Source organism: Macaca fascicularis, chromosome 20 (assembly GCF_037993035.2).
Source record: "Macaca fascicularis isolate 582-1 chromosome 20, T2T-MFA8v1.1".
In the NCBI taxonomy this organism is placed as follows: Eukaryota; Metazoa; Chordata; class Mammalia; order Primates; family Cercopithecidae; genus Macaca; species Macaca fascicularis.
The window spans coordinates 3,536,960-3,673,577 of record NC_088394.1 but is presented as its reverse complement, the minus strand read 5'-3'; the positions used below and the strand labels follow the sequence as shown (position 1 = coordinate 3,673,577).

Genomic DNA, 136,618 nt, shown 5'->3' with positions numbered 1-136,618 from the left:
CTCACTCTGACCCCCAGACTGCACGCCTCCTTATATTAGGTTAGTGCAAAAGTAATTGCGGTTTTGCCATTGCTTTCAATGACAAAACCGCAATTAATTTTCACCAACCTAATATTTGGCACCTGAGGCACCTCCTTGCCATTCTATAGTCCCAGCCCTGCAGCCAGGCCAACTCTAAGCTGCAGAAAAGGGCCCGAAAGAGGCCGGGGGCGGCAGTTCACGCCTGTAATGCCCCATCACTTTGGGAGTCCGAGGTGGGCGGATCACAAGGTCGGGAGATCTAGACCATCATGGCTAACACGGTGAAACCCTGTCTCTATTAAAAATACAAAAAATTAGCCAGGCTTGGTGGCGGCGCCTGTAGTCCCAGCTACTCAGGAGGCTGAAACAGGAGAATGGCGTGAACCCGGGAGGCGGAGCTTGCAGTGAGCCGAGATCATGCCACTGCACTCCAGCCTGGGCAACAGAGCGAGACTCCGTCCCCCCCCGCAAAAAAAGGGCCGTCAGCCCCATCTCAAATTCAAACCCCATAGTAAAGGAACAAGACAGACCTACACTACTGGCTAATTATCCAAAGAGAAAAGTCAGGAAAATAAAAAAATCTCATTAAGTTGTAACAAGAAGGGAATCCTGAAATACGTAAATTGCGCTCTTTCATATTGTGAAATATATATTTGGTCTTTGACCCTCTCTCCTAGTATATAATTCCTAAAATTCCTCGAATCTCCAAAATGATGTCTTTTTGTATGCTTAGGTACTGATTGATGGCTGGTAGCCCCTGGGCTGCTTCAGTGGGGCTGGTCACCCAAAAGACCAAGGCAGGGTTAGAGGGTTGGGACTTTCAGCCCCACTTCCAACCTCCAGGAAGGGGAGAGGGCCTGAAGGTTAAGTTGTTCACCAATGGCCTATGGTTCAATCAATCATGCCTATGTAATGAAGCCTCCATAAAAACCCAAAAGGAGAGGGTTCCCAGAGCTTCCAGGAACACATGGAGTCCTTGGAGGGGTGTGTGGGAGTTGGGAGTGGGGTGGGAATGGAAACTGAGCCCCTCCCACACATGCTGCTGCGTTTATATACATAATATATATTATATTATAATATATATTATATATTTAAATATATATGTATTTTAGTTATTTTATTTTTTTGAGACAGAATCTCGCTCTGTCACCAGGCTGGAGTGCAGTGGCGCAATCTCGGCTTACTGCGACCTCCATCTCCTGGGTGCCAGTGATCCTCCTGCCACAGCCTCCCACGTAGCTGGAACTACAGGTGTGCGCCACCACACCCACCTAATTTTTATATTTTTAGTAGAGACGGGGTTTCACCATGTTGGCCAGGATGGTCTTGATCTCTTGAACTCGTGATCCACCCGCCTCAGCCTCCGCACCTGGTTGCATTTATATTTTCATCTGTGTCCTTTATAATAAAATGGTAAATGTAAATAAGTTTTGTTTTTTGTTTTTTGTTTTTGAGATGGAGTCTTGCTCTGTCTCCCAGGCTGGAGTGCAGTGTTGTGATCTTGGCTCACTGCAACTTCTGCCTCCTGGGTTCAAGATATTCTCCTGTCTAAGTCTCCCTTAGAGAGGAGCATGGGCACCACCATGCCCAGCTAATTTTTTGTATTTTTAGTAGAGATGGGATTTCACCATGTTGGCCAAGCTGGTCTCGAACTCCTGACCTCAGGTGATCCACCTGCCTCGGCCTCCCAAAGTGCTGAGATTACAGGCGTGAGCTACCACACCTGGCCTGTAAATAGTTTTTTTTTTTTTTTTTTTTTGAGGCGGAGTCTCGCTCTGTCACCTAGGCTGGAGTGCAGTGGCACGATCTCGGCTCACTGCAAGCTCCGCCTCCCGGGTTCCCGCCATTCTCCTGCCTCAGCCTCCCGAGTAGCTGGGACTACAGGCGCCGCCACCACGCCCAGCTAATTTTTTTGTATTTTTAGTGGAGAGGGGTTTCATTGTGTTAGCCAGGATGGTCTCGATCTCCTGACCTCGTGATCCGCCCGTCTCGGCCTCCCAAAGTGCTGGGATTACAGGCTTGAGCCACCGCGCCCGGCCAATAGTTTGTTTTTTTGAGATGGAATCTCGTTCTTGTCACCCAGGCTGGAGTGTAATGGAGCAATCTCAGCTTACTGCAACCTCTACTTCCCAGGTTCAAGCAATTCTCCTGCCTCAGCCTCCCGAGTAGCTGGGATTACAAGTGTCAGCCACTACGCCAAGCTAATTTTTGTATTTTTAGTTGAGTTGGGTTTTTACCATGTTGGCGAGGCTGGTCTCAAACTCCCAACCTCAAGTGATCCACCCGCCTCAGCCTCCCAAAGTGCTGGGATTACAAGCATGAGCCACCATGCCTGGCACTGTTTCCTTGAGTTCTTTGAGCCACTCTAGCAAATGATTTAACCCAAGGAAGGGGACATAGCAACCTGAGATTGTAGCTGGCCCGTCAGAGGCATGAGTAAGGTGGGAGGATCACTTAAGCCCAGGAGTTCGAGACCAGCCTGGCAACACAGGGAGACCTCGTCACTATAAAAAAATAAATTAATTAATTAAATTAAAGAGAGAGAGAAAACCCTGCCACTCTGGTCCTCCTGCCTGCACCTAGCACAGAAGTGACCTGTCCAGAGCCACGTCCTTGGTCCTTGACCTGGGACCTGAGTCAGGAAAAATTATGTCAACCCTGACCTCTATTATTGCCACCCAATAATCTCCCTTCCCAGTGTCCCCATCACTCTACTCTGTCCCTGGGGAGATGGAGGCCTGGTCCAGAGCCAATGGCCTTGGGCAGCAGATGCTTGAAGTCAGAAATGCCAGTTACAAAGAAAACTGATCCTCAGAGTTGAGGCCCTGCCTTGGAAGCCAGTGGTTGGGATTATAACCCAGATAATAAAATAAATATCCATGAATCCAAGCTGATATAAATAATTGAATAAATAAATGTTGAAGAAGGGACAAATCTTCCTTAAGAGGAATTCTTTTTTTTTTTTTCTTTTTTTTAATTTGAGACGGAGTCTCGCTCTGTCGCCCAGGCTGGAGTGCAGTGGCCGGACCTCAGCTCACTGCAAGCTCCGCCTCCCGGGTTCACGCCATTCTCCTGCCTCAGCCTCCCGAGTAGCTGGGACTACAGGCGCCCACCACCGTGCCCTGCTAGTTTTTTGTATTTTTTTTAGTGGAGACGGGGTTTCACCGTGTTAGCCAGGATGGTCTCCATCTCCTGACCTTGTGATCCACCCGTCTTGGCCTCCCAAAGTGCTGGGATTACAGGCGTGAGCCACCACGCCCAGCCAAACTGTATACTTTAAATGGGTAAATTGCACAGTATGTGAATTATCTCAATAAAGTTTTTAAATATTCAGGAAAAAGGTAAACTGAGTCTATTAACATATGAACAGCAGTTCTACAACCTCACTATTCCAAAGAATTACCCGGAGTTCTTTTTTCTTTTCTTTTCTTTTTTTTTTTTGAGACGGAGTTTCGCTCTTTTGCCCAGGCTGGAGTGCAATGGTGCAACCTTGGGTCACTGTAACCTCTGCCTCCCGGGTTCAAGCCATTCTCCCGCCTCAGCCTCCTGAGTAGCTGGGATTACAGGCATGCGCCACCATGCCTGGCAAATTTTGTATTTTTTGCAGAGACAGGGTTTCTCCATGTTGGTCAGGCTAGTCTCGAACTGCCAACTTCAGGTGATCCGCCCTCCTCAGCCCCCCAAAGTGTTGGGATTACAGGCGTGAGCCACCGTGCCCGGCCCTGGCTAATTTTTTGTCTGTTTGTTTGTTTTGAGATGGAGTCTCTCTGCCGCTCAGGCTGAAGTGCAGCAGTGCAGTCTCGGCTCACTGCAACCTCTGCCTCCCGGATTCAAGTCATTATTCTGCCTCAGCCTCTGGAGTAGCTGGGATTACAGGCGCCCGCCACCACGCCCGGCTAATTTTTGTATTTTTAGTAGCGATAGGGTTTCACTCTGTTGGCCAGGCTGGTCTCGAACTCCTGACCTCGTGATCCACCCACCCTGGCCTCCCAAAGTGCTGGGATTACAGGCTTGAGCCACCGCGCCTGGCCTTGTATTTTTGTTTTAGTAGAGACGGGGTTTCACCGTGTTAGTCAGAATGGTCTCCGTCTCCTGACCTTGTGATCTGCCCGCCTCGGCCTCTCAAAGTGCTGGGATTACAGGCGTGAGACACCGCACCCGACCTGTGTTGCTTTAAGCCACCATATTTATCAGGACAGCAACAGGAAACTAATACAAGTTACAATCCCTTACTGATGAGGTTCTGGAAGACAAGATCCCTGCCTGGTGCCTCATGGTGGACCCACAGAATCATCTTCATACGAAAGGGAGAGAAACATCAATGTCCACTACCACTGGCATCCTCAGCCGCGACGACAAATCCCTTGCCCTCCCGGCAGGTTTCATCCGCGTAACGGAAACAGCGGTGAATTTATTAGGGGATGTTAATAGCTGATAGGCAAGGGTGAAGTCATTGCAAAAGTTCCCAGGCGATATGGACAGCCGCTCCCCAATAATCACTGCTCCACGCAGTCCACGGTGGGGGGCTGTGATTGACCCCCTGACGGGATGACGGGACACTAAGGTGTGCAGTACACATCCTTACAGGGAGATTTTAAAAACCGGCTGTGACCCCTGCCCCAAGAAGGCCAAGAACTGCTACTCTATGGTGTGCAGTGCAGACCTTTCCCACGATGGGAATTTCAGTCGTGGCAGCTCCTTCCCCTAATCACCAGGGCTCAGAATCTTTCTTTTACTCCTCCTTTACCCGATGCAATCGGCATCAAACGCGGGCTGTGCTGCGCCCAAATGGTCCCAGCTTCCCGGCTCTCTCCTTTCCCAAGAATACCCACACCCTGAGGTCCCAAGTGTCTCCCCCGCCCCAGTATCTCACGCCTCCAAGTAGCTGCCGTCCCTGCAGGAACCTCCAGAGCTGCAAGCGGGGGACGGGGCCGGCGGGGGTTGGGGGGCGCCGGGAAGGCAGCGCTGGGCGCCGCGGACACCGCCAGGGGCCGGCGGGCTAGTGCGGAGCTCCTTCATGTGGGGGTGTTGAGGCTCTGGCCAGGGGACGGGAGGGTGGGGGAGGAGGGGGGAGAGGCAAGGAGGGAATCGCGGGAGACCCCACAGGAGGCGGCCTGAGTGTCGGGACGCGGACCCCTCCTCAGCACCCGCAGCCCTCGGGACCCCCGGGAGAGCCGGGCCGGGGACGCGACCACGCCGAGGACGCGCGACCCTCCCCGCCCGCCGGGGCCCGTCCTCACCGACGGCAGCGGTGCCCTCCCTCTCCGGCGACAGCGCCGCGGCGGGTCCCTCAACCTCCGCGCCAAGGGCACCCGCCTCAGCTCGCGCCGTCACCTCAAGCCGGGGGTCACTGCAGGCGCATGCGCAGCAAGGTCACAGGGGCCTTGTCTTCTAGCGGGGGCCGCTCCTCCGGGTCTTGCCCGAGCGGTGTATAGCTGGACGTCCAGCCAATCGGAGGGAGGAGGCGGGGCCAAAATTCAGTAAGGGGGCGGGGAGACGCGGGAATGGGTGTCATCGTCAGGGGCGGAGCCTCGGGGGACCTGCGGCCTGGATCCGGGTCCCGGGCGAGGTTCTCCCAGCACCAGTGGGTGGGCTTTACTGCGACCCCAGGGCTTCCTCATCTATTTGACTCCGGCTCCCTGCGAGGGAAACTGCAGCATTTGTTTAAAGGTTTTGCTCTCCCCCGTCGCGATACCGAGCATGCGGAGGGAAGGTCTTTAGGCTCAAAGAAGCCACTGCCTTGCTTTCATCTCTGCATCCTTGACGACGCAGCAGCCTCTTCCGCGCCATTGGTCCTGCCCTCGTCTATTAGCTTAGCCCCTGCCCATTGGTCCAGCCCTCACCCATTAGTCCCGCCCTCGCCCTGTAGTTCAGCCCCTGTCCATTCATCCTTTCTCGTTATTGGTTCAGCCCTGGCCCATTGGGCCCACCCCTGCCCACGGGCCCCACCCTCTCGGTGTCCAACCACGTTCACCCGGCCCAAGGGGTTCCCGGGACACTCGTCATCCTCCAGCCACCCAGTGCGGTGGGACTGGGCTGGCTCCGGGCACAGGGAGATGCGGGGCCCTGGGCCCTGCTTTCCTGGGACACTTGGCTGCAGCGGCCAGAGCGGCCCCGGCACGGCCCCCTAGGCTCACCGCGGCTCTCCCAGGCCCGCAGGGTCGCCACCACTCCGCCTGCCCCCTTGGCCCTCCCAAGCCTGGCTCCGCGCCCCGTCCCCCTCGCTCTAAAGCGGCCGCTGAATGTGCCACCCGCACCTTCCGCCTGCTCACGTTCGAGTGTCAGCGGCGCTTCACGCCCTTCCTCTGCCCTGCCCCTCCCGGCCCTGGCTCTGCAGGTCTCTGAATCCCACCCTGGACTCCGCTACCAAGGCTCCCGCTGCCCCCATCCCAGTATCCTATCTTCCCCGGGCATTGTCTTGTGCACTTTTTTTTTTTTTTTTAGAAACGGGAATTGCGCTCTGTCGTCTAGACTGGAGTGCAGCAGTGGCCTGATCTCGGCTCACTGCAACCTCTGCCTCCCGGGTTCAAGCAATTCTCATGCCTCAGCCTACTGAGTAGCCGGGATTACAGGCGCCCGCCACCACGCCCGGCTAATTTTTGTGCTTTTAGTAGAGACGGGTTTCGCCATGTTGGCCAGGCTGGTATCGAACTCCTGACCTCAGGTGATGCACCCGCCTCAGCCTCCCAAAGTGCTGGGATTACAGGCATGAGCCACCGCGCCCAGCTACCTTTGTTCATTTATTTGCTGTTATCTATTAATCATTCACAGACTACTGGTTGTTTTTAACTTGATGACTTATACATATCTTTGTATATGAATCTATAATGTCAAAGTTTTTCTTTCTTTTTTTTTTTTTTTTTTTTTTTGAGATAGAGTCCCGCTCTGTCGCCCATGCTGGAGTGTAGTGGCGTGATCTCTGCTTGTTGCGACTTCCGCCTCCCGGGTTCAAGCGATTTTCCCGCCTCAGCCTCCCGAGTAGCTGGGATTACAGGCACCTGTGATCATGCCTAATTTTTATATTTTTGTAGAGATGGGATTTCACCATATTGGCCACGCTGGTATCAAACTTCTGACCTCAGGTGATCCGCCCACCTCAGCCTCCCAAAATGCTGGGACTAGACATGTGAGCCACCTTGCCTGCTGAGAAGTCAATTTTTTTTTTTTTTTTTTTTTTGAGACAGAGTCTTGCCCTGTTGCCAAGACTGGAGTGCAGTGGCACGATCTCAGCTCACTGCAACCTCTGCCTCCTGGATTCAAGCAGTTCTCCTGCCTCAGCCTCCCGAGTAGCTGGGATTACAGGTGCCTGCCACCATGCCCAGCTAATTTTTTTTGTATTTTTAGTAGAGGCGGGGTTTCACCATCTTGGCCGGGCTGGTCTTGAACTCCTGACCTTGTGATCCACCTGCCTCAGCCTCCCAAAGTGCTGGGATTACAGGCATGAGCAACCGCGCCCAGCCAAAGATTTCTTGAGAGTCTTGAAAGAGGTCAAAGGGGGCAAATATTTTTAAAAGCTTTTTAAACATGTAGCCAAATTGTCCCCAAGGAAGTGCACAAGCTTGGGGTCAGATGCTTGGGTTCAAGTCCCTGCTGTGTCGATTGCCATCTGTGTGACTGAGCAATTACATCCCCTCCCTGTGCCTCAGTGTCTTCACCCGGTAAACGGGGGTGATAAGGCACCCACCTCCTAGAGCCATTGTGAGAATTCACAGAGTATTGTCATGTGGGCTGATAAGAGTCTTGGTTGTTTTTTGTTTTTGTTTTTGTTTGAAACGGAGTTTCGCTCTTGTCGCCCAGGCTGGAGTGCAGTGGTGTGGTCTCAGCTCACTGCAACTTCCATCTCCCGGGTTCAAGCGATTCTCCTGCCTCAGCCTCCCAAGTAGCTGGGATTACAGGTGCCCGCCACTAACCCTGGCTAATTTTTTTTGTATTTTGAGTAGAGACGGGGTTTCACTATGTTGTCCAGGCTGGTCTTGAACACCTGACCTTGTGATCCACCCGCCTTGGCCTCCCAAAGTGTTGGGATTATAGGCACGAGCCACCGTGCCTGGCAAGTCTTGGTTTTAAAATTTATATTCCTTAGTCCAACAATTCTCAAACTGTTTGGTCTCAGAACCCCTTATGACACAGGATTCTTCAGGGCTGCTTAGCCAGCCAGAGACCTCCGTGGCCAGCAGCACCACTGCTCAGGCCTCCCTTGGCCTGGGCTCGGTGCAAGAGACACCCCACCCATTCGGCTGTTTGTGTTACATGTCTTTCAATCCCGTTGCCCCCTTGGGTCCTCAGCTTCAGGGCTGGCCCAACCCACTGCTATTTCCTCTTTCCTGAGCAGGTTCTGGGGGTGGGTGGAGAATTACAGTGTTACAGCATTTTTCCTACCAGCGGTAGGCCCTCTGGAGTTCTTGTCCGGCATCCAAAAAGGATGAGGTTATGCTGACAGCCAGTGGGTGAGCAAGGTGAAGAGTTTTATTGAGAGAACAAACAGCTCCCAGCAGAGAGGGGACCCTCTCAAGTCGGGTATTTCCCCCCGCCAAGGTGTGTAGACCCCAAGTGAGGCTGAGTCCGGGGCTTTTATTGGCTCAGAATGGGGGAGTACATGCTGATTGGTTTCTGCAAAAAGGCACTCAAAATTGGGCATCACGGCCGGGCGCGGTGGCTCAAGCCTGTAATCCCAGCACTTTGGGAGGCCGAGACGGGCGGATTACGAGGTCAGGAGATCGAGACCATCCTGGCTAACACGGTGAAACCCCGTCTCTACTAAAAAATACAAAAAACTAGCTGGGCGAGGTGGCAGGCGCCTGTAGTCCCAGCTACTCGGGAGGCTGAGGCAGGAGAATGGCGTAAACCCGGGAGGCGGAGCTTGCAGTGAGCTGAGATCCGGCCACTGCACTCCAGCCTGGGCGGCAGAGCGAGACTCCGTCTCAAAAAAAAAAAAAAAAAATTGGGCATCACAACGTAAAAAAACAGTTAGGGAAGGGTAGGTGTATGTAAAATAGGTGAAGGGTGGGGATCAGTCAGAGGAAAGTGGACCACACGGGAAGAGAGTTTCTCAGTCTGTTCCATGGATTTATCAGAGACTTGTAGCTTGGTTTTCACACTTTTAAAATGTCTTTGGTTTGAAGGCTGGTTTCACCAGGGATGGGATCTCTCTCTGTCTGCCTGGGGATTTGTCTGCCTCCTGCCATCATCATTACACTGTTAGTTATTGAGGAGCTCAGAGAAATTTTAGTTACGTGGGTTACATCTATCAGTATTTACTATACAGAAATTTAGGCTGGGTGCAGTGGCTCACGCCTGTAATCCCACCACTTTGAGAGGCCAAGGCAGGTGGATCACCTAAGGTCAGGAGCTGGAGACCAGCCTGGCCAACATGGTGAAAACCGATTTCTACTAAAAATACAAAAATTAGCAGGGCGTGGTCGTGGGCGACTGTAATCCCAGCTACCTGGGAGGCTGAAGCAGAACCCAGGAAGCAGAGGCTGCAATGAGACAAAATCATGCCACTGCATTCCAGCCTGGGCAACAGAGTGAGGAAAAAAAAAAAAAAAAAGATGGCTGGGTGCGGTGGCTCACGCCTGTAATCCCAGCACTTTGGGAGGCTGAAGCAGGCAGATCATGAGGTCAGGAGTTCGAGACTAGCCTGGCCAACATGGTGAAACCCCATCTCTACTGAAAAGACAAAAAAATTAGCTGCATATGGTGGCGTGTACCTGTAATCCTAGCTACTCCAGAGGCTGAGGCAGGAGAATTGCTTAAATCCTGGTGGGGGGTGGCAGTGGGAGGTTGCAGGAAGCCAAGATTGTACCACTGCACTTCAGCCTGGGCGACAGAGCAAGACTCTGTCTTGGAAAACAAAAAAACTTGAACTGACAAATTTAAAAACAGATTTGTTAAAAATAGCAGTAATTAACCCACTGCATATCTGTATCTTCAAACCAAAGGAATCAGTGAGTGGCAGTATTTACAGTTTTAAAAATCACTTTAGTGGCTAGGAGCGGTGGCTCATGCCTGTAATCCAAGCATTTTAGGAGGCCAAGGCAGATGGATCACCTGAGGTCAGGAGTTTGAGACCAGCCTGGTCAACATGGTGAAACCCCGTCTCTATCAAAAATACAAAAATTAGCCAGACGTGGCAGTGTGCACCTGTAATCCCAGCTACTCGGGAAGCTGAGGCATGAGAATTGCTTGAGCCCACGAGGCAGAGGTTGCAGTGAGCCGAGATCGTGCCACTGCACTCCATCCTAGGTGACAGAGCAAGACTCTGTCTCAAATAAATAAATAAATAATAAAAATCACTGGCCAGGCGCGGTGGCTCACACCTGTAATCCCGGCACTTTGGGAGGCCGAGGTGGGCAGATCACGAGGTCAGGAGTTCAAGACCTGGCCAACACGGTGAAACCCCGTCTCTACTAAAAATACAAAAATTAGCTGGGCGTGGTGGCGTGAGTCTGTAATCCCAGCTGCTCAAGAGACTGAGGCAGGAGAATCGCTTGAACGCGGGAGGCAGAGGTTGCAGTGAGCCGAGATCGTGTCACTGCACTCCAGCCTGGGCGACAGGACAAGACTCTGTCTCAAAAAAAAAGAAAAAAAATCACTTTAGTGTCTGGCTTAAGAGACTACAGCTGCATCGTCATAGCTGCCTCTGCATTCAGTCTTCTGTGATGTGTTGTCCGCGTTGAATACACAAAATATCCAGCCCACACAGATAAATACTTGGAAAAGGGAGGAATATTTTAATAGCCTTTTCAGATAATTGTGGATATTCTTCCTTGATACTACATCAAAACTCAAGTGGTGGTCCTTTTTTTTTTTTTTTTTTTTTTTTGAGACGGAGTCTTGCTCTCTCGCCCAGGCTGGAGTGCACTGGCATGATCTCCGCTCACTGCAAGCTCTGCATCCTGGGTTCACGCCACTCTCCTGTCTCAGCCTCCCAAGTAGCTGGGACTACAGGCACCAGCCATCACGCCCGGCTAATTTTTTGTATTTTTTTTTTTTTTTTTTTTTTGAGACGGAGTCTCGCTCTGCCACCCAGGCTGGAGTGCAGTGGCCGGATCTCAGTTCACTGCAAGCTCCGCCTCCCGGGTTCATGCCATTCTCCTGCCAGAGTAGCTGGGACTACAGGCGCCCGCCACCTCGCCCGGCTAGTTTTTTGTATTTTTTAGTAGAGACGGGGTTTCACCGTGTCAGCCAGGATGGTCTCGATCTCCTGACCTCGTGATCCGCCCGTCTCGGCCTCCCAAAGTGCTGGGATTACAGGCTTGAGCCACCGCGCCGGCCAATTTTTTGTATTTTTTAGTAGACACGGGGTTTCACCATGTTAGCCCGGATGGTCTCAATCTGCTGACCTCATGATCTGCCCGCCTCGGCCTCCCAAAGTGCTGGGATTACAGGCGTGAGCCACTGCGCCCAGCCTTAAGTGGTGGTTCATAAAGGTTAGTTGCAGTGTGGAATCTAAAGTGGCATTAGTACATTTTTTTGTATTCGATTACATTAAAATCCATTGGTCAGCTGGGCGAGGTGGCTTATGCCTATAATCCCAGTACTTTGGGAGGTTAAAGAGGGTGGATTGCTTGAGTTCAGAAGTTTGAGACCAGCCTAGACAACACAGCAAAAACTCATTTCTACAAAATATCTAAAAATTAGTTGGGTGCAGTCGGGTGCAGTGTCTCACACCTGCAATCCCAGCACTTCGGGAGGCTGAGGCGGGTGGATCACAAGGTCAGGAGTTCGAGACCAGCCTGACCAACATGGTGAAACTCTGTTTCTACCAAAAATACAAAAATTAGCCAGGCGTGGCGGCACATGCCTGTAATCCCAGCTACTCAGGAGGTTGAGGCATGAGAATCACTTGAACTCGGAAGGCAGAGTTTGCAGTGAGCCAAGATCATGCCATTGCATTGCAGCCCGGGCCACAGAACGAGACTGTCTCAAAAAAAAAAAAAAAAAAATTAGTCAGGTGCAGTGGTGCATGCCTGTAGTCCCAGCTACTCAGGAGGCTGAGGTGGGAGGATCCCTTGAGCCCAGGAGTTTGAGGCAGCAGTGAGCCAAGATTGCACCCTGCACTCCAGCCTGGGTGACAAAGTGAGACCCTGATTCAAAATAACAATAATAATAATCCATTGGTCTTTTAGCACTTTGGAAGGATCTTGTACCCACGTGTAGTCTCATAACATCATGCACTGACTTTTCAGAAAATATTGGTTCATTGAATAATGCACATCTTATGAATGTTGACATATTTTATTATGTAATATAAAAATATAACATTCATTCTCTTTGCCACCAATCTCATTGAAAAAGTCTTGAAGTAGTGGGAGGTTGTGAAATGAATGGTGTCAAATACAAGTTTTCTTTTTTTTTTTTTTTGAGATGGAGTCACACTGTATTGTCCAGGCTGGAGTGCAGTGGCGCGATCTCAGCTCACTGTAAGCTCCGGCTCCCAGATTCACGCCATTCTCCTGCCTCAGCCTCCGGAGTAGCTGGGACTACAGTCACCTGCCACCACGCCTAGCTAATTTTTTGTATGTTTAGTAGAGACAGGGTTTCACCATGTTTGATCTCCTGACCTCGTGATCTGCCCGCCTCAGCCTCCCAAAGTGCTGGGATTACAGTTGTGAGCCACTGCCCCGGCCAAATACAAGTTTTCAAAATTTTTTTTTTTTTGAGACAAAGTCTCATTCTGTTGCTTAGGCTGGAGTGCAATGGCGTTATCTCAGCTCACTGCAACCTCCGCCTCCCGGGTTCAAGCAATTCTCCTGCCTCACCCTCCTGAGTAGCTGGGATTACACGTGCCTGCCACCATGCCTGGCTAATTTTTTGTATTTTTAGTAGAGACGGGGTTTCACCATGTTGCCCAGGCTGGTATTGAACTCCTGACCTCAGGTGATCCACCTGTCTCGGCCTCCCAAAGTGCTGGGATTACAGGCATGAGCCACCGTGTCTGGCCCCAAAATTTTAATTTTTGCTTGAAAGTTAGAATTTTTTTTTTTTTTTTTTTTAAGATGGAGTCTTGCCTCTGTTGCCCAGTCTGGAAAGCAGTGGCACTATCTCGGCTCACTGCAACTTCTGCTTCCCGGGTTCAAGCAGTTCTCCTGTCTCAGCCTCCCGAGTAGGTGGGACTACAGGGGCACACCACCACGCTCAGCTAATTTTTGTATTTTTAGTAGAGATGGAGTTTCACCATATTGGTCAAGCTGGTCTTGCACTTTTGCCCTCAGGTGATCCACCCACCTTGGCCTCCCAAAGTGCTGGGATTACAGGCGTGAACCACTGTGCCCAACCAAAAGTTAGAATTGCAAATTTTATCCTTGGCAACAAATATTGTCAGTTGTTTTCCTTCAAGTGACGGACTCACTTCTCACTTTTCTCTTTTTTTTTTTTTTTTCTCAGACAGGGTTTCACTCCATCACCCAGACTGGAGTGCAGTGGTGTGATCTCAGCTTACTGCAACCTTCGCCTCCTGGGTTCAAGTGATTCTTGTGCCTTAGCCTCCTGTATAGCTGCAATTACAAGCGTGTGCCACTGCACCCAGCTAATTTTTGTATCTTTAGTAGAGATGGGGTTTCGACATATTGGCTAGGCTGGTCTCGAACTCCTGGCCTCAAGTGATCTACCCACCTCATCCTCTCAAAGTGCTGGGATTACAGGCATGAGCCATTGCACCTGGCCCTCACTTTTCTCATTTTTGAGAAGATGGCTGCCAAATACCCACATCTGAATAACCACAGTTTGTCAGTGGTTCTACCAAATAAAAACAGTGTTCCACAAAAAAAAAAAAAAGCTAATTATTAGCACAATTCAAATAGTTGCACACACCGTTCTGCTAGAGACAACTGTATGCCCAGAGGTGCTGTATGTGTATTTCCTCTTTCCCATTTCAACTAACAACAACAACAAAAAGATGTGTACTCGGCCGGGCGAGGTGGCTCAAGCCTGTAATCCCAGCACTTTGGGAGGCCGAGACGGGCGGATCACGAGGTCAGGAGATCGAGACCATCCTGGCTAACACGGTGAAACCCCGTCTCTACTAAAAATACAAAAATCTAGCCGGGCGAGGTGGCAGGCGCCTGTAGTCCCAGCTACTCGGGAGGCTGAGGCAGGAGAATGGCGTGAACCCGGGAGGCGGAGCTTGCAGTGAGCTGAGATCCGGCCACTGCACTCCAGCCTGGGTGACAGAGCGAGACTCCGTCTCAAAAAAAAAAAAAAAAAAAAAAAAAAAAAAAAAGATGTGTACTCAATGGCTAAGAATTGATAAAATGAACAATTCTGTGTTGCTTCATCAAGGACTTTTTTTTTCTTTTCCTTTTTTTTTTTTGAGACGGAGTCTCGCTCTGTCGCCTAGGCTGGAGTGCAGTGGCCGGATCTCAGCTCACTGCAAGCTCTGCCTCCCGGGTTTACGCCATTCTCCTGCCTCAGCCTCCCGAGTAGCTGAGACTACAGGCACCCGCCACCTCGCCCGGCTAGTTTTTTGTATTTTTTAGTAGAGACGGGGTTTCACCGTGTTAGCCAGGATGGTCTCGATCTCCTGACCTCGTGATCTGCCCGTCTTGGCCTCCCAAAGTGCTGGGATTACAGGCTTGAGCCACCGCGCCCGGCCTTTCTTTTTTGAGTTTTGCTCTTGTTGTCCAGGCTGGAGTGCAATGGCGAAATCTTGGCTAACTGCAACCTCCACCTCCCAGGTTCAAGCGATTCTCCTGCCTCAGCCACCTGAGTAGCTGGGGCTACAGGTGCCCACAACCACGCCTGGCTAATTTTTTTTTTTTTAATTGAGACGGAGTCTTGCTCTGTCACCTAGGCTGGAGTGCAAGGATGCCATATTGGCTCACTGCAACCTCCGCCTCCTGGGTTCAAGCGATTCGCCTGCCTCAGCCTCCCGAGTAGCTGGGATTACAGGCACCCGCCACCATGCTCACCTAATTTTTGTATTTTTAGTAGAGACTGGGTTTCAACATGTTGGGCAGGCTGGTCTCGAACTCCTGACCTCATGTGATCCACCCGCCTCGGCCTCCCAAAGTGCTGGGATTACAGGCGTAAGCCACCGCACCTGGCCTGATTTTTGTATTTTTAGTAGACACAGGGTTTCACCAATTTGGCCAGGCTGGTCTTGAACTCTTGACCTCAAGTGATCCGCTGGCCTCCGCGAGACTCCATCTCAAAAAAAAAAAAAAAAAAAGTTTCAACACATGAATATTTGGGGACACAGATCATCATAAGTGTATTTGTTTATACAGTTGATAATGGTCTTTTGTGTTTAAAAAAATTATCAGCAAGTTCTCCCCATTCTGAGAAGGGACTGAGGCTGCGGGGCAGAACCGCACTCCTGGCGGCGGGTATGGCCTAGATACTGGGGAGGCCGTCGGGCGACCGCTGAGTCCGCGCGCGCCCTCTCCTGGCCGCCAAGAGCATCGGCCAGAATGTCCCCAGGTTCCAGCTCTGACCCAGATGAGGCCCTGCCCAGCGCTCTGTGCAGCCCAAGGAAAACTGCAGAGATTGCATGCACAGGAGAGAGCAGCCTTTTGTTCGTCTGTACACCCCTCTCCCTTTTCTCTTTTTCTTTTTTTTTCCAGATAGAGTCTGTCTGTCGCCCAGGCTGGAGTGCAGTGGCGCAATCTCGGCTCACTGCAACCTCTACCTCCTGGGTTCAAGCGATTCTCCTGCCTCAGCCTCCTGAGTAGCCTCCCGATTACTGGTGTGCACCACCACGTCCCGCTAATTTTTTTGTATTTTTAGTAGAGATGGTGTTTCAGCATGTTGGCCAGGCTGTTTTTGAACCCCTGACCTCAAGATCTGCCTGCTCTGGCCTCCCAAAGTGCTGGGATTACATGCGTGGGCCACAGCGCCCGGCCCCTGCCACATTTCTTAATCGAAACACCTCAGCTTTGCCGGGGTGCAGGCTGCTGAAGGCACCCACGCGGTGGGTGGATTCCTGTTGATCCCTTCAACTTGGTAGTTTCATGGCAATTTGACTGCTTTGGACTTCAGAAGTGACAAGGATTTGGCCACATGGATTTCTGAATTATTTATGACAGTGAAACAAATATGAAGTGATGCAAATGTCCATTTAATCATTTAAATGATGAACAATTAAATGAAATGTGGTCTATCCCTGCAATGGAAGTACAATACATGCTACGACGTGCATGAACCTTGAAACATGATGCCAAGTGAGAGAAGCCACACACAAGAGGCTACATGAGTTCATTCATGTGAAATGTCTGGAACAGGCAAATTCAGAGACAGAAGGTGGATCAGTGGTTGCCAGGGGCTTGGGGAAGTGACTGCTGCTGGGTACTAGTTTTCTTTTTAGGGGTGATGAAAAAATTTTGGAATTAATGATTATCAATGCCCAACCTTGTGAACAGACCAAAAGCCACGGAATTGTACACTTTAAAATGGTCAATTTTCTGCCTGGGCTCGGTGGCCCATGCCTGTAATCCCAGTACTTTGAAAGGCTTGAAGTAGGAGGATCACTTGAGATCAGGAGTTCGAGACTATTCTGGGCAACATAGCGAGATCTCATCTCTACTAAAAATAGAGTGGGTGTGGTGGCATGCGCCTGTGGTCCCAACTACTCAGGAGGCTGAGGCGGGATGATCGCTTGAGCCAGAGAGGTCGAGGCTGCAGTGAGCTGAGATCACACCACTGCACTCCAGCCTGGGTGACAGAATGAGACCCTGTCTCAAAATAAAATAAAATGGTCAATTTTATGGCATGTGAATTAAATCTCAATTTAAAAAGAAGAAAGGAATGGTCAAGACAGTGGCAGATCTATTAAAATTGCCCCTCAAAAATGGTTTGAACATCAGTAATTTCACTTTTTCCACATAATTCATCTTAAATACCACAAAGTAAAACTAAAATGTCTTTTTTGTTTTGAGACGGAGTCTCGCTCTGTCGCCTAGACTGGAGTGCAGTGGTGTGATCTCGGCTCACTGTAAACTCCACCTCCCGGGGTTCAAGTGATTCTCCTGCCTTAGCCTCTCGAGTAGCTGGGATTACTGGCATGTGCCACCACACCTGGCTAATTTTAGTATTTTCAGCAGAGACAGGGTTTCGCCATGTTGGCCAGAATGGTCTCGAACTCCTGACCTCAAATGATCCACCCGCCTCGGCCTCCCAAAGTGCTGGGATTACAAGCATGAGCCACAGCACCTGGCCCTAAAATATCTTTTGCTTCTTGACTCTAGACGTGTATTTTCTGCATATTTTGCTAACCTTTTTACACTAAAAGTACTACTTGTTTAAACTGCATGTCAATTATTAAGCTAATTGTTACATTGTTGAAAACATTCACTGGTGTATTTTATATTGATACTTTCCTCATTCTGTGGCTCCATTGTCTTTTTTCACTCAGATGTTTTAAGTATTGAAAAAGTCCTGGCCTTTATAGGTGAGGAAGGAATGTTTATTTCAGTGGATGTCAGCTCAGAATCAAATTACCAAGGCGCAAAGCCCAGGCACACTCATTCCTAAAGTCTTTGGTTTCAATCATGGGATAAATATAGTTTGAACCTAACCTTCCTTTTGCTTCCCCTTCCCTTCCTTCCTTCCTTCTTTTTTATTGAGATAGGGTCTTGCTCTGTCACCCAGGCTGGAGTGCACTGGCACCATTATGGCTCACTGCAGCCTCAACCTCCCGGGCTCAAGCAGTCCTCCCACCTCAGTCTCTGGAGTGGCTGGGACTACAGGTATGCACCAGCATTCCTGGCTAATTTTTAAATTTTCTGTAGAGATGGGGTCTCCCTATATTGCCCAGGCTGGTCTCAAACTCCTGAGCTCAAGTGATCCTCCTGCCTTGGCCTCCCAAAGTGCAGAAATTACAGGTGTGAGCCACCGCGCCTGGCTATGTTTCTTCTCCTTTTCAGGCTTTCAGATGATTGCTGCTGGAGAGTCAAGTGTTCTACAAAGTCAGGCAGCCCTGGCTGCTGGGGCAGAGCCTGGAGGTGAGTTAGCAGCCATCTCTCCTTGGAGGTGAGCTGGTTCCTCCTTTACCCACCAGTCCCTGTGAGCCCTGCCATGTGTGTGCACTGGCCACTGGGCAGACGGCAACAGGCAAGGGAAGGGGCTTGGACATTAAGACACCAGTTTAATGTCCACTGTTACGACTGGATGGGAGGGAAGGCAAAGGAACAAGGAGGGCCATCATCTGGAAAAGACCAAATCTATAAACAGACAGCAGTTAGACCACCGTATTTTTTTTCTCTTGTAAGAGACAGTCTTCCAACTTGGGCAACATGGTGAAACTGTGTCTCCACTAAAAATACAAAAAATTAGCCAGGCGTAGTGGCACACACCTGTAGTCGCAGTAACTCAGGAGTCTGAGGTGGACGGATCACCTGAGCCCAGGACGCTGGGGCTGCAGTGAGCCTTGATAGCACCACTGCACACCAGCCTGGGTGAAGGGAGTGAGACTCTGTCTAAAAAACAAAAGAGAGAGAGAGAGAGAGACAGTCTCACTATGTTAGCCAGGCTGGTCTCAAACTCCTGGGCTCAAGTGGTCCTTCCCTATTAACCTCCCAAAATGGATTCAGGCGTGAGGCACCATGCCTGGCCTGCAAGAGAATTCTGACTCAATCTCTGGGACAATCAGCCTAGGCAGCCAAACCCCAGCCTCTGCAGTTACTGGCTCAGAACAGTTGGGAAGTCAGGAGTGGGTGGATGACTGCGGTGTCCCTATTTTTCTTTTCTTTTTTGGAACGAAGTTTCATTCTTGTTGCCCAGGCTGGAGTGCAGTGGCACGAACTCGGCTCACTGCAACCTCTGCCTCCTGGGTTCAAGTGATTCTCCTGCCTCAGCCTCCTAAGTAGCTGGGATTACAGGCGCCCGCCACCACACCTGGCTAATTTTTGTATATTTAGTGGAGACGGGGTTTCACCATGTTGACCAGGCTGGTCTTGAACTTCTGACGTCAGGTGATTCACCCGCCCTGGCCTCCCAAAGTGCTGGGATTACAGGCGTGAGGCACCATGCTCGACTTTTTCTTTTCTTCTCTTTTGTTTTTTTTTTTTTTGAGACAGAGTCTAGCTCTGTTGCCAGGCTGTGGCTCGATCTCAGCTCACTGCAACCTCCGCCTCCCGGGTTCAAGCGATTCTCCTGTTTCAGCCTCTCAAGTAGCTGGGACTACAGGCGCACACCACCATGTCCAGCTAATTTTTGTATTTTTGGTAGAGACTAGGTTTCACCATGTTGGCCAGGATAGTCTCTATCTCCTGACTTCGTGATCTGCCCACCTCCAACTCCTAAAGTCCTGGGATTACAGGTGTGAGCCACCGCACCTGGCCTTTTTCTTTTTTTTTTTTTAAATGAGACGGGATCTCATTCTGTCACCGAGGTTGGAGTGTGGCACCATCTCAGCTCACTGCAGCCTCTGCCTCCCTGGGCTCAAGCGATCCTCCTACCTCAGCCTCCCAAGTAGCTGGGACCATAGGCATGCACCACCATGCCCGGCTAAGTTTTTGTATTTTTTGTAGAGATGGGGTTTCACCATGTTGCCCAGGCTGGTCTCAAACTCCTCAGCTCAAGCAATCTACCCTGCTAGGCTTTCCAAACTGCTGGGATTACAGGTGTGAGCCACCGTGCCCAGCTAGCTTCCCTATTTTTCTCTCCACTTCCAACTTGAGACCAACCAGAGAAAGCCAAATGTGTTCCCCAAACCAATCACATAGGGAACTCTGCTTCTAGGGAGCTGTGGCCTCAGGATATAACTGAGCCCTCCCTTTTTTCCTCTGTGAAGTTTCTTTCTTCTCTGCCTGCCTTTGAGTTCTGCAGAATTAAAGTACTGGTGCTATACTTATTGCTATAGCAATAAGCACAAGTTGCTGTAGCAAGCCCTGAATAAACAGCCTCTGCTTGTCCTCATTTGAGTGGCCTGTGTATTTATACTCCCAGGAGACAGGGCAGTTACTCATCCCAAGGTGCTTTCCAGAGAGGAGGGACAAAACTGGAATCTAAAAGGTTAGTGCAGCTGGGTGCGGTGGCTCATGCTTGAAATCCTAGCCCTTTGGGAGGCTGTGATAGGCGGATCACCTGAGGTCTAGAGTTTGAGACCAGCCATGGCCAACATGGTAAAACCCTGTCTCTGCTAAAAATACAAAAAAGAGGTGGGCATGGTGGTGGGCGCCTGTAATTCCAGCTACTTGGGAGGCTGAGACAGGAGAATCGCTTGAACCTGGGAGGCAGGGGCTGCAGTGAGCTGAGATCATGCCACTGCACTCCAGCCTGGGTGACAGAGTGAGACTCCGTCTTTAAATAAATAAATAAATAAATAAATAAATAAATAAATAAATAAATAAAGGGTTAGTGCAAGTGGGCCTGGTGATGGGGGCCAGAGTGGGGCAGTGGCGAGCTGGGTAGAGAGAACAGAACCTGGAGAGAGCTCAGGAGGTCTGGGGCTGGATGTCACTGGCCTGGAAGGCCCTGCTGGATTCGCTGTGTCTATCCCCAAAAGGAGAACAGATTTTATCCTGGGGCTAGAGCCACTGGTGGTCGTTAGAACTGAAGTCGCCTCTTTAGATCTTCAGACAAAAGAGTGGAAAATGAAGGTAGGTAGTGAAGGCTGGAAAAGAGGTCCCAGTGAGGGTGGTGGCCCTGTCCCCGCTGAGGGGGACAGAGTGTGAGGAGGGTAGGATGCTGTGTCAGAGCCAGAGCAAGAGCGTTCGGAGAGTTCAGGGTGAAGTCAAATTGGAGTGGGGGCCGGGCATGGTGGCTTACACCTGTAATCCCAGCACTTTGGGAGGTCGAAGCAGGTGGATCACTTGAGGTCAAGAGTTCGAGACCAGCTTGGCCAACACGGCAAAACCCCGTCTCTACTAAAAATAAAAAATTAGCCGGGTGTGGTGGCAGGTGCCTGTAATCTCATCTACTTGGGAGGCTGAGGCATGAGATTTGCTTGAATCCGGGAGGTGGAGGTTGCAGTGAGCTGAGATTGCGCCACTCCAAGCTGGGTGACAGAGCAAGTCTGTTGCAAAAAAACAAACAACAACAACAACAACAAAAGTGGAGTGGAGACCAGGGGGATAATGGCGCCCTTTCACCGCTGTCTTAGTCCACCCTTGCATTACTATAAAGGAACACCTGAGGCTGGGTAATTCATAAAGAGATTTACCTTGGCTCACGGTTCTGCAGCTGTACAGGAAACATGGTGCTGGCATCTGTTCCTGGTGAGACCTCAGGAAGCTTCCAATCATGGTGGGAGGCAAAGGGGGAGCCGGCCTCTCACACGCCAAAAGCAGGAACAAGAGAGAGAGAGGAGAGTGCTGTTTTATTTATTTATTTTTATTTATTTATTTTTGAGACAGAGTCTTACTCTGTCACCCAGGCTGGAGTGCAGTGGCATGATCTTGGCTTGCTGCAACCTCTGCCTCCCAGGTTCAAGCGATTATCCTGCCTCAGCCTCCCGAGTAGCTGGGATTACAGGCACCCGCCACCACACACAGCTAATTTTTGTATTTTTAGCAGAGACAGGCTTTCACCATGTTGGCCAGGCTGGTCTCGAACTCCTGACCTCAGGTGATCTACCCACCTCAGCCTCCCATAGTGCTGATATTTCAGGCATGAGCCACTATGCCCGGCCCATACTCTTTTAAACAACTAGATCTCACATGAATTCGGATCGATAACTCACTCGTTACCGCAAGGAGGACACCAAGACTGCTATTCATGAGGGATCCTCCCCGATGACCCAAACACCTCCCACCAGCCCCCCACCTCCAACACTGGGGATCTCATTTCAGTAAGAGATTTGGAGGGGAGGGACATCCAAACCATATCAACAGGCAAGGGGAGCTCGGCTGTGCAGTGGGGTCGGGGCAGTGAGCTCATGCTTGAAACCCGGGTTGGACGGCTGTCTGGGATGTCGAAGTTGAGACTCCTAGGGCAGAAGGGCAAGTGGGTATGAGGGTAAAGGTAGTCTGGGCTGGCGATGGAGCTGTGGCCATGTTGGAGCTGATGGGTCCCCAGGGAAGCAGGAGGGTTGGGTCCTGTGGCCTGCCCCCATTTATGAGATGGAGGTGTTAACCTAAATAACAAACAGAGAGAGGCTCCCTAAAAGAAAAGATATTTGGGAACAGACCATTGCAATGGGAATTCACTTGTCATGGTAAGCTACTTGCATACTCAGGAAGGTAAGGAAGGCATAGGCTTTTTTTTTTTTTTTTTTTGAGACGGAGTTCGTTCTTGTTACCCAGGCTGGAGTACAATGGTGTGATCTCTGCTCATTGCAACCTCCACCTCCCACATTCAAGCAAATCTCCTGCCTCAGCCTCCCGAGTAGCTAGGATTACAAGCCTGCACCACCATACCTGGCTAATTTTTCTTTTTTTTTTTTTTAATATGGAGTCTTGCTCTGTCACCCAGGCTGGGGTGCAGTGGCACGATCTTGGCTCACTGCAACTTCTGCCCCCCAGGTTCAAGCGATTCTCCTGCCTCAGCCTCCTGAGTAGCTGGGATTACAGGTGCGCTGTAATTTTTTTTTTTTTTTTGAGACAGTCTCACTCTGTCGCCCAGGCTGGAGTGCAGTGGCCGGATCTCAGCTCACTGCAAGCTCCGCCTCCCGGGTTTACGCCATTCTCCTGCCTCAGCCTCCCGAGTAGCTGGGACTACAGGCGCCTGCCACCTCGCCCGGCTAGTTTTTTGTATTTTTTAGTAGAGACGGGGTTTCACCGTGTTAGCCAGGATGGTCTCGATCTCCTGACCTCGTGATCCGCCCGTCTCGGCCTCCCAAAGTGCTGGGATTACAGGCTTGAGCCACTGCGCCCGGCCAATTTTTGTACTTTTAGTAGGGACGGGGTTTCACAATCTTGGCTAGGTTGGTCTTGAACTCCTGACCTCATGATCCACCTGCCTCAGCCTCCCAAAGTGCTGGGATTACAGGCGTGAGCCATGGCGCCCGGCCGGCATATGGTTTTAAAGGAAAAAAGGAGGATTAGATAATTGTTTGGAATAATTATCTCTGGCTACAAAGGTCAATAACAAGGGTGTTGCCAGTCCAAGGTTGGACAGGCAGTTGCTGGGCAGACGTCCTCGTGGAAGTATTCTTGTGTAAGGTTGTGATGCCCATTTGTGATGGTTCTTGTTATCAGGCGTACAAACACTCTTCATGGCCTACCTGGCTCTATTTCCCAGGGTTTTCTTAACATTAGTGACTCCATTTTGATTCTGACAATTTTCACAGGAGGGAGAAGAGAGGTCCGCAGAGTTGGAGAAGATAGGGCCAGAGAGTGAGGCACAATGCTAGAGCAGAAGGCTCCAGAAGCCAAGTCCTGTTCTGTTTCTTGGTCCACAGGGTGACTGTTGACTCAAAGCATCAGAAATTGAAGCCAAGGCTGGGCGCGGTGGCTCATGCCTATAATCCCAGCACTTTGGGAGGCCAAGGCGGGTGGATTACCTGACATCAGGAGTTCAAGACAAGCCTGGGTAACATGGTGAAACCCCAAGACCAGCCTGGCCAAGATGGTGAAATCCCACCTCTACTAAAAAATACAAAAATTAGCCAAGTGTGGTGGTGGGTGCCTGTAATTCTAGCTACTGGAGAGGCTGAGGCAGGAGAATTGCAGTGAGCCAAGATTGCACCACTGCACTCCAGCCTGGCAACAGAGTGAGACTCTGTCAAAACGAGAGAGAGAGAGAGAGAGAGAAAGAGAGAGAGAGAGAGAAATTAATACAAGAAATGCTGAAATGTCCTGATCATGCTCTGATTTTTCAGAGGGAGTCAATGTTGCTTAATACTAAAAAAATGTGTTTAAAACATATAGCCGGCCGGGCGCGGTGGCTCAAGCCTGTAATCCCAGCACTTTGGGAGGCCGAGACGGGCGGATCACGAGGTCAGGAGATCGAGACCATCCTGGCGAACACCGTGAAACCCCGTCTCTACTAAAAAATACAAAAAACTAGCCGGGCGAGGTGGTGGGCGCCTGTAGTCCCAGCTACTCGGGAGGCTGAGGCAGGAGAATGGCGTAAACCCGGGAGGCGGAGCTTGCAGTGAGCTGAGATCCGGCCACTGCACTCCAGCCTGGGCGACAAAGCGAGACTCCGTCTCAAAAAAAAAAATAAAGGCCGGGCGCGGTGGCTCAAGCCTGTAATCCCAGCACTTTGGGAGGCCGAGACGGGCGGATCACGAGGTCAGGAGATCGAGACCATCCTGGCTAACATGGTGAAACGCCGTCTCTACTAAAACATACAAAAAACTAGCCGGGCGAGGTGGCGGGCGCCTGTAGTCCCAGCTACGCGGGAGGCTGAGCCAGGAGAATGGCGTGAACCTGGGAGGCGGAGCTTGCAGTGAGCTGAGATCTGGCCACTGCACTCTAGCCTGGGTGACAAAGCAAGACTCCGTCTCAAAAAAAATAAAATAAAATAAAATAAAATAAAATAAAATAAAACATATAGCCTTGTTTAGAAAAATCTCACTGTGAGGCCATTCGACTGGGGTGGCTCTGGCACTTTAAATTGCTTCATGAACAAACCAAAGCCCAATATAAACAGTAAGTTGAAACGAGAAACTGCTCTAGTCAACCTCTAACTAAGAAATACTCACTTCAGCCAATCAAATTGCTCTGTTTTGCTTCTGTAAATGCTTAATACAAGTGTTCCTTCTTTGCCCTCCCAGCGGAGTGCTAGCCACTTAAGTTATGGTGCTACCCTGAGCTATAAATCACTGAGAGGTCAAAGAAACTTTTTTTTTTTTTTTGAGTTGCTCAGGCTGGTGTGCAGTGGTACAATTTGAGCTCACTGCAACCTCTGCCTACCAGGTTCAAGCAATTCTCCTGCCTCAGCCTCCCGAGTAGCTGGGACTACAGGTGCACGCAATTGCACCCAGCTAATTTTTACATTTTTTGGTAGAGACAGGGTCTCACCATGAAATAAACTCTTGAAAACATAAATGTGCCTAAGTCTGTCTGTCTTTCTTTCTCTTTCTTTCTTTCTTTTTTTTTTTTTTTTAATGCAGTTTTGCTCTGTCGCCAGCCTGGAGTACAGTGGTGTGATCCTGGCTCACTGTAACCTCTGCCTCCTGGGTTCAAGCAATTTTCCTGCCTCAGACTCCTGAGCAGCTGGGACTACAGGCACAAAGCACCACCCCTGGTTAATTTTTTGTATTTTTAGTAGAGACGGGGTTTCATCATACTGGCCAGGATGGTCTTGATCTCTTGACCTTGTGATCTGCCCACCTCGGCCTCCCAAAGTGCTGGGATTACAGGCATCAGCTGCCACTCCTGGTCTCTTTCTTTCTTTTTAGAGATAGCGTCTTACTACATTACTAAGGCTAAATTCAAATTCCTGAGCTCAAATGATCCTCTTGCCTCTGCCTCCTGAATAGCTGAGAGTACAGGTGAGCACCACTGTGCCTGCCAAGGTTTTCTTTTATCAGGTCAGGTGTCAGAAGTGGGAGCCACGGGAGTGCACCCAATACTGGCCTCCAGGAGCAATGAGCAAACAAATGCAGATACCTCACTGAGCCCTTTGTGTTCACTGCTTCTCACGATGCATTTGGAGGCCATCCCGGGAAAGCCCACTTGGATACATGAACTTCATAATTTGTGTTGATATCTCTGAGTTTATTTAAACATTTTAAAACCTGGACTGGGTTTGAAAATCATGACATAAACGAGACTCTGTCCTGTAGAAAGATTTCTTGTTTCTGACTGAGGTGTACAGAAACTTAACTAGGTTTAGTTAAAGACCTTTGGTTAAAAAGTTTCCAGGAGGCTGGGGACGTGGTAGCTCATACTGTAATCCCAGCACTTTGGGAGGCCAAGGTGGGCAGATCACTTAAAGTCAGGAGTTTGAGACCAGCCTGGCCAACATGGTGAAACCCCATCTCTATTAAAAATACAAAATTTGTCAGGTGTGGTGGTGCATGCCTGTACCCCCAGCTACTTGGGAGGCTGAGGCATGAGAATCATTTGGACCTGGGAGGCAGAGCTTGCAGTGAGCAGAGATTGTGCCACTGCACTCCAGCCTGGGTGACAAAGCGAGACATTGTCTCAAAAAAAAAAAAAAAAAAAAGTTTCCAGGAGGACAGAAAATAATGGTTTATTGAAATCCAGATCAGCTTGGGCAGCATGGTGAAACCCTGTCTCTAAAAAAATACAGAAAAAGGCTGGGTACAGTGGCTCACACCTGTAATCCCAGAAATTTGAAAGACTGCAAGGCTGAAGGGGGCATATCACCTGACGCCAGGACTTTGAGACCAGCCTGGCCAACATGGTGAAAACCTGTCTACTAAAAATACAAAAATTAGCCAGACGTGGTGGTGGGCGCCTGTAATCCTAACTACTCTGGAGGCTTAGGCAGAGAATTGCTTGAACCTGGGAGGCGGAGGTTTCAGTGAGCTGAGATCGCACCATTGCGCTCCAGCCTGGGCGACGAGTGAAACTCTGTTTCAAAAAACAAAAACAAAAACAAAACAGAAAAAGGGGCTGGGCGCAGTGACTCACGCCTATAATCCCAGCACTTTGGGAGGCCGAGGCGGGCAGATCACCTGAGGTCAAGAGTTCGAGACCAGCCTGACCAACATCGTGAAACCCCATCTCTACTAAAAGTACAAAATTAGCCAGGCGTGGTGGCGCATGCCTCTAATCCTAGCTACTTGGAAGGCTGAGGCAGGAGAATCTCTTGAACTTGGGAGGCTGACGTTGCAGTGAGCCAAGGTCGCGCCATTGCACGCCAGCCTGGGTGATGAGTGAAACTGTCTCAAAAAAAAAAAAAATGCAGAAAAAGAGGCCGGGCGCAGTGGCTCATGCCTGTAATCCCAGCACTTTGGGAGGATGAGGCAGGCAGATCACTTGAGGATAGGGGGTTCAAGAGCAGCCTGACCAACATGGTGAAACCCCATCTCTACTAAAAATACAAAATTAGGTGGGTGTGGTGGCACTTGCCTGTAATCCCAGTTACTTGGGAGGCTGACGCAGGAGAATTGCTTGAACCCGGGAGGCGGAGGTTGCGGTGACCCGAGATCGCACCGTTGCAATCCAGCCTGGGCAACAAGAGCAAAACTCTTTCACAAAAACAAAAAACAAAACAAAAAAAACAACAAAAAAACAAAAAACAGGTTGGGTATGGTGGTGCGCATCTATAGTACCAGCAACCCAGAAGGCTGAGGTGGGAGGAATGCTTGAGTCTGGGGAGGTCGAGGTTGCAGTGAGATGTGATTGCACCACTGCACTCCAGCCTGTGTGACTGAGTGAGACTCTGTCTCAAAAAAATCAATCAATCAATCAATCAATCCAGAGAGTCTAGGTCTCCATCTTGGAAACTGAATCTTTCTAGTGGAATGAGTAAATCTTACCAGAAATAATTTAGAATCTTGGTTATCGGGAACAGGTCCCCCAAAATCTGGCCATAAACTGGCCCCAAAACTGGCCATAAACAAAATCTCTGCAGCACTGTGACATGTTCATGATGGCCATGACGCCCACACTGGAAGGTTGTGGGTTTCCAGGAATGAGGGCAAGGAACACCTGGCCTACCCAGGGTGGAAAACCGCTTAAAGGCGTTCTTTTTTTTTTTTTAATATTTTTATTTTTTTGAGACGGAGTCTCTGTCGCCTAGGCTGGAGTGCAGTGGCACGATCTCGGCTCACTGCAAGCTCCGCCTCCTGGGTTCACGCTATTCTCCCGCCTCAGCCTCCCGAGTAGCTGGGACCACAGGCGCCCGCCACCATGCCCGGCCAATTTTTTGTATTTTTAGTAGCGACAGAGTTTCACCATTCACAGGATGGTCTTGATCTCCTGACCTTGTGATCCGCCTGCCTCAGCCTCCCAAAGTGCTGGGATTACAGGCGTGAGCCACCACGCCCGGCCAAAGGCGTTCTTAAACCACAAATAATAGGATGAGCGATCTGTGCCTTAAGGACATGTTCCTGCTGCAGATAACTAGCGAAACCCATCCTTTTATTTCAGCCCATTCCTTTGTTTCCCACAAGGGATACTTCTAGTTAATCTAATATCTATAGAAACAATGCTAATGACTGGCTTGCTGTTAATAAATACGAGGGTAAATCTCTACTGGGGCTCTCAACTCTGAAGGCTGTGAGACCCCCGATTTCCCACTTCACACCTCTATATTTATGTGTGTGTGTCTTTAATTACTCTAACGCCGCTGGGTTAGGGTCTCCCCGACTAAGCTGGTCTCGGCACTTGGTGACCAAAATAGGGATGTTTTAACTCAAACCAAATTGCTCATTGATGGGACACACACACTAAAAGTGATCCCAAACACTTCACAAACAAAGGCTGTAGTTTTGATCGGCAGGTAGGGGATTCTAATTATCTTTCCTTTTCTGTTACTCTGAATCTCCTTTTTTGCTTGCTTACCTGCCTGCACTGAAGGGAAGAAATCCCTAGGTAACTTTTGTTGGGGTTTTACTTGTTGCCGATGGTGGAGGGCAGTCACATGATCATAGCTCACTGCAGTCTCTAACTCCTGGGTTCAAGAGATTCTCTTGCCTCAGCTTCCCAAGTAGCTGGGACTACAGACATCTGCCACCATGCCTGGCTAATTTTTAAATTTTTTGTAGATACAGGGTCTCCCTATGTTGCCCGGGCTGATCTGGAACTCCCGGGTTCAAGTAATTATGCTGCCTCGGCCTCCCAAAGTGCTGGGATTACAAACATGAGCCACAGCACTTGCTCCTAGATAAGTTTTTATAAAAGTTAGGCCTTCAGATCAATCACGTCTGCTATTGATTGACTGACTGAGACAGTGTCTTGCTCTGTCACCCAGGCTCAAGTGCAGCAGCACAATCATGGCTCACTGCAGCCTCAATCTCCCAGCCTCCTCAGTAGCTGAGACTACAGGCATGTACCACCACATCTAGCTAATTTTTTGATTTTTTTGTACAGTCGGTCTCACTATGTTGTCCAGTGTGGTCCTGAGCTCCTAATCTCAAGCAATCCTCCTGCCTTGGCCTCCCAAAGCTGGGATTGACAGCATGAGCCAAGACGCCTGGCCAAAGTGGGCTTTTTAAACACCCTGTGCCTTGTCAAAATCTCGAGGTCACAGCCATAGTGAAGGGTATGCTGCATGGCATAGGAAATGCTTCATCTGCCCTATTTGTTAAAGGGTTATATCATGAATTTAGTAATATAAACACGTTGATAGAATCTGGAGATGCTCCAAGATGGATGTACGAGGCAGAATAGTATCACTTCTGAAGATAGTATCTGTAGTCATGAGACACCATATGGTCAATTTATAGACCAGAAAAAAGCCACAAAAATGGCAAACTTTTTTTTTCTTTTGAGACAGAGTCTCTCACTCCATCGCCCAGGCTGGAGTTCAATGGCATGATCTGGGCTCACTGCAGCCTCCGCCTCCCTTGTTCAAGTGATTCTCCTGCCTGTCTCTCAAGTAGCTGGGATTACAGGCACCAGCCACCACGCCCCACTAATTTTGTATTTTTAGTAGAGATGGTGTTTCCTCATATCATCCAGGCTGGTCTCAAACTCCTGACCTCAAGTAATCTGCCCGCCTCGGCCTCCCAAAGTGCTGAGATTACAGGTGTGAGCCACCACGCCTGGCCAAAAACGACAAACTTTTGAAGGCAATTTCTACTGTTTCCTACCTGTGTTGACTGGTCAGTGAACCAGACCTGCAGATGAAAGAAGGATGAACCCATAACTGATGTCAAAGCCCTCTTGGAGGTTTCGTTTTTGTTCCAGCATTTGGGTCAATTCAGTCAGCCCTCGCTGCTCTCTTTGCAAATGAACTCTACCTGCACATTAGTAGACACATAAAAGAAAGAGAGAAAAGATAGGGAGGGAAGCTACAGACTCATTTATGTTAGCTGAACAGTTTCAAAGGACCTTAGCACAAGATACAAAACAAAAATGCTTCTAAATGGACAGTCTTGCAGTGATAGCAATGTCAGGGCAACTAACAGCCTAGAATGACCTTCGGATTTCTCCTAATAAGTAACTCTTGAATCAGTGTTTGTCAGCTTCTGTCTGCATGTTTGAGTGTCTTTCTGTGAATGTATGTATGTTTATAGGTTAATTTATATGATATTTTTGGATGGCATTACTAAACCAATTTATACAGTCCTTTAAGGGACTTGTATTCAAATTGGCTCGGGGGTAAATGAGCACTCTTATAAGTTACTCTGAAAACGCACAGAAATGTTGAAACTAATCCAAAATGTGGAGTTTGTTTCTAAGTTCACATGAAGGAGATCTCTGGTCAATATAGTTTTAAAATTGTTGGTGAAATAAAAATAGGAGTGTTTTCAGAATTGCTAGTTTTTCCTAGGTTGGGGTGAGACAGGTTTGTGCTGTCTCTGCTAGATGTTTATGACTATTCAACCATAAATCCAAACTAAGAGTAAAAAAATGAGCAGTAAATGCTGGGCGCGGTGCCTAACGCCTGTAATCCCAGCACTTTGGGAGGCCGAGGCAGGTGGATGACGAGGTCAGGAGTTCAAGACCAGCCTGACCAAGATGGTGAAACCCTGTCTCTACTAAGACTACAAAAATTAGTCAGGGGCAGTGGCAGGCACCTGTAATCCCAGCTACTTGGGAGGCTGAGGCAGGAGAATTGCTTGAACCTGGGCAGCAGAGGTTGCAGTGAGCTTAGATCACGACACTGCACTCCAGCCTGGGCAACAGAATGAGACGTCTCAAAAAAAAAAAAAAAAAAAAAAAGCAGTAAAAGGAATCATTTGGTGCATGAGTCATGGAAGGTAAGCCAAAAACACTTTGGGAAGAATCATGGGTAACTTTTAAATTACTCTGCTTCTGTGATATTTTTGAAACTTGCCTGATGTATCAAAAAAATAAAATAGCGTTAGTTGATGGTGTTGAGCAGGGGACTGAATTCCTATGGAGGATGTGTTTTTAGGCAGAGAAAGCCTCTCTCTGCATCTGTTATTTTTCCAAGTGCTTTTAGCGAGAAATGATCAGTGTACCAAAGCATCATATCTTTGGGTGATATGGGGTGGCAGTTCCTGAAATCCATCAAATGGCTACCTTTGGTTAATGTCTCATGAAATTTTTCATGGGCAATCCATGTATAATTATGAAGAACAAGTGAATCAGGTAAATGCGAATGAAATAAAGGTTTATAAATAGGGCCAGTTGTGGTGGTTCATGCCTGTAATCCCAGCACTTTTGGAGGCTGAGGCATGACGATCACCTGAACCCAGAAGTCCAAGACCAGCCTGGGCAACATAGCAAGATCCAGTCTTTGCAAATGATGAAATCAGCTGGCTGTGGTGGTGTGCATCTGTGTCCCAGCTACTTGGGAGGCTGAGGTGTGAGGACTGCTTGAGCCCGGGATGTTGAAGTGGCAGTAAACCATGACTGTGCCACTGCACTCCAGCCTGGGTGACAGAGTAAGACCCTGTCTCAAAAAAAAAAAAAAAAAAAGGCCGGGCGCGGTGGCTCAAGCCTGTAATCCCAGCACTTTGGGAGGCCGAGACGGGTGGATCATGAGGTCAGGAGATCGAGACCATCCTGGCTAATACGGTGAAACCCCGTCTCTACTAAAAAATACAAAAAACTAGCCGGGCGAAGTGGCGGGTGCCTGTAGTCCCAGCTACTTGGGAGGCTGAGGTGTGAGGACTGCTTGAGCCCGGGATGTTGAAGTGGCAGTAAACCATGACTGTGCCACTGCACTCCAGCCTGGGTGACAGAGTAAGACCCTGTCTCAAAAAAAAAAAAAAAAAAAAGGCCGGGCGCGGTGGCTCAAGCCTGTAATCCCAGCACTTTGGGAGGCCGAGACGGGCGGATCATGAGGTCAGGAGATCGAGACCATCCTGGCTAATACGGTGAAACCCCGTCTCTACTAAAAAATACAAAAAACTAGCCGGGCGAAGTGGTGGGTGCCTGTAGTCCCAGCTACTCGGGAGGCTGAGGCAGGAGAACGGCGTGAACCCGGGAGGAGGAGCTTGCAGTGAGCTGAGATCTGGCCACTGCACTCCAGCCTGGGTGACAGAGCAAGACTCCGTCTCAAAAAAAAAAAAAAAAAAAAAAAAAACTTTATAAATACACCTTTCAAAATAGTTATATTTTACAAAGTATGTCTACATAAAAGTAGTTTAAAAACATTTTTGCATCGGGCGTGGTGGCTCACGCCTGTAATCCCAGCACTTTGGGAGGCCGAGGCGAGCAGATCACCCGAGGTCGGGAGTTCAAGACCAGCCTGACCAACATGGAGAAACCCTTTCTCTACTAAAAATACAAAATTAGCTGGGCGTGGTGGCACATGCCTATAATCCCAGCTACTAGGGAGGCTGAGGCAGGAGAATTGCTTGAACCTGGGAGGCGGAGGTTACGGTGAGCCGAGATCGTGCCATTGCACTCCAGCCTGGGCAACAAGAGTGAAACTCCGTCTCAAAAAAAAAATATATATATATTTTTGCCAGGTGCAGTGACTCACACCTGTAATCCCAACACTTTGGGAGGCTGAGGCCAGCGGATCAGCTGAGGTCAGGGGTTTCGGACTAGCCTGGCCAACACGGCAAAACCCCGTCTCTACTAAAACTATAAAAATTAGCCGCACGTGGTAGCGCACGCCTGTAGTCTCAGTTACTGGGGAGGCTGGGACAGGAGAATCACTTGAACCTGGGAGGCAGAGGTTTCGGTGAGCCTAGATCGCTCAACTGCACTCCAGCCTGGGTGACAAAGTGAGACGCCATCTCAGAAATAAATACATAAACAAATAAATAAAAATAAAAACAAAACAGTTTTTGGTAAATTGAAATCTTTTTTTTTTTTTTTTTGAGACGGAGTTTCGCTCTTGTTGCCCAGTCTGGAGTACCATGGTGCGATCTCGGCTCACCGCAATCTCTGACTCCCAAGTTCAAGCAATTCTCCTGCCTCAGCCTCTCGAGTAGCTGGGATTACTGACATGCGCCACCACGCCCGGCTAATTTTGTATTTTTAGTAGAGACGGAGTTTCTCCATGTTGAGGCTGGTCTCGAACTCCTGACCTCAGGTGATCCACCCGCCTAGGCCTCCCAAAGTGCTGGGATTACAGGTGTGAGCCACCATACCCAGCCAAATTGAAATCTTAAAGGTATGTTACATTAAGTTAAATAATAGATACTCAAATGTCTGAGTCATTTCACAGTAAGTCAAGTTACTGAAGTACTAATTGCTGAACATAAATTTAAAACATATATATTCTGGTGTCTTATTTTTATAGAGTTTAGCAAAGCTAAATATATTTGGCCCTGGTAATTAAAGAGATGAAAAATTTTGAGTTGGAGTTCATCTGCAAAAAGCTAACGTAAAACACTTCATGGCCAGGTACAGTGGCTCATGCCTGTAATCCCAGTAATTTGGGAGATCCAGGTGGGTGAATCACAAGGTCAGGAGTTCAAGACCAGTCTGGCCAACATGGTGAAACCCCATCTCTACCAAAAATACAAAAATTAGCCAGGCATGGTGGCACACACCTGTAATCCCAGTTACTGGGGAAGCTAAGGCAGGAGAATTGCTTGCACCTGGGAGGTGGAGGTGCGGTGAGCTGAGATCTTGTCACTGCACTCCAGTCTGGGTGACAGTGAGACTCTGTCTACAAAAAAAAAAAAAAAAGACTGTCTCAAAAGAAAACCAACCAACCAACCAAACAAGCAAACAAAAAACACTTCACAATGCTTACTGGTTTTCACTGGAAATTAAGGTTACAGGCCAGGTGTGGTGGCTCACACCTGTAATCCCAGCACTTTGGGAGGCTAAGGAAGGTGGGTCATGAGGTCAAGAGATCAAGACCATCCTGGCCAACATGGTGAAACCCTGTCTCTACTAAAAACACAAAAATTAGCTGGGCATGGTGGTGCGTGCCTGTAGTCCCAGCTACTTGGGAGGCCGAGGCAGGAGAACTGCTTGAACCTGGGAGGCGGAGGTTGCAGTGAGCTGAGATCACGCCACGGCACTCCACCCTGGCAACAGAGTGAGACTCTGTTTCAAAAAAATAAAAAAGAAAAGAAATTAAGGTTAGTAAGAGTAAAAAATTCTAATCAATATATGTAATTAAAACATCTAGAAATAAGCCAGGATTATTAGATGTTTATTAAGCTCATGCCTGTAATCCCAGCACTCTGGGAGGATGAGGCGGGCTGGATCACCTGACGTCAGGAGTTCAAGACCAGCCTGATCAACATGGAGAAACCTCGTTTCTACTAAAAGTCCAAAATTAGCCGGGCATGGTGGCACATGCATGTAATCCCAGCTACTCAGGAGGCCGAGGCAGGAGAATCTCTTAAACCTGGGAGGCGGAGGTTGTGGTGAGCCAAGATGGCGCCACTGCACTCCAGCCTGGACAAGAGCAAAACTCCATCTCCAAAAAAAATATATATATATATATACACACATACACACACACACACATATATATACATACGCATATATACACACACGTGTATATATACATGCATGTATATATACATACATACATATATACACATATATACATACATATACACACACATAGAAATAATAGGGAAAGCAACACTGTATGCAAGGGAAGGCATGTTTTATATGGGAAGTTATATCGATGAATTTTGATTAAAGAAGGATAATCATTTTTGTCCTAACATAGAGTGACTATTCCACATGAGGAAAGAGGAAAAAGTATAAGACAAATTAAATGGATATGAGAAAGTTGGCTGACCATGGTGGCTCATGTCTATAATCCCAGCACTTTGGGGGGCAGAGGTGGGAGTATCATTTGAAGCCAGGAGTTTGAGACCAGCCTGGGCAAAATAGTGAGACCCTGTCTCTACAAAAATTAAAAAATGAAAAAACAGCCAGGTGTGGTGGCATGCACCTATAGTCTCAGCTACTCTACAGGCTAAAGTGGGAGAGTCGCTTGAGCCTAGGAGTTCCATACCATAATGTAGTGAGCTATGACTGCAGCACTGTAATCCAGCCCGGGTGGCAGAATGAGACTCTGTCTCTTAATTTAAAAAAAAAAAAAAAAAAAATGGGCGCAGTGGCTCACGCCTGTAATCCCAGCACTTTGGGAGGCCGAGGCGGGCACATAAGGAGGTCAGGAGTTTGAGACCAGCCTGGCTAACATAGTGAAACCCCGTTTCTACTAAAAATACAAAAATTAGCTGGGCGTGGTGGCAGATGCCTGTAATCCCAGCTACTTGGGAGGCTGAGGCAGAAGAATTGCTTGAAGCCAGGAGGTGTAAGTTGCGGTGAGCCGAGATTGAGCCACTGCACTCTAGCCTGAGCAACAGAGCAAGACTCCATCTGAAAAAAAAAAAAAAAAAAAATTGTAGAAGGTCGCGAAAGAGTAAATTTAAATGAAGAACTTCATGTTTTGTCAAACTGGCTACAACTGAATGAATTTATTATAATGGTTTTATAGAAGAGCCCTAATGTCAAAAGTACATTGGTGTAAAACTAGAAGTTGGTTTTCTCCCACTTATTTTATTTATTTATTTATGAGATGGAGTCTCACTCTGTTGCCCAGGCTGCAGTGCAGTGGCAACCCCACTCAGTGTCTGTTCACTGCAACCCCTGTTTCCCGGGTTCAGGCAATTCTCTGCCTCAGCCTCCTGAGTAACTGGGATTACAGGCATGCGCCACCACGCCTGGCTAATTTTTGTATTTTTATTAGAGACAGGGTTTCACCATCTTGACCAGGCTGGTCTTGAATTCCTGACCTCGAGATCCACCGCCTCAGCCTCCCAAAGTGCTGGGATTACAGGTGTGAGCCACCATGCCAGCCCTATTTATTTATTTTTTGAGGCAAAATCTCACTCTCTCACCCCAGGCTAGATGGAATGCAGTGGTGCAATCTCGACTCACTGCAATCTCCGCCTCCTGAGTTTAAGAGATTCTCATGCCTCAGCCTCTTAAACAGCTGGGATTACAGGTGTGCACCGCACCACACCAGGCTAATTTTTGTATTTTTAGTAGAGATAGGGTTTTGCCATGTTGGCCAGGTTGGTCTCGAACTCTCTGACCTCGTGTGATGCACCCACCTCAGCCTCCCAAAGTGCTGAGATTACCACACCTGGCCATGTTTGGATCCTTTTCTAAAAGCAGTTGATAACATCTACATTCAAAAGTTGTTTCTTGGCTGGGTGCAGTGACTCACGCCTGTAATCCCAGGACTTTGGGAGGCCAAGGGGGGCGGGTCACCTGAGGTCAGGAGTTCAAGACCATTCTGGCCAACACAGAGAAACCCCATCTCTACTAAAAATACAGAAACTAGTAGCCAAGTGTGGTGGCGAGTGCCTGTAATCCCAGCTACTCAGGAGTCTGGGACAGGAGAATTGTTGGAACCCAGGAGGCGGAGGTTGCAGTGAGCCAAAATTGCGCATGATTAGAACCACAATGAGTCCGGGCACGGTGGCTCACGCCTGTAATTACAGCACTTTGGGAGGCTGAGGTGGGCAGATCATGAGGTGAGGAGTTCGAGACCAGCCTGACCAACATGGTGAAACCCCGTCTCTACTAAAAATACAAAAATTAGCTGGTCATGGTGGCACATGCCTGTAATCCCAGCTACTCAGGAGGCTGAGGCAGGAAATCAGTTGAACCCTGGAGGCGGAGGTTGCAGTAAGCTGAGATCGTGCCATTGCACTCCAGCCTGGGCAACAAGAGCAAAATTCCGTCTCAAAAAAAGAAGAGACCACAATGAGATGAACAACAAAAGAAATCTCTCCTCAAAGAGCCTCACGGTGTGACCTCAAGTCCCTGAATGAGACAACTACCACCCACCCATGATGGTGACAGAGTGGCGCTCATGCCTATGTTTTAGCCAATCTCTCATCACGGATAGGCTGACTGGAAGGACAACGTTGTTTGTAAAAATTCTCTTTGGGAAGCCATTGGGCTGGGGTGGCTCTAGTCCTTCAATTTCTCCATGCAGAAACCTTGCCCTATGGGAACCTCACATTTAATCTAGAAATGGCGCCAGCCTGAAACTCCCAGCCCTAACGAGAGACTTTCCACTCTGTCGAGTTGTTTTCCTGGGTTTGCTTCTGCAAATGCTTGATAACTGTCCCCCTGGCTCTCCCTGGGAGTGCTAGTCACCCACAGTCTTGTGATAGGAAGGTTCACTGAGCAATAAATGCTCAAATAAACTTTTTTTCTCTCTTTAAAATTTTTAATAAATAGAGTTGAGGTCTCACTATGTTGCCCAGGCTGATCCCAAACTCTGAAGCTCAAGTGATCCTTCCACCTCAGCCTTCCAAAGTGCTAGGATTACAGGTCCGTGCCACCACACCTGGCCTCAAAAAAACTTTTTTATTTTTTTAATTTTTTCAAATAAACTTTTTTTTTTTTTTTTGAGACAGAGTCTTGCTCTGTTGCCCAGGCTGGAGTGCAGTGGTGTGATCTTGGCTCACTGCAAGCTCCGCCTCCCAGGACCAAGTGATCCTCCTGCCTCATCCTCCTGAGTAGCTGGGTCTACAGGCATGCACCACCATGCCCAGCTAATTTTTTGTATTTTTGGTAGACATGGGGTTTCACCATGTTGGCCAGGCTGGTCTCAAACTCCTGAGCTCAGATGATACACCTGCTTCAGCCTCCCGAAATGCTGAGACTACAAATATGAGCCACTGCACCTGGCCCGCTTGCCTTTAAAAGCCTGCTTGTAGCCAGGCATGGTGGCTCACGCCTGTAATCCTAGCACCTTGGGAGGCTGAGGCGGGCAGATTACTTGAAGTCAGGAATTCCAGACCAGTCTGGCCAACATGGTGAAACCCTGTCTCTACTAAAAATACAAAAAAATTAGCCAGGCATGGTGGTGGGAGCCTGTAATCCCAGCTACTCAGGAGGCTGAGACAGGAGAATCGTTTGAACCTGGGAGGTGGAGGTTGCAGTGAGCCCAGATCCCACCATTGTACTCCAGCCTGGGAGACAGAGGGAGACTCCGTCTCAAAGAAAAGCCAGTTACAAAGGCTGAACGGAGCTCATATTCCAATTCTGAGTCTCCCCAGTGGTTGTCTTCACCTTGGCCCAGGTGAGCTCTACTTACAGGGATTTTTGCCTCGCTTTCTTCTTCGGGGGCCACTCTCTAACTCATGATGTTCCCTTCTCTTGGAGCGACAGGAACTAGGCCCTGGCTGCTTCAGGCTGTTCTCCCTGTCTCAGGATGTTGCATTTCCAGCATGTTCCACAGTTATTCTTGGGAAACACAAGCAAGAAAGGGATTGACCTGGGTGGAACTGCAGTGGTTGGAAAACTGTGTGGCGGCCCCTGCAGGGAGACCCAGGCTTCTCCAGCTTCCGAGGGCCCATGGTGGGCATCCACCATTCTCAGCAAGGTTGGGGGATGCTCAGTGCCTGGGAGCCATCAGTCTGGAAGGCTTCCTGGAGGAGGTGACTTAGGCCAGTGAGGGCAGTGACTGGGGGGGCATTCTGGGAGGGCCCAGCAAGAAAGGGACAGGGCCCTGGAGAACAGGATGAGGCAGAAGCAAAGGTACAGCCTCCTAGAGGTCCAGGGCAGGGTCCCACTGACCTTTTCAGGCCAAGGGTAGCAGGAGGTGGAAACCTCAGCGGCCTCCATAGTGTACAGGCCGGTGGCTGCTTTCCAGGTTGAGGGGCTCAGGGTGTGAGGCCTGAGAGGCTGGAGGCCTCGGGAGGAAGTCCAAGTGGTCTGAGATGGCTCAAGCTGGGCAGCCCTGGTGAGGGGTACGTGATGGGGGTGGAGGGTGCTTGGGTGAGGTGGGGTCGGAGCTGGGCCTCCAAGGACCCAGAACCCTGAGGTTTGAAGCCTGGTTCTGGCAAAGCGTCAGGTATGCCACAGACACTCAGTCATTGTGTGCTCAGCGAATTTTTGTTTTTTTTTTTTACCCTGAAGTTTACTTTGTTCATACTCAAAATTTAAAATGTGCTGAGCCTGCTGCCCCAGGATGCTCCTGTGCAGGGTGAGCCTCTCATTCTGTGGGGTGTGAGAGCCGGTCCTGCCAGGCCGTCTCACAGCTCCCTCCCATGGATGGCTACAGGAGAAAAAAAGCAGCATCAGCAGAGGCCTTGCCCACAGGAGGGTGACAAAAGGCAAGGAAAGGAGGGAGGGGGGCTCAGGGTCTTAGAGAGCCGAGCTCCAGTCCCAGCTTTGACCCCAGCCTCCCACACCCATCCTGAGCCTTCCTCTGACTCTCCAGCTCTGTACCGCACTAGGGACCCCCAGACAGACCCTCCCCAGGGGCTCCCCCGGGGAGGCAGTGCTCCCTTCTGACCTGCAGCTGGCTTCTTCCTGATGCCCCACCTATTCCTCTCAAAGCAACCTTGGAGGCGGTAATGCCTGTCACCCAGCTCTTCATAGCCATGTCAGCGTCAGGAGTGACCTCAAAGGCTCTGGAGACAGAATCTGGATGGGGGAAGAATGAGCCCGGTGACCTTGGTGACCCCACGCCCACCCCACAAATTGGGCACGTGAGGGACTGTGGGGATCCAGGTCCTACCTGAGAAAAACACCCAGACCCTCAAGATGGCCCCATCCCACCAAACTCAGTAGGGGAGAACAGGCCCTGAGCCAGTCTCCAAACCCAGCAGGGGGATGGAGGATAAGGGGTCTGTCGGGTAAATGGGGGAGGAATGAGCCAGGGGATGTCAGCGACCCATGACCTCTGTCCCCCACAGACTGGGAATGTGAGGGGCTGTGTCCCATTAGACTCTGGGGCAGCGACCTGAAAACAACACTGGGACCCTCGAGATAGCCCTGTCCCACCGAGCTCAAGGGGAACAGACCCTGAGGCAGGCTCCAACTCACTCTGCCCTCTGCAGAGATCTCCTGGTGACCTCAGGGTGGTGACTTTGCCCCTCTGGGCCCTCCCTCCCAGGGGCCATGGGGACCCCACCCTCCACCCCCAGGTTGGCAGGAGGAGCCAGGGGGACACGAGGAGGCTCTCAGAGCAGGACTGGCTGGTGCAGGCCTCACGGTGAGAGCCAGGCATGCCGTAGAGGGGTCACTAGGCTCTGGGGTCAGGTTCCCTCTGAGTGCCCAGGCATTGCCCCACTAAACCTGAGAACCCAGCACGGGGATGGAGGCTGGGGGGCCTGTTGGGTCCCGTAACAGCTCCAGGCCTGTAACTGGGGACCCAGCCTGGTACTCTTCCACCCAGCCCTACCCGTGTCCCACTCCCAGCCCAGGCCTTCCCCAGGAGCCTCCTGCTGACCAGAAGCCTCTTTCTGATCTTCTTCAGTGGGATGCTGGCCCTTTGGCTGAGCAATATCCCTGGAACAAGAGCGACAGCAAAACACATTATTGACTCCTATGACACACAAATTAGATATGCTCATGGGACAGCCTGGATAGGGGAGGAATGAGCCAGGTGATGTCGGTGACCCCACGACCTCTGCCTCCCCCCAGACTGGGGACATGAGAGTATGGAAATCAAGGTCCCACCACATGCTGGGGCAGAGACCAGAGAAAAACAGTGGGACCCTTCAGGTGGCCTTGTCCCACTGAGCTCAGCAGGGAGAACAGGCCCTGAGCCAGGTCCCAACCCCCTCTGCCGGGACCTCCTAGTGACCTCAGGGCGGTGACTTTGCCTCTCTGAGCCCTACTTCCTACAGGCCATGGGGACCGCACCCTCCAACCCTAGGCTGGCCGGGGGAGCCAGGGGTACACGTGGAGGCTCCCAGAGCAGGACTAGCTATCTGGTGGGGGCCTCACAATGAAAGCCAGGCACAAAGGGAGCTCTAGGTCCTGGGGAACAGTGTTTCTCTGAGTTCCCTGAAATTGCTCCCACCAGGCCTCTGTTCTCCCCAGCAGGGGAACAGAGGCTGAGGGGCCCTCCAGGTTCCCTGAGAGCTCTAAGCATGTGGCCGGGGTCCCCCCATCTCAGGTGTCCTGGAATCTCAGCCCAGGGGGAAGCATTTTCATCCCCACACCTTCTTACAGGACATGTTGTTCTTATGTAACCTGGAGCCCCCTGCCCACTGGGGAAATAACCACTGTCCTGCTCCTGTCCCACGGGCCTGGTGGCTGGAAGTAGTCAGGGCCCAGCTGGTTGTACGGTGAGATCTTGACCTTCACCCTAAGGCCCCTGAGGACAGGTCCTCTGAGTGTCTGCATGTCCTTACAGGGACAGCTCAGCCACACTGGGAAGAAAGCCCAAGACATCTTCCTTTCCTCACATCTGAAATCTTGGCAGGTCCCGATCTTACAAGGAAAACAGCTGGAGGGGTCACCTGGGACCTGAGCCTCCAGGAAGGCTGGCCCAAAGCCTTCTGGCTGCCCCTAGCCCCTTCTCCTTGTGTCTGGGGAGCCTCCCCTTGGCCTCAGCTCCTCAAGCATCAGAAGTTGCCTCTGCAGGCCTCGGGGAAGCTGCTCCAAAGCCCCTCAGGACCAAGTGCTGGGGGCCATCATCTCCCAGCTTCCAGCCCTTCCCAGGCCACCTTCCCATCCCCAAGGCCCCTCACCCCAGGCTGCAGCACATCAGGGGCCATCACAGAGGCTGTCCTTCACCTGCCCCTCCCACATCTTTCTCTCTGATGGCTCCGATGCGGGAGGCAGCCACAGAAGGCTGGGGCTGAGGCCAGGGAAGGCAGCCAGTCCCACCTGGCCCGACCTGGCCAGTGGCTGCAGTCCTTGAGTGCCAGCTTGTCTTACTCATTCCAGCATCAGCCCTGCCTGGACTCCTCCCAGGGCCCCTCTGGACCTGGGGGACGGCAATCGCTCTCTCTGGAGTCAGGCCCTGAGCCTTCTCAGCCCTCCTGACTCCCTGTCACCTGACCTACCTTGCAAACAGTCTGTCCTCTGTGAGTGCCTGCTGCAACTACCAGACCCTAGGCCCTCTTCACTGCCCCTGCTGTCCCCCTTAGCCCCTGCAGCTGCTCCCATACTGAGCCCCAAGCCTTGGCCCCTTACCTCTCTCCTCTACTCCCTGGAACCTCAGAAAACAGCTGTCAGTCTCCCAACCCCCATTCTTGTCCCCAGCCCATTTCCTCTGTGGCCCAGGGTCCTGACCTCACCACTCCCTGCTTCTGCAGAGCCCAAGGCAGGACCTGTGGGTGCTGAGGACCTGTTGTGGGACAAGCCAGGACAAGCCAGGACAAGCCTGAGGTGCCTGTCCTCCTGCAGGGGACAGTGGAGCAGGGCCAGGGCCACCCCAGGGGGAGCTGGGAGCTGGGTGCAGGGAAACGGACGGACTGGCCCTCACCCTGCTCTTGGCCACTGCCTCCCCGGGATCCCTTCCCGGGTCCCCTCCAGCCTCACCTTCCTTACCCGCCCTTTCCAGGGGCTGTCCCTGCCCTCTCCCTTTGGTCCCTATGGCCCTTTCTAGAAGGAAAGCTTGATTTCCTCCCTCCAAACAATTCCCTGCTGCACTTAGGCCTGCCCTTAACTGAGAACCCCATGCCTCAGTCTCCATCCCCCGAGACTCCTCATCCTCGCCGACTAACCCGGCTGCTTAGCCCCGACCATGCACCACCTGTGCTGTCCCTGCTGGAGCAGCTCACCCACCTGGGGCCCCTGGTGGTTTCCCCACGCTTGCCCTGGGCAGGAGGCTCCCTCTGTTCCATCACTGGCCCCCATACACTCTGGCTTCAGTCAGCCTGGAGGGGCTGGATAGCAGCTGTTTCCTGGCCCCACCCTTCTCTATGCCAGGAATGGCTTCATAGCGAAGGTGTGGCTTCTCTGGAAACACGCGATATGGGCCTACGCCGAACTTTCTTCTCAGGTGATCATGATATTTCATTTTATTTTGTGTATTTTTTACCTGCTGTAACATCGAAGTGGTGAGAATGCTCCTGGTTCTGAGGCTAAGGGACAGAGTACTGGCCGCTGGGCGGGCTTTCCTTGTGGCTGGTGGGGAAGGAACTTGGTGGAGTCTCAGGTGGCAGGGGCAGTACCAGGGACAGAGAGGAGGGGGCATCCAAGACCCCATAATGTCACCAACCAGGAATGTTAAGAGGAGTCTGGGCCGGGTGCGGTGGCTCAAGCCTGTAATCCCAGCACTTTGGGAGGCCGAGACAGGCGAATCACGAGTTCAGGAGATCAAGACCATCCTGGCTAACACGGTGAAACCCCGTCTCTACTAAAATACAAAAAAAATTAGCCGGGCGAGGTCGCGGGCGCCTGTACTCCCAGCTACTCGGGAGGCTGAGACAGGAGAATGGCGTGAACCCGGGAGGCGGGGCTTGCAGTGAGCTGAGATCCGGCCACTGCACTCCAGCCTGGGCAACAGAGCCAGACTCCGTCTCAAAAAAAAAAAAAAAAAAAAAAAGAGGAGTCTGAGCTTGCTGTGTGAACCCAGTTTCAGGTCCAGCCCCTGCACCAACCTCCGCCTCAGGGTCTGCAGTCCTCTCCAAGCTCATCATTATCGCTGCAGCCATGACTTTTGGTGGAAGAGCCTTCCCTTGGGAGTTTTGTGTCTGAGGCCAGCAGTCCTGGGAGGCTTTCTGGAGGAGGTGAGACTTGGACCTGGGAGGGTAGTGACCACAGGGCAGCCTAGGAAGGGCCCCTTGAGGGAAGCTCTGGGAGGTTTGGGGTCAGGCTTCTCAGAGCTCAGGACGAGGCTCCTCTGCCCCCTTGCAGGCCAGGGACAGCAGGAAGGGGAAACCTCAGTGATCCAGGTGAGTTTGTCCCAAGGACTGGGGACCACATCGTGACAGAAAAGCAAAGGAAGCTGCCAGCCAATGCCCTCGAGCTCAGATGAAGCCACCTCCTCCCTAAGCTAACCCTGACTCTAGCCCCTAGCAGGGGGTCCCAGGTGGAGCTTCTTGGTGCGGAGAAGTAAACAGTGACACTACAGCAATGGACCTACTGGCCACCCCTCACACCACAAGCCAAGCCACGTGCCCGGGGCTGTTCCATCAACAGAGAAGCTTCAGCTGCCTGGGAATGCTGTGTGGCCACGGCCTCCACCGTGCTGGCCCTAGGCACAAAACGAAGCTGCAGAGTTTCTTTCTTTTTTTTTTTTTTTTTGAAGCTGCAGAGTTCTTAGAACCACATGGTGAAACCCTCTCTCTACTAAAAACACAAAAATTAGGGCTGGGCGCAGTGGCTCACACCTGTAATCCCAGCACTTTGGGAGGCTGAGGTGGGCGGATCATGAGGTCAGGACATTGAGACCATCCTGGCCAACATGGTGAAACCCCATCTCTACTAAAAATACAAAAATTAGCTGGGTGTGGTGGTATGTGCCTATAGTCCCAGCTACTCAGGAGGCTGAGGTTGCAGTGAGCTGAGATCGCACCATTGCACTCCAGCCTAGCGACAGAGCCAGACTCTGTCTTTAAAAAAAAAAAAAATTAGCTGGGTTGGTGGTGCACCTGTATTTCCAGCTACTCAGGAGGCTGAGGCAGAAGAATCGCTTGAACCCAGGAGGTGGAGGTTGCAGTGAGCTGAGATCACACCACTGCACTCCTGCCTGGGCAACACAGTGAGACTCTGTCTCAAGAAAAAAAAAAAAAAAGATTCCTCAGACCCAGGAGGCAGACACTGGCAGCAGGGAGTCCATCCCATGGAGCTCATGGAGCTGCTGGCCTGGGCTTAGCAGGTGCCATGTCCAAACCAACTAAGGGCTGGATCATGGGCCTTGGCAGAGGGCCGGGACACCTGGCGTGGGGGAGGGCACCATAATCTAATCCTCACAAAGATGCCACTGGAGTGGGGGCCAGGAGACCCAGGGCCTGGATAGACTAGAGCAGTGAGCAGAGGTCTCGGACAGGCTGGCCTGGACCCTCACGATGGCCCTGTCCCACAGAGTACAGGCTCCATACCAGATTCTGCCCTCTCTGCCCTTTGCAGGGACCTGCTGGTGGCCTCCGGGCAGTGACTTTGCCCCTCTGAGTTCTGTCTCCCAGAGGCCTTGGGACCCCACCCTCTATCCCTGGGTTGGTGGGAGGAGCCAGGGGGAGACACGAAGGCTCTCAGAGCAGAAGTGGCCAGTGTAGGCCTCACGGTGAGGGCCGGGCATGCCGCACACGGGTCTAGGCTCTGGGGTACAAGGTCCCAGAGGGTCCCCCAGCGCTGCTCCTGCTGGGCTTGGGATACCAGCCCATGGATGGCGCCTGAGGGGTCCACAGACGCCTTTCTCGTGGAAGGGAGGCTTTGCATTTTCTGTGCTGGAGATTATCCTTCATTCTAGAGCTGTGCAGCAGCCAATACTAGGGTATGGCGTAGCTGTGTTAGGAGGAAGGAGATGATTTCACTGTAAGTATGCAGCTTATTTAGGAAAAGTGTAAAGCGTCCTTAAAACCTTGCCGGCCAGCTGGACGCTGCAGGAGGCTCTGCTTCTCCAGGCAAGGTTGTGGCAATGCCTGACAGGACCGCAGGCCTTCTCCTGAGGCGCGTGGTTCTGCCACCAGCATGTCCACAGGCCTTCGCAGAATGGAGGCCCAGGGTGCATGGAGCAGGGAAACTGCTGCTGGCCACAACCCCTTGGCCGGGATACCCCCACCCCAGCACTCTGTAGGTGTCTGGACCAGGATCTGCCCCTCAGAGGACCCCCACCGGGCTCCCGCCCTGATGCTCTGAAATCTGCTCCCTCCTGTACGACCCTGTGACCCTGTCACAGGACTTCATCCCAAGTCACCTCACCCTGGCTCCTCCACCATTAAGGTCCATGGTGCCCCCATGGGCTGCCAGAAGTCATTCAGGGGGTGGGGCATCTAGGGAGTGTGGGAAAGCCGGGCCCCAGTCCTCATACCTCACCAGGTGCCAGCAATGGATAAAGATGGAAACATCCAGAGTGGCCATCCAGACAGTGGAGGAAAATCTGGATGGATTCCTTTCTAGTTTGGGAGTGGGGAAGGCTTCCTAAGCATGGTACAAAGCCAAGATGATTGCTTTCACTACTTACGAACTGAAATCTTCTGCAACAAAAATAACAAACACCATTGGTAAAGTGTAAAGGGATGCTGTCAACTGGAAATAAACATTTGGCAGGTCACATGACAAACAGACCCAGTTTCCTGGATATTTGCAGGCCTTTTGGAAAAAGAGAAGAGGAAGGCTAAAGACCCCAAATAAACAGAATGAAGGGACCTGCGGCAGGGAGATTCCCTTGTGAATGCCACTACCCCCTGGTGAAGGGGAATCGAGGTAGAATGGAGGATGCTACTGCTGGTTTTCAGATGGGGAGAGTGTCCTGAGGATCTGGGGCCCCAGTGTGATCACAAGGGCCTCGAAATGTGCAAGGTCAGGCAGGAGCCTCAGAGCATGGAGAGGCAATGGGGGAAAGCCGTGTCTGCCACTACTGGCTTTGGGGATGAAGGCAGCTGGGAGATAAGGGTCTTAGGCAGCATTTGAAGCTGAAGGCAAGGAGATGGCTTCTCACTGAGAGTCTCCAGGAAGCAACGCAGTCCTGGGGCACATGTGTTCCAGCTGGTGAGACCCCTGTTGGACTTCTAGCCCCAGAACTGTCAGGTCCGATGTTGGAGTTGTTTATAGCCACTTGGTTTGTGGGAATTGGCTGCTGCAACCACAGGAATCTCACGTGAGGGCTGCACACACAATTCATAGGAAAGTAAAACGACCTCTCTTGTACAGAGGATCCTCAGCCTCACTTATAACAGGTAAACGTAAACTTCTTGGGGAGAGGGGCAAAAAGCAACATGCCCTGAACTAGTCATGGTGACTCATGCCTGTAATCCCAGCACTTTGGGAGACCGAGGTGGGTGGATCACTTGAGGTCAGGAGTTTGAGACCAGCCTGGCCAATATGGTGAAACCCTCTCTCTATTAAAAATACAAAAATTAGCCAGGTGTGATAGCATGTGCCTGTAATCCCAGCTACTTAGGAGGCTGAGGCATGAGAATTGCTTGAACCCGGGAGGCAGAGGTTGCAGTGAACCAAGATCGCGCCACTGCACTCCAGCCTGGGCGAGAGAGTGAGACTCAATCTCAAAAAAAAAAAGCAACACGCTCTGGCAGCAAAGTTTTGTTGAACAGGCATCTGGGCACCACAGGCAGGGAACAATTAGTACCTGTCTGTGGAGGGCAGAGTGACCCCATTAACCAGATCACAGATGTAATTATGCTGTGACAGAGATGTCCCTCCCAGCCAGGGCAGTGCAGCATGCTCCCGACACAGCTTGGCCTGTGCCATAAGGAAGGCAGACAGCCACAGTGGGTTTGTCCAAAGATACACAAGGCATGGGAGAAACCAACCCCAGGCTGACCTCCTGGGGTGAGATGGGTAAGGGGGAAGGGCAGCAAGCCAGACTCCTCCCAACACGCTTTGTATTTTGAACTATTTGGAGTCACTCCCTATTAGAACATTTTCTGCTCAAAACACAGTGACTGGTCTGTCATCAAGTAATGGTATTGGAGCCAGCCTTCTCTGTGGGCAGCAGATTGGGCCACTCAGGAGTTCACAAGACCTCCTCAGCCCCGCAGGCACCTGCCTGGAGGGGTCTCTGCGCGGAGTATTCCTGGGTGGGCAAAATCAGCCACATTGGCTTGGAGGGAAGCTGGGGCTAGAGGAGGCAGGAATTGCGGCTTTGTATCACCGAGGAGGACATGAGCACTGACCACTGGAGCTGACCTGGAAGGTGCATGGGGCTCTGGGGTAGACCCAGCCCTGGCACACAGGGCTTCAGGCACTGGAGACCTCACCTAGCAAACCCCGCACAGCACAGATGGAGAGGGAGTCTTTAGTGTACAAGGGTCGATGAGACTCCTGCAGGAGCGGGACTGCATCTTGGCCTCCCTTGTGTTTCAGCCCCCTACTTCCCGCCCCTGCCTGGCTGTGCAAGCTCTCCTCTCCCCACATCTGCCTCCCACTGCTCCTATACCCCAGGTATGGAAAGGTCCCCTCTCCAGGGCCCCCGAGGACTAGAATCCACATTTGCACCTACAGCCTTGAGTGGTGCTGGGCATGCAGCCCACTAGACGATCTTCTTCCCAGGTTTAGGCACCTCGGGCACCCAATCCTGCAGACAGCAGCATGCTGAGCTGGGGGAGTGAGGACTCCCCTGAGGCTGTGGGTGCTTGTTACTTGCAGAAGGGCACTTGGAGGGATGGGCACGGGCCCTGTGCCTCCTTAAGACGCCCATAGGTGCGGATTTGTGTGTTGGGACCATAAGCTCTGACTGCAGACAAACAGAATTTTAAAAACCCCGCTCACAGAGAGCTAAGCTGACAGCTTCCTAGCTTCTAGAAAGAAAAGCTGAACTGTGTGAAGGCTGCAGGCACTGTGCTCAGCGCTGTCCCTGCTGAGGGGAAGTGCATTGTATCCTGGCCCATGAGCCAAACCTGAGCCAAACCTGAGTCACAAACGTTTCCACAGGCTCCTGGTGCAGCATCGAGGTGGCGGGGTGTCCGGCTACGGTCACCAAGATGAAGCAGGGAAGCCGTCAGGGCTCCCGGGCGCTGCCTGGATGTGTCTGCCATCCACCTGCCCCCGGATCTCTGCACCCACCTACCAGCCTGATGACTATGCAGCCTGACATGGTGCCTTGAGCACCAGGAGAATGCAGAGCTCCTTTTTTTTTTTTTTTTTTTTTTTTGAGACACAGTCTCGCTCTGTAACCCAGGCTGGAGTGCAGTGGCATGATCTCAGCTCATTGCAATCTCCACCTCCCAGGTTCAAGAGATTCTCCTGCCTCAGCCTCCAGAGTAGATGGGATTACAGGCGCTCACCACCATGCCCAGATAATTTTTGTATTTTTAATAGAGACAGGGTTTCACCATGTTGGTCAGGCTGGTCTCCAACTCCTGACCTCAGGTGATCCACCTCCCTTGGCCTCCCAAAGTGCTGGGATTACTGGCATGAGCCACTGCACCCAGCCGCAGAGCTCCTCTTTATTCTGTGATTCATAAGTTAATCATGTCATCATCCAGGTGGGCCCAATTTCATAATTAATGAATTTCAAATGAATTTAACTCATTTCCTGTAGATGGGCATTAGGCTTTTTTTCTGGGGGGGCGGGGACAGAGTCTCACTCTGTCACCCAGGCTGGAATGCAGCAGCACGATCACAGCTCACTGCAGCCTCAACCTCCCAAGGCTCAGGGGATTCTCCTGCCTCAGCCTCCCAAGTAGCTGGGACTACAGGTGCATATTACCATGCTCGGGTACTTTTTGTATTTTTAGTAGAGACGGGGTTTCGCCATGTTGGCCAGGCTGCAATTTTTTTTTTTTTAGACGGGGAGTTTTACTCTTGTTGCCCACACTGAAGTGTAATGGCGTGATCTCAACTCACTGCAACCTCCTGGGTTCAAGCGATTCTTCCGCCTCAGCCTCCTGAGTAGCTGGGATCACAGGCATGCGCCACCACGCCCTGCTAATTTTGTATTTTTAGTAGAGATGGGGTTTCTCCATGTTGGTCAGGCTGGTATTGAACTCCAAACCTTAGGTGATCCGCCCGCCTCGGCCTCCCAAAGTGCTGGAGTTAAGGCGTGAGCCACCGCGCCCTGCCTGCATTTTAAAAATCTGATGAAGTTGTGCCAATAGTGCACGAACACGGACGTCTCTGAGTGGCTCCAGTCCTGCAGGGACACTCTGAGGAGGCTGCACTGGAGGGGCTCCTGTTACGGCTCCTGTTAGTGGCTGCTGCAGAGTGGGCTGAGACATCAGGCAGTTGAGAAAACATGTCTTTATATATTCATTACTTTATAACTTTTTTTTTTTTTTTTTGAGACGGAGTCTTGCTCTGTGCCCCAGGCTGGAGTGCAGTGGCGCGATCTCAGCTCACTGCAAGCTCCGCCTCCCGGGTTCACGCCATTCTCCTGCCTCAGCCTCCCCAGTAGCTGGGACTACAGGCGCCCGCCACCTCGCCCGGCTAATTTTCTTGTATTTTTAGTAGAGACGGGGTTTCACCGTGTTAGCCAGGATGGTCTCGATCTCCTGACCTCGTGATCCGCCCGTCTCGGCCTCCCAAAGTGCTGGGATTACAGGCTTGAGCCACCGCGCCCGGCCTACTTTATAACTTTTAAGTGATGGGTTTGTCTGATACATCTTTTATGTGTTTTTTTTAAAGAGGTAGTTTTACATACAAAAATGCCAAGCTTGGCAGTCATAATTCAGTTGGATTTTCATAATTTACTTACTTTTCGTAGTGATGGGGTTTTGCTATTTTGCCTAGGCTGGTCTCAAACTCACTGCCTCAATCAAGCGATTCTCCAGCCTCAGCCTCCCAAGCAGCTGGGATCACAGGTATGCCATTGTGCTAGGCTTTGAAATTTTGTAAATTTCACTCTGGGAGGCCAAGGCGGGCGGATCATGAGGTGAGGAGATGGAGCCCATCCTGGCTAACATGGTGAAACCCCGTCTGTACTAAAATAAATACAAAAAATTAGCCGGGCGTGGTGGCAGGCACCTGTAGTCCCAGCGACTTGGGAGGCTGAGGCAGGAGAATGGCGTGAACCGGAAGGGTGGAGCTTGCAGTGAGCCGAGATAGTCCCACTGCACTCCAGCCCAGGAGACAGAGCAAGTCTCCGTCTCAAAAAACAAAAACAAAAACAAAGAAATTTTGTAAATTTATGCCTGTAACCTCTTTGAAGAGAATAGGAATCTTAAGAAAATAAAATGAGTGCTTTTCTCTGTTTTTTTTAGAGTTGGAGGGGTGGGGAGAGTCTCACTATGTTGCCCAGGCCTCAAGCATCCCAAAGTGCTGGGATTACAGGCATGAGCCACCACACCTGGCCCCAATTAGTGCTTTGAACGCTGTCTAAATCCTTACATCACAGAGAACATCCCTCCTCCTCCCGCAGGAAAGAAAGGAGTGGCTGGACGGTATCGACCTCACCAGGTGTGCTACACCAAGGCCAGAAAGAGCCGCTGAAGGAGGTGGTGCCCACAGGGCTTGGACATGGGACATGCCAGCTGCACATGGAAGGCCATTTCTCACAGCACTCTGCTTGTCCTGGACACAGGAACCAGATGTTTCAGGGGCTCAGAGCCAAGTACTTTTGGGGTCTGGGTACTGCACAGAGAGGGCCCAGGCACTTGTTCTGCTTGCCGTGTACCCTACCATGCCTGCGCTGAGGACCAGCCTCAGTCCATCCTGCCCAGAGGGCTGGGAGCACACATTGGGCCTGGAAGCCAGAAGTCCTCTCAGAGACACTGCTTGCAGCCCTGTGGGAGGGGATGGATGGGGGCTAGGGTCTCCAGACAAAACGGTAATTCGAGAAACCCTCCCAGGCAGCTGGGAGGTGGGAGGCTATGGCATTAACCCCAGGGAACTGTTCTTCCTGAAGGTCTGGACTCCCTCTGGAGGGCAGGATGCTTTTGCAGACATGGTCCTCACCCCTCTACTCTGTTCCCATCCTCCCTGGCACCTGTTCTGGCTGGTAATTGTCTAGTTATTTGTAATGTAAGCTCCCGGAAGTCAGTGTGCAAATGGGAGGGGCTCCACTCACCAAAGACTTCCCAGTCCTGGGCCCCAGGCCAGGCGGGTCTGGAGAAAGGCTTGTACCACAGGGTCCCTCACCAGGCCATGGAACTGGAAGCTGAAGGCCCACACAAAGCCACTGCCTGCGAGAAAAAGCACAGGCAAGTGTGCCCGTCATGGGTTGTCACAGAGCGTTGGGAAAAGAAGCCACGGGAAGGACCAGCCCTGGAAGATCCGACGAAGGAGTTGTGATGTCAACCTGAAGGTGTCTGGAAGAGTTTTAAGCGGTTCAGAAGTTTGCATTTCAGGAACATTACTCCGAGGTGACAGCCACTAGGATGTCAACGATGGCTGTCTCTGGGGGTGGTGCCCCTGTGCGCTTTTTTTCTTTTTGCTGATCTGTGTGTTTTCTGCAGTGAACGTAGTTTACCTGTGCATGTCACTTTCCTAGGGCTGCCATAACAAGTCACCACGAACTTGGTGGCTTCAAACCAAAAAAGTGTGTTCCCCCACAGCTCTGGGGGCCAGAAGGCGGAGACCAAGGTGTGGACAGGGCTGTGCCCCCTCTGAAAGCTCTGGGAGAGGATCTGCAGGGCCTCTTCCAGCTTCTGGCTCCTCCTGGAGATCCCTGGCATGGGCACCGCTCCAATCTCTGCCTGGGTCTCCTACGGCCTCTTTCCCCGGGTGCCTGTGTTCTCTTGTCTTCTTGTAAGAATGTCACTCATTGGATTTAGGACCTACCCTAAATTCATGATGATTTCATCTTCAGATCTTTAACTCAACTATATTTGCAAAATCCCTTATTCCAAATAAGGTCACCTTCTGAGTATCTAGGTGGTTGTGAAGTTTTGGGGCACCACCATCCACTGCACTACAATGAATAATACAAATAAAATTTAAAGGGAAATTAAAAAATCATTCTAGGGCTGGGTGCCATGGCTCACACCTGTAACCCCAGCACTTTGGGAGGGTAAGGCAGGAGGATAGTTTGAGACCAGGAGTTCGAGACCAGCCTGAGCAACACAGGGAGACACAATCTCTACAAAAAACTACACCCACCTCTATCAAAAATACAAAAATTAGCTGGGCGGTGGAGTGCACCTGTAATCCCAGCTAATTGGGAGGCTGAGGCACAAGAATTGTAGTGCGTGGAGATCGTGCCACTGCACTCCAGCCCGGGTTAGGAGTGAGACTCTGTCCCCCCCAAAAAAAAAAAAAATAGAGAAAAGACACGAAGAGAAATTTCTTCAAAGATGCACAAATGGCCAACAAGCACATGAAAAGATTCTCAGCATCATCAGCCATTAGGATACTGCAAACCATGTTTTGTCACTATTCACGGGCATTAAATGTGCTGATGCACGCACGAAACAGTTCATAAAGGTATCAGTGGGGGTACAGGAAAGGGTCTCATTGGAGGTACTGGGGTCTTTAACCAGTAAGGCAAAGCCTTTGCCACTTTGCTATGCCACTCCCAAGGTGCGCCCGGCTTACAGAAGCACCGTCCACAGATGCAGAGTTCAAGCACTCAAACCAGCGATCAGAGCTCCTGCAGGAGTTGGGGGTGGAGGGGGGAGGGTCTCCCGGCTCCAGCATCTGAGATGAGTAGATCCTCCCACGGGCAAGTGAAAAACAAAAGTTAAAGCCGGATGTGGGCCGGGCGTGGTGGCTCACGCCTGTAATATCAGCACTTTGGGAGGCTGAGGAGAGCAGATCACCTGAGGTCAGGAAACTGAGACAAGCCTGGCCAATATAGTGAAACCCCGTCTTTACTAAAATTTACAAAAATTAGCCGGGCGTGGTGTCACACGCCTGAATTCCCAGCTACTCGGGAGACTGAGGCAGGAGAATCACTTGAACCGGGGAGACAAAGGTTGCATTTAGCCGAGATCACGCCGTTGCACTCCTGCCTGGGTGACAAGAGTAAAACCACGTCAAAAAAAAAGAAACAAAAAAACAATTGCCAGATAGGGTGTTGTGCACGGCTAGTCCCAGCTACTTGGGAGGCTGAGGTCGGAGGATCGCTTGAGCTCCAAATTCGAGAACAGCCTGGGCAAGACCCTGCCTCTTAAAATCACGCCCAAATCGTAGTATCAAATATAAATCTTTGCACTCAAACGGACAGTTCATTACGTGGCACCGAGTCCTGTTGCGGATCAAGGCCACCTGAGTTGGTTAGGACAGCTAAGCCCACGTCTTGGGCTGCTCGCCAGCGGTGGGGCTAGATATGACCTTGTGCCCGAGCAGCCCAGCGTCTTACAACTCTGCTGTGAGGGACGGGGGCTGATTATCAGGTCCAGAATCACGAGTTTAGAAACATTAACAGGAAGTACGGTACCGAAAAGTGGAAAACTTTAAGGTGCTTATTATTTTTCTCCTGACTTGTTCCTGCATGTGCCGCTCCACGGGTATGACGTCCCGGGTCCGGTGGGACCCTGGCCTGGCTGCCCTACCGGAAGCGAAGCGAACTCCACCCCCAGGGGCAGCCGTCGGGCCTCAGTCCAGTCTACATCGGGAGAGCGTGGCCCATGCCACAGGCAGCTGGTTGGGCCCCTGGCACAAGTCTAGGGCCTGCAGCCAGGCTCGGGGGCTCCGGGGGTGCCCGCTGGCTGGGGTCTGAGGCGGCTTCTCTCGGGTACGAGAAGGCCGACTGCTGTGCAGCCGCGGGCTCGCTCGGGAAACCCACACTTACACAAAAGCGGCAGCACCACTGTGCCTAGGCTATCGACTCCCAACATGGGGAGACAAAATGGCCGCCGCGCCCAGAGCCGAAATTACATCCGGGCTCCGCGACACGTACGAACCACAACTCCCAGAATGCTCTGCCTCGACGGCGGGAGGCGAGACGCGCTCGGGCCCCGCTTAGGTGGCGCTAGGCCCTGTGGCTCCTCCCTGCAGCGGAAGGCCTCCGAATACGCGGCGTGTTAGGTCGATTCCTCCATTCTTCGTTGCACTGGCCAACGGGACGCTTAGTCTTTTGGCAACAGGGTGAAACCTGCCTTGTGCCTGAAGAAACGATACTTCCCGTTGTGGTTTCGGCGCCTGCGCAAAAGGCTGCGGGACGCACTCCAGTTCCCGGCAAGCCCCGCGACGCGCGTTTGCGTGCTGACGCACGGAGTTAGTCGTGCTGACGTGCATCGCGGCCCAGGCGGGGTACGAGTGGCGCAGTCGGAGCCCGCTGCGGCCCCTGAGGAAGCCAGGAGGCGTCGGCGTCGGCTGAGGCGGGCGGACCGGCGAGGCGAGGCGGCGGCCTCAGGCCCCGAGGGACTCGGGAGCTCGCGCAGCGGCGGCGGCAAGACCTCTCCCCCTCGGAGGCGGCGGGCGGAGGCGGCGGGTGAGAGGGTGAGGGAGCCAGCGAGCCGGGTGGGGGAGGGGCGGCGGCCTCGGCGCGAGGCCAAAGCGCGCGGAGAACGGCCCAGGCCGCCGAGCTCTTCCGCGCGCACGCGCGCTCGCCGCCCTTCGCTGGCGCGGACACCTTCGCCTCCCTTCCCCCTTCCCGCCGTTCCTGTCGCGCGCGGGCTTCGACCCCCCCGTCCCTCCCCCATGACAACGGCGCTCGCAGCCGCCTGTACTGGGGTTCGCGAGCGCCCTTGGCGAGGGGGGAGCGCGCCGCCTCGGCTTCACTCCTCCCCACCACACGTGCGGCCGAGGGGCCTTCCCGCAGCTGCCGCTTTCGGCCCTTAAGTGACGGGGAAGGGGCGGCGGCGGGGGACGTGCTCCCGGACCCTTGCCCCAGGCTCTCGATCTCTTGTTCTCGGGCTTCTCTTCAGCGTTGGGCTGCCCGTGCCAGGGGCCTCCCAGACTGCGGGACGCCGCGCAGCCCCCTCCCCCATTCTGCAAGGCCGAAAATAGGCCCCCGGCGCTGCGAGGAGGGCCTTGAACTCCGTGGGCCCGGTTTAAATGGTTTGGACTGTGCTATCAAGCCTTTGAGTTGTTAGTGGCGGGGAGAAACCCCAGATCTTAAAAATTGTGAAGAAAGTGAAGGCATTCAGTTTACATTTGTAAGGTAGACTGTTCCTTTTTTTCTTACACTTTTTTAACATTTCCCGAGAATTCGTGTTAAAACTAAGGAGGCTTCTGGAGACCTTCGTTGGGAAGAAAACGCCAGACTCGTATATAAGTTTTCTGGTTGGTTTCAGGCGTTATTTGGCACACAGCTCTTCTGAAGCTTGGTTTCCACTCGCCTTCAGTTAGGACGAATCTGGATCAAAATTTCAGAATGTTTTGTTGCCTTTCATCCTAAGTGCGTGGGCTTAGGGCTCTTCTAAAGCTACTATTTTAGTTTTCTGGGTTCTTTGTGTCCACTCAGCCGCGCTGGAGCGCCCCGGTGCTGAGCTGGCTGTGCTTCCTGAGGTCCATTTTCTTGGACAACCCTTGTGTCCCCTTTTGGTACCGTTTCCTTTTTTGCATATTTTAATGTTGAATTTAAGGATATCTTTCTACTTCCTTGTTAGCTTGGCACTCTGATAGTTTCCCAACAGAAAAGGGTCTTTTTGTCTTTCTTTGTACCTTTTATTTTCTGCTTTTACCTTGGTTAACTTTTGCATATCCGCTGTCTATGGCCCCCACTTTAAGAGTTTTATAAAATCGTTTGGTTTGGTGATTTGTGTGTGGTGTCGATGTTCCTACTTTCCGTGTCTTAGCACCCCCTTAGATGCTGTGGGGTCGTCGTCTTTTTTTGTGAGGTAGGGGTGGCTCATTCCCTAAAAGTTCTCCGAAACATTGTGACCTAATATCCTTTGCTTAGCACCTACTGGTTTTCCTTTTTTTTCTTTTTTTTTTCTTTTTTTTTTTTTTTTTGAGACGGAGTCTAGCTCTGTTGCCAGTCTGGAGTGCAGTGGCGCGATCTCAGCTCACTGCAACCCTCCGCCTCCCGGGTTCAAGCGATTCTTCTGCCTCAGCCTACAGCCTACGGAGTGGCTGGGATTACAGGCACGCGCCGCCCCCCAGCTAATTTTTGTATTTTTAATAGAGACTGGGTTTCACCATGTTGGCCAGGCTAGTGTCAATCTCCTGACTTGGTAATCTGCCCACCTCGGCCTCCCAAAGTGCTGGCATTACAGGCGTGAGCCACCTTACTCGGCCTGGGTTTCCCTTCGGTTTTCCCTTCTTAGGGAGTGGGAGGATTTTTGTGTGAGGTGGTATGGAAGTGTGGGTGAATGGTTGAGCTGAAGAATTAATTGCAGGTCAAAGACATGCCTGCAAGGGAAGCAGAAATTTGGTGGGGTAGGGAGAGGCAAAGAAGGACCTAGTTTTAAACTGTGGGGAGGATTGGAACTAGAAGATGAAAATGAGGATTGGGGTGTAGAGAAATTGATTTTTTGAGTCATAATGTTTTTCATTTTTTCCTGGATTTTTGCTTGCCTTTTCCAGGTTTAGTTTCCTCTGTCACCTTCTACTTTCGATATTGGGTCTGCTACTGGGATTGGGTAGGGACCCATCCTTAGTCTAGGGTGAGGAGGTATGGGCTAGCACCCTTCTATATACTCTGTGTGCGTGCATGCACTAGTATATTTTTCCAAACATTTGTATGATGCTTCTTCATTCTGGAATTTTCTAAATGCATCCTTCCCTTTTATCCAGTTCTTTTACGTCTTTGATCACTCTCTCCACTTTGTCTATTCCATAGGGTTTTTTCTGGGTAGTTTTTCCTCATACGTGTATGTTCTAGGAAACTATCTTGGAGAGGATGAGGATGAGAAAGAGAGTATGTGTAGCCAAGGAATCTCACTAGAAAAGCTGGGACTTGAGAATTTTTCAGAGTCACATCAGGGTTGGGACTAGTTGAAAGGCTAGAACTTGGGACGAGGCATGGGGTTAACACAGGAAAGAAGGAAGCGGCAGGGCTGGGAGAAAAAAAACTAGGAAGTGCTATCCAGGGGATTGGTGGGGAAGGCCAACAGTTGGAGATTAATGAAAGTGGGGTGTAGAGAGGGTTTCTAGATAGATTTAGAGCAAGGAATATGGAGAAGGTATGGGAACGGTTGGAACAGAGACTGATTTGATGTGTTTAAATAGAGCAGAGTTGAAAGCAGATAATATTTGACAGCTGGCAAGACTTGGAGGAACTGCAAATTGTAGTAAATCCTATTGAGAGGAAAGAAATTGGAGGAATTGGAGGAATAAAAGATCAGGATGGTTGATAGGATCTTTAAATATTTGGAATCAAGGAAATGGCCCTTACCTGGGAGGTGAAGTGTATGAAGATTATCCAAGGTTCATGTGTGTTTCTGATGTGCGTGCTGACCTTTAGTTGGGGTGTGAGGCTGCACATTCTGAACCAAGTAGTCTGCTGTTCAGATACCTAGGGACTGTGTAGTTTATTTCGTATTCATATAGGGTGGTCTGAAATCCGTAGGTCAGTTTTTGGGAGAGTCTTTGGACATGGACTAGAGGCCCTTGGGTGCCACAGATCTATGTCTGGTATTTGTTGTGCCTTGGTTGGTTACTAGAGGTTAGAAAGTAGAGTAGTTGGTAAGATGCTCCTTGTGCATTTTGGGGCCAAAGGAAAATGAAAAGGGACAGTGTGGAGAGATTTTAGAGGAACAAGATCCTTGTTTGCCTAGGGTGGAAAAAGAAGAAAATCTAGGTGCAGGGAGGGATTATTTAGAATTCTGTGCAAGGGCATTGAGAGAAAGGTTGTAAGAACTGGGCTGTGATTTGGTAGGAAATTTGGAAGGACGAAGAAGTGGTTTTTTTGGCAGACCAGGAGGATGGTGGAGCGTTATATAGTGAAGACTTAGTGTGAAGATAAATGTTGAAATAGGGATGAAGGAGAGCAGGGACTTGGGTGTGGGGTGGTAAGTGGTTAGTTTGGGGCCAGGGGCCTGACCCGTGTCTCCCCGCTCCCCCTCAGGAGCGGTGGTGCCCCCCCCCGGGCACGGGGCCATGTACAACGGGATCGGGCTGCCGACGCCCCGGGGCAGCGGCACCAACGGCTACGTCCAGCGCAACCTGTCCCTGGTGCGGGGCCGCCGGGGTGAGCGGCCTGACTACAAGGGAGAGGAGGAACTGCGGCGCCTGGAGGCTGCCCTGGTGAAGCGGCCTAATCCTGACATCCTGGACCACGAGCGCAAGCGGCGCGTCGAGCTGCGATGCCTCGAGCTGGAGGAGATGATGGAAGAGCAGGGGTGAGGGAGAGCTGGGGGAGAGTCAAGCACTGAATGAGTGCAGAGCTGGGGGTGTTAGGTGGGATGTAGGGAGCTTAGGGTGGTTGAAAGAGTCCTGGCAAGGAGTTGTGGTAGGGGAGGAGGCAAATGAGCTCTAGAGAATTGAAAACAGTTAAGGGACAGTGCAGAGTGGGAAATGAGAAGGCTGTGTGTCTGAGGCATAGATGGGAGCCTGAGGGATTAAATGGAGGCACATGGGAGAAGGGAGGGGCCGTTGAGGAACAAAAATGTGTTTCAGGGGAGAGATGGGAAAGCAGAGACCAGATAGAGGAGCTAGGTAAGCTGATAGGTGTTGTCATTGGTAGAAAAGAAGAAGAATGGATATAAGGATTGAGACCTTGGAAAGTAGCATGGGCAGGAAAAGAGGAATTAGAAGAACATTTGAAGAGGGAATCATGGGCTGGGAAGGGAAATTTTGGAAAAGGAGCACATTAAGGCAGAAAACTTTTAGAGCAGTGGTTTTAAACTTCAGCAGTGGTGACCCTTTTATACAGTATCCCTCACTTTGGAATCCCAGGAAATAAAAGGCACGTTCTTGTTGAAGTTGGGGAGGAGCACTTGAAACCCTGCTTGCTTAATTTTTTTCTTTTGGCCCCTGAAGTGTAGCATATTTAAAATCCACTGTTCTAGCGGGAGTAGTAGGTAGAGGGAAGAAAGATAATGGGAAAAGATTAGACTGAAGAGAAGGAACTTTTGGGTGACAGCGAGTGAAAACTTCTGTGTGTGCATGGAGAGGGAAGGGCCCCTTTTGGGAATGAGGGAAATGGAAACCTGGGACTGGGGAAAGTGTCCTGTCAAGCTTAACCCTGAAGGGATTTGTTCTTCAGGTACGAGGAACAGCAAATTCAGGAGAAAGTGGCGACCTTTCGACTCATGTTGCTGGAGAAGGATGTGAACCCTGGGGGCAAGGAGGAGACCCCAGGGCAGAGGCCAGCGTGAGTGTTGCACTCTCCCTCGATGACTCTGGACTCTACTCTGGCTGCTGGCTGCCGCTCCCGTCCTTTTCCTTACGTGGGACTTCCTGCTTTTGTCTGCCTTTTCCATGTCTTATTTCGCTCCTGCTTATACTTGTGTTCTGAATATGGCTCTGTCCTTTATATTTCCTTCAGACTTTTGCCCTTCTTTTCTCTAGGGTCACGGAGACTCACCAGTTGGCAGAATTGAATGAGAAGAAGAATGAAAGACTCCGTGCTGCCTTTGGCATCAGTGATTCTTACGTAGATGGCAGCTCTTTTGATCCTCAGCGTCGTGCCCGAGAAGCTAAACAACCGGCTCCTGAGCCTCCCAAACCTTACAGGTATACAAGGCCAAGAAACCACTGTCAGCTTCTTTTCTTGATTGTAAGATCCTTGCTCTATTTTTTTCCTTTGGTGGACTGATTTTTTCCCAAACTCTTCAGATTTTGTTTTTCTGAAGTTGAGGTGTCCAAGAAAATTTGTCCAAGGGCTAGCCACAGTGGGTCACGCCTGTAATTCCAGCATTTTGGGAAGCTCAGGCAGGAGATGACTTGAGGCCAGGAGTTTGAGACCAGCCTGGGCGATATAGTGAGACCCCCTTTCTACAGAAAGAAAAAAAGCTGGGTGGTGGCACGTGTCTGTAGTCTAAGCTACTTAGAGAGGTGGAGGTAGGAGGGTCTCTTGAGCCCATGAGTTGGAGGTTACAGTGTGAGCTATGATGCTGCCACTGCACCCCAGCTGAGGCAACAGGGCGAGACTATTTTTAAAATTTTTTAAAATATTTTTTTGAGACTGTCTTAAAGAAAAGAAAGGAACGTTTGTCCTAGCGCTCATCTCTGCTGCTTTTCATCTTTCCCCAGCCTTGTTCGGGAGTCTAGCAGTTCTCGCTCACCAACCCCAAAGCAGAAGAAGAAGAAAAAGAAGAAAGATAGAGGACGGTAAGTTAGTTGGAAAGTTACTTTGCTAGCCAGAGGACCAGTCCTGTGGTGTACTCTCTCTCTGGAAGTGGACAGTTCTGGCTTCCACAAAGCAGGAGATAGTTGTCAGGGAGGAGGGAGTTACCACTGAGGCCTCACCTTGAAGAAATATCTGAGTTTTGCAGTGGGGACGTGTTGAGTTTGCAGTGTTGCCAATTAAGATCAGCCAGCAACATTTTGGATTCTGGAATTTCCTTTTTCATTTTGAGGTTTGTTGACTTAAGGAGTTACTTGTTAGAGAAGAAAGAAAGAAGTCCTGGGCTTAGGTCTGGGGCATTAGTGCTATTAGGATGTTCAAGTGTTTTAGAAACCTTTTTAGGGGAGAGATTGTAAGTGGGAGGGCCAGGAAAGAAGCCAAGCAGAATGATCTTGCTTCTGAATCCATCTTTAGCAGGTCAGAGAGCAGCTCTCCTCGACGGGAGAGAAAGAAAAGTTCAAAGAAGAAGAAGCACAGGTACGAGGTGTGAGTACTTGAGTGATTGGAGAAGGCTTGCTGAATTCAGGCAGAGGTGTTTTTTATGTATTTTCTTCTCTTTTTTCCGACAGGTCAGAATCCGAGTCCAAGAAGCGTAAGCATAGGTAAGAGCTCTTTAACTCATTGGGGGCACAGTGGCATGTAGAGTGGTGATTTCTTTTTCTTGAAGTGAAGCTCAATACCTTGATCTTTCTCCTGTTAACATTCCCTAACTCTTTACATTTCACTTTTGGTTTTATTTCCTTTTTTAAAAAAGTTACTTTTAACAATCTTTCCTTATTTCTCAGGTCTCCCACTCCAAAGAGCAAACGTAAATCTAAGGACAAAAAGCGAAAGCGGTGAGTGAATTTGTGGGGAATTTGCTTAGAAAGTAAGTGAACACCACCTTAGTGGGAAGGGGTTGAGTCAGTTATGTCCCTAACTGGTAAAAGGTTGAGGGGTAGGTGAGGAAAATCCAGGGCAGGTACAGCAGTACCCTGAGCTGTGGCGGTGGTCTTCCTTCAGGTCTCGAAGTACAACACCAGCCCCCAAGAGCCGCCGGGCCCACCGTTCAACTTCTGCTGACTCTGCTTCCTCCTCTGATACTTCCCGCAGTCGGTAAGGGGTAGTCCAGGAGGAAGGGAGGGAGAGGGAATGATGGGTTAATTAATTTAATATTTATTGAGCGCCCACGGTGTGCTAGGCGCTGCACAGACCATTCGGAAGACACGGTCCCTGCCCTCTAGGAGCTGACAGGCTAAAGCAACAGGATGGACAGACATATACATTTCCCCTTCTCTTTTTTTTTTTGTTTTTGTTTATTTGTTATTTTTTGTTTCGTTCTGATGTATATGGACTGCCAGAATAGGGGGGGTGGTGGTTTGTTCGTGGTGTCTGGGGGAGGAAGGAATCCTTACCCTGGCTTCCTTAATCGGGGAAGGCTTCCTGAAGGAGGTGGGCTCAGAGGTGAGTTGTGAATGAAGCGGGTAGGGAGTGGGCTGGGTGGATGGTTTCGGGATGTTTGGGGGAGGTGAGTGAAGGGGTAGAGGGAGAACACTGTTTGGGATTGTGTTGGGAAGAGAAGAACCAAAGTGGACTGTACTTGCATTTCAGTGAATGATTTGAGTTATGCGACTAAGCAGGCTTTTTGGAAGAGGGTTGTACAGTTGGAAAAGGTGGATGGGAGTTGGGGAGGGGGTTTCCTGTTCTCCCTTTGAGCTGATTTCCTTCCTCTCCCCCATCCTCAATTAACTCCTGCAGGTCTCGAAGTGCTGCAGCTAAAACTCATACAACTGCCTTGACTGGGCGAAGTCCTTCCCCTGCTTCAGGGCGACGAGGGGAGGGAGATGCACCTTTCAGTGAACCAGGTACTACCAACACACAACGGCCTAGTAGCCCGGAGCCTGCTACAAAACAGCCTAGCAGCCCTTATGAAGACAAAGATAAAGACAAGAAGGAGGTATGTTCCTGAGTTGGTGATGTTCATTGGATTGCAAGTGTATAGATTTAGGATAAACTTGTGACATGAAAGGGAGAGGTAGTAACTTACTAAAATAAATTCGGTTATTTTTTTCTGCATTGATCTCCCAGTTTTCTTACTGTATCTGCAGAACTTGTAGTGTTGTTACTAGACTGAATTGTGAACCCTTTAGAATCAAATCTCACTGGATACTAATAGGTTTTATATTGTATCTTGTTTATACACAGAACTGGAACAAAAGTTGTATTTTATCTGTGTACGCCGTGTTTCTTTTCTTTTCTTTTTTCATTAAATGCTCGTTGTGTCTCACTAAAACTGTTTAATCCATTGGGGTGCCACCAATAGTTTGAATGAAACACTGGAATAGTCTTCAGTAGTTTTCTTTTCTAATTTTAAGCGTTAATCATTTCCTCTTGCTTTAGTGATTACAGTGTAAATTCTTGGCCTCTGTCATCAATTTTCCATGTCATCCAGGATTACCTTTCCAAATTACAAGTTGGTTGACCTCAGAAACTTAACTGCTTCCTTATTGCTTTTGAATTACATTTAAGGCTTTTAATAATTTGGTCTTTTTCTCATTTCCTGTACTCTTTCCATCCTGGTCTGCTTTTCTACTCTTCAAACAAATCATGTTCTCACATCTTTATTCATGTTGTTTCTTTTCCTTTAATAGAGTTATTCTTAAAAGGTGAAGTTGCCATTCGCTTTAGGAAACTGCTTATTTTTCCATTTAAAGATAGTTTTTTCCGCTTTGATAACATTTCGTAGTGGTATTTGTTGTTAAATGTAGTAGTGTGTTAGTTATTTGCGTTTAGTGTTTCAGTTTTAAGATTCTCAGACTATCCATATCTTCATATGTTTTCCCCACTGTTCTTTATATAATTCCTTGTTATTGAATGAAAGTGATTGCTTGTGGTCAGGGGATGTGTAAAAGAAAAGTTATTGGAAAGGGTGTTGGGATCTTAGGAGTGATGTGAAGTCTTGGCGTTTATGAATCCCTATCCCTACTCTCTCTTTCACTCTTAGAAATCTGCAGCTCGACCTAGCCCCTCTCCGGAAAGGAGCAGCACAGGCCCAGAACCACCTGCTCCCACTCCGCTCCTTGCTGAGCGACATGGCGGCTCCCCACAACCACTTGCAACAACCCCCTTAAGCCAAGAGCCAGTGAACCCCCCATCTGAGGCCTCTCCCACTCGGGGCCGTTCACCACCTAAGTCTCCTGAGAAACTTCCCCAGTCTTCTTCCTCAGAGAGCAGCCCACCATCCCCTCAACCTACCAAAGTTTCTCGGCATGCCAGCTCTTCCCCAGAAAGTCCTAAACCTGCTCCAGCTCCGGGGTCCCACCGAGAGATTTCTTCTTCTCCCACATCCAAGAATCGCTCACATGGCCGAGCAAAACGGGATAAATCACATTCTCATACCCCTTCCCGTAGGACGGGGAGGTCCCGTAGCCCTGCCACCGCTAAGAGAGGGCGATCTCGGTCTCGAACCCCTACAAAGAGAGGTCATTCTCGATCCCGATCTCCCCAGTGGCGTAGGTCCAGGTCTGCACAGAGGTGGGGAAGATCTAGAAGCCCCCAGCGACGTGGCCGCTCTAGGTCTCCTCAGCGACCAGGCTGGTCTAGGAGCAGAAATACCCAGAGAAGAGGCAGGTCTAGGTCAGCAAGGCGAGGGAGGTCCCACTCTAGATCCCCAGCCACTCGGGGCAGATCTCGTTCTAGAACACCAGCCCGGCGGGGCAGGTCACGCTCTAGAACACCTGCCAGGCGGAGATCACGATCCAGAACACCTACCAGGCGTAGGTCTCGGTCTAGAACACCAGCCCGGAGGGGCAGGTCTCGGTCTAGAACACCTGCTAGGCGCAGATCTAGGACCCGATCGCCAGTACGACGGAGGTCTCGTAGTAGATCACCAGCCAGGAGAAGTGGCAGGTCACGCTCCAGAACCCCAGCTAGACGTGGCCGCTCACGCTCCAGAACCCCAGCCAGACGTGGCCGCTCACGCTCTAGAACCCCAGCTAGACGCAGTGGTCGCTCACGCTCCAGAACACCAGCCAGGAGAGGGAGGTCTCGATCTAGGACACCAAGACGAGGAAGATCCCGCAGTAGAAGCTTAGTTAGACGTGGAAGATCTCACTCTAGATCACCTCAAAGAAGAGGCAGGTCTGGCTCATCTTCAGACCGGAAGAACAAATCCAGAACATCTCAGAGAAGAAGCAGGTCCAATTCAAGCCCAGAAATGAAGAAATCACGCATTTCTTCAAGGCGGAGCAGATCTCTGTCTTCACCACGGTCCAAAGCAAAATCTCGTTTGTCTTTGAGGCGCAGCCTTTCAGGATCTTCCCCATGCCCTAAACAAAAGTCACAGACGCCACCCAGGCGCAGTCGCTCTGGATCCTCCCAACCTAAAGCTAAATCTAGAACGCCACCTAGACGCAGTCGCTCCAGTTCTTCTCCGCCACCTAAACAGAAATCTAAAACACCATCAAGACGAAGTCATTCCAGTTCGTCTCCTCATTCTAAAGTGAAATCTGGAACACCACCAAGGCAAGGGTCCATAACAAGTCCCCAGGCCAATGAGCAATCTGTAACGCCACAAAGACGGAGCTGTTTTGAATCATCACCTGACCCTGAGTTGAAATCTAGGACCCCTTCGAGACATAGTTGCTCAGGGTCCTCTCCTCCTAGAGTGAAATCTAGCACACCTCCCAGACAGAGCCCATCTAGGTCATCATCTCCACAACCCAAAGTGAAGGCGGTAATATCACCAAGGCAAAGAAGCCATTCTGGCTCCTCTTCTCCAAGTCCTAGTAGGGTGACATCGAGAACAACTCCACGGCGAAGCAGATCAGTATCTCCCTGCTCCAACGTGGAATCCAGATTGTTGCCAAGATACAGTCATTCTAGGTCCTCCTCACCAGATACCAAAGTGAAACCTGAAACACCGCCAAGACAAAGTCACTCAGGGTCTATTTCACCACACCCCAAAGTAAAGGCCCAAACTCCACCAGGGCCAAGTCTTTCTAGATCAAAGTCGCCATGTCCCCAAGAGAAGTCTAAAGACTCACTAGTTCAGAGTTGCCCTGGATCCTTCTCTCTGTGTGCAGGAGTAAAATCTAGCACACCACCAGGTGAGAGCTATTTTGGACTCTCATCTCTGCAACTGAAAGGACAATCTCAAACTTCACCAGACCACAGATCTGATACTTCAAGTCCAGAAGTGAGACAGAGTCACTCAGAATCACCATCTCTGCAGAGCAAATCTCAAACATCGCCTAAGGGAGGTCAGTCCAGGTCTTCATCTCCAATCACTGAGCTGGCATCCAGATCTCCAATAAGACAAGATAGAGGTGAGTTGTCAGCGAGTCCTACATTGAAATCCGGAATGTCTCCTGAGCTGAGCAGGTTCCAGTCTGACTCTTCTTCACATCCTACAGTGGACTCGAATTCTTTCTTGGGGCAGAGTAGATTGGAGACTTCTGAATCAAAAGAGAAAATGGCCTTACTCCCTCAGGAGGATGCTACTGCATCACCTCCTAGACAAAGAGACAAATTTAGTCCCTTTCCAGTACAGGATAGACCTGAGTCTTCACTAGTGTTCAAAGACGCACCTAGAACCCCGTCAAGGGACAGAAGTGGTACTGGGTCATCTCCAGAAACAAAAGAGCAAAATAGTGCATTGCCTACATCAAGCCAAGATGAAGAGTTAATGGAGGTGGTAGAGAAGTCTGAAGAACCCACAAGCCAAGTCCTGTCTCATTTGTCTTCAGAACTTAAAGAAATGTCTGCAAGTAACTTTGAATCATCTCCTGAAGTAGAAGAAAGGCCTGCTGTGTCTTTGACGCTTGATCAGAGCCAGTCACAGGCTTCTTTGGAAGCAGTAGAAATTCCTGCAGTAGCCTCATCTTGGGGTGGGCCACATTTTTCTCCAGAACATAAGGAACTGTCTAACTCCCCACTCAGGGAGAACAGCTTTGAATCATCTTTAGAATTTAGAAACTCAGGCCCACTTGGTACAGAAATGAATACTGGATTTTCTTCTGAGGTTAAAGAAGATTTGAATGGACCTTTTCTTAATCAGCTGGAAACAGATCCATCTCTAGACATGAAAGAACAATCGACAAGATCCTCTAGACGCAGCAGTTCTGAGTTATCCCCAGATGCAGTGGAAAAGGCAGGGATGTCTTCAAATCAGAGCGTCTCTTCACCTGTGCTTGATGCTGTACCGAGAACACCCTCGAGAGAAAGAAGTAGTTCTGCATCTTCTCCTGAAATGAAAGATGGTTTACCCAGAACTCCATCAAGGAGAAGCAGGTCTGGGTCTTCTCCAGGACTTAGAGATGGGTCTGGGACTCCCTCGAGGCACAGCCTGTCCGGGTCCTCTCCTGGAATGAAAGATATACCTAGAACACCATCCAGAGGGAGAAGCGAATGTGATTCTTCGCCAGAACCGAAAGCTTTGCCTCAGACTCCTAGGCCAAGGAGTCGTTCTCCATCATCCCCAGAGCTCAACAACAAGTGTCTTACCCCCCAGAGAGAAAGAAGTGGGTCAGAATCATCAGTTGATCAGAAAACTGTGGCTCGGACTCCCTTGGGGCAGAGAAGTCGTTCGGGATCCTCTCAAGAACTTGATGTGAAACCCAGTGCATCCCCTCAGGAAAGAAGTGAGTCAGACTCTTCTCCAGATTCTAAAGCCAAGACTCGAACCCCACTTCGGCAGAGGAGTCGCTCTGGATCATCTCCAGAGGTTGACAGCAAATCTCGACCTTCTCCTCGGCGCAGTAGGTCTGGTTCCTCCCCTGAAGTGAAAGATAAGCCAAGAGCAGCACCCAGGGCACAGAGTGCTTCTGATTCCTCTCCTGAACCTAAAGCTCCAGCCCCTCGGGCCCTTCCCAGACGAAGCAGATCAGGTTCATCAAGCAAAGGTAGAGGCCCTTCTCCTGAAGGAAGCAGCAGTACCGAGTCCTCTCCTGAACATCCGCCCAAATCCAGAACTGCTCGCAGAGGTTCCAGGTCATCACCAGAGCCCAAGACCAAGTCTCGTACACCACCTCGACGTCGCAGCTCTCGATCATCTCCTGAGCTAACGAGGAAGGCCAGACTCTCCCGTAGAAGCCGTTCTGCCTCATCCTCACCAGAAACTCGCTCTAGAACTCCCCCAAGGCGCCGGAGAAGTCCTTCAGTGTCTTCCCCGGAGCCAGTCGAAAAGTCAAGGTCTTCACGCCGACGGCGCTCAGCTTCATCTCCACGCACTAAGACAACCTCAAGGAGAGGCCGCTCTCCTTCACCAAAGCCTCGTGGACTGCAGAGGTCCCGTTCCCGCTCAAGGAGAGAGAAAACCAGAACAACCCGACGTCGAGATAGGTCTGGATCTTCTCAGTCAACCTCTCGGCGAAGACAGCGGAGCCGGTCAAGGTCACGGGTTACTCGGCGACGGAGGGGAGGCTCTGGTTATCACTCAAGGTCCCCTGCCCGGCAGGAAAGTTCCCGGACCTCCTCTCGACGCCGAAGAGGCCGCTCTCGGACACCCCCAACGAGTCGGAAGCGTTCTCGCTCACGGACATCACCAGCCCCATGGAAACGCTCTAGATCTCGAGCCTCTCCAGCCACTCACCGGCGATCCAGGTCCAGAACCCCCCTGATAAGCCGACGTAGGTCCAGGTCTCGAACTTCACCAGTCAGCCGGAGACGGTCAAGGTCCAGGACTTCAGTGACTCGACGAAGATCCCGGTCAAGAGCATCCCCAGTGAGCAGAAGGCGATCCAGATCCAGAACACCACCAGTAACCCGTCGTCGTTCAAGGTCCAGAACACCAACAACACGCCGGCGCTCCCGTTCTAGAACTCCACCAGTGACACGCAGAAGGTCCAGATCTAGGACTCCACCAGTAACCAGGAGGCGATCTCGAAGCAGAACTTCACCTATCACTCGCAGAAGATCAAGATCCAGAACATCGCCGGTCACCCGAAGGAGGTCTCGATCTCGCACATCTCCAGTAACTCGAAGAAGGTCCCGCTCTCGAACCTCACCAGTGACACGCCGCCGCTCTAGGTCCCGGACACCTCCAGCTATTCGGCGCCGCTCTAGGTCTCGAACGCCACTGTTGCCACGCAAACGTTCTCGAAGTCGCTCACCACTTGCTATCCGGCGCCGCTCCAGATCCCGTACTCCACGAGCAGCTCGGGGCAAACGGTCCTTAACAAGATCTCCTCCAGCCATCCGCAGGCGTTCAGCATCTGGAAGTAGTTCTGATCGTTCACGATCTGCTACTCCTCCAGCAACAAGAAATCATTCTGGTTCGCGGACACCTCCAGTAGCACTCAACAGCTCCAGAATGAGCTGCTTTAGTCGTCCTAGCATGTCCCCAACACCTCTTGACCGCTGCAGATCACCTGGAATGCTTGAACCCCTTGGCAGCTCTAGAACACCCATGTCTGTCCTGCAGCAAGCCGGTGGCTCCATGATGGATGGTCCAGGTCCCCGAATACCTGACCACCAGAGAACATCTGTGCCAGAAAATCATGCTCAGTCCAGGATTGCACTTGCCCTGACCGCTATCAGTCTTGGCACTGCTCGGCCTCCTCCGTCCATGTCTGCTGCTGGCCTTGCTGCAAGAATGTCCCAGGTTCCAGCCCCGGTGCCTCTCATGAGTCTCAGAACCGCTCCAGCAGCCAACCTTGCCAGCAGGATTCCTGCAGCCTCTGCGGCAGCCATGAACCTAGCCAGCGCCAGGACACCTGCCATCCCAACAGCAGTGAACCTGGCTGACACTCGAACGCCAGCTGCAGCAGCGGCCATGAACTTGGCCAGCCCCAGAACAGCGGTGGCACCTTCGGCTGTGAACCTGGCTGACCCTCGCACTCCCACAGCCCCAGCTGTGAACCTAGCAGGGGCCAGAACCCCAGCTGCCTTGGCAGCTCTGAGTCTCACAGGCTCTGGCACCCCACCAACTGCTGCAAACTATCCCTCCAGCTCCAGAACACCACAGGCTCCAGCCTCTGCAAACCTGGTGGGTCCTCGGTCTGCACATGCCACAGCTCCTGTGAATATTGCCGGCTCCAGAACCGCTGCAGCCTTGGCCCCCGCGAGCCTCACCAGTGCTAGGATGGCTCCAACATTGTCTGGTGCAAACCTCACCAGCCCCAGGGTGCCCCTCTCTGCCTATGAGCGTGTCAGTGGCAGAACCTCACCACCGCTCCTTGACCGAGCCAGGTCCAGAACACCACCGTCTGCCCCAAGCCAGTCTAGAATGACCTCTGAACGGGCTCCCTCCCCTTCCTCTAGAATGGGCCAGGCTCCTTCACAGTCTCTTCTCCCTCCAGCACAGGATCAGCCGAGGTCTCCTGTGCCTTCTGCTTTTTCAGACCAGTCCCGTTCTTTGATTGCCCAGACCACCCCCGTAGCAGGGTCTCAGTCCCTTTCCTCTGGGGCGGTGGCAACGACCACGTCCTCCGCTGGTGACCACAATGGCATGCTCTCTGTCCCTGCCCCCGGGGTGCCCCACTCTGATGTGGGGGAGCCACCTGCCTCTACTGGGGCCCAGCAGCCGTCTGTATTAGCCGCCCTGCAGCCAGCAAAGGAGCGGCGGAGTTCCTCCTCCTCCTCCTCGTCCTCTAGCTCTTCTTCCTCCTCCTCATCGTCGTCGTCGTCGTCTTCCTCCTCTGGCTCCAGTTCTAGCGACTCGGAGGGCTCTAGCCTTCCTGTGCAACCTGAGGTGGCACTAAAGAGGTGAGGGAGCTTGACTTTAGCATCCTTCAGTGGGGAGGTATTGGGGATGGGTTGGGAGTGGGGAGGGAGAAACCATGTCACAGGTGCTTGACTCTTGGAGGAGGTATGGGGACCTTGACCCTCAGGCTGGGGGTAGAAGAGAATGCTGGGGCGGGGGCGGAGGGAGGAGGAGTGGGACAGATAAAAGTCTCCGAAGGTTCATTCTCTAGAGGATAATGATAAGTTTTCCGTCTCTACAGAGGACAGAACTAGAGGAAATGGACTTAATTTTACAGCAGGAGGGATGGCAGTTAGACCTCAAGAGGAACTCCCTGGGCTGGAAGGATCTTCAGAGGTCATCCCATCCCTCTCCCTGCCTCCAGGCAGGACGGCCCCTTCCCCAGCCAACCTGCACTCACAGGGGCCTCCCCAAGCTGCGGCTCTCCGAGGAAGGAGACTACCCAGCTTCAGCTTCCACACCTGAGCCCAGAGGCCTTATTCCTCCATCAGGGACATTCTTGAGGTTTAACCTTGATCCCTTATGCTGCGGGCCCCAGCCTGTTGCTTCTGTTAGCAGAGGTTGGGTCAGCTCGCACTACTGCTCTCCAGAGAATTGCTGGCTTACAGGGCTAGGAGAGCTCCCAGCGCCTTTCTCAGGCACCCCTCCCCCCACTGCCGTTCCTCCAGGCCAAGGAAGGTAGGGTTGGGGCTGGGGCAGCTTGTCTCCTTGTGACACTCTTCTCCTCCCACAGGGTCCCCAGCCCCACCCCAGCCCCAAAGGAGGCTGTTAGAGAGGGACGTCCTCCGGAGCCAACCCCAGCCAAACGGAAGAGGCGCTCTAGCAGTTCCAGTTCCAGCTCCTCCTCTTCATCTTCCTCCTCCTCCTCCTCCTCCTCTTCTTCCTCCTCCTCTTCTTCCTCTTCCTCTTCCTCCTCCTCTTCCTCTTCCTCCTCCTCTTCCTCGCCTTCCCCTGCTAAGCCTGGCCCTCAGGCCTTGCCCAAACCTGCAAGCCCCAAGAAGCCACCCCCTGGCGAGCGGAGGTGAGTGCTGCCTTACCTGAGATGGAAGGAGGGTGGGGGAGTGACTTATCCAGAGACAGGGCCCTGGGCTGTGAGCTCCCGGCTGGGTGTCTCACGTGACCTTGGGCATCTGGTTGTGGGGGAAGAGGCGCTTGTTCTCTCCCCCGCTTGTTGCACCTTGTTCTGGCGAAGGGCTGCGCCATCCACAGGGGCGCTCAGGCCAGGACTGGGGGGTCCTTGGTTTCTTCCTCTCCCTCCCTCAACACATAGCCTGGTCCCAGGGTTCTAGCTTTGTCTCCCTGTTGCTACCGCCAGGGCTCTGGTCTGGCCACCATCATCTTCTCCCGACTCTGTCCACAGCCTCCTCCCTGTCTCCCCGCCTCCACGCCATTCTCTTCCACATGTAGCCAGAGGGACCTTTCTAAAACGCACATCTGGCTACTTCCCTCCACTCCACAAATCCTTCGGGACGCCCTGTGGCCTGCAGGACAAAGCCCCACCTCTGCGGGAGTGGCGTGTGAGGCTCTTCACCAACGGGCCTTGCCCGCCCTGTGTTCTCCTCCTGCCCGCCCCCACACATGCCCTGTGCTCCAGCCACACCCAGCGCCTTGCAGTTTAAGGAGAGCCCATGCCTTTGGACATGCTGTTCCTTCTGCCTGGAATTTCCTTGTCCGCCTGGTGAACTCCTCGTTCTGCAAGACTCCGCTCAAACAGCACCTTCGAGAAGACTGCCCTGCCCCTTCCCTGCCCTGCCCCATGTCCTCCTTCCTTGGGTCCCCAGAGCCACGCACATCCAGCCCTGCTTCCCACACACGGGGCCGTGCGTGCCTTCCTTCACCACTGAGCTCCTTCAAGGGCAGGGAATGTCTTTTATCTTTGCATCCCCCGCTGCACCCTGTGCCTGCCCACTGGGCACTCGGTGGATGGTGTGCGGGCGGATGGGTGAGTGAGCGGACAAAGGTGGGTCTGAGGCTGGCCCTGTGTGGTGTGAGGTTTGGTGGTCAGGACCTGGGTGGGTGGTCCTGAGTGCTGGCCGCTGTGCTTGAAAGGGTGTGGTGCTATTGGATCCTACTGTGTTCCCCAGGTCCCGCAGTCCCCGGAAGCCAATAGACTCCCTTAGGGACTCTCGGTCCCTCAGCTACTCGCCTGTGGAGCGTCGCCGTCCCTCGCCCCAGCCCTCGCCACGGGACCAGCAGAGGTAAGGCCAGCTGCAGGTGTCAGCACCCAGCCCTGTCTGGCTGCCACTGCTTTCTACCAAGAAAACTGTGGATCTGTGGTGCCTGAGGTGGTGCCACTCTGTGGCCTGATGTCTGTCCTGTGTTGCAGCAGCAGCAGTGAGCGGGGTTCCCGGAGAGGCCAGCGTGGGGACAGCCGATCCCCCAGCCACAAGCGCAGGAGGGAGACACCTAGCCCTCGGCCCATGAGACACCGCTCCTCCAGGTGCGCATCCTCCTGGAAGGCTGAGGCCGCCTTCTGGGAGCCAGTGGTGGTGGTGGTGGGTGGCAGCCCTATTTTGGGAGTGGCCCAGAAGCTGGCCTTGAGGACTAGGGTCAGAACTCCCTGTTGACCCCTATCTTCTGTTGCAGGTCTCCATAAATTGTCTTTGGGGGATTCCACCACACCCCATGCTCTGGAGCCACAGGGAGTGTCCCTTCTTCCCCAGCAGAGCCGTGGGAGGGTCCTTGTCTGCTCTCCTTTGAACCTTAGCAGCCCTTGGATGAAGGGCTCCCTTTCCCTCCCTTTTTTTTTTCTTTGTTCCTGTGAAATGTTAATCTCCGTGAGTTCTTCCTGGTTCACGTGTTCTGGGGGGTTTGGGGTGGGAGGGAATGCAGATGGGAGTTGGGGGAGGGGAGGATACAGTTCAGGACACCCCAGCCTGGAGTCAGGGCCAGGGAGGCATGGCCCCAGTTGTATCCAAAAGTTCCCAGGGGTGACTGTGATGGTGGTTGGGACTGGAGGTTGTGTAAGGTGTTCTTGGAAGGAAGGGGCAGGAGTTGGAATTAGTTGGTCCCTACTGCCCCCCATGAGGTTGTGTACCCCTCCCCCCAACTTTTCACGTTTCTTAAAGGCATTTTGGTTTTTTAAAATCTGTACAGCAAGAGCAACTTTTTCTGTCAAATAAAAATGAGAAATGCAGGAACTGGGTCTGTAGACTGTTTATTAAAGGTGTGGTAAGGGGGCAGCCACCTCCCTCCCTGATTGCAGCCCCCAGTGTGGGTGGACCTGTGTGCGTCCGCTTTGGGGTTCCCTCATTGAACGTGCTGTCAAACCAGGACACAGGCTCCAGCTTGTATTTCTGCTCTTGGCCATTGTCCTCAGGACAAGAGGCCCCTGGGAGTGGACATGCAGAGTGTGGGGGTGGGGGGCACTTAGAAGGAAAAAGGCCTAAAACTGGAATGTGTTGTCCCTGAGGCTTCCTGTGGTCTTTGTGTCCCTCCTAGTCCTCCCCTTCCCCTGGAGTGGTTGGTGTAGCTGGCTAACTGCTAACAATGGCTTGGGTCTCAAGGCAACCCAGGTACCCATGGTGTCTTTAAGCAGCAGGCTGGGCCAAGTTCTCAGCCAGGGTCTGGGAGACAGGACAGCACAGGAACTGCCAAGAACAAGCCCCAAAAGGAGCCCACAGGGAGTGGGACCCATCCCAGGGAGGGTTGGGAAAAAGAGGCAGCAACCAGGAAGACTCCCAAATCTCTTTTATTGGGGGGAATGGGCCTCTTGGGGGTCCTCACTGCACGGCTTGTTCATTGGCACTGCTTCCCGAGTCCTGGGGCTTCATCACATCGGGCAGCTCAGGTGGGCTGGAGAACGGCTCGATGCACAGGGCCTCAAAGGTGTCATCTGTGGAGGAAGGAGCAGAGCTGGAAGGGGATATCCCAATTCTTGCCCCAGCTGGGTCCTTGGTGTTCATAGGTGATCATCTGCAGCTTTGGGGATCTCCATGCGAACACTCGTCCACACAGCTGGTCTCCACAGAGCTGACCTCCCTGTTCCAGCTGCCCCATGGCCCCACAGCAATGTCTCCTACCCCTGTGGGCCCAACCTGAAGGTCCCCAGCCCTTCCCACTGACCATGCTGGGGCCCCTTTCCTCATCTTCCATGTCCACTAGTGAGTCTGAGGGCTGACCACCTGCAGCCAGCATCACCCTTCACCCAGAATGTATATCCTTGTTTCCTTCACACACTTTGGGAGGCTGAGGTGGGCAGATCGCAAGGTCAGGAGCTCGAGGCCATCCTGGCTAACACTAAACCCCGTCTCTACTAAAAATACGAAAAAATTAGCCGGGCATGGTGGCAGGCACCTGTAATCCCAGCACTTGGATAGGCCGAGGTGGGCGGATCACAAGGTCAGAAGATCGAGACCATCCTGGCTAACACGGTGAAACCCCGTCTCTACTAAAAATAGAAAAAAAGTAGCCGGGTGTGGTGGCAGGTGCCTATAGTCCCAGCTACTCAGGAGGCTGAGGCAGGAGAATGTGAACCCGGGAGGCGGAGCTCGCAGTGAGCCGAGATCAGCCACTGCATTCCAACCTGGGCAACACAGCAAGACTCTGTTTCAAAAAAAAAAAAAATCAACTAGACTATTCCTCCCCTACTTAAAACCTTCCAGTGGCTTCCCATCATGCTCTGAATACCATCAAGTCCTTGCTCTCTGTCTCTCCTTCTGCCTCCCATGCTCTCAGGCTCTGGCTCTCTATGTTCTTTCCTAACTCAGACCTTCGCACTTGCTGGTCCCAGCACTCAGAATGGCTGGTTGCTTCTGGACTTTCAGGGTCCAACTCAGGTCCCCTCCTCAGATGAACCTCCAATCCACCCACCCCCAAAAGTCAAGACATCCTGACATCCTGGGCGTGGGGGCACTTACCACTGGACAAATTGCCCTTTTGACTGGCTCCAGGAAGGCAAAGGCCTTCCCTGTCTTGTCCCTACTGTCACCCCAACACACAGCAAACAAACCCACAGCTTTTCTCCTGTGCTTTCTTCCAGCTAGGAGACCCATCTCTGCTTGGCTCAGGGTTCTCAACTGATCAGGCATCCCAGGGAAAGCTGGCATGCCTGATGACAGTTCTGGCTGTCACAACTGGGGAGGTGGGGTGTTCCAACGCTGTCTAGTGGGTAGAGGCCTGGGATACGGCTCCACATGCTATGGTGCACAAGGCAACCCACACAGTAATCCAGCCCAATGTGCCCACTGTGCCAAGGTTCAGAAACTGACGCAGCTTAATCTAATGCATCTTCCAAGCCACAAACCTGTGACCATTCGTGCCTTCACTACCTCCCTCATTCTTTCGTGATGAGCCTGGACAATGCTCTTTAACATTTGATTTGAAACACTGTCTTATCTTCTTGAGTGGTAAGCTTGGGGGAGGGGAGAGGTGGAGGGCGGGGCACCCATTCAAGGCCTGGGAACAACATGGTGATGGGTTGAGTTGCACCCAGGAAGTGTGTTTCTGCAAGCAGTCCATGGGGAAGCAAAGAGCTCACAGCCCATGCTGTGCCCCATCAAGACAGCCCTCACCTGCAAGAGGGCTGATGTGACCTGGGCTCCAGAGTCACCACCACATTCCATGCCGTACTAGGGGCTGTGGGAGAAAAACAAGTCACCTTCCTTAGCCTTGATTTTCTCACCTGCAAAATGGGTCTATCAATATCTTCCAAGTCACAGCAAACCTCTAGCGTACCACTGTTCAAATTAGAGAAAGTGACACTTCTGGGGGAAGCAGACCAGATATGCTCTTGGCACTCACTTGCTCTCTTCAGAAAGGCACCCCTGGGCCAGGAGCCAAGGCTCAAGCCTGTAATCCCAGGAGTTTGAGACCAGGCTGACTTAACAAGGTGAAACCCCATTTCTACTAAAAATACAAAGATTAGCTGGGCGTGGTGGTGCATGCCTGTAATTCCAGCTACTCAGGCCACTGAGGCGGGAGAATCTCTTGAACCCGGGAGGTGAAGGCTGCAGTGGGCTGGGATGGCACCACTGCACTCCAGCCTAGCCAACAGATTGAGACTCTGTCTCAGAAACAACAACAACAACAAAATGCACCCATGTACAGGGCACGACCTGTATGTCTGTGCCAGCCCGGCACCTAACTCTTAACATCACCATCTGGCAGAAAGAGCCCACAGAAAGGCTCTGAAGCTTCCTATCTGTTGGGCACTGGCAGCAGGCCAGACCTGGGGTGCATGAGGACTCACACCACCTTGCTGTGAAGCCAGTCTCATCACACCCGTTTAAGGAGAAGGGAAAACCGGGGCCAGGAGGGCCAGGAGGGCAAGGTAGCTGGCTAGAGGATATAGATGCTGAGACTGAGGCCTAGCCTGAACTTATGGAACGGAAAGGTGGAGCTAGGACTATACTCTTCCTCTTCAGCCTCTGCTATGTTTCCTTACAGGCAGAAAAATATTAATAATTCTTTATAACTTGAATAAAGTTTTCTTAGCCATCCACACAGCTGCTGGGTCCACGGCTGTGAAAACACAGCTCTATAACCTCTGTTCAAATTCCCAGAGACAAAACATTTAAAATCCCCCCTCCCTTTCTCTTGGATGGAAGAAGATACCCTGGCGAGTAGTAAACCACTCCCTAATCCCCAGGTTTCTAAAGCTTGGGCAGGGGTGGGGTATGGCTGATGGAAGCACAGGCTCTGGATCTCAATCCTAGACGTGGCAGTCCCAGCAGGTGACCTAACCTCCCAGGGCTCACTTCACTGAACCTGAAAACAGGCAAAATCCAAATCTCAACCACACAGAGATGCAGAGGGATTCAGTGATACACAGCATAGAGCTTGACATGATGTTTGACTCCAGCAAGGGCCCGGCAGCCAGCATCCTAACCATGGCTCCCTGTGTGACTGCCGGTAAGCCGGTGTCCTCATCTGCAGAACAGGGATGATGGTATGTGGACCTCCCGGGGCTACTGAGAGGATGAGACAGGGCAGTGGAAGCCACACACAGAGTAACACACATAGCACAGAGCCAGGCACTCAGCGCCTGTAAATGTGAGTTAGCTTCGGGAAATAAGCTTCGGTTTCTATAAGCATCTCATTTGGTTGCTTCTTTAAAAAAAAAAAAAAAAAATGAGGAAACAAACACATTGTGAAAGGATATTGCCAGCTCTTTAGGGACGAGGAAGACACTGCCCCGAAGGTTTCAACTCCAGGTTCCCTGATGACCCTCTTTGGAATGGTGTCCCCAACGTGCTTGGCTGCCACCCAGCCCAGTCCCCTCTCACCTGCCCGGAAGGCCAGCCCCACTGTGGCTGGGGCCTGTGGCCGTGCTGTTTGACTGGTGAAGCCACACTCGCCCAGGGTCTTGCCATCATCCAAGAGTTGGTCATCCTGAGGAGAGAAGCAGGATCTTGGGAGAGGCCCCATGTGGGGCAAGTCCCAAAGACCTCTGACCAGCAACTACACAGGAAGTCAGAGGAGGAAGAGAGTTCCCTCAGTGTGGCCCAGGACCACCGCTCTGCTTGTCAAATACACAGATTCCAGGGTTATATCCAAGAACTTCTAAGTCAGAACCTCCCAGGGTAGGGTTTAGAATCTGGTTTTATCCAAATTCTCCAGGCAAATCTAATTTGAGGAGCCAAGCTAATCTGGAGATAGGCAGACCTGGGTTTCAATCCCAGCTCTGCCACCTCGGACAAGTCATTCGAACGTTTTTTTATTTTAGAGACAGGGTCTCGCTATGTTGCCCAGGTGTGTAGTGGCACAGACCCTACATAAGCACTATCATAGCACCCTCCAGCTTGGAACTCCTGGGCTCAAGCAATTCTGCCTCACCCTTCAGAGTAGCTGGGACTACAGGACCATGCCACCGCTGCTGGCTAGTAGTTGAGCCTTTTGATGCAAAGTTTCCTCATCTGTAAACTAGGAATTACCAGACTTTCAATTCATAGGGCCACCAGAGGGTTTCAATGAGCTAGTAAGGAACATAAAGCACTAAGTAGATATGTGGCACATGGGACAGGCACAGGCACGGCCATTTAATATTCGCTAAGTGTCAGCAGTTATCAGTGAGGAAAACCCTTTAGAGACCATGAGAGCTGAGGCTTTGAGCCTGGAGCTAAAAGTCAGTTGCCCAGTTTCCAGCTCTAGAATCTGATCAATGCACTTAGGCGACAACCTCACAATGTTGGGACACGTAAACCGGAGGCTGATGCATCTGATTCCCCAATGCAGACCCCAAACCCCAAGTCATTCTAACTGAATAATCTCAGTTCGCTTACAAGGGGAAAGGGGGTCTTCTAGAACATCAGCAGGAAGTAGGGAGGTAACAACGGTTGCTTGGTGAAGAACGAGTGGGACCAGACTTTCTTTGCATTAACTGAGTCCGCCACCCTCCACCCCAAGGAGTGTCCCGGGGGACAGCGTGATTCCGATGGGCCTGCGAAGAAAGCTGGGAATTAAGGGGTCGTGGTTCGAACCCTGGCGCTGCCAATGACCTTTGGCTGGTTAAGAGACCAAGCCGAACCTCAATTTCGTCAACTGCACGGCGCGGGCGATACCGTTGCAGGGGTTGGATGCCACGGTGCCCTCGGCGCCCGGGGCCCAGCACGAGGTCTAAACATCGCCCCTGGACCAGAGATCCCCGCGGCGAGCGCAGCTCGCGCTTCACCCGCACAACGGATGTCCCAGCCCGCAGCTCGGGCGCCCGCAGGCGTCGCCGGCCGCCACTGTTTACATCGCAGACAGCGTCGGCGTCAGCCCCGTGCCCGTCGCCGGGTACCCGCTCCCCTCGGCCCGCCCGCGGGACCCACCTTGTACAGCCGCTGCTCGTCAGGAGGCCGCTTGAGGATGCCCTCGACGATGCGCTTCAGCTCGAACACCGTGCTGGACTCCTTGGCGTCCGTGAAGATGGTGGTCTTGTGGCGCCGGATCATAAGGAACACGTCCTGGGGGCGGCGGGCCGGCGTGAGCAAGAGGCCCGGGCCCCCCGCGCGGCCCAGCCGCCCCCCGCCGCCCCCGGCCCGGCCCGGCCGCCCCTCCCCCACGCCCGCTCACCATCGCGGCGGCTGCCTCTCCCCTCGACGCGCCGGCGCGGCCGCGCTCCGCCCCGTTCCCGGCAGCCCGCGCGTGGCCCGGCATGCCCCGCGCCGCCCCGCCTTCCCCGGCGCTGCCCCGCCCCGTGTCACCAAGCAGCCGCCGCCATTTTAAGTGATCTGGAAGCGGGCGGTAACGACGGGCGTGCGGACGCCATCTCCACCCCAGGGATGGCCGTCGGAGGCGGTGGCGCCCTCTCGGGAGTGGCAGAGGCGAGGTCCCCGTGTTAGTGCGGTTCGGCAGGCTCCAGGCTCGGGCACAGCGAGCCCGGGGCCGCGTTGTCGCGGGATAGTCGTGACCGCCATCTTGGGCAGGCTCCGCATTTTGGGCTTTCTGGCCGCCGTGTTGGGGACAGTCGCCCCCGCTCCCTGCCCCGACCTGGATGCGAGGACTGTCGCGGCTCAGAGGGGCTTATGACCTGTGAGGAGCCCTGGGGGCTGCTGTTGGGCTTAGAGGTGGCCCGGGCGAACTCCTTGGGCTAGGAGGCACGGGAGCGGTTGGCTACTGCTTTCCCCAGGAGGAGGGAAGGGGCAGCTCCTTGCCCCAGGGGTCCTGGGCGCTTGTCCGCCTTCCCGCTTGGCTGCATTTTGGCTCTGAAAAGGCCTAGAGACTTGATTTTCCTGGCTGGCCGCTCTTTCCACCAAGGCCTCCTTTCCTGAATGCTGGACACTATCCTGCATCGCCCCAAGTTGCATTTACATGAGACCGAGGGTCCCCCACTTGACCTCTCCCTTGCAGAGAGACACCCCAGGCTGGGTCGTGCTGGGCGGGTGTCGGAGGCGGCGTTCGAGAGAGGAGCCAGAGAGTGACCCTGGACGCCAAACCGCCCTGCAGTCCGAGCTGCGCTTTGACGGCTGTTGAGAGTGGGCGGAACGTGGGGGGTGCCGCTGCGTAGAATCTCGGCAAGTCTTAGAGCTGCATTTGTGTTTTCTAAGCTGTAATTCTAGTTATTGTTACTTTTGACTTGTGTCCCTTCCCTCCTGTGACTTACTTCACTGCAGCCCCTACCCCTGCTCCCAGGGTCCTCAGCATCCCAGTCCCTGCAGAACCTGTCTTGCTCCATGACTTGTGTCGTGAGGCATTGGACAGGTAATTGTTGGGAAGAGCTCTTGGCCAGGCTAAAAAGATTTATTTTGGCTGGCGCAGTGGCTCATGCCTGTAATCCAGCTCTTTGGGAGGCCGAGGCGGGTGGATCACGAGGTCAGGAGATCGAGACCATCCTGGCTAACACGGTGAAACCCCGTCTCTACTAAAAATACAAAAAATTAGCCGGGCGTGACGGCGGGCGCCTGTAGTCCCAGCTACTCGGGAGGCTGAGGCAGGAGAATGGTTTGAACTCAAGAGGCGGAGCTTGCAGTGAGCTGAGATTGCGCCACTGCACTCCAGCCTGGGCGATGGAGCGAGACTCCGTCTCAAAAAAAAAAAAAAAAAAAAAAAAAAAGATGTATTTCTTAGTCCCAGTGTCTGGCTGGGCATGGTGGCTCACGCCTGTAATCCCAGCACTTTGGGAAGCTGAAGGAGGTGGATCACTTGAGCCCAGAAGTTCAAGACCAGCTTGGCCAACAAGGTGAAACCCCATCTGCACTAAAATACAAACACAATTAGGTGGGTATGGTGGCGCACGCCTGTGGTCCCAGCTACTCGGGAGGCTGAGGCAGGAGGGTTGCTTGAACCCGGAGGCGCAGGTTGCAGTGAGCTGAGATCGCGCCACTGCACTCCAGCCTGGCCACAGAGTGAGATGCTGTCTCCAGTTAATCCCAGTGTCTTTATGTACATAGAACTGGCAACTTTAAATCCTGTACCTCTGTGGAGGGAGAGTGAAGGAAGGGTGTGGACAGTGGGGGCCAGGAAGTTCTCAGGTAGCACAGCAGCCCACCCAGAAGTCAAAGGGTGTAGGTACAGGAGGGGCCATCTCCACAGGGAGATGCCTGGATCCCTACTCCATCCAGGCCTTATTGGCAGAGACCAGGGGTGGACACCTTACCTGTGGGGGCCGTCACAGCTGATGCCCCAGCTCAGGATGTCCACCAGAAACCAGGGGTTCCTTGGAGTCACCATCCTCTTAAGGATGGTGCCTGTCCTCCAGAGAGCAGAACACTAGGTTCAAACTCCAGCTCCTACTGGCAAAGCCCAGGGCCTCCACCTGGTTGTTCCCATCCGTGAAGTGGGGATACACAGTGTGGAGCCCTTAGGACGTTGGGGAGTGTGCCTGTACTCGCGGGGCATCAGCTCATAAGTATAACAACAATTGCATTCATTCGCTGATCCTCAGTGAGCAGTGGCACAGTTCCCCAGCTGGCGCGGTGAATGGTGTCTGTCTGCTGTCAGAGATCACCTGGACCCAGCATGAGTCCTTGCCCCCAGAGGGGGTCTCCGCACACCCCACGACGCTGTCCTCCCTGTCTGCTAACTACATGAAGAGATGGCAGGCCGTCGTGTCATTCAGTGCAGTGTTACCTCCTGCGGTGGGAATGGGGTCAGGAGGGATTTTCCGGGAGCAGAGCCACTCACTGGCCTAGCCTGGGGTCTCCACTTTTGGAAGTGTGGTCTTGTGGAGTCCAGGTTCTCCTTCCTTAAGGGCCTTTACAAGGAATGGGAGCGTCCAGTGGTGGAGAGGAGCTGGCTGGCTGCGCCTACTGCTCCACACAGGAGTGTCCTAGGCCCCTTTCCTCAACTGGCCTTCACCTCTTCGCCTCACAGACTTCACTCTGAGAATCCGCCTTGCAGCCTGTCTTCTGCTCCCTCCCATCTACCTTTTGTTTTTTTTTGAGATGGAGTCTTGCCCTGTCACCCAGGCTGGAGTGCAATGGTGTGATCGTGGCTCACTGCAGTCCCCGCCTCCCGGATTCTCCTGCCTCAGCATCCTGAGTAGCTGGGATTACAGGCATGCACCACCATGCCCGGCTAATTTTTTTGTATATTTTGTAGTGACGGGGTTTCACCATGTTGACTAGTCTCAAACCCCTGAGCTTGTGATCCTCCTGCCTCAGCCTCCCAAAATGCTGGGATTACAGGCGTGAGCCACCATGCCCAGCGTCCGTCTGCCTTCTATCTCCTTCACTCCCCACCGCAGACAGGGTGTTGTGTTATGATGGGGAAGGCCCTTGTGTCTTTCAGGTGTGTTAGACCAGGGAAACAATCTGTCTTCTTTCACGTGCCCCAAAGCAGGACTCGAATCTTCCCTGGGTCTTTCTGATTGGGAGTCTTTTTTGTTTTTGTTTTTGTTTTTGAGACGGAGTCTCGCTCTGTCACCCAGGCTGGAGTGCAGTGGCTGGATCTCAGCTCACTGCAAGCTCCGCCTCCCGGGTTCACGCCATTCTGCTGCCTCAGCCTCCCGAGTAGCTGGGACTACAGGCGCCCGCCACCTCGCCCGGCTAGTTTTTTGTATTTTTTAGTAGAGACGGGGTTTCACCGTGTTAACCAGGATGGTCTCGATCTCCCGACCTCGTGATCCGCCCGTCTCGGCCTCCCAAAGTGCTGGGATTACAGGCTTGAGCCACCGCGCCCGGCCCTGATTGGGAGTCTTAAGACTCTCCCCAGAGAGGGCCCCGCCCTATTCCCTGGGAAAGGAATGCTGACAAAACCCTACAGGACAGAGTTTGGAGCGTTTCTCCATAGCTCAACTCGTGTGGTCCCCAGAGGGTGACACCACAGGGATGAATGGGAGCTCCGGGCCCCTCCCCAGCACCTCAACCTGCACTTTGCTTCATCTCGATGCTTTGTAACATTCTTTATGATAAACCAGTGAATGTTTTTCCCTGAGTTCTCTGAGTCGCTCTAACAAATTAATTGAACCCAAAGAGGAGAGTCATGGGAACGCCAACCTGAAGCCAGTCAGTCGAAAGTTCCGGAGCCCAAACTTGCAGCTGGGGAATGGGGAGGCAGTCCTGTGAGCCCCAACCTGTGGGACCTGAGGCTGGCGCTGGGCAGATAGTGTTGGAATTGAATTGAGGACACCCTGCTGGTGTCCAGTGCTTAGTGTGTGGGGGGGGAACCCCACAACTGTTTGTCACAGGAGTCTTCTGTGTTGATAATTGTGGTTTTGGTATGAGAGTGTTGGGGACCTCTGCTTACCAGGGCTCTAGTTTAATAAAACAACTAGAGTGATCCATCTTAAAATGTGTAGCTAAGCACTCACAAGGCATCTATAAGGTTCCTGCTGTCTGAAAATAGCCACATTCTTTTTGTTTTTGAGACAGGGTCTCCCTCTGTCACCCAGACTGGAGTGCAGTAACCTGATATTGGCTGAAATAATCCTCACACCTCAGCCCCTGGAGTAGCTGGGACTACAGGCATGCACCACCACATCCGGCTAATTTTTGCAGTTTTTGTAGAGATGGGGTTTTGCCATGTTGCCCAGTCTGGTGTCAAACTGAGCTCAAGCAATCCTCATGCCTCAGCCTCCCAAAGTGCTGGGACTACAGGCGGGAACCACCACATCCGGCCTAAAATGATCACCTCTTAAGCTGGCCGCCAATTATGATTACGAAATGTTTATGGCCGTACAGGACATCTCCCACAAGGCCCTAGAATGTGCACATGTCCTGAGAATGCAACCCGCTCTGCTAAGATAGCGTCAGTAAGCAGGCTAAGGCAGAGGATGCACAGTCACCGATGGCACCAAAAGCCCTGACCTTCAGTGAGCACATCTGCACATTCCAGGTTTATTTACCACTGCTTGTAGTTTCTCTCTTTTTTTTTTTTTTTTTTTTTTGAGACAAAGTCTCACTCTGTTGCCCAGGCTGGAGTGCAATGGCGTGATCTCGGCTCACTGCAACCTCCGCCTCCTGAGTTCAAGTGATTCTCCTGCCTCAAGCCTCCTGAGTAGCTGGAATTACAGGTGTGTGCCACCACACCTGGCTAATTTTTATATTTTTAGTAGAAACGGGATTTTACCATGTTAGCCAGGCTAGTCTCGAACTCCTGACCTCAGGTGATCCCCTCCTCCTTGGCTTCCCAAAGTGTTGGGATTACAGGCGTGAGCCACCGTGCCTGGCCTGTAGTTTCCTATAAGCAGAGACACTAACCAAAGATGGTGAGTTCTTCCCCCTGCTCTCTGAGCACGCCTGCTCTGTGATGGAGTCCTTTCTAATCTACTTGCTTCTCTCACTGTGCTCTGTGGCTCACCTTGAATTCCTTCCCGCGTGAGATCCAAGAACCCTCTCTTGGAACCCTCTCTTGGGGTCTGGATCAGGACCTTCTTTTCTGGCAACAGGAATAGAGGAAAAACATGATTTGAGAGAGATTTTCCCTACACACAGATCTTACTCTGTAGCCCAGGCTGGAGTGCAGTGGCGTGATGGTTACAGCAGCCTTGAAATCCTGGGTTCAGGTGATCCCACCTCACCCGAGTAAGTGAGACTACAGGCATGGGCTACCATGCCTGGCTAATTTAATTTTTTGTAGAGTTGGGGGTTTCACTGTATTGCTAAGGCTGGTCTCAATTTTCTGGCCTCAAGCAATCATCCTGCCTTGATCTACCAAAACACTGGGATTACAAGCATGAATCACTGTGCCTGGTCTACTTTCCTTGTTTTTGTGTTAATACGTAGTAGTTATTCATGACTACTAGTTAGCAATGTGCTTTATTTGTAGAGTGTTTTATAGGTACTTTTGTCCCCAAAAGGGATATAACATAACTGTTAGTGTGGGATTTGAGTTCAAATGTGGCTTCACTACTTACCATCTGTGGGCCCATGGCCATGTTACCTAACCTGTCTGGACCTGTTTCCCTTCTGTGAGATGAGTGTCTCCTTCGAGGGCTTTCAGGTCTGCTGAGAGCATGTACATACCTGGCACAGTGCACACACTCAGCAGGCATAACAGTGACCGCCTTGGCCGACATCTGGACCGCTAACAGCCATGGGAGAGCAGGTTTTATCAGTTCAGATTACAGAGGGGGACACGGGCCCCATCCTGTGGCGTCAGTGGCACGGGGCTGACAAGAGCTGCCGCCCGTCTGGCACCACAGGCTGTTGTGCCAGGAGCAGGCCGGAAGGAGGGGTGTGGGGAGGCTGCCCTGTTGGGGTAGGAGGGAGTGGAGAGAGTGGAGGACCTCTGCTTTTCCCAGAATCAGACCGCCTGGGCTGCAGTCCCAGTCTACCAACCTTGCCGGCAGTGTGATTTTTGGGACTTGTTTTTCTCATCTGACAAATGGGGACAAGCCACCTCAGAGAGCCTCCTGTGGGATTCAATGAGCTGATGGAATAAAGCCCTCCCTCTGCATGATGTCTGGTGAGGGCTTGACTAGGGGCCGTGATTTTTTCTCATTAATGATCCTCCCTTCCCTGCCCAGCTCCACTCCCTTCTGCCTCCTTAGCTGGGCCTGCAGGCTGGCCTGCCACAGCCATGCCCTGATGTCCTGGGCACCTGGTCCCTGATGACCCCACCAACGGTGGCCAATATGTACTGCAGTGTGGTGTGTTCTCCACCTGGGGGACAGAGCAGCCTTGAGCACCCTTCCTGCCCCACTTGGCCCGGCCTACCCGTGACCATCTAGTACAGCCCACTTCCCCGGCTCCCCAGGAGAAAAGGAGAGGGAAGCAATGGCTCAGGCCTGTGCCTGGACCTAAAGGGGCTGCGCCTTGGAAGTTTACCTTCCCTTGTCTTCCCTTCTCTTCTGCCGACAGCCGCTGTCAGCTCCAGAGTAGGTTTTGAGTTTTCCAGGTTTTGTTTCTTTTCCTTCTTCAGCTGTGGAAACTGACCTCTATATATTGAAATGGGTGGTCCTGGCTCTGGAGACAAGGACATGGCAGAGAGGGGACAGGATGCCAGGTACCAGGCTGGAAGGGGACCCCAAGGGTGGGCAAGGCTGTTGGCGTCCAGATGCAGGTGTCAGTAGGGTGACCTGGGCCCCAGGCTCACTCTGGGAGTGAATGGTGGCCAGAAACAATGAGAACAGAATCTGGGCCTGCCCCAGGGCTCCTGACCCTTCCTCGGCTGAGCATCTGATGCCAAGTGCCCAGCCTCTTGGAGTACATGGGGAGGTGGCCGCGCTGGCCAGCCCACCTTTCCCGCTGGGACACCTCCATCACAGTGGAGCAAAATCTGTATTAGTTTTTATTGCTGTATAAATGTCAGCACAAATGGAGCAGCTTAAAACACACATTTATTAAGTCACAGCTTTGTAGGTCAGGAGTCCGGGTGGCTCAGCTAGCTTCTCTGCTTAGGGTCTTTTTAGGTTGAAATGAAGGGATTGGCCGGCGGGGCTCTTATCTGGAGGCTGGTGAAGAACTTCCCAGCTCCTTCAGGGTGCTGCCAGAATCCAGTGCCTTGCGGCTGTGGGTCTCAGGGTTCCGATTCCCTGCCGGCTGTCGGCAGTGGCTGCTCTCTGCTCCTAGAGGCTGCTCATGGGCTGTGGTCCCCGTGTCCTCAAAGCCAGCTATGGAGGATCTCCCTGGTGTGAAATCTCTGTCATGCTGTGAATCTGACTTTCTCCAGAAAAAGATGGGCACACAGGCCAGATGGGCAGCAGCTGGTCTGCCCACCGCTGCGTGCCTTGCACCCATCCCTGACCAGGGCCGAGAAAAGTAAATACAAGCCAGGAAGGGAGGGGGGAGTGTCACCCCCTGGGACTCATGGCAGATCCCTGGATGAGGGTTGGTGGAGTCAGATCTGGTGAGCCCCAAAGAGGAGAGGAGGCAGGAGGTGGGGGTTGGGGGTGGCCTTTAGCTTTATTAGGCATCTTGGCCTCAAGGCAGAAGAGATGTGGGGTATGGGCAGGTCCCCGGATGAACCAGGAGACTGAGGGACCCCAGCAGCTGGCCCCAGGTCAGCCTCACTGGCTAGCATTAGAAGCTTACGTGAGCCTGAATCCAGGGGCTATATGTGGCCACGTTGGTGTAGACACCTGGACGGTTGGGCAGGGCACAACCTTTGCCCCAGCTCACCACGCCCACCAGGACCCAGCTCCCAGACTGCAGGCGGGTCAGGGGTCCCCCAGAATCACCCTGCAGGAGAAAGAGGAGCCTAGGTCTCAGCCCTCCCAGGACCTCAGAACAGTTCTCAGGGTTCCAAACCCCTGGGGTGGTGCCTCTGGGTTGGGGGCCAGGACCCTGAGCCTTCGTTGGTATGTCCTGGGTCCTGGAGTTTAGGGAGGCAGGGTGCTAGGCACAGGGATGGGACTCCGGAGGCTGGGGAGGTGGGGTGCACACCTGGCAGGCATCCTTGTGGCCCTGGGGGTAGCCGGCACACAGGCTCCCAGGCAGCACAATGGGCTTTGCCAGGGGCACCTCCGCGCCCACGTGGTAGAGGCGGTCGCAGGTGGGCGAGTCCAGCAGCGGCACCCTTACTCCCTGTAGCGGCCGCCACTCTGGGAGGGGCACTGGGGGAAGAGGAGGAACCTCTGAAAGGCAGGCGTGGAGCCGGGGTCAGTGGGAGAAGCTGAGTTCTGAGAGAGAGGAGATTTGGTTCCCGAGAAGCCGCGCTGGGTCCTGGATTGGGGCAGTGAGGGACTGGGATTTCCGGTCAGTTGGAGGAGGAGATAGGGGCTCCCCGATGCCTCGGAGCCCCGCCCTCCTGCCTTACCTCCTGGGCGGAGGCTGCCCCAGCCAGTGACCTAGCATGGTGTGCCGGGCGGCGGGCGGTCGCCGGGCACGGGCAGGCAGACGGGCTGGACGCGAGCGCTCAGGGGCACCGGGCGACACAGCTGCAGCAGTGCCAGGTCACCGCGGGCCCCGTCCTCGGAGTAGTCCGGGAGCAGCAGCACCCGTCGCAAGGGCACCGAGAGCGTGCAGGGCGAGGTGGGGCCCAGGTGCAGCGCCCCCAGGTGCAGCGCCCCCAGGCGCACGCGGTACTCAACTGGCAGTGCCCTCCTGTAAGACAGGAGCGGGAGGCTACTTCCAGCACCTGGTCCTCGACCCCCTCCAGCCCGCCTCGACCCCAACGCCTCTGCCAGGCCACGCCCGGTCCTCCGCGGGCCTTGCCTTCCTTGCACACCCCGCCTGGGCCCTCGGTGAGCGCTGACCTGGGGAAGCAGTGCGCTGCTGTCAGCACCCACTGGGGGGCGATGAGCGACCTCCCGCACACGTGCGCTCCACGATGCTGGATGCTCGCCTGCCATGGCCACTCTCCGTCCCGTGCATCCCGGCCCCCTACGATCCCACTGGACACGCGGGGCTGCCCGCAGGCTACAAAAGGAGCAGGGGCGGTGAGGGTTGGCTGAGGACCTGGGGCCTGGGAGGCTGGTGTGTGAGGGGAAACATGGGGCCGAGGTCCAGGATGGGGCTGACTCGGGTGGACTTCGAGGCTTTCTCACTTGCAGACTTCCTTCCCTGAGTCCCAGCAGCTCCTGGAGGAGGAAGCAGGGAAGGGACCAGATTATAGATTTGGTGTCAAATAACGGGGTTGGAGGGGAGGCCAGAGATGAGGAAGGAGGGTGAAACAACGTTGCCCTGACCTTGTGCCAGGCTTTCATGCCGTCTGTTATCTTATTTAACCCTTCCCAGAGCACTGTGAAGGTGCAGGGGGGAAGGGAGTATGAGCATGACACCGACAAGCACATCGTGGTGTGGTGAGGTCAAGGTCAGTGGCAGAGAGGATTGAGCCCTTGGAATCAAGATTAGAAAGCCCAAGAATGCTCCAGGGAGCCCGGCCCAGGGAGCAGTGAGATGGGAGAACTGGGAGCCAAGGTGTCTGCGGCCCTTACCCCCCAGTCCGTGTCCCCACTCACCCAGCACCAGAAGGAGCAGGATCTGGAGATAGGAAGCCCCTCTCATTCTGTCTTCAGGGCTGGGCTGAGTAAAGGTGGCACTGCCCAGGGCTTGGACTCTGGTCTGGAGCCAGCAGGGAGAAGAGAGGAGCGTCCTGGCCCAGGGGCACCAATCCTCACCCCAGCCCCTTACACCCTCTGTGGTCCTTCTGTCTGTCCTCAGCTCCTGCTGGGTCCTGGACTTATCCTGGTGGCCCAGGCTGTATACTCTTCCTTCTGCCCAGGCCTCAGGTATGCAACCACCACCACCTAGATATTTGGGCATCCTTGGCCTCAACAGAAGCCCTGGAGCCTAACCCCCCTCAGTCATCCTCACTCCCTCCCTCACCCCCCTCCCCCATCCTCATCCCCCTCCCTCATTCTCACCCTCCTCCCTTATCCTCACCCCCTCCCTCATCCTTACCCGCATCCTCACCCCCTCCCTCATCCTCATCCCCCATCCTCACCCCCTCCTCCATCCTCACCCCCTCCCTCATCCTCACCCACTTCCTCATCCTCACCCCCTCCTCCTCACTCCCCTCCCCCATCCTCACCCACTCCTCACTCCCCTCCCTCATCTTCACCCCTCCCTCATCCTCACCACCTCCCCCATCCTCACCCCCACTCGTCCTCACCCCTCCCTCATCTTCACCTCCTCCCCCATCCTCACCGCCACTCATCCTCACCTCCTCCCTCATCCTCACCTGCTGGCTGCACCTGCCTGCCACCGCAACCCCTGGCTTGCTCTCACCCTCACAGCCTGGTGCCCTCTCCTGACGAGTTGGGGGAGGGCCTCGGGGCTTAAAGGGCCAGGAGAGAGCCAGGCTCAGCCAAGGAGTAATTAACAGGGCCAAGGCGGGGCTGTGGCTTTACCGGAGCCTCAAACAAAGATGCTTTGAGCAGAGCTTTGGAGGTGGCAGGAAAGGGCCGCTGGGTTTCTGAAAGGAAGCCTGCCTTGGGCCAAGGTGCTAGAACTGGGGGCTGGAGGAGAGCAGTGGTGCGGGTGGGTGCTGGGAGGGGCTGCAGTCAGGTGGGGAAGCTCTGCAGGATTCCAGGCAGCTTCTCTGCAAACCTGACCTGGGCTCCCTGCAGAGCACACCTTGCTGGAGCTTCTGAGCTCCATTGTTCTGTCCAGAAATCCCATCTCAGACCCCAGGCCTAGCCAGACAGCTCCACCCAGAGACCCCAGCATGGCCAGCCCCCTTCCAGATCTGGGGTCTGGAGTGGCTGGAGGTGGAAAGGGACTGGTTCAAAGCTGGTGGCACTCCTTATTTGACCAGAGGCAGGGGGAGACTTGACCTTGGGGACCGGTGCACTCTGGTCTGGGGTGGCCAGGACAGAGCAAGATGCAAGGGTCTGGTCGGGCGCGGTGGCTCAAGCCTATAATCCCAGCACTTTGGGAGGCCCAGACGGGCGGATCATGAGGTCAGGAGATCGAGACCATCCTGGTTAACACGGTGAAACCCCGTCTCTACTAAAAATACAAAAATTAGCTGAGCGTGATGGCAGGTGCCTGTAATCTCAGCTACTCGGAAGGCTGAGGCACAAGAATTGCTTGAACCCAGAAGGTGGAAGTTGCAGTGAGCCGAGATCATACCACTGCACTCCAGGCGACACGGTGAGACTCTGTCTCAAAAAAAAAGAGAGAGAGGCTTTCACTCTGTCACCAGGCTGGAGTGCAGTGGTACGATCTCAACTCACTGCAGCCTCCGCCTCCCGGGTTCAAGCAGTTCTCTGCTTGAATCATAAACTTATGATTACAGTCATAAGCCACTGTGCCCGGCTGGGACTGTTTTCTTAATTTCATTTTTGGATTGTTCATTGTTGGCATATAGAAACACAGCTGATTTCTGAGTGTTAATTTTGTATCCTGCAACTGCTGAATTTATTAGTTCTAATAGTTTTTTTGTGTGAAATCTTTAGAGACTGCTACAAACAAGATGTCATCTGCAAATGGAAATATTTTACTTTTTCCTTTCTGATTTGCACGTCCTTTTTTTTTTTTTTTTTTTTTAATTATTCTGGCTAGAAGTTTCAGTACAGTGTTGCATGGCAGTGGTAAAACCGCGCATCCTTGCCTTGTTCCTGATCTTAGAAGAAAAGCTTTCAGTTTTTCATCATTGAGTATGATTTTAGCTGTGGGCTTTACTGTATTAAGGTCCTTCCTTCCTTCCTTCCTGTCTTTTTTTGACGAGGTCTTGATTTGTTGCCCAGCCTAGAGTGCAATGGCATTATCACAGCTCACTGCAGCCTCTGTCTCCCAGGCTCCAGTGAGTCTCCTGCCTCAGCCTCTCAAGTAGCTAGGACTACAGGCATGTGCCACCATGGCCAGCTAATTTTTGTATTTTTTGTAGAGACAGGGTTTTGCCATGTTCCCCAGGCTGGTTTAGAACTACTGGGCTCAAGTGATTGGCCTGCCTGCACCTCTCAAAGTGCTGGGATTATAGGTGTGAACCACCATGCCTGGCTTAGTTTCTTTCTATTCCTAGTTTGTTTATCATGAAAGGGTGTTGAATCTTGTCAGATGCTTTTTCTGCATCAGTTGAGATGATCATGTGATTTTTGTCCTTTGTTCTGTTAATAATGGAATATTTCATTAACATTTCTTGATTTTCATATGTTCACTCATTCTTATATCCTAAGGATAAATCCCACTTGGATATGGTATAAAATATTTTTAATGTGCCATTGAATTTGGTTTGCTAGTATTTTGTTGAGGATTTTTGCATCAATATTTTAACTTTTTTTTTTTTTTAAGAGACAGGGTCTCTCTCTGTCACCCCGGCAGGAATGCAGTGGCGTGATCTCTGTATCCTGGAACTACTGGGCTCAAGCAGTCCTTCTTCCTTACCCTCCTGAGCAGTTGGGATCACAGCCACATGCCACTGTATCTGGCTATTTTTAAAATTTTTTTTAGACAAGGAGTCTTGCTGTATTGCCCTGGCTCATTTCAAACTCCTCAAGGGCTCAACTCATCTTCCCGCCTCAGCCTCCCAAACAGGTAGAATTACAGGCATGAGTCACTTCGCCCAGCTTACATCAATATTCATCAGGGACGTATTGATCTGTAGCCTGTGGCTTTTTTTTTTTTTTTCTTTGAGATGGAGTCTCGCTCTGTCACCCAGGCTGGAGCGCAGTTGTGCGATCTCGGCTCACTGCAAGCTCCGCCTCCTGGGTTCACGCCATTCTCCTGCCTCAGCCTCCCGAGTAGCTGGGACTACAGGCGCCCGCCACCATGGCCAGTTAATTTTGGTTTTGTAGTTTTTTAGTTAGAGACAGGGTTTCACCATGTTAGCCAGGACAGTCTCAATCTTCTGACCTCGTGATCCACCCGCCTCGGTCTCCCAAAGTGCTGGGATTATAGGTGTGAGCCACCACGCCTGGCCAAGGTTTCTTTAAATGTTTGGTAGAATTTACCAGTGAAGTCATCTGGTCCTGGTATTTTTGTTGTTATTGGGACTTTAAAAAAATTACTGATTCAGTATCCTTACCAGTTGCAGATTTTCTTTTTTCTATTTTTGAGACGGAGTCTCGCTCTGTCACCCAGGCTGGAGTGCAGTAGCAAGATCTCAGCTCACTGAAACCCCCGGGTTCAAGCGATTCTCCTGCCTCTGCCTCTCAAGTAGCTGAGACTATAGGCGTGCGCCACCACGCCTGGCTAATTTTTGTATTTTTAGTAGAGACGGGGTTTCACCACGTTGGCCAGGCTGGTCTTGAACTCCTACCCTCAGGTGATCCACCTGCCTTGGCCTCCCAAAATGCTGGGATTACAGGTGTGAGCCACCGTGCCTGGTTGAGTTACAGATTTTCTATTTCTTCATGATTCAGTCCTGGTAGGTGTTTTGTGGTGAACAGGTTTATGCAGAGTTACCCCAAAGTTCAAGGTAGTTGAGAAGCTGAAGAAAGAGGCTAACATATCCAGTTTCTTAGAAAGTAACATTTGTTTTTTAAAAAATTTTGGTATTTTTATTTTTGGAGATGGAGTCTCATTCTGCTGCCCAGGCTGGAGTACAATGGCGTGATCTTGGCTCATTGCAACCTCTGCCTCCCGGGTTCAAGTGATTCTTCTGCCTCAGCCTCCCAGGTAGCTGAGATTACAGGTGCGTGCCACCACGCCTGGCTAATTTTTGCATTTTTAGTAGAGATGGGGTTTCACCATTTGGCCAGGCTGGTCTCAAACTCGTGACCTCAAGTGATCTGCCCAACTTGGACTCCCAAAGTGCTGGGATTACAGGCATGAGCCACCTTGCCTAGCCTGGGTGTGAGTTTTAAAGAACAGCTCATGGATGATGGTGATTATGCTAATGACAACTGCTGTGACGTCTTCAGATGATATTATTGTGAAACTCACTGCTCTGACCTAGGAATTCTAGGAATTCTCAAACACCATTTCTGAGACCAAACTCAAAATAAATCTCAAGCCACTGTTATGTGCCATCATCCCTGAAAGGCATCTATGAGTCACATGAAACTTTGGTTTCTTCTGAAGTCACAAACATTGATGGTGCTGTTAATGGGAATGCTTTACGATTTTTCAAGTATTCCAGAGAGTGTGTTCCAATGTATGTATTCCAATAAGTAGAAGCTTAATGAGGTAGTTAATAATTTTTTAGAAATGTCTTTCTGTTATTTTTATATTGAGTCAAAAATATATTGGTGAAACAATTTGCAAGCAGAATGAAAGCAGATGTGGAAATATTAACATCAGATAAAACAAGACCCAAGCTAGCAGTCTTAAGTATGAAATATAGGCGTATTTTACACTGATAAAAGTCACATTCCACGAGAACATGTGAGAGGCAGAGGCAGAAGCTGTTGTATCCCCATTAGAGTTCTTAGATATCCATAAACAAAAAATATTCTAAATACTCAAATTAATAATTCACATTTCTCTTAATGAAATCAAGAGATTAATTTGAGCACAAGAATAGGTAAGAAAAATGGAAGTAGCACCAGAATATTCTCCAACTATGACCTCAACTTAAGTCAAACATCTAGGGCTGCTAAGAAAGCCAGAGTGTCCTGCGAGACCTGTCTCCAGGGGTCATGAGCCCATCGGAAGGGGGTGTCCCTAGGTTTTGGGGGCATCTGAAAGGTTGGGGAGTTTGTGAGGAGCGGAAAAATCTGAGGAGTCAGGAAGGGTCACTGCATCCCGTCTCCCTGACGCCCCAGGCTGACGGCTCTTCTTTTTTGCCTGCACGGCCTCTGTAAGGCCCGGATCCAGACAGCAAGGGCCACGGCTGCCCCTTAGCAAGGCAGGGAGGGTTCCTGCCATCTGTGTGGTCAGAGAAAGACAGCAGAGGCATCAGTTCTTGCTGAGAATCTGGGGTCTCCCCTAGCTGCTTTACGTCTTTGAATAAAAAGTTTTCCCCTCAAGACTCAGGCACCCTCGGCCCCCCTCCAGCCTGCTGGGCCCCAGGTGGAGAGGTGAGTGGCAAGGGGGCAGGTGGGGTGTACTTGGCAAAGGAGCCTCCCATCAGGCCCTGGGGTCTGCAGCTCCCTGCCCTACCCATGCAGGTCTTCTTTTCTGTCTCTTGGGAGACACTCCCATCCTGATGCCCTGTGGCCTCATTGTAACTAATTGCATCTGCAAAGCCTGTGTTTCAAAATCAGGTCAATTCTGATGTTCCAGGTAGACACGAATTTCGGGGACATGTATTCAAACCACTCCACGCCACTTTTCTTTTCTTTTTTTTTTTTTTTTTGAGACGGAGTCTCTATCTGTCGCCCAGGCTGGAGTGCAGTGGTGTGATCTCGACTCACTGCAACCTCCTCCTCCCAGGTTCACTCCATTCTCCTGCCAAGTAGCTGGGACTGCAGGCGCCTGCCACAATGCCCGGCTGTGTTTTTGGTAGAGATGGGGTTTCACTCTGTTGGCCAGAATGGTCTCGATCTCCTGACCTCGTGATCCGCCCACCTCAGCCTCTCAGTGCTGGGATTACAGGCGTGAGCCACTGCGCCTGGCCTCCACGCCACTTTTGACCTAAGACTTGGAAAGCCCCGAAGAGCAAAGTCATGGGTGGAAGTGACGTGGCCACAGTCCATGGCCAGAGCCAGATCTTGGCTCTTACCTGTGCCCCAGGTCCCCTGTGTGTCCATGGCACCCTGCTGCCCCCACAATGGGAGGGAGGCTGAGACCCACAGAGCTTCCCATGTCTGTGTGTGTCTCACTGGGGAGGAAGGGAACCAGTCTTCCTAGTGTCAAGTGAAAAAGCATAAGGTTTATGAATTTGGAAAGGAGTTTATTTCTTCTTTTTTTTTTTTTTTTTTTTTTTTTTGAGACAGAGTCTTGCTCTGTCTCCTGCCTCAGCCTCCTGAGTAGCTGGGATTACAGGCGCTTGCCACCATGCTGGCTAATTTTTTGTATTTTTAGTAGAGACGGGGTTTCACCACGTTAGCCAGGATGGTCTCGATCTCCTGACTTCACGATCTGCCCGCCTTGGCCTCCTAAAGTGCTGGGATTATAGGCGTGAGTCACCGTGCCCAGCCCAAGGAGGCTATTTCTCATAAAGGGTTGCAGGCAGGGTGTGGTGGCTCATGCCTGTAATCCCAGCAGTTTGGGAGTCCGAGGTGGGCAGATCACTTGAGGTCAGGAGTTCGATACCAGCCTGGCCAACATAGTGAAACCCCATCTCCACAAAAATTAGCTGGGCATGGTGGTGTGCACCTGTAATCCCAGCTACTTGGGAGGCTAAAGCAGGAGAATCGCTTGAACCCGGGAGACAGAGGTTGCAGTGAGCCAAGATGGTGCTACTGCACTCCAGCATGGGTGACACAGCAAGGCTTTTGTCTCAAAATAAAAATAAATAAATAAACAAATGGTTGCAGCCTGCAGGCTGGCCATTCCGCAGGCCATAAGTGCAGCATCCGGCAGAGACTGTTAACAGGTACTTCGAGGGAGGAGGGGATAAGACAATTTATTCTGAAGCAGTTGCCACATATACATACTCAACAGGATATAGGAGGAACTATATTTATGAAAGGGAGTTGCGGCCGGGCGCGGTGGCTCAAGCCTGTAATCCCAGCACTTTGGGAGGCCGAGACGGGCGGATCACAAGGTCAGGAGATCGAGACCATTCTGGCTAACACCGTGAAACCCCGTCTCTACTAAAAAAATACAAAAAACTAGCCGGGCGTGGTGGTGGGCGCCTGTAGTCCCAGCTACTTGGGAGGCTGAGGCAGGAGAATGGCATGAACCCGGGGGGCGGAGCTTGCAGTGAGCCGAGATCGCGCCACTGCACTCCAGCCTGGGGCACAGAGCAAGACTCCGTCTCAAAAAAAAAAAAAAAAAGGGAGTTGCACGCAGTTGTGACAAGCAAGCACGCATGTTGCATTAATCCCATGTTCACACTGGGGTGGCAACTTAACATTTAAATGCATTACATTAAGTCCTATATATCAAAAGGTCTTTTCAGGACATCAAAGCACTCAAGCGCACAGCCTCTGGAAACCAGTCAGAACCAACCCTTGATTGGAGGCCTCTTATCAGGAGAAAGTGACTGAAATCAGTTTCTTGTCCAATCAAAGCTGTAGTTGTGGCTTGTGGAACAGGGAAGTCAGTTATCTAGTGTCTGTCAATGGATGAGTTGTAATTGTTTTAATATTGCTTATCTCTAGGCCAGCACTTGCTTAACTGCCAGAGAAAAAGAAAAACCTTGTTGCAGTTAGAACATAATTTATATAGTTTATTCTTTTTTTTTTTTTTTTTTTTTGAGATGGAGTTTTTGCTCTGTCACCCAGGCTGGAGTGCAGTAGCACCATCTTGGCTCACTGCAACCTCTGCCTCCCGGGTTCAAGCGATTCTCCTTCCTCAGCCTCCCAAGTAGCTGGGATTACAGGCACCCACCACTACGCCTGGCTAACTGTTGTGTAGAGACAGGATTTCACCATGTTGGCCAGGCTGGTCTTGAACTCCTGAGCTCAAGTGATCCGCCCACCTCAGCCTCCCAAAGTGCTGAGATTACAGGCGTGAGCCACTGCGCCTAGCCCAGCCATGCTATTATTTGCATTCCTAGTCATGGAAACTCAGAAAAATATGATCCTTTTGCTATAAGAGCCACGGGGTAGCCTTATAGCAGACGGTTAACTCAATAGACTTGGGGTGTTCAGATGCTACACATCCAAACCTCTAAGATCTTGAATGTCTTGCCTGATAAGAATGCCTCTGCATACCTGGATCCTTGGGCCCCGCCAGACAGCTGATGCTCACAACATGACTGATGGCAGGGCCTTGAGCCAGGTGGTATCAGGGGACCTCTGGAGGGGCTGGAGGCTGACTAACTAGCGTCAGTCATGCAGCTGCTCCAGGCACCGCCAACCTCCAGTAAAACCCTGCTGCCAAGGCTCAGGCCAGCGTCCCTGGTTGTCACACTTCCATGCTGGGAGAATGACGGGCATGCATAGGCCCCCCCTGGAGTGCTCACTGCAGCCTTCCTCCTGGTCTCTCCTGCACTCTGCCCTGTGTGTCTTTTACTTTGCTGATGTTAACCTAAGTCTTTTCACTCTGTAAACTAAACCCTAACCATGAGTGTGATGGTTTTTCTGAGTAGCGGGAGCCCTGCAGGAGGTCTTACGCACCTGGACTCAGTGGCCCATTCACATCTAGTACTGTAGAGCCTGCTTGGTTACCTTGGTTCCCTGAAACATCTCCCACAAGGCGGGAGACGCCCGTGGTGGGCTCCAGGTAGCTGTGTGGGCCCTGCAGGGCAGCGGGCAGGGAGTGGGGCTGAGAGCCCCTGGGCGGTGCACAGTCTGCGGGTCTGTACAGGACGAGCACTGCCAGCAGCAGGTTCCACGCTGTCAGGCCCCACCCCGCCCTCAGGAAGGCCTTGTCTGCCTGCTTTAAGGGGACTCCCGGCTCAGGGCCAGACCCTTGGTGCTGGAGGAAGTCATGGGTGGAGGACAGGGGGCACCAAGTGGGCAGCCAGGACCCCCGGGCTGCAGACAAGAAAAGGACTGTGGGGTCCACCAGGTCTGGGCCACATCAAGGAATGTGGTTGAAGACCCGCCAGTAGGAGCTGAAAACCAGGGCGCTGCCAGGCCTGAGAGTCCCCAAACAGCCCTGGGGCCCGGTCTGGGAGGATGAAGCTGGAGCTCCCACCCCGCCCTGCCTCCAGGGGGCGGCCCGGGCCCGGAGCGAGAGGAGGCAGAGGGGGCGCCAGGCCACGGGAGAGGAGGCCATGGGCGCGCACGGGGCGCTGCTGCTGGCGCTGCTCCTGGCGCGGGCTGGACTCGGGAAGCCGGGTGAGCTCGGGGCGCTGCTGGCGGGACGGGGGGCAGCGGGGAGGACGGGCGGTGGGGGCTGCGGGGGGCTCACTTCTTGTCTCCTGCAGAGTCAGATGAGGCGGAGCTTTTGTCAGGTAGGGCGCCCGGGACGCGCTATGCCTGCCAGGGTGGCTGGGCCCGGGTGCACCAGGGCCCATCTACTGCTCTCTGTTCCGGGTCCCAAGAACGTGATGCTCTCAAGTAACTAATGGCCCCTGGGGGTGGGACCGTCCCCAGCGTCACCTTCTTGGCGCGCGGTTCCCCGGGGAGCCCCTCGCTGCGCGCACCCTAGGGCAAGGCCTAGCGGGGCGGGCCTGCCCCACCCCCATCCCTCTCAGCTCAGCCGCGTGCGTCTGTCCATCCCAGAGGCCTGCGGCCGCCGGGAAATTCACTCGTTGGTGGCAGGCGGAGTGGAGTCCGCGCGCGGGCGCTGGCCATGGCAGGTCAGCCTGCGCCTGAGGAGACGCCACCGATGTGGAGGGAGCCTGCTTAGCCGCCGTTGGGTGCTCACGGCTGCGCACTGCTTCCGAAAGTGAGTCTAGGGGCCGTCGGGGCCGCAGACTTGAAAATGGCCTCCAGGATGAGCAAACAGTAGCCACTCCGCCTCAGGGACTGGGCCTCCAGCGTGCTCAGGCGGCCAGCGCCCAGTTCCAGGGCTCCCTGCCCTCTCTCCTTTTCTGCCAGGCACTACTATCCTTCCGAGTGGACGGTCCAGTTGGGCGAGCTGACTTCCAGGCCAGCTCCTTGGAACCTGCGGGCCTACAGCAATCGTTACAAAGTGCAGGACATCATTGTGAACCCTGACACCCTTGGGGTTCTACACAATGACATTGCCCTGCTGAGACTGGCCTCCTCTGTCGCCTACAATGTGTACATCCAGCCCATTTGCGTTGAGTCCTCCACCTTCACCTTCGTGCACCGGCCGGACTGCTGGGTGACCGGCTGGGGGTTAATCAGCCCCAGTGGCAGTGAGGCTGGGGATAGACCGGGTGGGGCGATGGGGGTCTGGGGTGGACATTACCCTCTACCCCTCTTCCCGCTACACAAGCACAGCAGCCCCTCCCTGGTCTGGGGGTGCAACTGCACCCCTCCTGCTCTCATTCTCTCCTCACCTGCTTTTCTGCTCTCAGTGCCACCTGCCAGGGCAGGGACCAAACTCCCAGTTCTCCCCACTTCCAGGGACTGTGGGGGCCAGCAGGACAGTGTGAGAGGGAGGCCAGCTTGCCCGGGGTCTGAAGGAGTGAGGGGGAGTTCGAGAGGACCTGGTGACAGAAACCTCAGGCAACGATTTTTAAAAATTGAGACAACTCACAAACCATAAAATGTTCAAGTGTTCAGTGTTGAAGTACACAATTCAGTGATTTTTAGCCTACAGTCCTGTGTCACTTAATGACCGGGGTATGTTCTGAGATATGCATCATGAGGCAGTTTCACTATTATGTCAACATCATAGAGTGTAGTTACACAAACCCAGATGGCAGAGCCAGTAATACTACATACCCAGACTGTATGGTCTAGCCCATTGCTCCTGGGCTACAAACCTGTGCAGCTTGTTACTGCGCTGAATACCAGAGCAGTCGTAACATACTGGTAAGTACTTAGGTACTTAAGCGTATCTAAACAGAGAAGAGGCACAGTAAAAATATGGCATAAAAGATAAAAACCAGGCTGGGCAGATGAGCCTGTAATCCCAGCACTTTGGGAGGCCGAGGCAGATGAATCATCTGAGGTCAGGAGTTCGAGACCAGCCTGACCAATATGGTGAAACCCTGTCTCTACTAAAAATACAAAAATTAGCCGGGTGTGGTGGCGGGTGCCTGTAATCTCAGTTCCTCAGGAGGCTGAGGCAGGAGAATCACTTGAACCCGTGAGAGGCAGAGGTTTCAGTGAGCCAAGATAGTGCCACTGCATTCCAGCCTGGGTGACAGAGGGAGACTCCATCTCAAAAAAAAAAAAAAAGATAAAAAACAGTATGCCTGTGCCCTAGGCACTTACCATTAGTGGGGCTTGCCAGACTGGAAGTGGCTGTTGGTAAGTGGATGAATGGTGAGTGAATGTGAAGGTCTAGGACATGACTTCACACTACTGTAGACTTTATAAACACTGTACACTGAGGCTACACTAAATTTACCCCAAAACCTGTTCTTTCTTTAATAGCAAGTGGAACTTAGCTTACTGTAAACTTTTTACTTTTTAAAAATTATTACTATTTTAACTTTTTTACTGTTTTGTAATAGCAGCTACCTTATTTCAAGACACAAACAAGTTGTATAGCTATATGAAAATATTTTCTTTCTTTATATCCTTTTTCCGTGAGCTTTTTTTCTGTTCCATACACACGGAACATACAACATATGATTTTTTAGGGGTCTAAATTCTTTCATATAGTGTCTCCAAGATTCATTTTGTGGGATGTATCAATATAGGGTTTCACTATGTTGGCCAGGCTGGTCTCGAACTCCTGACCTCTGGTGATCTACCCACCTTGGCCTCCCAAAGTGCTGGGATTACAGATGTGAGCCACCATGCCCGGGTTCCAGCTAATTTATTTTTTTGGGGGGGATGGGTAGAGATGGGGGTCTCACTTTGTTGCTCAGAGTGGTCAATTTTTTTTTTCTTCTGAAACAGAGTTTCACTCTTGTCACCCAGGCTAGAGTGCAATGGCACGATCTCAGGTCACTGCAACCTCCGCCTCCTGTGTTCAAGTGATTCACCTACCTCAGTCTCCCAAGTAGCTGGGATTACAGGCGTGCACCACCATGTCTGGCTAATTTTTATATTTTTAGTAGTGACAGGGTTTCACCATGTTGGCCAGGCTGGTCTGGAACACCTGACCTCAGGTGATCTACCTGCCTCTGCCTCCCACAGTGCTGGGATTACAGGCGTGAGCCACCGTGCTCAGCCTGAGTTTTTTTGTTACTTTTTTTTTTTTTTTGGTCATCTTGATTTTTAGATGTTAATTTTGCATATTGCAACTGCTGGGTTTCTTCATTGGTTCTAACAATTTTGTGGAATCTTTAGTGATTTCTACAAAAAGAATCATGTCATCTGTGAACAATGGTAATTTTGCTTCTTTTTAAATTCAGAAGACTTTTATTTTTTACCTTGCCTAATTGCTCTGGGTGACACTTCCAGTGCTATGTTGAATAGCAGTGGTAAAAGTGGGTGTCCTTGACTTGTTTCTGATCTTGAAAGAAAAGCTTTCAGTTTTTCACCATTGAGTATGATTTTTGCCATGGGCTTTTCTTTTCTTTTGAGAAGGAGTCTTGCTGTGTTGCCCAGGCTGGAGTGCAGTGGCACGATCTCGGCTCACTGCAAGCTCTGCCTCCCGGGTTCATGCCATTCTCCTGCCTCAGCCTCCCGAGTAGCTGGGACTACAGGTGCCCGCCACCATGCCCGGCTAATTTTTTGTATTTTTAGTAGAGACGGAGTTTCACCGTGTTAGCCGGGATGGTCTCGATCTCCTGAGCTCATCATCCGCCCACCTTGGCATCCCAAAGTGCTGGGATTACAGGCGTGAGCCACCACACCTGGCCCGATGTGGGCTTTTCTTATATGGTCTTTATTACATTGAGTTAGTTTCCTTCTATTCCTAGTTTGCGAAACGTTTTCATCATCAAAGCGTGTTGAGTATTGTGACATCCTTTTCTGTGTCAATGGAGATGATTGTGTGGCTCTTCCTTCATTCTATTAATGTAGTATTCCTTATCAACTGATTTTAAAATGTTGGACTACTCTGCCCTTGTGGGATGAGTATTACTTGGTCATGGTATACAGTTCCCTTAATATGCTGCTGGATTTGGTTTGCCCTATTTTGTTGAGGATTTTTACATGCATATTCATAAGAGATACTGGTTTTTAGTTTTCCTTTGTGTGTGTGTGGTATTGTTGTCTGGCTTTGGTGTGCAGGATAATGCTGGCCTCATGGAATGAATTTTGAAGTGTTTCCTTCTCTTCTATTTTTGGGAAGTGCTCAAGAAGGATTGGTGTTACTTCTTCTTCATATGTTGGTAGAATTCAGCAGTGAAGCTACCTGAAACTAAGATTTTCTTTTTTTTTTTTTTTTTTTGAGACGGAATCTTGCTCTGTCACCCAGGCTGGAGTGCGGTGGCCGGATCTCTGCTCGCTGCAAGCTCCGCCTCCCGGGTTTACGCCATTCTCCTGGCTCAGCCTCCCGAGTAGCTGGGACTACAGGCGCTCGCCACCTCGCCCGGCTAGTTTTTTGTACTTTTTAGTAGAGACGGGGTTTCACCGTGTTAGCCAGGATGGTCTCGATCTCCTGACCTCGTGATCCGCCCGTCTCGGCCTCCCAAAGTGCTGGGATTACAGGCTTGAGCCACCGTGCCCGGCCTAAGATTTTCTTTGTTGGGAGATTTTAAATTTCCGATTCAATCTTTTCACTTATCATAAGTCTGTGCAGATTTTCTGTTTCTTTTCTAGTCGGTTTTGGTAGTTTGTGTATCTCTAGGTAGGAATTTTTTCATTTCCTCTGGGTTACCTGATTTGTTGTTGTACAATTGCTCACAGTATTCCTTTATAGTCATTTTTATTTCTGTAAGGTCAGTAGTAATGTCCCCACTTACATGGTCAATTTTGTTGATCTCTCAAAGAACCAACTTTTGGTTTCATTGATTTCCTCTATTGTTTTTCTACCCTCTAGTTTGTCTTCCTCCATTCTACTCTTTATTCCTTTCTTCCTTTTTTTTTTTTTTTTTTGAGCGGAGTTTTGCTCTTATCGCCCAGGGTAGAGTGCAGTGGTGCCATCTCGGCTCACTGCAGCCTCCACCTCCTGGGTTCAAGCCATTCTCCTGCCTCGGCCTCCCTAGAACCTGGGATTATAGGCATGTGCCACCACACCCAGCTAATTTATGTATTTTTAGTAGAGACAGAGTTTTGCCATGTTGGCCAGGCTGATCTCGAACTCTTGACCTCAGGTGATCTGCCTGCCTCAGCCTCCTAAAGTGCTGGGATTACAGGCGTTAGCCACCACACCCGGACTATTCCCTTCTTTCTGCTAGCTTTGTATTTAGTTTCTTCTTTTTCTGGTTCCTTAAAATGTAAAGTTACTGATTTGAGATTTTCCTTCTTTATTAATGTGGGCATTTATAGCTAATATTTCCTCCTGATAACTGCTTTTGCTGCAACTCATAAGTTTTTATCTTTTGTGTTTTCATTTTCATTCATCTCAAAGTATTTTCTAAGTTTCCCTGTGATTTCTTATTTGGCCTATTGGTCATTCAAAAGTGTGTTGCTTAATTTCTATTTATTTGTGAATTTTTCCTTGTTCATTCTGTTATTGACTTATAGTTTCATTCCCTTGTGATCAGTAAAGATGTTTTGTATGATTTCAGCCTTGTCTAATTCTCTGCAACTTATTTTGTGACTTGACATATTGTCTATCCTGGAGAATGTTCTGCTTACACTTTGGAAGACTATATTCTACTATTGTTTGGGTGGCCTATTCTGTCTGTTAGGAATGATTGATTTATGGAGTTGTTCTAGAGCTCTATTATTATTGATCTTCTCTCTGCTTGTTTTATCTATTTATTATTATTATTATTATTTGAGATGGAGTCTCATTCTGTTGCCCAGGCTGGAGTGCAGTGGCTTGATCTCGGCTCACTGCAACCTCGGCCTCACAGGCTCAAGCAATTCTCCTGCCTCAGCCTCCTAAGTAGCTGGGATTACAGGCACCTGCCACTATGCCCAGCTAATTTTTTGTATTTTTAGTAGAGACAGGGTTTCACCATCTTGGGCAGGCTGGTCTCAAACTCCTGTCCTTGTGATTTGCCTGCCTCACCCTGGGAAGGCAAGTGTGAGGGGATTACAGGTGTGAGCCACTGCGCCCGGCTGTTTTATTAATTATTAATAGCGAGCTATTAACATCTCCAACTATTATTGTAGAACTGTCTATTTCTCCTGCCAATTCTGTCAATTTTGCTTTATATGTTTTGGAGATCTGTTGTTAGGTATGAAGATGCTTATGATTGGTGTATTTTCTTGATGATTTGATTGTTTTATCAATATGTAATGTTGTTCTTGGACTCTTATAACAAGTTTGTATTAAACTCTATTTTGTCTGGCATAGTATAGCAACCTCAGCTCTCTTTTGGTTACTATTTTTATGGAACTTTTTCCCAACCTTTCACTTTCAGCCTGTGTGTTTCACTGGATCTAAAGTGCATCTCTTATAAGGAGCACCGATCTGGATCCAGTGATTTTTTTAAAAGCCGTTATATCAGTTTCTGCTTTTTATTTGGAGCATTCAAGTCCTTTACATTAAAAGTAATTAATTACTGATCTGCAAAGAATTACTTCTGCCATTTTGTTATTTGGTTTTTAGATCTCATAATATCTTTTTTCTTTTTTTTTTTTTTTTTTTTTTTTTTTTTTTTTTTTTTTTTTTTTTTTGAGACGGAGTCTCACGCTGTTGCCCAGGCTGGAGTGCAGTGGCGCGATCTCGGCTCACTGCAAGCTCCGCCTCCCGGGTTCCCGCCATTCTCCTGCCTCAGCCTCCTGAGTAGCTGGGACTACAGGCGCCCGCCACCGCGCCCGGCTAATTTTTTGTATTTTTAGTAGAGACGGGGTTTCACTGTGGTCTCGATCTCCTGACCTTGCGATCCGCCCGCCTCGGCCTCCCAAAGTGCTGGGATTACAGGCTTGAGCCACCGCGCCCGGCCTTCTTTTTTCTATACATATGTTTTATGTTTCTTTTGTTTCTTATCTCCTCGTTTTTGTTTAACCGACTGTTTAGAGTACCATATTGATTCCCTTCTCATTTCCTTCTCTGTGTTTATTTTGCTTTGTTAGTGGTTGCTCTAGGGATTACAATTAACATCTAAACCTTATAACAACCTACTTTGAATTTATACCAACTTAGCTTCAATAGTATTCACAAAATCTCCGTTCCTATACGGCTCCATTCTTCCACTTTGTGTTGTTATTGTCACAATTTACATCTTTATTCATTGTGTAACCTTTAACCTATATTTATAATTATTGTTTTATGTATTTGTCTTTTAAATTATGTAAGAAAAAGAGGAGTTACACACCAAAACTACAATAATACTAACTTTTGTATTTGCCTGTGTAGTTATCTTAACCAGGGCTCTTTATTTGTTTGTCCGACTTTGAGTTACTTTGTAGTGTTCTTTCATTTTACCTGGAAGGATTCCTTTATCCACTTCTTGTAGGATAGGTCGACTAATGACAAATCTTCTCAGCTTTTGGTTATCTGAGAATGTCTTAATTTCTTCTTCATTTTTTTCCTGATATAAAATTCTTGGTTGACTGTTTCTGTTCATCTTGCTGAGGATCCCTTGTCCTTGATGAATCACTTCTCTCTTCCTGTTCATAAGATTCTCCCTTTATCTTTTGTTAGTTTTATTATAACGTGTCTCGGTGTAAATCTCTTTGTGTTTAACCTATGTGGAATTTGCTCAGCTTCTTGAATCTGTGGGTTCACGTCTTTCATCAAATATGGCAAGTTTTGACCTGGATCCCACAGCTGTAGTGTGTTAATCATAAACATTCTCATCTACTGTAGCCCTTCTTCCTGCTGTGCTTTACTGAGAAATCTCTCTGCTGACTCAGGCAGGGGCTATCATCTCCATTCTACAGATAGAGAAAGCAAGTTTCAGGAGCCCTGCAACAGCCTGGCCCACCCACTGGGTTATTCTGTGATATTGTTGATTGCTGTTGATGCACTGGGTGCTGGGGAGTCAAGAGCAATGCTGGGTACTGTGGGTGTGTCAGAGATCCCCCACCACCACTCTAATACATGCCCTTTCTCCTCTCCCTGCTCCAGATGGCAGAGGAGAGGTGAAGGGTGCTGCCTTTCTCTGTCCTATCTCCAGGACCTCTGCCACCTCCTTACAACCTCCGGGAAGTGCAGGTCACCATCTTAAACAACACCAGATGTAATTACCTGTTTGAACAGCCCTCTAGCCGTAGGATGATCCAGGATTCCATGTTTTGTGCTGGTGCTGAGGATGGCAGTGTAGACACCTGCAAAGTGAGTGCCTCTACCCCTCCAGGGAATCCCACCCTCTCCAGCTCCAAACCTGAGAGCGACTACCATTTCCTCCCCAACCACTCCCAACCCATTGCTTGAATTTCTTATGAGAAAACCAATGCAGTCTTAGTTTTTGAGCCTACAAAATGTGCTTTTCATTTTTCATAAATTCTGCCTGCATTGATTAACCCACCAACCCCTGGAGGCTGTTGCCCCACTTTGAAAGTGTAGAAACTGCAACTTGATTGATTCTATGGGAAGGAGTAAGGTTTGCATTCAGTCTGCCTAGCCCCACAGCCCCTCCTGCTCTCATGGCCTGTCTGCTACCCCACCCACTCTGCCCCAGGCTGGGCTCACCCATGCTGCTCCCCAGGGTGACTCAGGTGGACCCTTGGTCTGTGACAAGGATGGACTGTGGTATCAGGTTGGAATCGTGAGCTGGGGAATAGACTGCGGTCAACCCAATCGGCCTGGTGTCTACACCAACATCAGTGTGTACTTCCACTGGATCCGGAGGGTGATGTCCCACAGTACACCCAGGCCAAACCCCTCCCAGCTGTTGCTGCTCCTTGCTCTGCTATGGGCTCCCTGACTCCTGCAGCCATTCTGAGTGCACCAGAAACTGTGAGGCTGCAGTGGGGACCATAGGATTGGCTCACCTCCCCTGGGCAGTGGGCACTTCAGGGACAGGGTTGGGACTGCCTGCTGGATCAGATTCCAGCCCCTTTTGTCCCATTTGCCAATAAATATGTGTGCATGTTCAAGCTGATGCCTTGCAGAGCTTTCTGTGGACCTAAGGGGCTTCATGGACAACTCCCTCCTCTTCACTCATGTCCAGTCCAGGCCAAGACCCCACCTGAACTCCTAAATTGTTATCCAGGTTTTTGTTGCAAACAGCAGGACCCTCTGGTTATTTCAATCGGGAAGATAATTGATGGAAGAACAGTAGTACTTCAGTGTGTCAGAGGGGTGGGAAGACATGGATTGGGGTACCATGGAGGAAATGCTCTCAGTGCTCCCATCCCAGGGTTTCCAATCACACAAATGCCAGATGTTCCTGATCTTATTTTGGTCACTCCAATAGTTGACCTAAAACCAGGACATGGGTGCAGGTAGTTTATCTGGAAAGTGATCCCAGGAAGCAAAGACGAGAAAGTGGAGAAACCAAGGCAGGAAAGGCACAAATGCCAATGAATTTGCTCAAACTGGGAGAAATTGAGCCACAATTCTGTGGGGGCTTCAGCATTGGCCCACTGAGGACAAGGACACCAGGGGTGAGTGTTTCTCTCTTGCCCCCTGACCCCACATGTTGAGGGAGTTCCTGGGGGCATAGTATGATGCCCCAGAGCTGTAGCAGCCCCTAGGTGGGGCTGTGGGCACCCAGGCAGCTGCTGTAGCAGCACCATAAGGTGGCTGACATGGGGAAGGGGGGTATGTCTTCCCCCTGCCTTGAGGTTCCTGACCCCAGCATCAGCTTGGCCAAGGAACCAATCCAACAAGGTAGATGCTGCAGGCTCCCTGAACTGGGAAAGCGATCTGCATTTTGCCAAGATCCAAAAATGCTGTGAGCACAAGAAGGTGCGAGAAGCTCTGGCCTAGACAGCCCCTGATCTCATCCCCACCCCACAGCCTCTGCGCCTTTGAAAATGCATCCACTTGAAGCAAACTCTCCCTGCTCACTGTTAGCCTCGGGAGGAAGGCTGTAGAGGGGCCCTGGTTCCTCAAACCATGGAGGGTAGGCAGTCACAGGTGGTCCCTGCCTACAACGTCCTCCCACCCTTCAGGACCACATCACTCACCAGTGGGTGGCTGACCTATTAGCAAGTGGAATTGCCAGTCCTGCCAAATTGTAGAGGGAGTGTCATGATCCAGTGGACGTGCTATCCCCCATCCCATGCATGTGTTGGGGTCAGGGGAGGCTCTTCCTGCCGAGGAGACCTGGCCTGTCCACATAGAAGAAGATCGAAACTGGAAAAGGGTGGGCAGATTCCAAGATAGGACTGGAGTGGATATAGCTGGTTCTGAGGGACAGGAAGTGAGTCCAGCGACGCCCTTTCTAAGTTTGAGGGTGTTCTGCAGGTGAGTGGGTCCATGCAAACCTATCCTCAAAGGCCAAGGGAGCCAACAGGCCAAAAAAAGAGGCTGAGAAATCCAGTGTCTAAGAAACAAACATTTAATAAGACATTACAAACTGAAGTGATGCCTTGGTTGTCCATGAGATGGTGGATCTCCACACCTGCCCTGCAGAAAGTATTCTTTGTATCACAAGATTTTTTTTTTTTTTTTTTTTCGTAAAACAAGTGCAATTGGTTATGCCTCAGACATTCTAGCAAAATCTTGACCACCGGGGAGGTGAGAGAGGCATCTTTCTGAGGAGTTATCTGTGTGACAGGGACCACTTGGTATGCCTGAGCGAAACATGGTCATCATGGGGTTTTCACTTCAAGACGGCGTCACTCTTGCCATACAAAAGGCTGTTTTCCTATGGGTCTGGGGACATTCCAGTAAAGTTGAACAAGTGAAGTAGAGATGGACTTTTTTTTTTTTTGAGACGGAGTCTCGCACTGTTGCCTGGGCTGGAGTGCAATGGCGCCATCTTGGCTTACTGCAACCTACACCTCCCGGTTCACGTGATTCTCCTTCCTCAGCCTCCCAAGTAGCTTGGATTACAGGTACACACCACCACACCCAGCTAATTTTTTTTTTTTTTTTTTTTTTTGAGACGGAGTCTCGCTCTGTCACCCAGGCTGGAGTGCAGTGGCCGGATCTCAGCTCACTGCAAGCTCCGCCTCCCGGGTTCACGCCATTCTCCGGCCTCAGCCTCCCGAGTAGCTGGGACTACAGGCGCCTGCTACCTCGCCCGGCTAAGTTTTTGTATTTTTAGTAGAGACGGGGTTTCACTGTGTTACCCAGGATGGTCTCGATCTCCTGATCTCGTGATCCGCCCGTCTCGGCCTCCCAAAGTGCTGGGATTACAGGCTTGAGCCACCGCGCCCGGCCTAATTTTTTTGTATTTTTTTTTTAGTAGAGACAGGGTTTCCCTATGTTGGCCAGACTGGTCTGGAACTGCTGACCTCGTGATCCTCTCGCCTTGGCCTCCCAAAGTGCTGGGATTACAGGCGTGAGCCACTGTGCCTGGCCTAGAGATGGAGTTTGGCCAGAGGGAATGAGTTCAGAGATAAAAGGCGATGTCCACATCCCAGAGTGGCCCATTGTGGGTGACAGCAGGGCCCCAGGGTTCCATTGCCATATGCTGGCGAGGCAAGAGGAAAGGTAGAGACTGAGAGTGGAACTGGGATTGGAGGAGCCAACTGGAAGGAGAGTCAGCTGGAGCACCTTGGGGTGGGGTGATGGAATAAGGACAGGGTGGTGTGGCTGCCTGTGAAAGAAGCAGAGGTCTGGGGGAATGTGGGGAATAGGCAGGCAGGTTTGGACTTTGGGTAGGAAATCCACATGGGTTGGGGGACAGTCAGAGTCCAGAGGACTCAGAGCTCTTGCTACCATGGCCAAGCCCTGTTGGGATGCTGGCATCTGCCCTGCCCAGAACCACACTCCCCACAGGCCATGGGAGACAGAGGCTACACCTCCAGGCATCAAATGAATAGACACCAAGGGTGATGGGCAGGGAGGGATCTGGAGAATTCGGGGGTGTCTTAGTGAATTCTTACATTGCTTTAAAGGAATACCTGAGGCTGGGTAATTTATACAGAAAAGGGGCTTATTTGGCTCATGGTTTGATTCTCCTGCCTCAGCCTCCGCAGTGACTGGGATTACAGGCACGTGCCACCATGCCTGGATAATTTTTTGTATTTAGTAGAGACGGGGTTTCACCACGTTGATCAGGCTGGTCTTGAACTCCCGACCTCAGGTGATCCACCCCCCCCTTGGCCTCCCAAAGTACAGCTGTGAGCCACTGTACCCAGCCTTATTTAGTTTTCTTAAGATCATTATTTTGAATTTATTTCTGACAGTTCACTGATTTCCTTTTCCATTAGGGTCTGTTACTAGACAGTTATGTTCCTTTGGTGCCAAATTTTCTTGCTGCTTCATGTTTCCTGTATCCTTGCACTGATGTCTGTGCATCTGGTGGAACAATTGCCTCTTTCAGAGTTTCTAGAGTGGCTTTCGTAGAGATAGACTTTTACCTGCAGTTGGGTCATAGTGTGCTGGTTGGAAATGGTGTGGCGACCGTGTTTCCAGATAGGTGCAGTGATAATGGTCTCCATGCAGCTCTTCAGCTGTGTTGAGCATCAGCAATAACTGTGGGTGCCTCGAGGCCCAGGCTGTAGAGATTTGTGGCAGTGTTTGTTAATGTCCTTGATGTCAAGGGCTTTTGGGATCCTCCTATTCTTATTTTCCCCACAATGGGGATATGCAGCCAAAGGGCACCTTTTGGTGTCAAGTTTGATATGGCCTACAAGAAGATGCAGTGGCACTGGCTTTCATTTGCAGGTGCTTGGAGTAGCTGTGGAGCTGGGGTCCTAGGCTCAGGGCCTGGCGTACAAATTGAGGCAAGGCCTGGGTCATTGGGTGCAGGTTTACTCTCTGTGGCAGGGTTGAATGTGCGTTGCCCACAGAGCCAGGATCTGTACCTCTGATGCACTCCCTAGCAGGTCATGCCCAGGGGGCTGGGTTGTAGCTGTGATTCTACCCTGTGGGACAGGGCAGAGCAGTGGCCCAACTCTGGGGAAGATGTGGTGTTCTCAGGTTTAAACCTGGGGATCAGAGTATGGCTGCCACTCCGGGACCTGAGCCAGTAGGGCTCAGCGTAACTCAGGGTTCAGGGGCTCAGCATAACTCAGGGTTCAGGGGCTCAGCATAACTCAGGGTTTAGGGGCTCAGCGCTACTCAGGGTTCAGGGGCTGAAGCTCCATGCAGTAGCAACTCTAAGCCCCGAGATGGTGGGGCTTGGCAGTATCCCAGACTTCATGAGGCCAGATACAGTGGCAGAATGGCAGAGCACAGCTGTCATTTCGGCCCTGTTGGGGAGGGAGGTGGCAGGAAACAGCACATTGCAGGGGAAGGCAGGGAGCAGCCCAGGGAGACTCCACTTTCCAGGGAGAGGGCTATCTCCGCAGCTCCATCTCTAGGAGGCTAATCTGGCTCCGGGGAGGCAAGGTGCTGGAGCTGGCCCATAGGGCAGTGTCTCAGCTCAGCCACTGCTCTGTTTCCCTGGGATGCGAGCTACTACATCAGGTCAGCCCCGGGATTCACAGCTGCTCAGCTCAGCCAGGGCAGTGATCTCCTGGGGGAAGTGGACTGCTTTAGCTTAGGCCTGGGGAATGTGACTATTCTGGGTAGCCCCAGCACCGTTTCCTGGAATGCAGCATGCTTCTCCAACTTCTGCTCTGAGCAGCCAAGGTGCTGTTTTCCTGGGAGGCAGGTTGTGGCTTCAGCTCTGGCCTGAGTGGAGAAGGGGGAAGGTTAGGTGGAGCACCTCTACCTCTGCTTGGCCCCAGGAGCAAGGGTGTGACTGCTGCTCACGGCTCAGTAGAGGGGTATGAAGCCACCAGGCTGAGGTGGTTCAGTGGTGGCTTAGTCTCAGGGATGAAGGGCAACTGTGGCTACTCAATCCCAGGGCAAGATATGGTCTGGCCATAGTTCCAGTTCAACAATGGCGCAGTGCGGTAGCCACATGACCACAGGAAACGGGCTCACTGTGGACTCCTCTGTAGGGAGCTCAGCTGTGTGGCCTCAGGCAGCCCCCTTGCCTGGGCTTAGTGCCTGTGAAGACAGGGGACGCCAGTGATAAGGGCTGTAGGTGTCAAGGTGCTGGTGGGGCTCCTGGGATCCCCTTGCTGACCTCCTTGCCTCATTCCCAGCTGATCCTGGTTGGGGATTGGGGTGCAGGCCCAGTGTTTCCTTCTGTTCTTCATGCGGCCATCCTGAGTTTCTCTGCTCTCCAGGTTTCTGTTACTCCTCTAAAGCACTCTGGTGCTCTTCCTCAGTTATTTTGATTAAAAGTTAATTGTTGGCCAGGCTCGGTGGCTCACGCCTAAAATCCCAGCACTTTGGGAGGCCGAGGCAGGCAGATCACGAGGTCAAGAGATCGAGATCATCCTGGCCAACCTGGTGAAGCCCCATCTCTACTAAAAAAATACAAAAAAAAAATTAGCCGGGTGCGGTGGTGGGCGCCTGTAGTCCCAGCTACACGGGAGGCTGAGGCAGGATGGCGTGAACCCGGGAGACAGAGCTTGCAGTGAGTGGAGATTACGCCACTGCACCCCAGCCTGGGTGACAGAGTGAGACTCCGTCTCAAAAAAAAAAAAAAAGAAAAAAAGAAAAACAATTAGCCGGGCATGTTGGCAGGCACCTGTAATCCCAGATACTTTGGAGGGTGAGGCAGGAGAATTGCTTGAACCCGGCAGGCGGAGGTTGCAGTGAGCTGAGATCACGCCATTCCACTCCAGCCTGGGCAAAAAGAGCAAAACTCTGTCTCAAAAAAAAAAAAGAAAAACGAAAGTTAATTGTTTATTCATTGTTCTGGCTGTCTTAGTGAGGGGGAGGAGGACAAGAGAACTAGGGGGACCACGCAGGTGGCCCGCAGCTATAATTCCAACACTTTGGGAGACCAGGGCAGGAGGATCACTGGAGGCCAGGAGTTCGAGACCAGCCTGGACAACATTTTGCTCTACAAAAAATTTAAAATAAAAATGGGCCGGGCACGGTTGGCTCATGCCTGTAATCACAGCACTTTGGGAGGCCGAGGTGGGAAGATCATGAGGTCAGGAGTTTGAGACCAGCCTGGCCAACATAGTGAAACCCCGTCTCTACTAAAAATACAAAAATTAGCTGGGCATGGTGGTGCACACCTATAATCCCAGCTACTTGGGAGGCTGAGGCAGGAGAATCACTTGAACCCTGGGGGGCGGAGTTGCAGTGAGCTGAGATCACCCCACTGCACACCAGCCCAGGCGACAGTGTGAAACTTCGTCTCAAAAAGAAAATAAAAATAATAAAAATAAAATAACAAAACAATAAAAATGTAGCTGGGTGTGGTGGCTCACACCTGTGGTCACAGCTACTTGGGAGGATGAGGTAAGAGGATTACAGTGAGCCTGGGATGCTGAGGCTGCAGAGAGCCAAGATCTCACCACTGTACTGTGTCAAAAAAAATAGAAAGACGAAAGAAAGAAAGAAAAAGAAAGAAAGAAAGAAAGAAAGAAAGAAAGAAAGAAAGAAAGAAAGAAAGGAAAGAAAAGAAAGAAAGAAAGAAAGAGAAAGAAAGAAAGAAAGAAAAAGAAAGAAAGAAAGAAAGAAAGAAAGAAAGAAAGAAAGAAAGAAAGAAAGAAAGAAAGAAAGAAAGAAAGAAAGAGGGAGGAAGGAAATTGTGACACATACTGCAATCTGGATGAGCCATGAAGATACTGTGCTCAGTGAAATAAGCCAGTTACAAAAGAAGAACACTGTATGATTTCACAAATATGAAGTACTTAGAGGAACCAAAAGCGTAGAGACAGAAAGTAAAACAGAAGTTGCCAGAGACTGATGGGGCGGGAGCAGAGTCTCACTTTAGTCTTGGCACCTGGCTCTGGTTGTGACGCCTGCACCGTCTCCCTGGAGGGGCTGGTCAGAGCTGGGCTTCCACTGACTGATGTGCCAAGGTGAGGCCCCCACAGTACCTCTGCTCCCACCCCTCTGCTCCACCCCTCTGCACCACCCCTCTGCTCCCACCCCTCTGCTCCCACCCCTCTGCACCACCCCTCTGCACCACCCCTCTGCTCCCACCCCTCTGCTCCCACCCCTCTGCACCACCTGTCCAGCACTCCTCTGACTTTCAGGGGCAGTAAGGGCCAGGCACGGGCAGTGGGCAGCTGAGCCCGTCTCAGGAGGAGCCTCCTTCAGGGAGGTGGAGGTGGAAGAGGCCAAGCCGTTGGCCAGCACAGCTCTCAGAGGGAGGAGCTTGGAGGTGGCACAAAGCGGGCTGTGTTCTCACCCTAGCCCAGCCTGAGGGCGCCTTTTCATGGTTGGTTTTGTTTTGTTTGAGACAGACTCTCGCCCTGTGGCCCAGGCTGGAGTGCAAGGGTGTGATCTCGGCTCACCGCAACCTCTGCCTCCCGGGTTCAAATGATTCTCCTGCCTCAGCCTCCAGAGTAGCTGGAATTACAGGCGCCCACCACCATGCCCAGCTATTTTTTTGTATTTTTAGTAGAGACAGGGTTTCACTATGTTGGCCAGGCTGGTCTCGAACTCCTGAACTTATGATCCACCCACCTTGGCCTCCCAAAGTGCTGGGATTATAGGCATGAGCCACCATGCCCGACCTGCCTTTCCATGTTTTGCTGGCAGTTCAGAGGCCTTCTTTCTAACTCCAGGCTGACAGGGTTTGGCGCCCAGAAGGAGAGTCGTCTGGGCCAGGACTCCAGAAGCACCAGCTGGGATTGTGGGGACTTGGTGGAAGAGACAGTGCACACTGGAGGGGATGTTCAGATGGCGCGAACACAGGCATCACACATGCTCGTTCACACATGTGCACCCAGACACACACGCCCACCCAGACTCTCCTGCACGCGGGGGACATGCACACACGACACCCCTCTTCACCTGCATGCCTGACCTGGGAAAGAAGCCCACCTAGTGGGAGGCACCCCTCTCCCACTCTCCATCTGCCCTGGCCCAAGTGCTGGCCCTGAGCCCGCGTACAGGGAGACTCAACACAGGCCCTTTGTCCCTTGGGATCAGGGCTCCCAAGAGAGGGATTTACTGAGCATTTATTTCCTGCCCTGGGCACACCCAGTCCTCATTCTGCCAGGAGAGGGGAACAATGAGGCCTTCTCCTGCCTGCAGAGGTGGCCCCGGGCCGGCTGGCCCTTGTGTGTCAGGAGTCGGGTTAGGGCCACAAGTCCCTGGCCTCCCTGCCCTTCAGGTGTGGGACTTGGGAAGACCCCTCTGTGGCTCTCCAGCCTGAGGCACAGCAGACAAGAGGGTCTCCATCTGCAACCCATGCAGCAGCCAGGACCTCCCTGCAGCCCCTGGGCCAGGCTGAGCCTCTGCGGGAAGCCCCCAGCCTCACCGGAGGCAAGAACTTGAGTCCCTGGCTCAGATCTCCGGGTAGGACTGATCTGACTAAGACCCTGGGCAAAACCAGGAGCTGACACCTCCTAGGGCCTCAGCAGATCCCTGGGGCTCAGGAACCAGAGGGAAGGTCCTGCTGGCTGGGGGAGGGGCAGCATCAGAAGCCCAGGGGTCTTTGCCCCAACCCCAGCAGGGCAACACCGGGCTGTGCCTGTGACTTGTCCTTGAGCGGCTGCTGCTGGAGAAGGAGGCCCTGAGGGAAGGCACTGCAGCCTTGTGCTCCTGAAACCCGAAGCTCCCGCACGCCCGCCTGCGCCCTCACTGAGTTCCTGTTGGTGCCACACTCTGTGCTAAGCGTTTTATCTGCACTTTCCCCAGAGAAACTCAATATTTTTATTGGAAAACCAGGACACATAACCACACATTTTGCCTAATCTTTCATATAATTCGCCTTCCACTAGTGTTGAAAATAGAATGCACTATTCCCAAGTTTCAAGTCGATGGAGGCGGGATTCCCGGGTTCTGGTTTCTGCAGCCTGCCCTGGTGCGTGTGTTGCTCCTTGGCGTCTGGGTCAGCTCAGGCTGCTGTAACACAAATCCCATGCCGTAGGGGGCTGGTAGACAATAGACGTTTGTTTCTCACAGTTCTGGAGGCTGGAAGTCCAGGATCAAAGTGCTGAGCAATGCAGCTGCTGGTGAGGGTTCCTTTCTGGCGTGCAGACCCCCATCTTCTCACCGTGTCCTCTTTGGGGAGGGGTGAAGAAGAGAGTCCTGGTCTCCTTTTCTTATAAGGGCCCTAACCCATCACTGGGGGTCCTGTGCTCATGGCCTCATCTCAACCTCATCACCTTCAAAGGTCCTACCTCTGACACATATGCTTAGAGCTTAGAGCTTCCACATATGAACTTTCGGGGACAAAGACAGCCCATAGCACCTGGTTAGCATCCCCCTGAATCTCTCCTGAGGCAGGCACGTGCTTAGAACCTGGGGCTTGCCCCACTCCCCTGACCTCCCCTCCTGGGGGCCAGAAAGTGCCCCACAGGGGCCCACCCTGTCCACCTCTGTGGCTGTGCTCCAGCTGACTTGCTCGGGCCCTGTCCTGTGAATGGAGGAAGGATGTCCGGCTCAGCCTTCGCACCTGCCCCAGTAGATTCCATGATAAGTGACCTGAGCAGCCTGGCCCGGCGCTACACTCCGACCCTGTTGCTGACTGCACCTCACGCAGCCACTCTCAGCCTCGGTTTCTCTGTCAATAAACAGGCCCCAGCACACCCCAGCGCCTGAGGCTGTTGGGAGGGAGGAGCGAGACAATGTTTGTGGCCTCCGGCCATCTGCTGGGGAAACCAGTCCGTGTTATTGAGGTGATATGGTTTGGCTGTGTACCCGCCCAAATCTCATCTTGAATTGTAGTTCCCATCATTCCTACATGTTGTGGGAGGGACCTGGTGAGAGGTAATTCAATCGTGGGCAGTGAGTTACCGCCATGCTGCTGTTCTCGTGATAGAGAGTGAATTCTCACAACATCTGCTGGTTTTATACAGAGATGTTCCCCGTTTTGCCCGGCACTTCTCCTTACTGCCACCATGTGAAGAAGGACGTGTTTGCTTCCCTTTCTGCCGTGATAGTAAGTTTCCTGAGGCCTCCCCAGCCATGCTGAACTGTGAGTCAATTAAACCTCTTTCCTTTATAAAATACCTACCCTCAGTTATGTCTTTATTAGCAGCGTGAGAATGGACTGATACATGAGGACCAGCCCGGACGAGGCCCTCGATGGTGTCAGACACTAGAACAGCCTCACACTGGTTTGAGTCAGTTGCTCGTCTCCTTCCCAGAAGTGGTTGAGCCCTCCCTGGGAGGCCGCAGAGGGAGTAGCCCTGTGGGTGCGTCACTGGTCCGGGAGGCCAGTTCCTGACTGCGGCCCCCACTGTGAGCCATGTGGAGGGCCTGGAATTTTTGAGACTCGAGGATGGACGGTCCAGACGGACCAAGATGGCGGAAGCTGAGGATGGGCCCTGGGGAGCTGTCCTCCAAGGACAAAGCCAACAGATATTTCCGCTACATTTACCACCCAAATTCAGACATATTGGAGAGTAAAAGGTGACAGTGACACCCATGCACTCCCTGCCTCTCCTGTCCTCAGCATTCTCCTGTGTGGATGTCACTACATTTGCCCATGTCCCGGACCCTCCGTCCACCCATCGCTTCATCTTCTTTCCTCAGACATATCAGGTGCTGACCTCAGTTCACCTCCCCTCAGACACTTCTGCATGCGTGTCATTAACCAGACTGTCATAGGGTTGGGCTTTTCTCATTTTGAAGCGTAATTTGCATACAATGAAATCACAAATTTGGAAGTGTATATTCACAGGTTTTATTATTTATTTATTTATTTATTTTGAGATGAACTCTCTGTCGCCCAGGCTGGAGTGCAGTGGTGTAATCTTGGCTCTCTGCAAGCTCCACCTCCTGGTTCAAGCGATTCTCCTGCCTTAGCCTCCTGAGTAGCTGGAATTACAGGCACCAGTCACCATACCCAGCTAATTCTTGTGTTTTTAGTAGAGACGGGGTTTCACCATGTTGGGCAGGCTGGTCTCGAACTCCTGACCTCAAGGGGCCCACCCTCCTCGGCCTCCCAAACTGGTGGGAATTGTAGGTGTGAGCCACCACGCCCGGCCTATTCACAGGTTTTAAAACATTATTTTTTATTGCGATAAAATACACATAACATGAAACCACTTTAACCATTTTATTTTTTAATTTTTTGAGACCGAGTCTCGCTCTGTCACCCACGCTGGAGTGCAGTGACGCTATCTCGGCTCACTGCAGCCTCCACCTCCCAGGTTCAAGAGATTCTCCTGCCTCAGCCTCCCAAGTAGCTGGGATTACAGCATCCACCAGCACCACCAGCTAATTTTTGTATTTTTAGTAGAGATGGGGTTTCACCATATTGGCCAGGCTGGTCTCCAACTCCTGAGCTTGTGATCTGCCTGTCTCGGCCTCCCAAAGTGCTGGGATTACAGGTGAGAGCCACAGCGCCCGGCCCACTTTAATCATTTTAAATGTCTAGTTCAGCAGAAAGTCATCCATTACTTAACAACAAGTATACCTTCTGAGAAAGCGTGGCTAGGTGATGTCAACATTGCAGGAACATCACAGAGTGCATTTCCACATACCTATGTGGCATAGCCTGCTACACCCAGGGTAGGCGGTCTAGCCTATTGCTCTTAAACTACAAAGCTACAGAGCTTGTTACCATACTAAACACTGTAGGCAACTCTAACACAATAATACGTATTTGTGTATCTAAACATAGAAAAGTACAATCGAAATATGGTATTATAATCTTATGGAACCACTGTCGTGTACCTGTGTGGTCAATCACTGAGCAAAACCTCATTATGTGGCATGTAATTGTACATTCCCATTTTCACTGATCCGTTCATTGGTCAATGGATTCTCGGGTTGCTTTCATGTCAGCTACTGTGAATAATCCTGCTATGAAGATGGGTATACAAATATGTCTTGAAGGCCGGGCATGGTGGCTCACACCTTCACCCTGGCACTTTGGGAGGCCGCGGAGGGCAGATCACCTGAGGTCAGAAGTTCAAGACTAGCCTGGCCAACACGGCGAAACCTCATCTCTACTAAAAATACAAAAATTAGCTGAGCATGGTGGTGGGTGCCTCTAATCCCAGCTACTCTGGAGGCTGAGACAGGAGAATCACTTGGATCCAGGAGGCAGAAGTTGCAGTGAGCCAAGATCCCGCCACTGCACTCTAGCCCGAGCAACAGAGCAAGACACCATCTCAAAAAACAAACCCCCAAAACTAAACCCCCCCAAAAAACAAAAACCAATATATCTTGAAGACTTTCAGTTCTTTTGGGTGTATACTCGGAAGTGGAATTGCAGCCGGGTGCGGTGGCTCATGCCTGTAATCCCAGCACTTTGAGAGGCGGAGGGGGTGGATCACCTGAGATCAGGAGTTGGAAACCAGCCTGGTTAACATGGCGAAACCCTGTCTCTACTAAAAATACAAAAATGAGCCAGGTGTGCTGGTGCATGTCTGTAACCCTAGCTACTTGGGAGGCTGAGGCAGGAGAATCGCTTGAACCTGGGAGGTGGAGGTTGCAGTGAGCTGGGATCACACCAATGCATTCCAGCCTGGGCGACAACAGCGAAATTCCATCTCAACAACAACAAAAAAATTTGTTTCAGAGGAGTGAAGAAAGCCCAGTGGGAGCCCGCAGTGGGTACGGCCTGGGTAGAGACTTGGCAGGATCCCCATTCTGGGTGGAACCGGCCCAAGAGCACTGTTTTCCCAAGAAAGTCTCATGGGCCGGGCGCGGTGGCTCAAGCCTGTAATCCCAGCACTTTGGGAGGCCGAGATGGGCGGATCACGAGGTCAGGAGATCGAGACTATCCTGGCTAACACAGTGAAACCCCATCTCTACTAAAAAATACAAAAAAACTAGCTGGGCATGGTGGCGGGCGCCTGTAGTCCCAGCTACTCGGGAGGCTGAGGCAGGAGAATGGCGTAAACCCAGGAGGCGGAGCTTGCAGTGAGCTGAGATCCGGCCACTGCACTCCAGTCTGGGCGACAGAGCGAGACTCCGTCTCAAAAAAAAAAAGGAAAAAAAAAAAAGAAAGTCTCATGAAGGACCAGCCATGCTGCTAGGCCCCACCTGGCCCTCAGGGGCCCCCAGGCTTTAAGGGGACTCCTGGCTCACGGCCAGGCCCTTGGTGCTGGAGGAGGTGGTAGGTGAAGGACACCGGGCACCAAGCGGGCAGCCAGGACCCCTGAGCTGCAGACAAGAAAGGGACTGTGGGGTCCACCGGGTCTGGGCCACATCAAGGAGTGTGGTTGAAGATCCGCCCTAGGAGCTGAAAGCCAGGGCGCTATCAGGGCTGAGAGTCCCCAAACAGCCCTTGGGCCCAGGAGTGTGAAGCTGGGAGTAGAGGGCAGAGCTCCCACCCCGCCCCGCCCCCAGGGGGCGCCCCCGGCCCGGCGCGAGGGGAGGCAGAGGAGGCGCCAGGCCGCTGGAGAGGAGGCCATGGGCGCGCGCGGGGCGCTGCTGCTGGCGCTGCTGCTGGCGCTGTCGGGACTCGGGAAGCCGGGTGAGCTCGGGGCGCTGCTGGCGGGACGGGGAGGGGGGCGATGGGGAGGACGGGAGGTGGAGGCCGCGGGGAGCTCACTTCTTGTCTCCTGCAGAGTCAGATGAGGTGGATCTGTCGTCAGGTAGGGCGCTCAGGATGCGTGATGCCCGCCGGGGCCGTTGGGCTGAGGTGCACGGGGGCGGGGGGAGGGGAAGGGGGGCCTCTACTGCTCTCTCGGCCTCGCCCCCGGGATCGAGAACTCTGTTGGTGTGGAAAGTAACCAATGGGCGCTGGAGGGGGATGGGCAGGCCGGCAGGCCCTGCAGAGCACGTGGGAGGGTCTCCAGTGTCACCTACTTCCTGCTCTACACACGCGAGGGGACACTGGGTGGGTAAAAGCGTGGTTTCCTGGCTGGGTTGAATGGGAGAAAGGGAGAGGTCGGGCTTGGGGGGCTGCCTCCCGCGGCTCAGCAGTTCCTCTGACCATCCGAGGACCATGCGGCCAACGGGTCATCACGACGCGCATCGTGGGTGGACTGGACGCTGAACTCGGGCGTTGGCCATGGCAGGGGAGCCTGCGCCTGTGGGATTCCCACGTGTGCGGAGCGAGTCTGCTCAGCCACCGCTGGGCGCTCACTGCGGCGCACTGCTTTGAAGAGTGAGTGGGGTGCGAACTGAGGGGTGTGGGGACGGGCAGGAGCAGGGCTGCAGGGAGTGCCACCTAACTTTACCTATGGTCTGATGCCACACTTGGGCGTGAATGTGGTGCATGGATGCCGCCTGGTGTTCTACTGAGCCCCAGGCTCTGCTGCAGCCGGTTACACCCATTCCAGTTCCTTTTGGGTCTCCGGGAGGGAACTCTGTTCAGGTTCTTCCAGAATGTTCTTCCAGAACATTTCCACGCACTTTTGGGTATTCTTTCCCTTTTTCTTTTAACCCAAAGCTCACCACCATCCATCCCACCCTCATTCCCCCTCCTGGTGGACGTGCAGTACAGTGTGGAGCACTGAACCAAGGCGAGCACGCCCGGGACGCTATGTGGACTCCATCCTGCCAAGCCCACACTGCCGTGGTGCATCTGCCCATTCCTCCTTGGGCTGCATGGGGGTGCCCCTGGAGGCCTTGGCTTAATGCAAGGGTCCTTGGGACAGCTCTGGGAGATGACAAGACCCCACCCTCCTGCTCCAGGAGCAGGTCCTAGGACTTTGGTTGTGATCTCTCTGGCCTCTTTCATTTCTACAGGGGACCCTGGGTGTTAGCAAGTAGTAGCAATGCCACAGTCTCCCCTCCTGGACTGGGCCCCAGTTGTGCTCAGGCAGCCAGCCCTCCGTCCAGGGCCCCTGATTGCTCTCTTCTCTTCTACCAGAGAGAGTGACCTTAGTGATCCCTCTGGGTGGACGATCCAGTTTGGCCAGCTGACTTCCATGCCATCCTTCTGGAGCCTGCAGGCCTACTACACCCGTTACTTCGTGTCGAATATCTATCTGAGCCCTCGCTACCTGGGGAATTCACCCTATGACATTGCCTTGGTGAAGCTGTCTGCACCTGTCACCTACACTAACCACATCCAGCCCATCTGTCTCCAGGCTTCCACATTTGAGTTTCAGAACCGGACAGACTGCTGGGTGACCGGCTGGGGGAACATCAAAGAGGATGAGGGTGAGGCTGGGGACAGGCAGGTCAGGGAGGAACTGTCTTTGTTCATCTGTTCCCCTACACAGGCACAATAGCCCCTTGCTTGGTCTGGGAGTGCAGGCTACGCCCCTCTTGTGCGCAGTCTCTCCTCACCTGCCAGGGCAGGGACCAAACACCCAGTCTCTCCCTTCCAGGGGCTGTGGGGGCCAGAAGGAGAGTGTGAGAGGGAGGCCAGCTTGGTACAGGCCTGTGGGTGGTGGGGTGGTGGAGGGGTTCTGGAGGACTTGGCGACATAAACGTCAGATTTGAATTTATTGCTGCATCTTTCCACCTCCCCCGGTGCTCACCAATGCCCCAGACATCAGGCTCCTGGGCTGCCTCTCCAAGCCTCTTGCACCCACCCTAGCTCTGGCCGATTCTCCTGCAGCACTGAGCCCATTCCTCTCCCCATAAGTTTTCAAGCCATGCTCAACCGCAGCTCCCACGGAAACCCCTCTGGGGATTCTCTGGTGGGCCTGCCCTGGCACCTGCATGTCCCCCAACACACATGCCCTGAAAGAAGTGGGCCCACCATCTGGAGGAGCCCTGGGGCTGGCAGCCCCCGACTGGGTGTGTTCCCTGTATTAGGAATCCCCTTCCCTCTGCTCCCCTGTCTGGCCTGTCCCTGCATCATCCCACAACAGTAGTAACAATAACAAACGTGGTTCCTTGAGCACACGCAGTGTACCTGGCACTGTTCTAGGCATGGGGACCCAGCAGTGAGGCAGGCGCGGCCTCTCCTCCTCCTGGAGCTCACCTAAGAATGAAGTTGGTAACGTTTTTATACCCATTTTACAGATGAGAAAACTGAGAGGGTTATGGAAATTGCCAAGAACTGATAAATGGAGAAGTCAGGGCCCCTTGCCTTAGAGAGGGTAAGGGATGTCCCCAGGTCACACCCCGGCAGTTGGAAGCGGGAATGGGAAACTCAGCACTGGAGCCGCCTCCCTCTAGAGGAGGGATCCTTTCCCTTCCCTGAGAAGGGCCCCTGCTGCAAAGATGAGTGGGTGTGAGCCGGGGGCACGGCCAGGCTGCCTCTGCCACCCTCTCTCCCCAGCCCAGAGTGGACAGGTCACACCAACCCCAGGCTGCGCCTCAACTCACAGTGTAGGGGAGGCGGGGGGCAGGCACTTCTGGAGCCCCCTGCCTGGTATGCACCTTTGCTCTGCCCTGCGCTGACTGGGAGGCCTTGGGCAAAGCTGTTCATCTCACGGTGCCTCAGTTTCCTCCCCTGTGAAACAGGGTAATGATGGTTCCACATCATAGGCTAGTTCCCAGGTTGTTAGTCCCAAGGGCTTAGGAGAGACCCCGCTGATGGGAAGCGCTGCCTGCAGGTTGGGCCTTGTTGTCTTTTGTCATCCTGTGCAGTACAAGGTGCTGGCTGGGACTCTGAGGCAGGAATTGGACAGGTGTGGGTTCCTGTCAGGCTCTGAGACTTCCCCAGTGCCTTGCCGGGGGTCAGCGGGGTGATATCCCCCTGACTCTCCTTATCTGGGAGTGGGTCCTGATGACTGCTGCCTCCCAGGGGTACTGGGGGGGGGCCCTAAGAGCGCCGCAACAAGCTTGTGCCCAGGCCCTGAAAGCGCCCAGCTGCTACTGAGGCCAGGGCTGCAGCCAGGCTGCCTCTCCCCCAGGTCTGGCTTTGGGTGCTCATCTTAACACCATCTCAGCTGCCTTCGCCCCTCCCCCTGCTCCTTTTTGCTAAGGAATCTCTCCGTGGGCGCAGGCAGGGCCATTGTTGCCATTCTACAGATAGGGAAAGTGAGGCTGGGGGAGCTCTGACAGCCTGTCTCTCGCTGGGGCCTTCGTGATGCTGCTGAGGGCCTCTGCTGTGCTGGGGTCTGGGCTGGAGCTGGGGGTAATGGAGATGAACCTGCCAGGCACAGTGGGTGCCCTAGGACCCCCACTCCCACAGCCTATGCCATCCCTCCCTAGAGGGGCCTCAGGTTGGTGTCTCTCTCTTTCCCTCTATCGTCCCCACAGCACTGCCATCTCCCTATACCCTCCAGGAAGTTCAGGTCGCCATCATAAACAACTCTATGTGCAACTACCTCTTCTTCAAGTACAGTTTCCGCACGGACATCTTTGGAGACATGGTTTGTGCTGGCGATGCCCAAGGCGAGAAGGATTCCTGCTTTGTGAGTGTCCCTGCCACCACTCCCAGCCCAGGAAAGCAACCTGTGTCCCTGTGCCTTATTTGACCCTCATGCCAACCCCAGGAGGTGGACACTGTTGCCCCACTCTGCAGATGCAGAAACGGAGGCTTGGCCGCTGCCAGGGGGAGGAGAAGGATGTGCACCCAGTCTACCCAGCCCCACAGCCCTTCCTGCTCTCGGCTTCTCCCCTGCCCCACTCACTCCGCCCCAGGCTGATCTCAGTCCCGCTGCTCCCCAGGGTGACTCAGGTGGACCCTTGGCCTGTAACAAGAATGGACTGTGGTATCAGATTGGAGTCGTGAGCTGGGGAGTGGGCTGTGGTCGGCCCAATCGGCCCGGTGTCTACACCAATGTCAGCTACCACTTCGGGTGGATCCAGAAGCTGATGGCCCAGAGTGGCATGTCCCAGCCAGACCCCTCCTGGCCGCTGCTCTTTCTCCCTCTTCTCTGGGCTCTCCCACTCCTGGGGCCAGCCTGAGCCTACCCAAGCCCGTGCAGGCTGGGGCCACTGCTAAGTCAGGCCCTGGTTCTCTTCTGTCTTGTTTGGTAATAAATACATTCCAGTTGATGCCTTGCAGAGTATTCCTCAAATGTGGTGGCTTCATGGACAGCTCATTCTCTCTTGTGCAGCCGGCCGGTCTGTGCCCCTGGCTCACACCCACATCTGTTCTGTTTTGATCAGAAAGAGAATTGTGTGTTGCTCAGGCTGGTCTTGAACTCCTAGGCTGATCTCGATCCTCCTGCCTCACCCTCCTGAGTAGCTGAAATTAGACTCATATCATGCCCCGCAATGGAACAGGAGTAGTTCCAGGGTGCCAGGAGCTGAAAAGCCTGGAGTGGGGGTGTGTGCATTGGAGGAAATGATCCTGACATCCCTCACCCCCTAAGGATCCAGCACAGAAACGCCAGACATCCTGATCTTACCATGGTTCCCCCAAGGCTGACCTAGGACCAGGACATGGGTGCAGGTAGTTTATCTGGGAGGTGATTGCAGGAAGTGGGGAAACTGAGGCAGGGAGGGAGGGAACGCTGATGAGCTTGCATAAACACAGAGGGTGCCATTCTAGGCAACTGGGGTGCAATCCTGTGGGGGCCTCAGCATTGGCCCACTGAGGACAAGGACACCAGGGTGGGCGTTTCTCTCTTGATCACGCCCCCCACCATGTTGAGAGTAGTCCTGGGGCATAGGATGCCCCAGAGCTGGCGCAGCCCTGAGGTGAGGCTCTGGGCACCCAGGGAGTAGGCAATAATGCTTCCCCTTGTGGGACTCCAGCTGGCTCCGTGTTTGAAAATCATAGTCCTCCCTTAGCTATGTTTTTATTTTTTTATTTTTATTTTTTCAGTTTATTGCATGAAGGAATTACACTAGTCCAAGTTAAAAGCAGACCCCAAATGGTTACATTAGACAAACTGTGAGGTTTTTAAACCTGTAACAAGGGAAAGAAGGGAAATTCTACTAATTACGAGGAAATCCTCACTTAAGTTTCAGTGAGCCACAAGTAGTTAAAACCCTTGAACCATCAGTCGATCGTCCTTAGCCAGTCTTACCTCTACAAGGCACTGGCATATGTTCTTGCACTGGTCATCCTGTAGCTGAATGGCTTCTCTGTATTCTGGATGCTCAGTTACCGTCCCATTGCAGGCAAATTTCCTCTTAAATGCCTTTACTAGTTGCTTTTTATTGTAATCGTTAGTGATCCCTTAGACAGGACTAAGGGTATTCCTGTCGTTTCTCTGCTGAATTCTTGCATGGATCTAATCCTCAGTGCCTGCAGGGAGCAGGTCATTACTCTTACTTACATCAACAAAGGGGTGGAAAGAGTGGAGAATCTAGATAGTGGACGTACAAGATGATTCCTTTTCCTCGGTGGAAATGGCCTGTGGAAGGCAGTGGCATGGCAGGAGAAAGCAGTGTGAGGGGGACAGAGTGTGGGGGAGTGAGAGGATTCGAAGCGGGGGCTGCTAAGTCCTTGGCTGTGGCTCAGTGACTGAGGCTGGAGGTGCTTTCAAATCAAGGGACAGAGTACACCTAAGCTACTTCGGATCCTTTATGGCCCTCCTGGTGATATAGGAGTTAAGAAGAGATTATTTAGGCAGATAGCGAGGGGAAAGAAGTTCTTGGTATGGTTTTCTTCTTTCTTTATCTCTTTCTTTTTTTTTTTTTTTTGAGATGTAATTTTGCTCTTGTTCAGGCTGGAGTGCAGTCGTGAGATCTCGATTCACCGCAACCTCCACCTCCCAAGTTCATGGAATTCTTCTGCCTCAGCCTCCTGAGTAGCTGGGATTATAGGCATGAGCCACCACGCCCGGCTAATTTTGTATTTTAGTAGAGACGGGGTTTCTCCATGTTGTTCAGGCTGGTCTGGAACTCCCAACCTCAGGTGATCTGACCCCCTTGGCCTCCCAAAGTGCTGAGATTATAGGCGTGAGCCCCAGGTTTTCTTTCTAATGAAACGCAGCCCCCAAGTTATTTTCTTTTCTAACAAAGAGCAGCTTGTAAAATCGAGCTGCAGATATAGACAAGCAAGCTAGAAGCTTGCATGGGTGAATGCTAGCAGCTGTGTCGTAGGAAAAGGCTAACTGGGGACTAGGCACGTCCAGCATGGTGGCTCCATCTTCCTCTTTCATTGTCAACTACATGCACAGTAAGGAGCAGGCAACGTGGCGCTGGCCAAGTAGAGACCTTATATGCATAATAAGAGATTAGGGTGCGGTGACCAGCTTCCCCCGCACGCTATGTAAACGTCACACCTGGTCCAGCCAATCTTTGGGCCCTATGTAAATCAGTCACTGCCTCCTCAAGCCTGTCTATAAAACCCTGTGCACTCTGCCAGGGGCAAGAAGTCCCACTCAGGAACCCCTCTCCTTCACTGGAGACAGAACTGTTCTCCTTTCTCTTTCTTTCTTCTACTAAACCTCCATTGTTAATCCCACTCCACATGTGTCTGTGTCCTTGATTTCCTTGGCATGAGGCAACAAACCTCGGGTATTTACCCCAGACAATGACACCGCTTCACTGGGGGTCTTTTGAGTTCCCCCAAAATTGTCTTTTAGGGCTAAATTATGAGACCGTGAGCCTAAAATTAAGCAATCTGAATGAGTGGCATACTTCATGTGTTTCTTGAAGTTCTAAGCGCATTCTGATTCAAAATTGCCTCTCCACAAGACACTGGCTCAAAGCGAGCTGAGATTCTTTCCTGTCTGCAGCCTTCCTGTCCCATTTCTACACCTCTTCTTTATCCCTCTCTAAACTAAATTCTCTTTTCTCCAAACTCCTCAGTATTCTGGCATATTGACTATTTAAGTAAAGACACTTGAAAACAGCAGTTTTCAAAAAAATCATTTTGACCTTTGTGCTGTTTCTTTAAAGCAAAGGATGAAAAGTCCATGTAAAAGACTCTCCCTACACCAGGAGGAAAGGTAACACTCTACCTTCAAGGGTGAGAAATTGAGACCAAGAGAATCCTGCACAGACATTTAAAGAACAGCTCTTACATTCTAATCCTCACATAATTTTGTCACATCTTCACAGTTAACAACTATTCTTTGTCCAACCAGTATAGTAGTAACTGACTCTAACTGCTTTACCCAAAATTTGGTTCTATCACTCAGTAAAGCTCCTCTTTGCCTTGCTCACCCTCCACTTGTCTGCATACCTCGTTCTTCCTGGTCACAGGACAAGAACTCGGGACCCATGAAATGGCGAAGATAAAGGAGCTGTAACACAAACAGGGCTGAACATGGCCCTTGCTCGCCACATTTCCGGTGAAGAGAAGGAGAGAAAAGCTGCAGTGCTTCAGGGGAGCCCAGACCTGGGAGCTCCTTGAGCCAGGTCTGTGTCTCCCTCTTTGGGGCTCTGTGGTTCCTGGCATCTCCAAGCTTCCAGGTGCCACCACATTCCCTGGTGCCAGCCAAGCTGCTTGTGGTGCACCCGGTCCAGCTGCAGCCTCGCAGAGAGGTGGCGCCCATGCCGGGACCTGGAGCTGCCTGCCCCGTGGCAGCAGCTGGCATGTATGACTGCACAGTGGCTGGGGCCCATGCTCACTCACACACCCCTCGCCATTCCACAGGCGGCTCGCAGTCTCACTTGGAGGCACGGGATCCAGGCCGGTAGTGTGAGCCAAGCACAGCCTGCCAGGCTGAGTGGGTGAAATGAGCCCAGCAGGCCCGAGCAAAACTTGGGCCAAGGTGCCAGCAGCCACAGGTTTCCAGCCAGAAAAACAATACTCCAGAGATCCTGTAACATTACACAGGCTTTGGAATGTCATATTTAAATTGTTTATAGACCAGTTTTATCATCTACCTGTAGACTATATCAGACCCTAAATTCTAAGTTCCTCCAATCCAGTTTACTACTATGGAATTATTAAAACTGTAAGTTGTTCTTTCATAAATGCCCGGTGAGCTAAAACTAAACAACTTAACATAAATATCAAGGGACAAGTATTGTGCCTGATGTGTGGACCACACTGAGAGTTCACCAACCATCCAAGGCCATAACCAGAGACACTTTAACTGCAAAATTGCCGGCTTCATACTGCAGCTTTTCCCAAGACCATCAAAATGAGATTCCATATCATGGTGGTCCACTTACCTCTCTTAAGGCCCACCTTTCTCCCTTGACAGGATAATCTGTAATTAAAGATTTACAGCCAGTAACTGCTTTGGGTAACTTAACAGAACTGGATCTAAAAACATGCTTTACTCCACCTAGTGGGTAACTTTGGCGATATCGCTAACACAACTTTTTGTTCAAATTGTACTAGTGGTTCCTTTTATAGAGTTGGCCTTGTCTTCTGCTGTATTTCAACCCAGTCATGAAATGCTACTCAATGGCTACAACAGCTTTCAGCCAGTTTTCCCATCATCCTTATTTTTTCTTTTTTTTTTTTTTTTTTTTTTTTTGAGACAGAGTCTCACTCTGTTACCCAGGCTGGGGTGCAATGGCGCCATTCGGCTCACTGCAAGTTCCACCTCCCTGGTTCAAGCAATAATCCTGCTTCAGCCTCCTGAGTAGCTGGGAGTGCCACCATGCTCAACTACTTTTGTAATTTTTAGTAGAGACGGGGTTTCACCATATTGGCCAGGCTAGTCTCAAACTCCTGACCTCTCGATCCACCCGCCTCAGCCTCCCAAAGTGCTGGGATTACAGGCGTGAACCACCATGCCTGGCATAGTTTTTTTTGTTTTCTTTTTTTAAAGAGATAGGGTGTCGCTTTGGCACCCAGACTGGAGCCAGTGTAGTGGTGTGACTCTAGCTCACTGCAACTTTGAAGTCCTGGGCTCCTTCCACCTCAGTCTTCTGAGTGTAGCTGGGTCTACAGGCCCACACTACCACACCCAGCTAAGCTGTTTAAAATTATTTACTGTAGATAAAAGGTTTCACTTTGTTCTGCAGGCTGGTCTCAAGTGAGCAGTTAGCCCCAGGCCTCCTGCCAGATGCTGCAGCCCAGCCAAGTGGTCCGGGAATTCATAAATATTTTTTAAACCTGTGAATATACACTTCCAGATTTGTGATTTCGTTGTATGCAGACTGTGCTTCAAATTAGGAAAAGTCCAAACCCACAACAGTCTGGTTAATGACACCCATGTAGAAGTGTCTGAGGGGAAGTGAACTGAGGTCAGCACCTGATATGTCTGAGGAAAGAAGATGAAGCGATGGGTGGACGGAGGGTCCAGGACATAGACAAATGCAGTGACACCCACACAGGAGAATGCTGAGGACAGGAGAGGCAGGGAGTGCATGGGTGTCACTGTCACCTTTTACTCTCCAATATGTCTGAATTTGGGTGGTAAATGTAGCGGAAATATCTGTTGGCTTCGTCCTTGGAGGACAGCTCCCCAGGGCCCATCCTCAGCTTCCGCCATCTTGGTCCGTCTGGACCGTCCATCCTCGAGTCTCAAAAATTCCAGGCCCTCCACATGGCTCACGGTGGGGGCCGCAGTCAGGAAGTGGCCTCCCGGACCAGTGACGCACCCACAGGGCTACTCCCTCTGCAGCCTCCCAGGGAGGGCTCAACCACTTCTGGGAAGGAGACGAGCAACTGACTCAAACCAGTGTGAGGCTGTTCTAGTGTCTGACACCATCGAGGGCCTCATCCGGGCTGGTCCTCATGTATCAGTCCATTCTCACGCTGCTAATAAAGACATAACTGAGGGTAGGTATTTTATAAAGGAAAGAGGTTTAATTGACTCACAGTTCAGCATGGCTGGGGAGGCCTCAGGAAACTTACTATCACGGCAGAAAGGGAAGCAAACACGTCCTTCTTCACATGGTGGCAGTAAGGAGAAGTGCCGGGCAAAACGGGGAACATCTCTGTATAAAACCAGCAGATGTTGTGAGAATTCACTCTCTATCACGAGAACAGCAGCATGGCGGTAACTCACTGCCCACGATTGAATTACCTCTCACCAGGTCCCTCCCACAACATGTAGGAATGATGGGAACTACAATTCAAGGTGAGATTTGGGCAGGGACACAGCCAAACCATATCACCTCAATAACACGGACTGGTTTCCCCAGCAGATGGCCGGCGGCCACAAACATTGTCTTGCTCCTCCCTCCCAACAGCCTCAGGCGCTGGGGTGTGCTAGGGGCCTGTTTACTCATAGAGAAACCGAGGCTGGGAGTGGCTTCGTGAGGTGCAGTCAGGAACAGGGTCGGAGTGTGGCGCCGGGCCAGGCTGCTCAGGTCACTTATCACAGAATCTACCGGGGCAGGTGCAAAAGCTGAGCCCGACATCAATACTAGTGGAAGGTGAATTATGTGAAAGATTAGGCAAAATGTGTGGTTATGTGTCCTGGTTTTCCAATAAAAGTATTGAGTTTCTCTGGGGTAAGTGCAGATAAAATGCTTAGCGGAGGCTAGGTGTGATAGCGCATGCCTGTAATCCCAGCAATTTGGGAGGCCGAGGCAGGCAGATCACAAGGTCAGGAGTTCGAGACCAGCCTGGCCAATATGATGAAACCCCATCTCTACTAAAAATAAAAAAAATTAGCCAGGCGTAGTGGTGGGTGCCTGTAATCCCAGCTACTTGGGAGGCAGAGGCAGGGGAATCGCTTGAACCCGGGAGGTGGAGGTTACAGTGAGCCGAGATAGAGCCAGTGCACTCCAGCTTGGGCAACAGAGACAGACTTTGTCTCTGAAAAAAAAAAAAAAAAAAAGCTTAGTGCAGGTGTGGCACCAAAGGGAACTCAGTGAGTGTGCCACAGGCATGCGGGGGGAGCTGTGGTTTCAGGAGCACAAGGCTGCGCCCTTCCCTCAGGGCCTCCTTCCCCAGCAGCAGCCGTTCAAGGGCAAGTCCACATGCATAGCCCGTGTTGACCTGCTGGGGTTGGGGTAAAGGCCCCTGGGCTTCTGATCCTGCCCCTCCCCCAGGCAGCAGGACCTTCCCTCTGGTTCCTGAGTCCCAGGGAGCCGCTGAGGCCCTGGGAGGAGACAGCTCCTGACTTTGCTCAGAGTCTCAGTGAGGCCAGTCCTATCCGGAGATCCTAGCCAGGAACTCATGTTCCTGCTTCCAGTGAGGCTGGGGGCTTCCTGCAGAGGCTCAGCCTGGCCCCCAGGCCACAGGGAGGCCCCACCCACTGAGTGGGTGCAGATGGAGACCCTCTTGTTTGCTGTGCCTCAGGCTGCAGAGCCACAGAGGGGTCTTCCCAAGTCCCACACCTGGAGGGCAGGGAGGCCAGGGGCTTGTGGCCCTAACCTGACTCCTGACACACAAGGACCAGCCGGCCCGGGGCCACCTCTGCAGGCAGGAGAAGGCCTCATTGTTCCCCTCTCCTGGCAGAATGAGGACTGGGTGTGCCCAGGGCTGGAAATAAATGCTCAGTAAATCCCTCTCTTGGGAGCCCTGATCCCAAGGGACAAAGGGCCTGTGTTGAGTCTCCCTGTACGCGGGCTCAGGGCCAGCACTTGGGCCAGGGCAGATGGAGAGTGGGAGAGGGGTGCCTCCCACCAGGTGGGCTTCTTCCCCAGGTCAGGCATGCAGGTGAAGAGGGGTGTCGTGTGTGCATGTCCCCCGCGTGCAGGAGAGGCTGGGCAGTGTGTGTCTGGCTGCATGTGTATGCATGCATCTTCAAGTGCACGTGTGTGAATGAGCATGTGTGATCCCCATGTTCGTACCATCTTAACCTCCCCTCCAGTGTATACTGTCTCTGCCTCCTAGTGCCCCCAACCCCAGCTGGTGCTTCTGGAGTCCTGGCCCAGATGACTCTCCTTCTGGGCACCAAACCCTGTCAGCCTGGAGTTAGAAAGAAGGCCTCTGAACTGCCAGCAAAACATGGAAAGGCGCCCTCAGGCTGGGCTGGGGCAAGAACACAGCCCCTTTGTGCCACCTCTGAGCTCCTGCCTCCAAGAGCTGTGCTGGCCAAGGGCTTGGCCTCTTCCACCTCCACCTCCCTGAAGGAGGTTCCTCCTGAGAGGGGCTCCTCTTACCCTCCCCCAGCCTGGGGTCTGCTTCCCTCGAAATCAGAGGAGCGCTTGAGGGGGTGCAGAGAGGTGCAACTGGGGCCTCACCTTGAAACACTAGTCAGTAGGAACCCAGCCCTGATCAGCCTCTCCAGGGAGATGGTACAGGCGCCAGAACAAGGGCCAGGTGCCAAGGCTAATGTGCTGCTCTGCTCCTGCCCCGTCAGGGCTGGGGGGTCACGGGGAGCCCCCTTCCTGACTGTGCCATCCAGCACCAGGTACAGGGCTATGGTGGTTCTTTGGGAATAGGTATTGACCAGGAGTGGGTGGACATTTTGTGTGAAGGGCCAGATAGTAGAATTTTAGGTTCAGGGGCTGCAGGTCTCTGTCACAGCCATGTGAGCTTCTGTGCAAGCATGAAGGCAGCCACAGGCCACATGCCAATGAGCGCACGGCGGCTGTGGGCCAATGATGCTTGACTTATGAACTGGGGCATGGGAATTTCAAATAATTTTCATGGACCACAAGACATCGTTCTTTAGAATGTTTCCTAAGAATGTTAACATGTAGGAGACATTCTTTGCTCATGGGCTGGGCAGAGGTGCCCAGGTGGTGGTTGGCTGGGCCGTATATCGCCACCCCTGGCGCAGGCCCTGGTTCAAGTCATTAAAGTCCTGCGCCTCTCGCAGCCCCTGCCCACCCTCATCCTGTTGAGACCAGCGTCCCCATTCCTGGTGAGCCAGCACTTCCAGAGTCATTCTGTGCATGCGCAAAGCCCTTCTCCACACCCCTCTGCCTGGGAAGCATGTGGGGTCCAGACACATTGGTCTTCCACCCTGTTTCCCTGGGGGATGGGTGTGCAGTGGGAGCGTCCCCCACTGTCTCCACCCAAGTTTTCCAAAGCCAGGGATCCACCACCGGGGCTCTCGGCATCTCCAGGTGGACGCGTCTATGATTTGTCAGCTTTTGCTCTTTCCAAAAATTAACGTGGTACAGTCTCCCCCAAGGCATAAAGTCTAAGGGTCAGGGAAACTGGCCCCGGGGGGAGGATCTCAGCTCCTCACAGCACCGTCAAGGGGAGGTTCTACTGTTATCCACACAGAACAGAGGCCCAGAGAGGTGAAGCAAGTGCCTGCAGATCCCAGCCCAGCTACATAAGGAAGCCGGGCTGGACCCGCCTCTGGCTCCAGGGTCCTGTGTTGGTGATCACGGCTCTGTGGCTGTTCCGAGTGGTCACGGGCCCTGCAGAGCTTCAGTCCCTGGAACACACACGAAAGGTGTCCTGAGGACACGCATGGAACTGCGTTTGAGCTGCAATCTGTCCCCTGATTGCAGGGCATCTGACAGCCTTTATCTCTTCTCCCCTGATCCTTATCCGACACCCCACCTCTTCTGCAGACTCCAGCTCACTCCCAATGCCCTGGGTCCTTCAGGGTCCTTGGGATGAGACATCTCCAAACACCAGCCTGGGGGGTCGCCCTCCCCAGGCCCTCTGCCTCCCATTGTGGCAAGGACTGCACCTTTGGTGTCCTTCCCTCCTATGATCTCTGAGCCCCTGAACACTGGCTCATACCCGCTCCACCCAGATGCAGCACAGAGGAGAAACCCAGGCAGCCTCCAAGGGCAGTGCCTTGAGGGCCAGTGCCTGGGGCACCTGTTGCACAGGGCACAGGACACAAAGGGCTGGGTGGTCCATTCAAGCTCTCTTGGGGCCTGCATCGAGCTCAGCCTGGGTCCTAGGAAGCCTGCCAGGCACCAGGTGCTGCTTGAGTCTGAAGGAGGCCCTGACTCCAGGTCGCCCACGGTGGCAGGGGGCCCCACGGAGCTTTTGTGGACCCTTGACCTGTTACCCTCGGGTGGAAGCCAATAAGCCAGCCTCTCCCCAACTCTGCCATCCAGGTCGGCACCAGTGTTGACTGAGAGAGCCCAGAGGTGATCGTGAAGTGCCTGTCACTGTCCCCAGCTCTGTTTATGTAGGCTGCAGAGCCAAGACAGCAAATGCCACACGTCCGGGAGCCTCCCCAAGGCCGGCCCTGGGCCTTCCCCCAGGAAGAGCCCCACGGCCAGCTCCTTCCTGTCCCCCTGGTGGCCCCTTGCTCCTTCCTTCTGGATGGGGGCCCAGAGGGCCCAGGAGAGTATAAAGGCCATGTGAAGGGTGCCCAACACAATCAGACACCCAGTCACAGGCGAGGTAAGGTGCTTGGCTCCATGGGTGGGGCCCAGCGAGGCCACACTGGCCCTTGCTTTGGAGTCAGGAGGCCTCTCTTCTTCCCACAGAGCCCTGGGATGCACCGGCCAGAGGCCATGCTGCTGCTGCTCACGCTTGCCCTCCTGGGGGGCCCTACCTGGGCAGGGAGTAAGTCGGTGGAGTCTGCCCTCAACCTCCCCTGCCTCCCTCCAGGAGAGCCAGGGCCTCACCCGGCCCTTGTCCCAGACTAACTCTGGTCACAGAACCATCCTGTCTGCCTGGAGGGGCGGGGTCCCCTGTTCTGGCAGAGGTTGCCCCCATATCACTGAGTGGGGATTTTCTTCCCTTTTGTTCTCTTTTCTGCAGAGATGTACGGCCCTGGAGGAGGCAAGTATTTCACCACCACTGAAGATTACGACCATGAAATTACAGGGCTGCGGGTGTCTGTGGGTCTTCTCCTGGTGAAAAGGTGAGTGAGGCCATGTCCCCACCCATCCCACAGTTTTAGGAACTCGGGGCAGCCGGTAGGCACCTGTAGCCAGTTTTCCCACGCATGCCTGGCTCCCACCGATGCTTCATGGCTTGAGCAGAGGTCAGACCGTCCTCCCTACCTTCTCCCTTCAACCCAAGCTCAACTCAACCAAAAATGACCTCTCCGTCCCCATGCCTGATAGGAAAGTCAGGGAAAAGTCTGTCCGATTACTGTCAAAGAAGACAGGAGGTAAGGGTCAGAGTGGACCACTGACTGAACATGAGTCAGCAGAAGTGTTAGAGGCAGAAATCCAGGACCATTTCCTTCATATCGAGGTGTCTCTGCTGGAGGTCTGGGATGGATTTTTGCCCTGCACTTAGGAGTTCTGGGGTCCTGGGAGAGGGGAGAGAAGCCCAACAGCAGAGGAGACTGTGTGAGCATGGCGAGCTGGAGGGGTGCGTCCTAGGAGAGCAGCAGGGTGAGGGAGGGATGCAGATAAGCCCCGTCGGGGAAGTGCCGGTGAGTGTGGGAAGTCACCTGCCCCTCGGTCTGTGAGCTGCTCTGCTCAGAGTGACTAAGGCTGGGGAGGTCCAGGCTCAGCCAGAGGCAGCTCATATGTGGGCCACAGTGACGGCAACTGGTGCCTTCTGCAGTCACGTGGACCAGGCACTGCGCGGAGCTCTCCTCGCCTGGACCTCAGTGACTCCTCCCAAAAATCACATCCACTTTGCAGATGGGGAAACTAAGTCCGAAGAGGCTGAGTAATGAGCTCAAGATCACAGGGCCTGAAAGTGGTAGAACCAGGGTTGGTGACCAGTGAGTTTGTGTCAGGGACCCGAATTCTGATGGCGCTGGACTCTCTGCATCCTGGGAAGGAGGGTGGGGGCGCTGAGGACCCGGGATGTGCTGGGCCATCCCAGATCTGGGCGTCCAAAGCTTTGCCTCTCCCCCAGTGTCCAGGTGAAACTTGGAGACACCTGGGATGTGAAACAGGGCGCCTCAGGTGGGAATACCCAGGAAGTCACCCTGCAGCCAGGCGAATACATCACAAAAGTCTTTGTCGCCTTCCAAACTTTCCTCCGGGGTATGGTCCTGTACACCAGCAAGGACCGCACTTTCTATTTTGGGAAGCTCGATGGCCAGATCTTCTCTGTCTACCCCAGCCAAGAGGGGCAGGTGCTGGTGGGCATCTATGGCCAATATGGACTCCTCGGCATCAAGAGCATTGGCTTTGAATGGAATTACCCACTAGAGGAGCCGACCACTGAACCGCCAGTTACTGTCACATGACCATCAAAGGCACCCTCGGGTCTCTAGGGTGGGGTACGGGGCCATCTGAGCTGAGGCCATCCGGGTGGTGGTGGCTGATGGTACTGGAGTAACTGAGTCGGGACGCTGAACCTGAATCCACCAATAAATAAAGCTTCTGCAAAATCAGTGCATCCAGGATTGGTCCTTGCATCTGGGGTACAACCAAACCCTCCCCTGCTCCTTGGAGACAAAGGCCGCAGTGCTGGAGCCCAGTGAACTGAGATGAGGGATAGGGCAAAGGTGACTCTGCCGAGGACAGAAAGAGAGCAGCACCACCCCCTCAGGGGTGCTGTGGGTCTCTGTGCCAGTCCCACAATCTTTGAAGAGTCAGGCTT

General features: G+C 52.1%; 7 protein-coding genes, 2 long non-coding RNA genes and 1 pseudogene across 67 annotated transcripts in view; 4 read left to right on the top strand and 6 right to left on the bottom strand.

Annotated features, from left to right (window-relative positions):
* FLYWCH2 (FLYWCH family member 2) overlaps window positions 1-5,367 on the bottom strand; it is a 10,600-nt gene extending 5,233 nt beyond the window's left edge. The window contains exon 1 of the mRNA XM_005591000.5: window positions 5,262-5,367. The gene's annotated coding sequence lies outside the window, so the exon portion shown is untranslated. The remainder of the gene's footprint in view (window positions 1-5,261) is intronic.
* Window positions 5,368-29,568: 24,201 nt separating this feature from the next.
* On the bottom strand, window positions 29,569-42,465 carry LOC135968807 (uncharacterized). The gene is made up of 5 exons (XR_010583770.2): window positions 42,387-42,465; window positions 40,096-40,154; window positions 39,157-39,287; window positions 37,954-38,102; window positions 29,569-29,728 (listed from the first exon to the last, which is right to left on the bottom strand). It is a non-coding gene; the product is annotated as an uncharacterized lncRNA (long non-coding RNA).
* A 6,833-nt stretch (window positions 42,466-49,298) lies between these two features.
* Window positions 49,299-53,949, bottom strand: LOC135968805 (uncharacterized). Of its 3 annotated transcripts, none has more exons than XR_012429648.1 (3): window positions 53,542-53,677; window positions 51,232-51,346; window positions 49,299-49,435 (listed from the first exon to the last, which is right to left on the bottom strand). It is a non-coding gene; the product is annotated as an uncharacterized lncRNA (long non-coding RNA). The 3 variants fall into 3 exon arrangements; XR_012429647.1 differs by lacking the exon at window positions 49,299-49,435 and adding an exon at window positions 50,439-50,947 and having other exon boundaries at window positions 53,542-53,949; XR_010583768.2 differs by lacking the exons at window positions 49,299-49,435; window positions 51,232-51,346 and adding an exon at window positions 52,955-53,113 and having other exon boundaries at window positions 53,542-53,679.
* A 378-nt stretch (window positions 53,950-54,327) lies between these two features.
* Window positions 54,328-73,100, top strand: SRRM2 (serine/arginine repetitive matrix 2). 32 transcript variants are annotated; one of them, XM_074028631.1, is made up of 17 exons: window positions 54,328-54,537; window positions 58,060-58,333; window positions 59,200-59,307; window positions 59,505-59,669; window positions 60,189-60,266; window positions 60,697-60,759; window positions 60,852-60,884; window positions 61,068-61,118; window positions 61,285-61,377; window positions 62,020-62,218; window positions 63,266-69,966; window positions 70,206-70,300; window positions 70,698-70,985; window positions 71,559-71,924; window positions 72,049-72,162; window positions 72,291-72,404; window positions 72,551-73,100. In XM_074028631.1, exons 2-12 carry the CDS (start codon window positions 58,092-58,094, stop codon window positions 70,216-70,218), a joined length of 7,746 nt encoding a protein of 2,581 aa, XP_073884732.1. In that variant the 5' UTR covers window positions 54,328-54,537; window positions 58,060-58,091; the 3' UTR covers window positions 70,219-70,300; window positions 70,698-70,985; window positions 71,559-71,924; window positions 72,049-72,162; window positions 72,291-72,404; window positions 72,551-73,100. The 32 variants fall into 32 exon arrangements, with proteins under 32 accessions (XP_073884732.1, XP_073884731.1, XP_073884736.1 ...); XM_074028630.1 differs by having other exon boundaries at window positions 71,325-71,924; XM_074028635.1 differs by having other exon boundaries at window positions 71,325-71,924; window positions 72,294-72,404; window positions 72,551-72,730.
* Window positions 73,101-73,639: 539 nt separating this feature from the next.
* On the bottom strand, window positions 73,640-79,085 carry ELOB (elongin B). Its single transcript, XM_045383107.3, has 4 exons — window positions 78,962-79,085; window positions 78,718-78,852; window positions 77,191-77,296; window positions 73,640-73,799 (listed from the first exon to the last, which is right to left on the bottom strand). Exons 1-4 carry the CDS (start codon window positions 79,043-79,045, stop codon window positions 73,687-73,689), a joined length of 438 nt encoding a protein of 145 aa, XP_045239042.1. The 5' UTR covers window positions 79,046-79,085; the 3' UTR covers window positions 73,640-73,686.
* A 27-nt stretch (window positions 79,086-79,112) lies between these two features.
* Window positions 79,113-136,412, top strand: ZG16B (zymogen granule protein 16B). Of its 4 annotated transcripts, none has more exons than XM_065536982.2 (4): window positions 79,113-79,420; window positions 134,590-134,668; window positions 134,867-134,969; window positions 135,926-136,412. In XM_065536982.2, exons 2-4 carry the CDS (start codon window positions 134,599-134,601, stop codon window positions 136,260-136,262), a joined length of 510 nt encoding a protein of 169 aa, XP_065393054.1. In that variant the 5' UTR covers window positions 79,113-79,420; window positions 134,590-134,598; the 3' UTR covers window positions 136,263-136,412. The 4 variants fall into 4 exon arrangements, with proteins under 4 accessions (XP_065393054.1, XP_073884770.1, XP_065393056.1 ...); XM_074028669.1 differs by lacking the exon at window positions 134,590-134,668 and adding an exon at window positions 79,739-79,902; XM_005590996.5 differs by lacking the exon at window positions 79,113-79,420 and adding an exon at window positions 134,477-134,503.
* On the bottom strand, window positions 86,091-88,716 carry PRSS33 (serine protease 33). The gene is given in 6 exon segments (XM_074028671.1): window positions 86,091-86,949; window positions 87,154-87,323; window positions 87,527-87,813; window positions 87,966-88,128; window positions 88,257-88,289; window positions 88,671-88,716. Coding segments are annotated over 6 exon segments (858 nt in total). The 3' UTR covers window positions 86,091-86,790.
* On the top strand, window positions 88,470-117,340 carry PRSS41 (serine protease 41). 23 transcript variants are annotated; one of them, XR_012429640.1, is made up of 9 exons: window positions 88,470-88,940; window positions 97,805-97,931; window positions 98,021-98,153; window positions 98,319-98,484; window positions 98,637-98,886; window positions 105,760-105,966; window positions 114,282-114,411; window positions 116,523-116,605; window positions 116,702-117,340. XR_012429640.1 is itself a non-coding variant. In XM_065536972.2 (9 exons), exons 1-9 carry the CDS (start codon window positions 88,609-88,611, stop codon window positions 116,891-116,893), a joined length of 1,605 nt encoding a protein of 534 aa, XP_065393044.1. In that variant the 5' UTR covers window positions 88,470-88,608; the 3' UTR covers window positions 116,894-117,340. The 23 variants fall into 23 exon arrangements, 13 of the variants coding, with proteins under 13 accessions (XP_065393044.1, XP_065393046.1, XP_065393048.1 ...); XM_065536972.2 differs by having other exon boundaries at window positions 98,637-98,920; window positions 105,809-105,966; XM_065536974.2 differs by having other exon boundaries at window positions 98,637-98,920; window positions 105,809-105,966; window positions 116,687-117,035.
* PRSS21 (serine protease 21) lies at window positions 119,892-124,482 on the top strand. The gene is made up of 5 exons (XM_065537676.2): window positions 119,892-120,097; window positions 120,385-120,733; window positions 121,442-121,734; window positions 123,733-123,887; window positions 124,144-124,482. Exons 1-5 carry the CDS (start codon window positions 120,034-120,036, stop codon window positions 124,381-124,383), a joined length of 1,101 nt encoding a protein of 366 aa, XP_065393748.1. The 5' UTR covers window positions 119,892-120,033; the 3' UTR covers window positions 124,384-124,482.
* On the bottom strand, window positions 125,265-127,944 carry LOC102135795 (eukaryotic translation initiation factor 1 pseudogene; annotated as a pseudogene).
* Window positions 136,413-136,618: the final 206 nt, after the last annotated feature.

Excerpts from the sequence above, each read along its gene's own strand:
- SRRM2 (XM_074028619.1), top strand. The coding sequence starts at position 58,092 with ATGTACAACGGGATCGGGCTGCCGACGCCCCGGGGCAGCGGCACCAAC. Across the intron at positions 59,670-60,188 it reads GAGCCTCCCAAACCTTACAG|CCTTGTTCGGGAGTCTAGCA; the intron begins GTATACAAGGCC and ends ATCTTTCCCCAG. Across the intron at positions 61,119-61,284 it reads AAGGACAAAAAGCGAAAGCG|GTCTCGAAGTACAACACCAG; the intron begins GTGAGTGAATTT and ends GTCTTCCTTCAG.
- ELOB (XM_045383107.3), bottom strand. The coding sequence starts at position 79,045 with ATGCCGGGCCACGCGCGGGCTGCCGGGAACGGGGCGGAGCGCGGCCGC. Across the intron at positions 78,853-78,961 it reads GAGAGGCAGCCGCCGCGATG|GACGTGTTCCTTATGATCCG; the intron begins GTGAGCGGGCGT and ends CGCCGCCCCCAG. Across the intron at positions 77,297-78,717 it reads ACGAGCAGCGGCTGTACAAG|GATGACCAACTCTTGGATGA; the intron begins GTGGGTCCCGCG and ends TTCTCTCCTCAG.
- PRSS41 (XM_065536972.2), top strand. The coding sequence starts at position 88,609 with ATGGGAGAACTGGGAGCCAAGGTGTCTGCGGCCCTTACCCCCCAGTCC. Across the intron at positions 97,932-98,020 it reads GGCTGGACTCGGGAAGCCGG|AGTCAGATGAGGCGGAGCTT; the intron begins GTGAGCTCGGGG and ends TGTCTCCTGCAG. Across the intron at positions 114,412-116,522 it reads TTCAGATGGCGCGAACACAG|AGATGTTCCCCGTTTTGCCC; the intron begins GCATCACACATG and ends GGTTTTATACAG.
- PRSS21 (XM_065537676.2), top strand. The coding sequence starts at position 120,034 with ATGGGCGCGCGCGGGGCGCTGCTGCTGGCGCTGCTGCTGGCGCTGTCG. Across the intron at positions 120,734-121,441 it reads GCGGCGCACTGCTTTGAAGA|AGAGAGTGACCTTAGTGATC; the intron begins GTGAGTGGGGTG and ends CTCTTCTACCAG. Across the intron at positions 123,888-124,143 it reads GCGAGAAGGATTCCTGCTTT|GGTGACTCAGGTGGACCCTT; the intron begins GTGAGTGTCCCT and ends GCTGCTCCCCAG.
- ZG16B (XM_065536982.2), top strand. The coding sequence starts at position 134,599 with ATGCACCGGCCAGAGGCCATGCTGCTGCTGCTCACGCTTGCCCTCCTG. Across the intron at positions 134,669-134,866 it reads GGGCCCTACCTGGGCAGGGA|AGATGTACGGCCCTGGAGGA; the intron begins GTAAGTCGGTGG and ends TCTTTTCTGCAG. Across the intron at positions 134,970-135,925 it reads GGTCTTCTCCTGGTGAAAAG|TGTCCAGGTGAAACTTGGAG; the intron begins GTGAGTGAGGCC and ends CCTCTCCCCCAG.